The sequence below is a fragment of the Ceratotherium simum genome, chromosome 10 (genome assembly GCF_057802395.1).
Source record: "Ceratotherium simum simum isolate JZ-2026a chromosome 10, ASM5780239v1, whole genome shotgun sequence".
Taxonomy (NCBI): Eukaryota; Metazoa; Chordata; class Mammalia; order Perissodactyla; family Rhinocerotidae; genus Ceratotherium; species Ceratotherium simum.
In genome coordinates, this window is record NC_141909.1 from 76,920,099 (window position 1) to 77,028,026 (window position 107,928).

Here is a 107,928-nt window from a genome sequence, read left to right on the forward strand (position 1 = left end):
GAGTGTGGAGCTGAATGCGTCTCATCGGATGAAACCAAGATGGCCTTTGCCTGGCTTCCTCTGAGTCACGGATAAATACATTAGAGAAGGAAACGAATTCAAATTGAATTTGAGCTAATTCAAATTTCATGCCATTTAATTTTAATAGGAAGAATATTAACCCATAAATATCACTTTTAAATAGTTGAAATATGAATATGTGCAATTCAATGTTGAGCTGAAGATATTATTTCAACATTTAACCTGATTCGTCTCAGGGGAAATGAAGGAGGCATTTTTAGTGGCCACAAAAGTAGTTGACTGAAATTCTAATAAATCTGGGAACAGATAAATAAAACATTGTCCTACGACTGACAACCAGAACTTAAGCATCTCTGAAGCATCTAGAGGCTCAGCCCAAGACAGGTACATGACCCCTTCTCTTTTCCACTGTTAATGTCCCCGGTAGCCAGGCACAGGGTGCGTACGAGGCTGATCACGGTACAGGTTATTCTACTGTAACCGCTGCTCACGCCTCTTCCTCCCTCCCTACACTGTGAGCCCCTAGAGGGCAGGAGTCATGCCCATTGGGGCCTTGTATCGGTAGCCTCTAGCCAGTGCCTTTGGATGAATTATAAATGCTGATGGCCGGTACTGCCACATGCAGACCCTGACCTCTGCTCTCACACGTATTCCTCCACCCAGACCCCACCCTGCTCACCCAGCAACAGTCATAAAATAAACCAGCTACATGCGCTTCTGACTTTTACTAACCCTATGGCAACATTTCCAAATAAATTCTGGGAAATGTTCAAAAACATACCAAGGGGGCTAAGAAAGGTTTCCCTGGCTAAGAAGGTTTATGAAGCTCTGGGTTAAACTCAGTGAAATGTTTCTTTATGGAAGACTTCTTGGAGCCTTTAATATGCTACTAAATGTTTAATTTTCTGGAAGGACTTACAGCATTTAGCTTTTCTGTCTCAGTCTGGGGTCCCCTAGAAGAGACCCTGAGACAAAGATTTAATACAAGTAATTTATTTTGGATGTGATCCCAGGAAATATTGGTAGGGGGTGGAGAAGTGAGACGGGAAAGAGAAAGCAGATAATAAGCCAGTTTTAAATGCTGGCTACCTGTCATGGACTGAATGCTTGTATCGCCTCAAAATTCTTATTTTGAACCCCTAGCCCCCAGTGTGGCTGCATTTGGAGACAGGACTTTTACAGAAGTAATTAAGGTTAAATGAAGTCATAAGTGTGGGGCCCTGATCTGATAGGATTAGTGTCCTCATGCGAAGAAATACCAGAGACTTGCTCGCTCTCTCTATACGCACACACACACGCACACACACACCAAGGAAAGGCCCTGTGAGGGCTTAGTGAGAAGGTGGCTGTCAGCAAGCCAGAAAGAGGATCCTCGCCAGAAACCAAACTCTGCCAGAACCTTGATCTTGTACTTCTAGCCTCCAAAACTATGAGAAAATAAATTCCGCTTGTTTCAATTGCCCAGTCCTCGGCATTTTGTTATGGCAGCCCGAGCTGACCAATACGTCCCCACTATGAGTCACTGGAGCTTAAGCCTGCTAATAGTCAGAGTAAAACATGCACCAGGGGCTTGGTTAAACCACCAGGAGACAACCTGGGGAGCTTGAGTCTGAAGTCTCCAAACAGTAACAGCATACACAGCAAGATTTACGTGCCACGGTGCCCTGCCCGCCTGGAATTGAGTGGGAAACACAACCAGAGCAGTTTACCCATCATCCAGGCCGTGGTGGCTTCTTCAACCTGAAAATATCATGGCAACGTGTTAGTCCAGTTAACTGAGACCCAGAGAGAGAGGGAGCTGGGTGAGTATACACCAATTCCCAACACTCATTGGCAGACCCTGCAGAGCAGGTGGCAAAGCAGGCTCTAGACCAGAGAAAGTCCTCAGGCAGGAGATACAGGTGCCGGTGGCTGGAAGTTGGCTGGTGTGCCCTGAGGGGCAAGGGGATGTGCCCAGGGCATCAGTGGCACCTGGTATCCTTTCCAAACATGTGCAAGCGTCATGTGGAACAGTAATGTTCCTTGACAGAGTCTGGAAAGCTCTGCTTTAGACCAATGTCACACCCTCCAGAAGAGCTGGACCTCTTGTCAGAGTCTGTCCATCTGCTCATACCCATCTGTATTCAGCTGCAACAGCTGCCATAACAAAATGCCACAGAGCAGGTGGCTGAAACAACAGAAATTTCACAATGCTGGAGGATATAAGTCAGAGATTAAGGTGTCAACAGGGTTGGTTCCTTCTGAGGCCTCTCTCCTTGGTTTGTAGATGGCCACCTTCTCCCTGTCTTCAAACATCTTCTCTCTTTCTGTGTGTCTGGGTCCTAATCTCCTCTTCTTATGAAGAGAGCACTTAGGGATTACGAGCCCACTCTAACGACCCCATTCTAACTTAATCATCTCCTTCAAGGCCCTATCTTCAATTACAGTCCCATTCTGAGGGAGTGGGGGTTAGGACTTCAACATATGGATTTTGAAGGGACGCAGTTCCACTCCTAATACCATCTCTCCCTCCACTGGCATCAAGGCAAGTCATTTGAAAGAAACAAAAGGACTCTGAAGCGAGCAGGATTTGCCTCACACCTGGTCCCATAGATTCGCACTTCTGAAAGAACACATGGCTCTGACAGGGAGTTCTTCAGTCCTGGTGGAAACACTGGCTGAAGCTCACCTAACATTGCCCAGGGAGAGACTCTCTTGGCCACCAGACACTTACTGTCCCAGGCTCCCTGGGATGGCCTGCCCTGCGGTGAGACGCATGCTGCAGGTGAGCTCAGGCCAACCTTGCAACATTCCCACTGGAACTTCCCATTCCAATTCCATTTTTCATCCATCAGAAATAAGATGTCTTATGCAGCAGGCACTGTTCTAGGCACCAGAGACATAACAACAAACCAAACGGAGCTAGTATTGTGGGGAGGAGACAGATAAACAACAAGGTAAAGAAATTAAATGCCCAGAATATCAGTGGTGATAAGTGCTAAGGCGAAATGTGAGTGTTACGGGTGGACAGTGTCGACAGGGTGGCTGAGGCCTCACGGAAGATGTGACACTTGAGGAAAGACCCAAGAGAGGCAGGGGCTGGTCGTGGGGCATCTGGGGGAAGAGCCTGGTGCCAGGAGGATGGAGAGCGGTCAGAGGGCAGGATTGTTAGGGACGGTGTGAGGACTTTGGCTTTATTCTGGGTGCGATGGGACCCCACGGAGGGCTTTGGCTGAGGGCAAACATGGTCTCTCTGCGCTGCATTAAGAACAGGCTGAAGGGGAGTGAGGGAAGAGATGCGAGAGACAGGGGGGAGCTGGGAGAATCCAGGTGAGGGGTGATGGTCACCTGGATCAAGGTGGGAGCAGTGGAGGAGGTGAGAAGCGGTATTTTTTTCCTTTTTAAGATTTTTATTTGTTCATTTTATAATTAATTCATTGTTTGAATTTATCTCCTACAATGTCTCTCTATAATTTTTTTTAAAAACAGACTTTATCTTTTAGAGCAGTTTCACATTCATAGCAAAATTGAACAGAAAGTACAGGGAGTTCCCATATGCCCCCTGCCCCTACACATGTGCAGCCTCCCTCACTGTCCACATCCCCCCAGAGCAGGGCACATGTTACAGCTGGTGAAGCTGCACTGACATGTCATTATCACCCAAACCATAGCATACAGCAGAATTCATTCCTGATGTTGTACACTTTATGGGTTTTGAGAAATGTATAATGACATGTGTCCACCACTGCAGTATTATACAGAATAGATTCACTGCCCTAAAAATCCTCTGTGCTCCTCCTATGTATCCCTCCCTCCCAACCCCCGGCAACCACTGATCTTTTTATTGTCTTCATAGTTTTGCCTTTTCCAAAACGTCATATAGTTGGAATCACATACGTAGCCTTTTCACACTGGCTTCTTTCACTTAGTGAAATACATTTAAGTTTCCACTATGTCTTTTCATGGTTTGATAGCTTATTTCTTTTTAGTACTGAATAATAGTCCATTATCTGAATGTACCACAGTTTATTTATCTATTCACCTACTGAAGGACATCTTGGTTGCTTCCAAGTTTTGGCAATTGTGATTCTGGATGTATTTTGATGGTAGAGGTAAAAGAATTTCCTGCCCCGTTGAATTGTTTGTGAGCGATGACTCTGAGGAGGATGCCAAGGTATTTGGCCATTGCAACCGAAAGAACCGGATTCACATGGATCCCTGCTCACACAGGGAGACAGGGAGATGATGCGTTAACAACAGCCACAACAATAATCATAACTATGATTCAGGGAGCTGTAGCTTTCTACCAGGCTGGGATAAGCATACTGTGAGCTTGATCCCAGGTCACGCATACACCAGCCCTAGGAGACAGATGCTGTTAATATTCTCATTTTACACATAGAGAATGGAGGTGAGCTGTTCACCTGCTCAGGGTCACACAGGTCTGCTCATACCTAGCTCCTGAGACAGTAAATATTAATTATATGATGGCATTTTGATGTGAATGTATCAGCCTGGTTAATATAAATCACCCCAAACCGGGGTAAATTCGCAGAGAAATTAATGTCACTACTTGAGGGATCATGGGAGGCAGCTGGCTGGCCATCTCCCTGGTGACAACATCCAACATGCTGGCAGTGGTTGCGTGTTTTCTAATTCCCATCAGGTGAATGCTCGTGGCGCAGGGCCCGGCACACGGGGCGCTCCATAAAGACACGTGATCAGCGTGGAGTGGGGAGGATTGCTCCTGAGGGCCTGAAAGAAAACTGCACATAATCTGAAACTTTGTCTGTACGTTTTCCCTATTGATTTGACAAAAAGTATGAAATCTCTTCTGTGATTCCTTTGAGTAGATACAAAATCATCACGTCCATCTGTGGTTCTCAAGAGCCATCCCCTGACCAATACGAGCTGAGACACTTTCCACCCATCTGAAAATCGGTCTTCTGAGAAAAGTCAGAACAGTGCAATGCAGTGAGTTTTCTTAAAATCAGATGTATTTCACTTTAAGCATTCTCCTTTTGTTTGAGATATGTCATGTGTGTGTGTGCTAAAAGTGTCCTTTTTACTACGAAATAATAATGAAAGTAATTAGAAGTTTGCTTGCGTAAATGAACTCATTTGGCAAAATAAAAGTTTGGAAACCCCATGTCAGTCTCTCCGTTTTGTTGTTGCTGCTGGTGGTAAAATTTACCAATCCAAGAAATCCAAATTTCTGGGTACCATTGATCTTACATAATCGATGTAAACTCAGTTGGCTGTAAAGCAATCAGAACTGTAAGCCTCAAATGTAGAATGACCAAGGGTTAGGGCAGGTCAACTTGATTACCAAGCAAAGCGTGCACTAATCACTTGCGCACACATTACCCTGGGCGAGGCAAGCATCGTCCAGAGACAAAACCACAGAACTAACAACTCTCCTTCTGTTGATAAGACCACCTCCAGAGCCCTTCTAGGCACACATTGTTACACCCCTGTACACACTTTGCAGAATTTGGGGTGTATTTAGCATCCCCAATCTCTTCGTGTTGCTGAAGGAATCGAATAGAGGGGAAGATACATTACATCCCACACACGCCAAGGGCAGAGCACTGAGCCAGCACCCTGGGACTCGGTGATTCCTTCCTCTCCTCCTCTCCCTCCTCCCATTTCACTCACTAGCATTTCAAGACAGTATTTCAAGAGACACAGGATGGGGGACATGCCAAACAGTCATGTTTTGGTTAAAATTTGTTGATCACCATTGGCTGCCTAAGCCTCTTGAGATAGTAAAGGATAATTTGGAACAAAGTGGCACATCATCAGAATACACTGTTTTCCTCCTTGTGGCCACCCCTGAACTATCCTTCTATCTCCTCTTTTAAAGAAGGCATATCCAATGGGAGGGCACCGGAATTTTAAAATCTCATTAGAAGAAAAGGCTGTATCTTTGCTCACAGTACACATTTCCTCCAACCCTCACAGGGAAGTCCATCAGGTACAGCGAAATGTAGGTCACAGGAAAAGAGAGAGATTGAAAACACATGATTCACAACCTATCAAGTGATAGATCCCTTAGGAATGTTCCTTTGCAAAAAAAAAGCCTGTGTTGTCAAACTGGCCTGAAAGACATTTAACTCCTCATCTCACATGCAAAGCCTTTGGGTTGTGTGAACAGTGCTTGCTCCTTAGTGATTCACAAAATCCGTACCAAGCCTGATCACCCTGCTTCTCTCCTTGAGCTCTTGTGCAAACAAAGCAAGAGTGTCGAGGCCCAGGAAGATGACATTCCAGGGTCTCTGACCAATGGAGCATGGCAGCCTTGAGCTGGCAGCACACTACCATTCACAGCTACAATGCCCAAATCAGGGTCAATAGTCCTTGTTTCTAGGCCAGACAAGAGTAATCTCTCTTCTGTTTACAACCTGAATGAAACTCCAGGTGAACACTTCCTTTTTATACCCAAACAATAGCGGCCCAGGGCTCCACTGGCTTGATTGATAAAAATTAGATGCCCTTAGAGCATCTCTACTGATCTGGGGAGTCCCCAAAGGGGTGTCTCAAGCTCAGCCTCCCCCATCATCACACGTCCATTTCGTCCTCCTCTGCTCCCTCTGCCTCAGGTGGAAACGTTGACCCTGCCCATCACGAGGTGGCCCTGGCACGGACACTGGCGCCCATCTCCGGCTGCTCTGATGCTTTTGATGTTCTGGGTGAGAGAAGGTCTCAGGATTCCACCAAGTCGCGCAGACATGGCTTCCCTCCACGCTGTGTAAAATGCCTGTGCCCATGTTACTAAGTGAAAGAAGCCAGTCTGGGAAGGCTATATACTATATGATTCCAACTGTATGACTTTCTGGAAAAGGCAAGCTATAGAGACAGTAAAAGATCAGTGGTGGACAGGAGTTGGGGAGATGGAGGTATATGTGGAGCAAAGGGCATTTTTAGGGCAGTGAAACTGTTCTGTATGATAATGTAATGGTGAAGACACGACATTATGAATTTTCCAGAGCCCATAGAATGTATAACACAAAGAGTGAACCCTAACGGAAACTATGGACTTTAACTAATAATAGCGTATCAATAAAAAACCACACACGCACGAATTTATTCTGGAGGTCAGAAGTTAAAAGCGGCTCCCCAGAGCTGTGTTACTTCTAGAGGCTGCAGAGAAAATCTATTTCCTTGCTCTTTCCAGCTTCCAGAGGCTGCCTACATCCTTTGGCTCCTGGTTCCCTTCCTCTGTCTTCAAGACCAGCAGCACAGCATCTTCAAATCTCTGTGTCAGAGATTTGAGACAGAGGAGAACCCTCTGCTTCTGTCCTCGCATCTCCCACTACCGACTCTAATCCTCCTGCCTCCCTCTTATAAGGACCTTTGTGATTATGTTTGGGGCTCACCTGGATAATCCAGAATAATCTCCCCATCTGGAGATTCTTAACTTAATCACTTCTGCAAAGTCCATTTTGCCTTATAAGGTAACATTCACAGGTTCCAGGGATGAGGACTAGGATATCTTCGGGGGCCATTATTCAGCTGACCACCGGACCAAGAGGCAGCAGGGGGAGCTGAGGCAAGGCAGGAGACGGAGGGAGAAGAGGAGGGGCAGACGAGTTTCTAAGGGTGAACAGAACCGCCCCTGCCTGGCCACCTGCATCATAAGGCACAGAGACCAGACTAACCAGCAGCTCAAAATCCAAAGAAAATTAAAAACTATTGCTCCATGCAACAATGAGAATAAAACATTTCTGAAAATAATTCCTGAAGTTATTCTGCCAAAAAGAAAACCTCCCAAATAAATTCATTCAAAATGTATATTAACAAAAAAGTTCACAGTGGCTCTTTCTGGAAGTGAGAATACAGGTAATTTTACTTTTTAATTTTAGTGGCAGGCCCCAAAATTTCTGTAATGAATATGTATTACTTTATGATCAGAAAAAGACATTTAATTTTTAAAAATTAGTACAATTCTTAAAACACAAAAATATATATAGAAATGAGGCAATGCCAGCACTGACAACAGAGCTCTCCTTTCTCACACAGACTCTCAGACTAAACATTGTCTTTACGTGATGTTTCCTTCCTTTCTTTATCTCTTTGATCTTCCCATGAAATATGTTCCTCTTCTATTAAAACGGGAAGTTTAGAGGGACATATAAAGTGGGAAAGGAGGGACATGTTCTGATTTTTCATAGGCCCCTCACCACCCTTAAACAGCAAGCAGGTTATGTTTAAAGGGAGGATTAAATATTAAAGTATACTTAGATCCAGCAACTCTTCACCCTTAGGAACATACCTAATAGAAATAATTACATATGTGCATCATGTGACGTGTCTGAGAATGGTCATTGTGGTTTTATTCACAATGGCCAAAACCAGAGAACAACCCAATGTTGATCTATAAGAGACTGGATTAAAAAACTGTGGCATATTTTACGATAGAATACTACACAGCAATGAAAAAGGATAAATTACTACTCCATGCAGCAAATAAATAAATCTCACAGAAATAATGGTGAGTGAAAGAAGCCAGATACAAAAGTATACACACTGCATGATTTCATTTACGTGAAGTTCAAAAGCAGGCAAATCTAATCTATGGTGTTCGAATGTGAAAAGTGGGGTCCTTTGCCTAGTGGGGATAATAACTGGGCAGAGGCAAGAGGAAGGCTTTGGGGTGCTGGTAATGTTCTATTTCTCAAGATGGTTTGTGATGACATGGGTATAGTCACTTGGTATCTCTCCATCCTACTGTACACTTTTGAAACATGCACAATCTGCATGTAGGTTATACTGCAATAAAATTTTCTGTAAGATAAAGAAATAAATAAAAATTAAACTTTAATTTGGAGTCATGTTTTATTCTCAGGTGTGATATAGACCCTTAGCTAGGCAGAATATAGCATGGCCAATCCAGTCCAGATTAGTGTACAGTTAATCAAATATATAGAAACTGACTAGTAAGCACTAACACAAGCAGGAAAGCAGGTCACTAGCAACATTTCCACATAGACACCGTGTACCCCGTACAGTACTGGCTTGGTTTATGACTTGCTCCGGTCAGTAATCTGGGATAGCCCTACAATTTACAAATTCAAGTACAAGGAAGGACTAGTAAATGTGGGTACAGGGCTGAAGTTGGCAAAGACACGATGTGTGATTAAGATGGGCACAGAGCCTTTCTCACACAAAACAGTAATTGTTAGTATAGGCTGTGAATGTGCCAGACCATGCTTGCAGATTTATAATTTCTTGCCTAAGTTATAAAAAAAATGTGGCAAAAAAGATAAGTGATGAAAAGGCAATGAACATCACAGACTGAAGGCGTGTGCTACAGTGTCCTGTCACGGATGGTGCATACATCGAGAGGACAGCGTGGCAGACAGCTACCTTATGCCCCAGTTACTGAAGGCTGCGCAAAAACCTCCCGCTCTGCCCGCTGGATTCCAAGCTGTAGAGAACATCCGGTGTTTCACTGCCTGGGGTTTCACCTCACTTTTCCTCTGGGGAAACGACCATTTGGCGAAGTTCAGATACAAACTCCACTGCAGGACTCTACACACAATCCAGGCCTAGCCAACTGATTCATTCCATCCCATTAGCCACGAGGTTGGTTCAGAGCAGGGCACACAGCAGGCTGGGCCAGAGTTCTCCATGGGAATTCCCCTCACCGGCTAGGAACACGGTGTCAGCACGTAAGCTAGGGGCTGCCTGGGAACACTTTCACGGCTGCACGGGGATGCTTGTCTAGGAAAGCACAGTTTGAGACTGGCACACACAGAGAAGTAAAGATAAGAAGGAAGTCAGGAATTGGGCCTGACCGGGGCCTCGGCACACAGGTAGAATTCTGTTTCTGCAGCTTCTCCCTCATCTCCACGAACCACTCTAGGGTCTTCCCCAGCTATGCCAGACAACACCATCCATTTTTAATCAAGCTTGTTTGAATTAGATTTCTGCGCCTTGGCAACAAAATTCCTAACAAATACAGCAATAAACATAGAATTAGAAGTAAAGTTTAAATTCTTTTTGTTACAAGTAATCATTCAAGGCAAAGGAGTAACTGAGAACTGTGAACCCGTGCTGATCTTGGCAGCCTGGAGGAGCTGACCATCTGTACTGCTGCAGCCTCTGGCTCCTGGCTTCTGCCATTTAATCATAGTCAACGCTCAAGTGTAAGTTCCCTCAGTTTTTTCTTCTAACTCTTCCCAGGTTTCACTGCAAAAACATGCATACCTCTGTCACCCACTTCATTACCCTTTCTCTTCCCCAACCTTTGGTTCTTTCTTTTTCCTTATTTCCCAAACACATTCAAGAGGGGATAAATTCCACTACTATCAGCTCCGTAGCTCAGGCCCGTCTCAGTGCTATTGACTAGAACAGCATCTGGCTAGCGCTGTGCATTTGCTTTCCCTAAACTGCCCTGCTGTTGGAGGCTGCAAAATTTTGGCAGGTAGTTTGAATTATGTCATGCTGAAACTGCCATGTGTATGTTTTTTTTTTCTTTTTTTTTTTTTAAATTTTATTTATTTTATTTTTTGCCCCCAAAGCCCCAGTAGATAGTTGTATGTCATAGCTGCACACCCTTCTAGTTGCTGTATGTGGGACTCGGCCCCAGGATGGACAGAGAAGTGGTGCCTCAATGCGCACCCGGGATCCGAACCCGGGCTGCCAGCATCGCAGCGCGCGCACTTAACCACCAAGCCACAGGGCCGGCCCTGCCATGTGTATGTTTAAACGACTATTTTTCATCACTTTATTCTAAAAAAGCTTTGATTCATCACATAGAAATTGAGAAGAAGATGTACATCCCTTCATTACAGCATTTGTTTTCTATGTGTCTGTCACCACCAGACTATACATGCCCGCGAGCAAAGAGACCACGTCTTACTAAATTTGTATGCCCAGCCCTTAGCATGGTTAATTGGCAGGTACAGGTGTCTGATGCCTCTCCCCCAGGTACATGCGATTCTTAAAACTGCATAAAACTTTGCCTCTAAAGTGTGGTCCATGGACCAGCAGCATTAGGATCACTGGGAGAGAGGGTTGCAAACACAGAATCTAGGCCCCAACCCAGAACTACTGATTTGTAGTTAAGAACTGGAGTGTAGGGAGAGCTGGAGTGGTCTTGCAGAGGCAGGAGCCGATTCACAGGAGGAGAGGAGAGGGAGAAGGAGAAGTCGAGTGGGTGAGCCTGCAGGGCTGGGATAAGGAAAGACAGTGAGCACCAGGGTGAGGCAGGCGGCCAATGTGTGATGCCCCTGTAGGAAGGAGTTCTAAGGTCCTGTGTGCTGCAGACCACCTCTGTTCATACAGGAGCCGCTCTGCAAGTGTGGAGAAAAGTAGCTGGGAAAAACTTCACTGCTGACAGGGACAGACCAGCATATCATGCCTTTTCCTTCTACCATCTTTAAACTGGGAGATCATCTTTAAACTTAACATCTGCTGGGTGCTCTGGTTTTTGTATCCAGAGGAAACATAGGCTCATAAACGCAGCCCGCTGGCTCCCGGGTTCTTCATCTTAGAAACTATCGATGTGTTAAAAGGAAAACATAAATTAACACTTCAGTACCTAAATGAATTGGTTTTTGGCCAGCATCTGCAGGAAGCTTCCGCAGCAACTCCGTAAACGATTTCCATTTGAAAACACAGCTCAAGGAGCACTTAATAAGTGCAGTTTGATGATGATGATGATGATTCACAAAGCAGCACCATATATCCAGTTAAGCAAATGTTCCCAGGGAACAGAAATAATGAACCAGGTCCAAGACACGCCTAAGGAAGGGGGCCCCCTTGGGATCGGAATACAATGTGGTCAATGGCAATTCTAAAACAGCTGGCTGAGCATTTTGCTGCTTTAAAGATCTGCCTCCCTAACTTGCTCCCCCCGCATCCCTGCTGCTAATCCTGAATACCACCCTAAGCATTTCTTTTGACCGTGAAGGTAGCAGTTTAAAGAAAGGCGTGGAGAAGCTGGCCGCTGGAGCCCGGGACTCCCCAGGGAGACCTCAGGAACGAAATAGGTCACCGGGCTCCCAGGCAGCGCTCCCGGGCGCCCGCCCGAGTGCAAGCCCTGGACCTCCAGCTGGGGTGGGATGCGGGCGCAACAAGCAGGGAGGGTGAGGGTGCAGTTCTCGGCCTCCAGGGTCTCTCCCTCCCACAGGGCGGTCGGGGGTTCTCACCGCGCCGGGCCGCCCTCGCCTGCCCTCGCGCCCCCGCGCAGCCCCGACCCGCGGGGGCGCGCGCCGGCTTCCCGGGGCTCCCGCGGGCTGGCGCGCGCGGGGCGGGCGAGGGCGGGGCGCGCGCGGGCGGGCGCGCGGCGGGGAGAGCCGGGCGCGCGAGCCCAGCCCGCCGCTCACCTGCCGCCCGCCGCTCACCTGGCGTGGAGCGCGCGCCCCGCGCCCTCCCAGCCGATTCCCAAGCGCGGCCGCCGCCCCTCGCCGCCACGGACCCGGCGCCGACATGCGACACCAATAGCCTGCGCGCTTCGGAAGCACCGGAGGAGCCCCTCGGCCTGGGCGCGCCAAGGTAATCCCCCTTGTTGACCCCCGCCCCCGCGGGCCGCCTGGCCCGGCGCCCTGTCTGTCCCCCTCGCGTCCGCCGCCCGTCCCCGCCACTAGGGGAGCGGCGGCAGTGCATGGGCATCTGTCTGTCTGTCTCCACACCTCATTGCACACACCTGCCTTTTGTGGCCGTGCCCCGACTGCCCCGGGCACAGGGGACGTCTGGGACCCCTCTTTGTTCTGGCTGAGGAGTGTGTATGAGTGTGTGCACGCGCGCGAGGGATTTTTTTGGAGGGTGGGAGTTCGATGGAATAGGCGATTTAAATATTCCATCGAGGATGGCGGCCCCCGGCTCGCGACTTGTCGCTGCGGCGTGGTTTTCTCGGCAGCAGCTCAGATGTCAAACAGTTGTTCGTTTTCAGCATGCAAGATGTGATTTTCAAATGTGTGTTCCCAGCACTTTAGCAAACAGACCGCCGCGATTCCGTGTGTGCTTGCCTCACTCACGCTCGTGTTTTGAAGTCTTATCCTGTGTTTTCCCCGGTGCCAAACGGCGTTTTTTCTTGTGGGTTTTAAACCACGGAGACTTTGGCTTTTGTTTTATTTCATAACAGTTTATAATTCACGAAGCTTGTGGAATTTGGTAGTAGTGTCTGAGTAGTGGCTGGCTTTCTGTGTGTTTTTTGCATGATCTTGGATTGTCACCTGCTGTATCTAAACATTAAAAAGCCTGTCTTTTCGTTGAAGAGGACAGGGGTTAAAATGAATGAAGACCTGAAGGTCAATTTAAGCGGGCTGCCTCGGGATTATTTAGATGCCGGTGCTGCGGAGAACGTCTCAGCGGCCGTCTCCTCCCAGGTTCCTGTCGTAGAGCCAGAGCCAGAGCTGGTTGTCAACCCTTGGGACATTGTCTTGTGTACCTCGGGAACCCTCATCTCCTGTGAAAATGCCGTTGTGGTCCTTATCATCTTCCATAACCCCAGCCTGCGAGCACCCATGTTCCTGCTCATAGGCAGCCTGGCTCTTGCAGACCTGCTGGCCGGCATTGGCCTCATCATCAATTTTGTTTTTGCCTACCTGCTTCAGTCAGAAGCCACCAAGCTGGTCACAATCGGACTCATTGTCGCCTCTTTCTCTGCCTCTGTCTGCAGCTTGCTGGCTATCACTGTTGACCGCTACCTCTCCCTGTATTACGCTCTGACATACCATTCGGAGAGGACGGTCACGTTTACCTATGTCATGCTCATCATGCTCTGGGGGACCTCCATCTGCCTGGGACTGCTGCCCATCATGGGCTGGAACTGCCTCAGAGACGAGTCCACCTGCAGTGTGATCAGACCTCTCACCAAGAACAACGCAGCCATCCTTTCTGTCTCCTTCCTCTTCATGTTTGCGCTTATGCTTCAGCTCTACGTCCAGATCTGTAAGATTGTGATGAGGCACGCCCATCAGATAGCCCTGCAGCACCACTTCCTGGCCACCTCGCACTACGTGACCACCCGGAAGGGGGTCTCGACCCTGGCCATCATCCTGGGGACCTTTGCTGCTTGCTGGATGCCTTTCACCCTCTATTCCTTGATAGCTGATTACACCTACCCCTCCATCTACACCTATGCCACGCTCCTGCCCGCCACCTACAACTCTATCATCAACCCTGTCATATACGCTTTCAGAAACCAAGAGATCCAGAAAGCCCTCTGTCTCATTTGCTGTGGCTGTATCCCGTCCAGTCTCTCCCAGAGAGCACGGTCCCCCAGCGATGTGTAGCAGCATTCCGCATGGGAGGATCCTGCACACTAAATTCTGCATTTACCAAGCACTTCCACTGCCTGGCCAAAAGGCTGAGATGCTTTCCTTAAGATCTTTATATTGGAGTCTCTCTTGAGCCACGGGAACACTTAGCATTCGTGAAGCATTCATTTAGATGAGTTAAGTGATTGAAGTGAAAATAATGTGATCAGTGTTTTCACCGTTTAAAAAAAAAATTGTTGAGTTCTTTGCTCAATATTGTTTTGTTTGGGGGGTGGGGATTTTGTTTTATATTTTGTTTAGAGGATTGGTGGTGGGTGGGAAAGGAAAGGATATGACATGGCCAGGATGTTATAAAAGAGTCCTAGAGTTTTTAGTTGGACTTTAAAATAAAACTGAGTTATTGAGGAAAATGGAGGAAAAGTTACTTTTTCCAGCCTTTTTTTTAAATATCAGGCTAGATTTTCAATGCTGCATGTATCTAACAGAATGCAGTCTCTTTCGAGCCAACAAAAATAGTTTACATGATTGTGTTTGGAAGGGACCTGATTTTATTGACATGAACTCAGTAATAAGTTACCAACACTGAAACCGGGACCCCATTCTTATTCATTCTTTCTTTACTTTCAGCCATTAGGAATTGCTTTAGTATTTCTATGAATGTTGTAACTCTTTCTGCATGGTTGCCTGTGTTAGCTAGACCACTAGTTTCAAATGTTGTCATGTGAATCCAGAATCAAATAAGTCATTTTTCAATATAGGTTTCTAATATGTCCTTCTAAAATGAATTATGAAATTTGCTTCAATTTGTATATGAAGTAGGATTGATTAGATCCACCATTGCAGTTTCTTAAGCTACAGTCTGATTGTTTTCAGGAAACAAAAAAATTACTAACATTTATTGAAAATAGATTAAATTTATTTTAGTATATTCTGAAAAATAAATCAATGTAAAACTATCACAAAACATGAAAAACATCACCTTTCCTATTTCTCTATATCTAAGAATGTATTATTAGTTATTCTTAATTGTGAAAAATAGAATTAAATATTGTAGGCCAAGTATTTCTGGTTCCTATTGTCTACGGTGTAAAATGCATTTGAAACAGGTGGTCTCCTATTTAATGGTTCAGTTTGCTTGTGAGTACATAACATACATATCTGACTGTGATGTATATCAACTATATTGTGTAAATTCACAAGCAGAATGACCATATGGCTGCTCATGGAAAGTTAAGTTTGAACTCCTTTTCCTTCTTTTCACCAAAAAACAACTTAAATGCAATAAAAACTGTATTGCCTGTTTTCAAAGAGCAAGGATTTCGTCAGGAAATGACACAGAAGAATTAATTTTAGACATACTGTAAAATCATTGTGTCTGAGCATCACTTCTGTTAGCTCAGACAGATATTTTGGACATAGATACCTTCCTGACATTTGCAATGGATTTATTACTGTGTCTATATAACCAGTGGAAGAATTTCTGTACAGCACGTCGGCTTAGCCCATTCAGATGGTGGCAAGACCAGTATTTCAGAATCCTTGGGGAATCATTTATAATAAATTAACCTCATTGGTTTGTCCCAGATGTTATGCCCATGGTGGTCTCAGGACCATTCTGGCAGCCTGCATGCTGATGCCATCTCTCCAAAGCCCCTTCTACTGTAGCACAAGTGTGAATAAATCCTATACTTGAATCTGTGCCTCCTCCCTTAGGTTACTAACGGAAGCAGGAGAGGGATTGAAATATTTCAAAAGTGGGAAAGCATTTTCAATACATATCACTGTATGATCAATCTAATCAAGTTGATGCCTTTAAAAAAATTCTTCAACATATGATGGAGTTGGTAGATTGAATATGATGAGACTGCTTTTAATCACTTAAAAGTTAATAGCATCTCCATGTGAGAAATGTTTAAAGTAAGTTGGTTCTGACACAGGCCGGGAAATATCCATGATGAGGTTTTAAAGCAATAAATAATGTTTTTGTAGAAATGGTGGTTCCCATTTGCATATCTCTAATACTAAGAATTATAATGATAATAATATGCACTGTGTTCACCACATGTTGAGTGCCAGGCCCTCTGCTGGCTGCTTTACCTGCTCTGTGGCCGTATTCACAAAAACACCCTTTTTTGTGTGTGTGTGTGTGTGTGAGGAAGATCAGCCCTGAGCTAACATCCATCACCAATCTTCCTCTTTTTGCTGAGGAAGATTGGCCCTGGGCTAACATGCGTGTGCATCTTCCTCTACTTTATATGGGACGCCGCCACAGCATGGCTTGACAAGCAGTGCGGCGGTGCGCGCCCGGGATCCAAACTTTCAAACCCCTGGCCAAGCCCCAAACACACACTTTTACAGATAAGAAAACTAAGGCTAGGAGACGCTAAGAAATTTAACCAAGGCCACAGAGCTTCAGGGGAGAGCCCGGATCTGAACCCAGGTTTTCCCAAGTCCGTGCCTACCTCCTTCCTTGCCTGGGCTGCCTCTGATACATCACTGGATGTGAGGGCTGAGGGAAATGACTTATAGTATGTCCCTGTCACTAAGTTTTACTTCTACAATTAAGACATTAGCTTCCTGTTTAAAATTACATATGATGTGACTATCAACGTGGTCGGACATGCAAGAGGTCTGCTTTTAGTGTTCTCTTCTTCACTAAGCATTTTCCCTCCTTTGGAGCCAAGGCCAATGCCCGGAGGCACGTTGCAACATATTAGTGCAGAGGTGAGGGCACTCTTATTACACAGAGAGCTTCCCTTCATTTATTACTTTAAACCTCATATTATACACTTACATTAGTATGTAATGGTCTTATAAATACTAGTTAAATGGTTGCTTTTGACTCTTGTTTTTAAAACATCTGATTTTAGCTAAGATTTTTCAATTCAACTATAACATGTCCTTACTGTTTATTTTAAATTGTGAAGATTTTTGGATGTTTATGTAGTTTCCTACAAAGCTTCTTTGCTTCTGTGGGGTTAATTATTAAGAAATGTGCACGTCTTGATGTATATGATTATGTTTATGTATGTGTGTGCGTGTATACATATATATGCATATATATATTCAATAATGTTAACTTTGCAACAGAACTAAAAACATCATGGAAAACAATCATATTTCCAATGGTCCTGAGGTAGCAGGTAATCTTTTATCCATGTGATTGAAATTTTTAGCTACCAAGGAATTTGTATTATTTCCAGTAGAAATCGTTATCCTTGTAACTAGGACAACTCAATTACCTCCCAGAACGCTTGGTGGAGGCTAATTATCCCGGTTGTGACCGTCCAGGATTGTGTTTCCTTTCATCCCTATAACTTGACTTCTTTCTGTCAGTCAAGTTTGTTTCTGGACGGTAAAGGGGGCCGTCTTCCTTCCTGGTAGCTGGAGGCAGAGTGGGGTGGAGGCAGGAGGGAGAGCACCTCCTTCTCTGGAAGCCTAATGAACGGCCACGCTCAGGAGGGGAGAGGTCCTCTGCAGACTTGGCGTGCAGGAATAGTCTCGGAGTCCCCCAGAATTTAAAGCATGATTTAAAGGAGTTTAAAAGAGAAGATGGGAAATAAAGATATTTAGTGCCAATAAAAGTATCTTGGAGATTTCTTAAACTTTTTTTTTAAAGAAAGGCTTAATCTATTAATAAAATAATGATTGACTTTATTTCATGAAATTAGGTTGACTTAACCATTTCAAATGTAAAATACATATTAAATACAGGACTACTATGGTGTCATAGTGAACAGTGTTTGTGTTTCCACTTTGATCATATGCCTGGGGTAATAAAGGAACAGATTGCCTTCTTGCCCCCTTCAAAAATTTTAATGATTATTGGATGGTTTTGATATCTGGTTGGATCCTTAAAATCTGGTTAGAAGTTTTAGAATCATCAAACGTAGTTTATTTACATCAAGGAAGTAAAAACATGGTTTGAATTAGCAGACAGATCTACTGTCCTCTAGCAAACAATGCATAAAAAAATATTGGTAATTTTGACTAAGGATCTTCGAATTTTAAGTATTTGAAGGGCATACAGTTCACCTGAGGATCTTGTTAACATGCAGATTCTGCTTCAGTAGGTCTGGGCGTTGCTGAATTTCTAACAAGCTGTCAGGTGGTGCTGGTCCTGCTGCTGGTCGTCTGCAGACAACACTTCGAGTTGCAAGGGTAACTGTCACACCCTCAGCACCTTAGAGAAAACAAAAAACTATATATATATATAAAATATATTAACCTCTGACAAGAATAAGAACTTTTAAAATATATACACTTAAGATATAATACGTATTATATTTAATGTATATAATTAATTTATATTAGATATAAATCTATGTAATATATATTTTTTAAATGCATATATGTTAAAAGTGTTTATTCTTGTCAAGTTAATAGATAACTAGTCTGTGCTCAATGGATATGAACTTTGAACTTCTCCTAGAATTTCTCAGTATCTAGTAAAGATCTATAAATATATTTTTTCCAAGTTAATGTTCTCACTTTTTAAAATCCTAATTTCCATTATCTTGCAGTAATTTTTTCAGAAACTTTATATTCTATATGCAGTGGTCTCTGTGTGCATGTGTGAGGATACCTAGCAACAAAGGTTTTCACCTCCATTTTTTCAAGGACAGTTTTCTCTCTGACACACGTGGTTTGTGTTTGGGGAGCTGCGTGTGCTGGCATGAATTCATCTGGAGATAATTGACATGAAAACTTTTGTTCTCTGTGTTCTAAAATTCAACTGAACTCATCCTAAAGCAACCTTTTTCTAGCCAGATACATCAGAGAAATTTAAAAACATCCCACTCTTGATTTTGACATTTATCTGTAATCTTTTGTTATTTTGCGGCATCAAAAATACCGTTAATGTTAATGGCTACAATGGTCATTACATCCACTGTGCTTCCTTTCTGCCCAGGGAGGCGAGGACATTTTTTTATCCAGTAGAAGTATGTTAAAGTACATAGTTGAAGTGGATTTTAATATATACCTTAAATATCTCCATAGTATAAAATATTTACAGAAGAAATCTAGGAATGTTTTAATCATAAAGATTCAAATAGTAGCATCAAGCACCAGTGAACAAACTTTCAATTGAAAATAAGTTTGGAGCAGAAATGAAAACATTTACCAGGGCACTGATGTCCCTGGTAGTTGACTATTTGAACAGACAATTACAAGTAGAATATTTTAAAAGGAAAAAGAACATCTTAATGGCATTCTCTGAAAGGCTTGGACTGGCATTTCTCACCAGACAATGTACTTTGAATCTGTGGGACTCTTGTTTGGGTTGGTGAAAGTGTCATAAATCTTTCACATGAGGAGGGATGATGGCCTGTCTTTCAAAGACATCTTGGTTATTGGGCTAAAACCTAAAGGAAAATTGGTTTGATCCAACTGTATCCTTACTCCTTCCAGGATCCTTTTGAAATATGAGCAAATTTACTGTTGGATACTATAGAATCTAACAATTGGAAGAAAATTTATGGAGTGGAATTTTCTCTATGGAATCTAAATCATCTAAGTCAAGATATCTTTGGAAACTGAAGTTGCACACGTTCCCCCCGTGCTGAGCAGTGCGTTAGTGCTCCTAGTCTCAGCCTTCCTCAGTACACGCTAACTCTGTTTATCTCGGCCCAGCCTCTGGAGATGCAGAGACACCCTAGTCACAGAAAACACTTATGTATTGAAAACATCAATTAAACAATATTGTTCTCTTCTCCAAATAAAATTGTCCCAATTACATCATTTTTTTCTGATTTATTTTATCTTATATCCTTTTGATCATTTTCCTGATCCTTTTTTATCATCTACCATTTCTATCAACCTCTTCAATTCTAGCAATCCAAACTGGGCTACAATAACCCACAACATGTAGAGCTGCCAAGGGCAGAATGATCGATTACCCTCGGCTTCTGCTTGCCGTGTAGCAGTGGGCCTCCGAGTGGGGGCCCCAACCGGCAGCATCAGCATCTCCTGGGAACGTTAAAAATGCAGAGTCTCAGGCCTCACCCCAGACCTACTGACCCAGGAACTCGGAGTGTGAGGCCCTACAACCTTTTAACAAGCGCTCCAGATGATTCTGATGCATGTTTGAGTTTGAGGACCATGCCATATAGCTCTGACTGAGACCTAACGTCGTACCAACAGCACTAATGATGTTAATATCTCAGCATGACTAGGACCTCTCAGCCTTTTCTGCTGGCTGTGCCAGGCAGTCCTCACCTTGCGCCCTGATAGATGATTCCGTTTGCAGAGTGCTGCCTTGCACCGATTGCTGGGCCACTTGTTGTTTCTGAGGTTATTTTCTAATTCATCAGGCTCAATTGAACTTCTGCCCCTTCCATTAGGACGATACCACTGTCATCCACCACATGTGCCATGGTGGATGACAGTGAGATGACACATGACATGTGGATGACAGTTTAATTTACAGTTTAATTGACAGCTCAGTGAGAGGGAAAAGGTCCAGTCAGACTTCTTTCTTGGCATAATGGAGGCTAGTCTGTTCCTTGTCCTGTTCATGACCCACCTGTGAACTTTCCAGAATATTCGACAGTCAGATCAGCCATCCAGCCATTCATCGTCCATCCACACCCACCATCTCCAGTATGTGATGTGTGTGCACACTTGCTCACATATATACAACCACACTCCTCTCCCTACTCTCTCGCTGTACAGATGTCCACCTTCCTTCTCCAGTGCCCAGATCAGAAGTCCTCAGTGAGGAAGTCAAGAGAACTAGGGCCTCACTGGAGGTTGATTGAGTGTCTGACCTTCAGGCTAGTTCTGTGATGTCCTAGAGGCAAGGCTGGGTGAGCCCAAGTCAGGGCAAAAACACTTACGTGATTCTTACTGAGCGCGCAGTTCCCAGGATGCAGGTTGGCTGACATCACACCCCATCCTTACACTAACCTCATGACCCTGTGGTTTACAGTCCAGAAGGGTCAGGAAATAAGAGCAGTAGTCAGATTTTCAGCAGGACTTCCGTGAATTCTAGGGACCAACTTGAGGGTAGAACCAAGCTGCATTTATCGAAGTTAGGACAGTTAGTATAGAAGGATGCTGTTTTCATGGGCACTCTTCATCATTTCAAATCACCAAATTGATTTGGTCACTTTACTTTAGGAATGTTTGGAGCTGTGAGAACATAAGCTATTTTAAATACGCAAAAATGCTTATTATTAAAGCCAACCTCTTTTCGTAAATTCAGGATCCCGTGTAAGAAGCAGCAAATCCAGCAATAAAGGAAACAGAGGACCTTTTCCCCATCTGAATAGGCTTTGGGACAGAGGTGGCCCCTCTCAGCCCCATGACCAAATATTTCTCAGATGTGAGTGTATTTTCACTTGAGAATTTGGGATGACTTCAAGTGAAAACCAGATATTTCTGAAACATCTGGATCCAGAGGTTATGACCAAAGTAACCAAAAAGACTGGTCTTGCTGCCCCGAGCACTAACCCAGGAGCCACGGCTAGAAGCAAGTGGACAGGCCCAGAGGACCTTGCTCCCTCCGAATGCTCTCATCCCACACGAAGTGGATCACAGGGACAGGGCTTCCACTCCCACCCTCCCACCCCCAGCGCACTGGACACAAACACACCGTGCACAGGGTGGAAAGCAGACCTGGTCCAGGCTTCGGGGCAGGCTGATTCAGGCCGCTCTCGTTCAAGTCTCCCCACTGCAGAAGGTCATGCTTTTTAGACCTGTTGACAAATCCTGAGAGTTTGTTCTACACAGTGTATTTCGAAGCTTATTTCACTCTCCCAGTCTTACTGTTAGCGGGAAGTTTCTTCCACTTTTCAGGCTTTGTTTTACATCTAGTTACAGTTGGCTCTCATTGACTTATTCCAGGAGGCCCCACTGGCTTGAAAACCTAGCCTCTTCGGGGACCCACCTCTACCTGCAGACCTGGGAGAGTGATGTGTCTTGAATAAGCAATGTTGACACTAGAGGCCGTTTCTACTGGAGTGAAAACAGGTTTATAATTGTAAAAGGAAAAGACATTAAACCAATAGTTACGTGGTCTCATTAATAAAGTGACAAGGAACACAGGCTCTGGACATAGACTACTGGGCTCACGTCCCCTCTCACTTCCTGTCGCTGGGTTTGGGGCACGTTCCTCAGCATCTGGTCTGGTTCTATATAGTGAGCATGACACAAGAACCCACCTTGCAGTGCTGGGTGAGATACGATATATGAAGGGTTTAATATAGTTTAAGGTAGGCACATATCTACTTGGACGTGACTTTTCATCAGTGTTATTATTACTACAGTCATGCATTGCTTAAAGACAGGGATATGTTCTGAGAAATGCGTCGTTAGGTGATTTCATTGTGCGAACATCATAGAGTGCACTTACACAAACCTAGATGGTGTAGCCTACTATACGCCTAGGCTATATGGTACTATTCTTATGGGACCACTGTCATATGTGCAGTCTGTTGTTGACTAAAAGATCATTATGTGGTGCATGACTGTACTACTGCTAATATGATTTCCACTATTTAGTGAGCTAGGTAAAAGCTTTACATATATTATCTGATATAATCTTTTCAGTAATGCTATGAGGCATGTATTGATAGTCTCCATTACAAGTAAGGAAACTGATGCACAGAGAGGTTCAGTGATTTGCCTAAAATCACACAGCCTTTGTGTCTTCACTGTGCTAAGCACTGTGAATACTTAGAAACAAGCAGCACCTGCTAAGAAATGCTCAAATTAGCAAAGAGTGGCCTGCGTATGAAAGTCAAATGACTGAAGGTAGCCTAGGCTCAGTGTTGGAGGAGTGACATAGACACACCGCAGACACTCAGAGTCCTGAACAGTGTGCTCTGGAGTGTAGACAGGCTTCTGAAGGCAGTGGGATGCTGATGGGTCTCAAGGGGCAGGCTGGACCTAGATAAGTATAAAGAAGGCAAAAGACTTCTCTGGGAGTGATAACCGTGGTGGATTCAAAGGAGTAAAGTGGAAATGACTCAGGGCTGACTATACAGAATGTTTTTAATTACATTTAATTTAGGGGCCAAGTCTTTAAAAAATTTCTGAAAACTCCATTGAAATGAACTTCAGCATAATCACTAAAAGCCCACATTTAGGTGCTTTGTAAACTTTGTAAATATAAGATTTTAAAAACGTATTCATGTTGCATTTGTATAGACGTGTATTTGCATGAATAAAAAAAATTTAGAAACATTTATTTTTTTAAATCAGCTAATTTATGTGCAGACTTTTCAAACATAAAACATAGCACAGATTTTTAAATTTTAAATGGATCCTTTACATGTCTTAGTAGTCATAGAGTCCACGTTCTCAAGCTGGAAAGGACTTTGCAAGCACCTCACTTCCCTGACAAGGAAGCCCAGGCCCAGCAGGCTGTGACCTTCCCAAGGTCATTGGCTTAGAAGCAGCAGACCCAGAACACAAACCCAGAACTGTCATTCCTTATGCAGAACTTCATTCTGGGGCAGATTTTCATTGACAAGGAAAAGCCAGAAATGTGAAAAGCCTTGTCTAGTGTTCCCTCCTGAGATTGAATAATTTGCTGTTACTACTGACTAGCCAGCCCTGGTCTACTGGTTAAAATTCAGCACTCACCACCGCAGCCCGGGTTTGTTTCCCAGTCAGGGAGCCACACCACCCGTGTGTCAGTTGTCACACTGTGGCGGCTGCGTGTTGCTGTGATGCTGAAAGCTCTGCCACCAGGATTTCAAATATCAGCAGGGACAGGTTTCAGCAGAGCTTCCAGACTAAGACAGACTAGGAAGAAGGACCTGGCCACCCACTTCTGAGAAAATTAGCCATGAAAACCCTAAAACTGTGTGAATAGCAGAGAAGTGTTGTCTGATACAGCTCCAGAAGATGAGGGGATGGCACAAAAAAGACCAGTCAGAGTTCCACTCTGCACAGGGTCACTAGGAGTCAGAAATTGACTTGATGGCATTAACAACAAACTATTAGAAATTATAATGATAATTTCAATAATAATTATTGCTATAAGGACTAACACATTCTGAGCACTTACTCTGTTCTAGGCACCATTCTAAGGGCTTTATGTGTATTGACTTATTCTTCACGTCCTCAAAGGTAGGAGTTGAAAGCATAACTTCTATCCTTAGAAAGGGGAGTATTTATACATGCAAATTGAGAGCAAGTCCTATGACCCTTCTCCTTCGGTGTCCCTAATCCTGTACTCTACACATCCTGGAGCTTAACACGGTTCTGGGCCAAAATTCTCCAACAATTTATTGGCTTAATAAGCAATGTTACATTTCAGAAGTCACTACATTTTCAATACAGATTGTATGATGTTTGCATGCCCAAAATATCAGTACAAAATTTGACAGATACACTGGTCACTGTGATTCTTTGTCGCACCAGGGCTGGCGAGCTTTAAAGAGGGATATGCAAAGGTCCAGAACCTGTTTCTGTGCTGCCAGACATTAGAAGTGTGCTTTTCTAGCCTTGTGAGAAGGGGCAGGGAGATCCCACGTGTGGCAGGGTGACAAGTGTGCAGAAATAATGACGACACAACTATTATTAACAGTGGCAGCGAATAGCAAAATTTATGGGGTGATTGTGTTCTAGGTACTGTACTAGGCACTTTACATAAATTAGCTCTTTCAATCTTTACAGTGACCCAGTGACCCAAAGCACTTTTATTATCTCCATTTTACAGGTGAGGAAATGAAGGACTGAGAGATGAAGTAACATGCCCAAGATCTTCCACCTGTTAGGTGGCGGGTCTGTCCAACGCCACAACCACCCTCTTTGCCACTAGACACTCTTCCTTCCCGTCTATCTTGAGGATTAACCTGGGTATCTGTCCTTGACAGGCCTGTCCACACGACACTGAAGGCTATTGCTGCAAGATAGGGAATCTCAGAATTTCTTTGTTGTAACACCTCTAAATACAAAACTATCTTCTACCACACGCTGGAGGGAGGTTCCTCGCCTCTGCTTGAACACCTGAACACAAGCTAAGTGAACTGCACTAAATGTGCAGAGCAGAGGATGGCTCCACCCCTACTTCCTATTGCTCTGCTGGGCCAGCCAGGCCCTGGTCCTTTAAATATGAGATTATTTCAAGAGTCTTAACAATTTTTTAACAGGAAGCATGGAAGACATTTGAAATTACAGAATTACAGATAACCTGAAGAAACTCTCAAAATAAGCTAACCAGTAAAAACCGGATTTTTTTTGTAAAGCAGAACAGTTGATTTCTTAGTTCAACTGAGGGAAAAAGCAGAGATTCACTATTTTCCAGTGTGCCAAGTTTACAAGCTTTTTTAGAAGATGGTTTATACCTTATATTTGATAAAAGATGTCACCGAAACCGATGAAGTTTGGTGGTCCATTTCAGTGCAGCAATCAGCTGACTCATAGAACTTGAGACCCCAGAATAATAATCCTCACTGCAACTAATGTCTAGTAAAAGTGTACTTCAGTGGTGTGTGTGTGTGTGTGTACACGCGTTAGTGCAGACATATGATCCACGTATTCTCATTTAGGTTTTGGCTATGAAAACCTATTGAGGACATACAAAATCAAGCTTGCTTTTTCTGCAATAGATATGAAATGAAATAGTGGGAATAGGACAAAACTGAAGAGTTCAAGAATGCATACTCAGTTTTCCCAAACATGTTTGTGTATACTTTTAAAAGCACACAATTCAATAATTAGTGAATAACTAAAATAATAATTGACATTATTGACACAAATTGACAATAATTGACATAAAAAATAATTGACATTATTTTTAATGTCAATGTTTCCTGTCAACGTTATATATTTTGGATTGTATAATTTTAGTTGGTAAATATTTAGTATAGAACTATCCAATCTAAATGGTTACTTATTTTAAAAGCTTTATCAGCTATATTTTCTATCTATTTTTATCACCTATGAAAACTCTGGAGCAGGGCTGTCTGGTGGAACTTTCCGTGATGATGGAAATGTTCTGTGTGGGTGCTAGCCAGCACGGTACCTGCTGGCCGATGCGGCTGTTGAGCGTTTGAACTGTGGCTAGTGAGACTGAGGAGCTGAATTTTTAATTTTACTTAATGTCAATCAATTTAAATTAAATTTATAAAACCGTATGCGGCTAGTAGCTACTGTATTGGGCAGTGCATATCTAGATATATGCTAAATTTCTCATGGAGACGACTACAAGAAAGATTATTTTCAAAATAACTACAGGTGTTATTTTTAGAAATCAAGTTTCCCCTCTCAGTCCTCTTTACTATTCCCCCAGCTTTAAATTACACACTGCACCCCATTTTAAGAAAATCTAACGTGTGGAGATTTTAAATTGATGAAACTAAAGCATTAGGAATGGTTATCACTTTGGATAAAAATTTTACTGCACAAGATTCACAATGGTTTTTTAAAAATAACATAATTTTTTCTCCTGCCTTTAAAATTTAATTCATTCCTCCTTTGACTAATTAGTCAAAGGGTACAAAGTTTCAGTTACACAAAATAAGTCCTAGAGATCTACCGTGCAGCATAGAGCCTATAGTTAACGATACCGTATTATATACCTATGAATTTGCTAAGGGGATAGATCTTAAGTGTTTAATAATAATAATAATAATAATAAGAGAGTGGTGATGGATTGGTTTATGGCATAGATTGTGTTGACAGTTTCATGGGTACTTATCTCCAAACTCATCAAGCTGTATACATTATGTACAGCTTTTTCTGTGTCAATCATACTTCAATAAAATGGTTTAAAAAATAAGAGAATAAATAAAATGTATCAGACTAATTCTAACAAGGTTTAAAGAACATAAAATATGTATATAATTCATTCATATGTGAATTATCCCTCCTGCCCTGCCCCACAAGGTTGGCAGGGCAGGAGGCATGGGAGAGATTGAAGATGGATTTTAGAGTTGTTAACTGTGGCTTCAAAGGCAACAAACTGGTTCTTTTTCATGTGGCTAGGTTAGAATTAGAAACAGTGCTTCTGGTCGTGAAATATCTGTGTTCCAGGACTGGTGGGTGAGCTGGGGCCAGAGTGGCAGGACCTAAATAAAAGTGGGGTAGTTGGGTTCTACCTGCCAGGGGGGAGCAGACACTTGAGCTGGGGAAAGAATGACCCTCATCACGAATACAGTCACCTGCAGTTTCGCTTGCCAGATCACCTGCAAGGAGGAATACATTTTCTTGATTCTAATTAAATACTTTCATCTTTGAAATTGTGCATTTCCTACATTGCCCTCCCCCTCCCATTGATTTTTGGGAGATAGAAGGAGGAAAATGCAAGGTAATTTACAGTAGTCTTCTTTCTATATAATTTTTCATATATCGCTTTCCCTAGGGAATTTAATTCACTTTAATCTGAGCAGGTGATGTCAGCGTGAGGTTCACACAGTATGATCCCCACCCCCTTGGATGACAGTAAACACCTGACCCCGAGCTGTGACTGTGTGTGATCCAGGGGGCTGTTTTCACATGAATGCTCACCACTGACTGATTATGTGAAGATTCTGTAATTAACTTCCATATCGCCTCTTAGACAATTATTGTGACACTTTGAAACCTAATCTTTAAAATGTCTAATACTGAAAATATATTAAATTCTTTCCTTAATGTCCTCAAGGTTTCAACTGTGGATTAAAATCAGCTTCATGTGATTCACATAATAATGAATGCACCTTATTTTAACTTTTTAAATGGCACATGTTGCACTATGCTGAAACTCTGTTGAGCTGAAAATGTACGGTTTTCTAGTTCATGCTGTCATACCTTAGTTAAAAACAAAACAGTTGTCTCTGAGGCTCTGGTCACTTTATATGTGGTATGGATGACAAATAAATTTTGCTTCCTAACAAGACTGTGCGTTTCTTAATGTTGAATAGATACGTGTGTTGAGTGATTTCTGTTTATCTGAATGTGCCCTTTAGAAACAGGAGATCACCTGTCTCTAGGATACGGAGGTTGACTCTGTAGATGTCAGTTTCAGAAAAACAAAACCTTGAAAAGGTAACAAAATTTCATTTAATTACATTTCTCCAGAATCTTGATTAGACTGATTTTTGCATAGACGAAACAATTTAAAAATGTACAAGATCTGAAACAAAGACTGTGTGGATTGAGCCATAGATTAAGTAGCAACTAAATAAAATTTATGTGTATCCCCAAAAATGAATTCTGATTTTGCCTTTGAAGATTTAGCTTGTTTTAGGAATATTTCTATGGCAGATGTGTGTTGCACTCTTTTCTGGGCTGGGAAGAGCCCGTGAAGTCCGCCTCTCCTGGTGAGCCCAGGGCCCGCCTGTGGGATCTGGGAGGGAGGGTCGCCAGCCCACTTGTCTCTGCCTGCCACTGTGGCCTGTGCTAGGGACATGATTTCAGCAGAAGCACAGCCCAGGGAGGGTGGGTGTGGAGAAAGACCAAACCCAACACACCTCTCTTGTGGGTTGGAATTTGCTGCCTCTCTTCTACCAACCAGTGGTCGTGCACAGACTAATTCTGTGCCAGAAGCTCCCAGTGGTGTTCCTCTGCCAGCTCTCCTGCCTGGAGGGCAGGGTACCGAGTCAGAAGAAAGAAGGCAGACATTGGGTTCAAACGTGGGCTGAGATGGGTATGCGGGCCAGAGCTGCCTCCTCACACATCACTGATTTTGTCGTGACCTGAAAGTGTTAGAGTCAGATTTTAGAGCAGCTAGTCCACACCTCCCTCCTCTTGCTGACGAGGAAAGACTGCAGGGGATGGGAAAGGAGCGGGATCCTCCTCTCCTGAGTCTGGCTTCAGCACTCCCTTTCTCTCTGTGAATCTCGGGGGACACAAAGGCATGCCCTGGGAAGAGGCTCTTTCTGCCAGTGGTTAGTCATATCCCTTCCTGCAGGGGGCTCAGGGCCTTGCCCTTCCTGCAGGCGCTTCTAGGGTGACCACGTGGGCCCAGCCCCACCTCAGAGAAGGTAAGACTGTCTCCCAGCAAAGGGGTAGGGGAAAAAAGAAAGTAGAGAAGTCTACCTATCTCTGTTTTAAAACATTTTGCACAAGTTTAGGGTAGAATTATTAGGGTGGTTGTAAAACTATGCAAAATGAAGGTGGCTGTGACCTCATGAAGGGTCTCCCTTGTGCTTCCATCAACCAGAGACAGGAGCATGGCCTCTCCCAACATAGACCTTGAGCCTGACAGTGTGCTCCTCCTCCCAGGGGTACCCGTGTCCTTTGAGCTTTTAGATTGAGGATTAAGCTAGGTTAGGTAATACCCTGGATCCAGGGTTGGATTTAGAGAATGGTCACCCAGAATACTTCCTAAAGCCAGGGACGTGGGGTCAGTTTTACTGAGAATGGTTCCCAGTGGGCCAAGCCCCTGGGGCTGATAGCAGCTCACAGAGCCACAAAGGAGTGCAAACAGACACACCACAGACAGCCGAGTCAGCCCTCTCCACTTCCCCAGCCTTGTGATCTCGTGGCTGTACGTGGTACTGTTTCCTCACCACAGACTGGCAGTTGGACAGGGCCACCCTCCCAGCTCACCTCCTCTGTCGCGCACGTGGACACTGAGCTCTGGGTCAGAATCATGTCACCAGATCTGCTTGGTGCCATACCATCTCATCCCTTCTTGCAGTTGGACCACAGCCCAGATCCACCCCCAACCCGATCCGGTGCTTTTCTTTTAGACCATCCTGGGTAGAAGTCATGTCCTCGAGCTTGTTGCAAAGAAACCACTGGGGCCAGTTGTCCTGTGCTAACTAGAGTAGTTGGTTGGTGCCTGCAGGTGGAGAGACCTGTCGAATCCTGGAGCTCTCACTTTCTGTCTGTGTCACCTCAGGTAAGTCCTTCCATTTCTCAAAGCCTGAATGTCCTCATCTGTAAGATGCTGCTGACGAGATCATGGATATACAGCTGCATCTAGCATGGGCTCAAGAAGCGGAGCTATTGTTATTATTGTGAATGAAAATTCTCCTGAGTGTCAGCATGAGCAAGTATTCCCTAACCTGAAAAAGTCAGATATTATTCCCTAAAGGGGTAACAAAGCCTACAGAGGTGAAGGGATTTATCTAAAATCATAGCTCGAGGAAAAGGAGTGGGGTTGGCACATCTCTCACTTTGCAGTATGAGGCTCTTTGTCTGAGACTGTTCTAGAGTGATAGGGATGTGGTAATTTAGCAGATTTCAGCCAGACTCTTTTGTAACACTAAAGTACTAGTTCATTACTGACACTTCAGAAAATTCAGAAAAGCCCAAAGGAGGATAATTCCTCTAATCTATAATTCCTCTACCCATTGAGAACCACTTGAAGTGGTAATGTATTTTCTTCCATTATTTATGATGCTTCTCTAAAACCCCAGATCATACTGTTAAAGTGATGATAGCGAACACTTACAGACCAGGCGACATGTATAGCTTCATTCTTTTCTGCGGAGAGCTCCCCGCTCCCTGTCCACGGCTACCTTCCCCTCGCTCCAAACAGGATTCTCTCCTCCCATGGCCCACTCAGGCAGAGTCTTACACAAAGGCATTCTGATAGTTTCCTAAAAGTTTTGGCTACTAGTTTTTAAGGGTCACAAACAAATTATGAGTAAGAAGTCTCTCTCTTACAACTCCTTCTTCTTTTTGCCACCTAGACCCAAACAGAAAGAAAGTTACCTACAGAAGCTTATAGTCTCTTAAGGAAACCTGTTATTGCTATCAAGGCTCCCCACACCTTTCACCACTCAGATCAGTCAAGTTAACTCACCCTGTGTTGTCATTGTCGCCAGAGGACATTAAAGAGGAATCCGTAACTCTGCCAAAGAATAACAAACATACACAAAAAGTAAAGTCAGAGATTTTGGAAGACCATCAGGTTCTTTTTCCCGACAGAATGTGGACACAACAAGTAAAATCATGAGGAAACATGACAGGAATCAAAGAATCCATTTCAGTGTACAGCACTGGGAGCTCTGAAACAGCTTCTGGGCTGTGTGTGTGTGTGTGTGTCCACTAGAAAGAGAAAGAAGGAAGCAAGGGAGACATAGCATTCATGACTAAACCTGCTTTCTTCTTCCCCATTGTGTCTACCACTCATGCACTCTGGAATCAATTTGGAAAATGTGAGAGAGATCTGAGAGTGTAGGGATGGGGAGGTGGATCCAAGTCATAGCTAATAAAGGGATACAGGAAAAAAGAGAGAAAACACCAGAATAATGAACATTCCAATGTCAAGGGCTAGTCCCTGGTCGCCATTTGGTAGGAAAGAAACAAGTAGGAAAGTCAAAGATGGCCAAATGTTGTTTAAAAGGTTTTCTGACCTGAGTGTAGAGCATGTGTTAACAATGATTTTCTTTTTCTTTTTCTCTGAAGTCATTTCAGAAAACATACCTGGTTATATTATCCAAAATCAAGACTTCTCACCCCCTAACCACTGGCTTGGGTAATTTTTTCTCTAGAAAAAATTTTCTCTGTAGACTTTTTCCTCATCTACAAAATAAGACACATGCAAAATGCACTTTGCATCTGTCAACTTCATCAAATCATGCTAATATTCAGCATTTCACAAATATTATTGGTTTTTAGACCTCCTGCACTCTTCACCAAATGTCATGCCATAAAATTCTATATGTGACAATAATATAAACTAATATACATTTTAAATTTCAAATACACTTAAAGATTCTCATCAAAGTAATACACACCAATAATTTCCAGAGAAATCATGGGTTCCTATCAAGATGACAAATAGTACAGCATGCTGCATCCTCCTCCTCAAACTACAGAAGTCGAATGGAAGTATGGATTCCAAGAAATAACAACATTGACAAGCCCTGGGAAATGACAGAGGCCTGAAGGCTATCTCTTAAGTGGGATGAGGGGCAGTGGGTGGCAGCCTTGAGGGGCTCAGTGGGAGGGAAAATATTAAGTTCTGTTCTTGCTTCTCCCCTGAGCTGCTTGGAGACAATCACCACCTTTCTCAGTAGAAACCAGTAGCAACTACCCAGGTGTAGTTGGGATAAAATTAGGGTAGCATTAGGCTGGTTGATAAAAACAGGGACGGGCTGAAGAGCAATCCTTGGTCCATCACTCCTCCACCTCCTCCATCTCCAAAGCCCCAGGTGACAACTTAGGTACAGTGCCTCTTCAAATGCTGCTTTGCCCAGGAGCTTAAAGGTGACATACCCTGAGCAGAGGAGTTGACTGGTCACAGTGTGTCATGGTTCCTGAGACTCTCTGCCCCCAGGCTCATCACCTCCCCTCATCTTAATCTTACTGAGAAAAATACACCTTAGAGCCAGCCCTGATGGTCTAGTGGTTAAAGTTTGGCACTCACCACTTCGGTGCCCTGGGGTAACTTCCCAGTCACAGAACCACACCGCCCATCTGTCAGCTGCCATGCTGTGGTGGCAGCTCACATAGAAGAACTAGAACAACTTAACGACTAAGATATATAACCATGTACTGGGGCTTTGGGGAGGAAAAAAGAAAGAGGAAGATTGGCAACAGATGTTAGCTCAGGGCGAATCTTTCCCTGCAAAAAAAAAAGAAAAACACATCCTGAGGTCCTAGCTTCCAATGAAGGTGACTATATAATACCTCACCCAAGCCAGGACACTTGCGAAAGTGACAAGAACGCGCTATTAATAATATGTTGAGATAACAGCCACAGACTGAGATTGTCCTGAGAAAACCTTCAGCCCTTCCCTAATAGAAGATGCCAGACACAGTAGCAAATAGCCACAACGAATGTAAGCTTACAAGTCAAAATAATTAAATATCTAAGGAGCAAGACTACTGAAAAAGAAATACAGTCATGCGTCATCTAATGACCAGGACACGTTCTGAGAAAAATGTGTCATTAAGCGATTTCATTGTTGTGCAACCATCATAGAGTGTACTTACACAAGCCTAGATGGTATAGCCTGCTACAAACCTAGGTCATATGGTACTAATCTTATGGGACCACCGCCATATGTGCAGTCCGTCATTGACTGAAACATCCTTATGTGGCGCATGACTGTACAACAAACTTAACATACCATCATGTTAGAACATACTGACCAGGATTTTAAAACAAGCACGAAATACACTTAAAGATACAGGGAAGAAGTTAGAAACATGATATGAAAATGATAAATAAGGAAAAAACCCTAGAGGAAATCTTAAGTGTAAAAGTATAATTGTTGAAATAAAGAATTAATTCATGAGATAAATAGTAGTGGGGATACATGTGAAAAGCAAATTCGTTAGGGTTGGGTGATCACATTGAGAACTCTCCCAGAAAATGGTAGGAAAGAATATATAAGTGAAAGAACATACAAAAGAAAAGCCAAGTGATGTGGAGGATAAAAACAGATATCTAACATTGGATTATAGACATCTAAGAATAAATGAAAAAAGAAAACGGAAAAGAGAAAATGTTTAAAAAAATGATAAGGATAAATTTACCAGAATTAAAGAAAGAACATCACAGAAACAGTAGTTCATTTAACAAACATTTAAATGGTATTTACTAAGTGTCGAGCATTGTCCTGATGCATCACAAACATTACTTTATTTTTTATTTTTATTTTTTTAATTATTTGTTAAAATTTTTCTTTAATTGGTCCTCATTACAACCCTTGAGGTAGTTAGTATTATTATCGCATTTTAAGAACGAGGACATTGAAGCATAGACAGGTTAAAGACCTTGCCCAAAGTGAATATTTAAGTTCCTGAACTGGGATTTGAATAACTGTGCACACTTAACCACTGTGCTTGTCTTTGACTTTATAGGAATGCCTTCATGTCATCTTAAGTCAAATTTTTAGGTACTGTTGAAAAATGCTAATGAAGCCAAAAAAATATTGCAATCTAAATCTACAATCAGCCATTCTCTTGGCTCAAAGTACAAGCAATCATTAAGCAGGTATAAATTGGAGATTTAATATCCAGTCTTTAGGTTAGCCATAGCTAAATACAAAACCACTCCTCAGCTGTCTGTCTAAAATAATAAAATTTCACATACTCTGATGCACTGTCTCAAAATCCTTAGAATTTTGAGCCGTTATAAATGTATACATGGCACATGGAAAAGTAAGAGAAATCCAAGACCACTAAACCCTTAGAAGAGGCTGATCTCCCATTGACAGGAAAATAGGAATTTCACTAAATCTCAATAGTGAAAGGTGGAAGTAGCTACAGTATAAATATGCCTTATTCCTAACAATGATAAAGCTCTCAATATACAAAACTGAAAGTTAACAGTTATTTGCCTTTTGTCAATCAGACATCATTCCAAATGTCATCATCTCAAAGAGATCTTTCCTGACCCTCATCCAGAAGTAGGCCCCCACTCACTCCCTATCATGTGTTTACTTTTCACCACGACTTCTCACTACTGCTTTGTTTTCATTTACTAATTTGTCTTCAGTCTTTTACACTTCTTCTGCCCCAATGTAGACTTTAAGTGAACAAAGACCTTGTCTCTGCTTTTTAATCTATATCATTAGCACCTCTATTAATGCCAGGCGCACAGTAGGTGCTCAATATATTTTCTTTCTCTCTCTCTCTCCCTCCCTCTCTCTCTCTTTCTTTCCTTTCTTTCTTTCTCTCTCTCTCTCTCTGTCTCTTTCTCTCTCTCCCCCTCTCTCTTTTCCTTCTTTCTGTCTTTCCTTTCTTTCTTTCCATTTTTTGTTTATTGCAGTAAAATTGATTTATAACATTGTATAAATTTCAGGTGTATATCATTATACTTCTGTTTCTGCATGGATTACATCATGTTCTCATTTCACCACCCAAATACTAATTACAACCCATCACCACACACATGTACCGAATTATCCCTTTCGCCCTCCTCCCTCCCCACTTCCCCTCTGGTAACCACCAATCCAATCTCTGTCTCTATGTGTTTGTTTATTGTTGTTATTATCTACTACTTAATGAAGGAAATCATACGGTATTTGATCTTCTCCCTCTGACTTATTTCACTTTGCATAATACCCTCAATGTCCATCCATGTTGTCACAAACGGCTGGATTTCGTCGTTTCTTATGGCTGAGTAGTAGTCCATTGTGTATATATACCACATCTTCTTTATCCATTCGTCCCTTGATGGGCACTTAGGTTGCTTCCAAGTTTTGGCTATTGTGAATAACGCTGCAATGAACACAGGGTTGCATGTATCTTTATGAATTGGTGTTTTCAAGTTCTTTGGATAAATACCCGCAGTGGAATAGCTGGATCGTATGGTAGTTCTATCCTTAATTTTTTGAGAAATCTCCATACTGTTTTATAGTGGCTGCACCAGTTTGCACTCCCACCAGCAGTGTATGAGAGTTCCCTTCTCTCCACATCCTCTCCAACACATGTTGTTTTCTGTCTTGTTAATTATAGCCATTCTGATGGGCGTGGGGTGATGTCTCATTGTAGTTTTGATTTGCATTTCCCTGATAGTTAATGATGTTGAACATCTTCTCATGTGCCTGTTGGCCATCTGTATATCTTCTTTGGAGAAATGTCTGTTCAGGTCTTTTGCCCATTTTTTAATTGGGTTGTTAGTTTTTTTGTTGTTGAGATGCATGAGTTCTTTATATATTTTGGAGATTAACCCCTTATCAGATGTATGGTTTGCAAATATCTTCTCCCAATTGTTAGGTTGTCTTTTCATTTTGTTGATGGTTTTGTTTGCTGTGCAGAAGCTTTTTAGTTTGATGTAGTCCCATTTGTTTATTTTTTCTATTGTTTCTCTTGCCCTGTCAGACATGGTGCTTGAAAATATGTTGCTAAGACCAATGTCGAAAAGCATACTGCCTATGTTTTCTTCTAGAAGTTTCATAGTTTCAGGTCTTACATTCAAGTCTTTAATCCATTTGGAGTTAATTTTTGTGTATGGTGTAAGGTGATGGTCTACTTTCATTTTTTTGCATGTGGCTGTCCAGTTTTCCCAACACCATGTGTTGAAGAGACTTTCCTTTCTCCATTGTATGTTGTTGGCTCCTTTGTCGAAGATTAGCTGTCCATGTGTGGGTTTATTTCTGGGCTTTCGATTCTATTCCATTGATCTGTGTGTCTGTTTTTGTGCCAGCACCATGCTGTTTTGGTTACTATAGCTTTGTAGTATATTTTGAAATCAGGGAGTGTGATACGTCCAGCTTTGTTCTTTCTTCTCAGGAATCCTTTAGCTATTCGGGGTCTTTTGTTGTTCCATATAAATTTTAGGATTCTTTGTTCTATTTCTATCAAAAATATTGTTGGAACTTTGATAGCGATTGCATTGAATCTATACATTGTTTTAGGAAGTATGGACATCTTAATTATGTTAATTCTTCCAATCCAAGAGCATGGAATATCTTTCCATTTCTTTGTGTCTTCTTCAGTTTCTTTCAGCAATGTTTTATAGTTTTCAGTGTACAGATCTTTCACCTCTTTGGGTAAGTCTATTTTATTCTTTTTGTTGCAATTATAAATGGGATGGTATTCTTAATTTCTCTTTCTGCTACTTCGTTGTTAGTGTATAGAAATGCAATCGACTTTCGTATGCTGATTTTGTATCCTGCAACTTTACCATATTCGTTTATTACTTCTACAAGTTTTTTTGTGGATTCTTTAGGGTTTTCTATATATAAAATCATGTCATCTGCAAATAGTGACAGTTTCACTTCTTCCTTTCCAATTTGGATCCCTTTTATTTCTTTCTCTTGCCTGATTGCTCTGGCTAGGACTTCCAATACTATGTTAAATAGGAGTAGTGAGAGTGGGCATCCTTGTCTGGTTCCTGTTCTTAGAGGGATAGCTTTCAGTTTTCACCATTGAGGATGATATTAGCTGTGGGTTTGTCATATATGGCCTTTATTATGTTGAGGTACTTTCCTTCTATACCCATTTTATTCAGAGTTTTTTAAATCACAAATGGATGCTGTATCTTGTCAAATGCTTTCTCTGCATCTATTGAGATGATCATGTGATTTTTATTCTTCATTTTATTAATGTGGTGTATCACGTTGATTGATTTGCAAATGTTGAACCATCCCTGCATACCTGGAATAAATCCCACCTGATCATGGTGTATAATCTTTTTAATGTATTGTTGTATGCGATTTGCTAGTATTTTGTTGAGGATTTTTGCATCAATGTTCATCAGTGATATTGGCCTGTAATTTTCTTTTTTTGTGTTGTCCTTGTCTGGTTTTGGTATCAGGGTAATGTCGGCTTCATAGAATGAGCTAGGGAGCTTTCCCCCCGCCCCCTCAGTTTTTTGGAAGAGTTTGAGAAGGATAGGTATTAAGTCTTCTTTGAATGTTTGGTAGAATTCACCAGGGAAGCTGTCTGGTCCTGGACTTTTACTTTTGGGGAGATTTTTGATTACTGTTTCAATCTCCTTACTTGTGATTGGTCTATTCAAATTCTCTATTTCTTCTTGATCCAGTTTTGGAATGTTGTATGATTCTAAGAATTTATCCATTTCTTCCAGATTGTCCAATTTGTTGGCATATAGCTTTTCATAGTATTTTCTTATAGTCTTTTGTATTTCTGAGATGCCCATTGTAATTTCTCCTCTTTCATTTCTGATTTTACTTATTTGAGCCTTCTCTCTTTTTTTATTGGTGAGTGTAGCTAAAGGTTTGTCAATTTTGTTCATCTTTTCAAAGAACCAGCTCTTGGTTTTATTAATTTTTTCTATTGTTTTTTTAGTCTCTATTTCATTTATTTCTGCTCTGATTTTTATTATTTCCCTTCTTCTACTGATTTGGGGCTTTGTTTGTTCTTCTTTTTCCAGTTCCTTTAGGTGCATTGTTAGATTATTTGAGATTTTTCTTGTTTGTTGAGATAGGCCTGTATTGCTATAAACTTCCCTCTTAGAACCACTTTTGCTGTATCCCATAAATTCTGGCCTGTTGTATTTTCATTTTCATTTGTCTCCAGGTATTTTTTGATTTCTCCTTCGATTTCTTCATTGACACAATCATTGTTCAGTAGCATTTTGTTTAATCTCCACATATTTGTGGCTTTTCTGATTTTCTTCCTATAGTTGATTTCTAGTTTCATACCATTGTGGTCAGAAAAGATGCTTGGTATTATTTCAATCTTCTTAAATTTATGGAGACTTGTTTTGTGGCCTAATATGTGATCAATCCTGGAGAATGTTCCATGTGCATTTGAAAAGAACGTGTATTCTTCGGTTTTTGGATGGAATGTTCTGTATATATCTACTAGGTCCATCTGTTCTAGTGTGTCATTTAAGGCCAGTGTTTCCTTATTGATCTTCTGTTTGGATGATCTATCCGTTGGTGTAAGTGGAGTGTTAACGTCCCCTACTATTATTGTGTTACTGTCTATTTCTATTTTTATGTCTGTTAATAATTGCTTTATATATTTAGGTGCTCCTACGTTGGGTGCATAGATATGTACAAGTGTTATATCCTCTTGTTGGATTGTTCCCTTGATCATTATGTAATGCCCTTCTTTGTCTCTTTTTACAGTTTTTATTTTAAAGTCTCTTTTGTCTGATATGAGTATTGCTACCCCAGTTTTCTTTTCATTGCCATTTGCATGGAGTACATTTTTCCATCCCTTCACTTTCAGTTTGTGAGTGTCTTTAGGTCTGAAGTGTGTTTCTTGTATGCAGCATATTTATGGGTCTTGTTTTTTTATCCAGCCACCCTATGCCTTTTAATTGGAGCATTTAGTCCATTGGCATTTAAAGTAGCTATTGATATGGGGCCGGCCCAGTGGCTCAAGCAGTTAAGTGCGCACGCTCCGCTGCGGTGGCTCAGGGTTCACCAGTTCGGATCCCGGGCACGTACCGACGCACCGCTTGGCAAGCCATGCTGTGGCGGCATCCCATATAAAGTGGAGGAAGATGGGCATGGATGTTAGCCCAGGGCCAGTCTTCCTCAGCAAAAAAAAGAGGAGGATTGGGAGATGTTAGCGCAGGGCTGATCTTCCTCACAGAAAAAAAATAAATAAAGTAGCTACTGATAAATATGTACTTACTGTCATTTTTTAACTTTTTTTCTCGGTATTTTAGTAGTCCTTCTCTGTTCCTTTCTTCTTCTCTTGCTCTCTTCCCTTGTGGTTTGATAGCTTTCTTTAGTATTATGTTTGGGTTCCTTTCTCTTAGTTTTTTGTGTATTTATTATAGGTTTCTGGTTTGTGATTACCATGGGGTCCATATACAGTAACCTATGTATATAAGAATCTATATTAAGTTGATGGTCTCTTTAGTTTGACCTCTGTCTGCAAGCTCTACTCTTTAACTCCCCTCCTCCCACATTTTATGTTTTTGATATCATATCTAACCTCTTTTTTGTGCATTTGTATCCATTACCCTCTTATCATGGAAATAGATAATTTTTCCATTTGTGGTCTTCTCTTTTCCCCTTAAATAAGTCCCCTTGGCATTTCTTGTAGTACTGGTTTCTTGGTGACAAACTCCCTTAATTTTTGCTTGTCTGGGAAACTTTTTAACTCTCCTTCCATTTTGAATGATAACCTTGCCGAGTAGAGTATTCTTGGCTGTAGGTTTTTTCCTTTTAGCACTTTAAATATATCATGCCACTCTCTTCTAGCCTGTAAGGTTTCTGCTGAGAAGTCAGCTGATAGCCTTATGGGGTTTCCTTTGTATGTAACTTGTCTTTCTCTTGCTGCTTTTAGGATTCTTTCTTTATCTTTAATTCTGGACATTTTAATTATGATGTGTCTTGGTATTGGCCTCTTTGGGTTTATCTTGTTTAGTGCTCTCTGTGCTTCCTGTACCTGGATGTCTGTTTCCTTCCTTAGGTTAGGGAAGTTTTCATCTATTATTTCTTCAATTAGATTCTCTGCCCCTTTGTCTCACTCTTCTTCTGGGACACCTATAACACGGATGTTAGTGCACTTGATGTTGTCCCAGAGGTCCCTTAGACTGTCCTCACTCTTTTTCACTCTTTTTAATTCTTTTTTCTTTTACCTGTTCAGCTTGGGTGATTTCTTCTAGTCTTTCGTCAAGCTCGCAGATCTGTCCTTCTGTATCCTCTACTCTGCTTTTGAGTCCCTCTAGTGAATTTTTCATTTCTGGTATTGTATTCTTCATTTCTGATTGATTCTTTTTTATATCTTCCATTTCTTTGTTGACATTCTCACTGAGTTCATCCATTCTTCTCCCAAGATCAGTGAGCCTCCTTAACACTCTTTGTTTGAACTCTCTGTTGGGTAGGATGCTCATTTCTGTTTCACTTAGTTCCTTTTCTGAGGTTTTGTCCAGTTCCCTTACTTGGAACATATTTCTTTGCCTCCTCACTTTGCCTCTTTCCCTGTGCTTGTGTCTATGTATTAGGTAGGTCAGCTACGTCTCCTGCTCTTGGAGAGGTGACCTTATATAAGTAATGCCTTATGAGGCCCTGCAGTGTGCTTCCCTCAGTTCTGAATGTTCCAGGAGTGACCCCTATGTGGGCTACGTGTGTCCTTCTGTTGTGGTGTGGTTGCTCTCCCTGTAGCTGCCCAGGGAGGCTGAGCTATGCCCCTGGCCAGCTGTTGTAATGCTCAGCTTCTTGTAGTTGTTGTGGGCTCTTCAGTCTCTTCTTCGGGTGTGGGGAGCCCCAGCACAGTTGGCTGCAAGTTCTAATAGCACATTTGTGTTGCAGTATTTCTTTTAAGTGAGTAGGCCCCCAGTGTGACAAGTTGTTAGGCTCAGGGGCTTACAATTGCTATAAGCCTCCAGCTTTTAGGTCTCTTGTCAGCTCTCTGAGGATTGTAGCTGGATGGGCCTGGCCTCAGGCATGGGAGCACCCAATTGTTTCAGGCTTTGGAAGGTGGGGCAAATCCCCTATATGGGTCTTTGAGAAGCACAGGTCTTCCGCAGCTGACAAGCCCCGCCACCCACAGGTCCACACACACAGTCAACACAGTCCTGCCCCGTGTGCACGCCCCGACCTCCTGAAATGGACCCAGTTTCTCCAAGGTGGGAGCCTCACACACTCCACCACCGCCCCATACTCTCCACCTGCTCCTTGCGCACCCCCTGCCCCACTGAAGTGGGCCCAGTCGCCAGGCTGCAGAGAATCCAGTCACCAATATATGCAGGCCCAGAAGTTGCCCAAGGGCTTGTTGTTGGGTGGGGCCAGTCCCTAGGGTGAGCTGCCTGCCCTGGCTGAGCTGAATTAAATCAGTGCTCTAGTGAGTGGGGCAGGCCCTGGGCTAGCAGGCCCCAGGGAGAACTCCAATGGCGTCTGCCAGTGTCTGTGTCAGCACGCCCACACCAGGCCACAACAATGGCTGCCGCCAATGTCCCAGTCCATGGAGAGGTCTCACCTCTCACCGAGATGCACTCAGAACCTATCAGGCGAGTCTCTTTTCACCAAAGTACTGTGCACCTTTCTTTCTGGTGATTTTAGGTTGCTTTCTGAAACGTGTGAATTTGTGCATGGGCCCTTTAAGAGCCGGTTTTCACTTCTTTGTCAATCAGCTTTTCTGGGGCTACTCCCCAATGTTTTAGTAGCAAGTAAAGTCAGATATTATGCCACTCATCTTGATTGTGCTGGGTCTACAAAATGCCCCCAGCGGGGGTGTTCCCCTGGCTCAGGGCCCCACTCCTCCGGGGAGGGCTGTGTATCTTTGGGCTGCTCCTGGGCGGCCATGCAGCGCTGTGCCTTGCAAAGGTGGCATTTTTCCTCTCCAGAAGGGAGTTTCTGCCTCTTCCACCTCAGTTAGGATTGTTGTTTGTTGCAGGAGTTCCTCTTATCCAGTTTTCAGTTCTCTCTCAGGGGTAATTTTTCCACAAGTAGTTGTAAATTGGCTGTGTCCGTGGGAGGAGGTGAGTTCAGAGTCTGCCTATGCCGCCATCTTGACTTCTCTCCAATATATTCTTGTTAAATGAATTAATAATTAATTTTCTGATAGATTCACTACAGATTTCCCCTAAAATATGTTGCCCAAGTTACACTTAAAATATTAATTTATTTAAAACTTAGACTAGTAACATTTTAGAAACATTTAAACAGAGGAAACTCTATCTGTAGGATTCTTAGATTGGAAATAAGACTAAAAAATGACCCAGAAATGAGTTCAATTAAGTAAAACTTGTTATTCTACAGAAAATCCTAAGTCAAAAAACCATCTGGCACTGCACAATTTTGTCCTCAGATTTGTTTTAATTTCTTCTGTTGATACCATGGGAGTCAAAGTCTCCAGCTAAGTATAATGAAACCCAGCAGAAGTATAGAACTTTTTCTTCTTGCTGTAACATATAATTTCTAAATAGTTACCTGAGAATCATCTAGTTGTAAAAGATTGACTAATGCTCTACTTGAAAACCTCTTGCTTGGTAAGCAACATAAAAATATGCTAATCCTTCACAAAAAAGCATGATCACCATCAAGAGAAAAGAAAACTTCATACCGTGCTTCCACCCTCAGTCTGCACGTCAGAAGATGTCACACACTGACCCAAGAATCCACAAAAAATGAATGAGAATAGTCGGCTGCATGAGTAACTGACTATAGATGATCTGTAAATGCACGATGGATGGAACCAAAGTACCGTTCAAATCTTCCCAAGGAACCAGGGGGTCTTCTGGTCTCAACAGGGAGACAAAAAATTATGCCAAATCATCTGTGATCTAACTAATGGTAACATGCAGGTTCTAATGTCATGAAAGGGAGCAGAGCCTATACGGAGTTAAGAGAAGAACTTCCAAAGATTTCATGTTGGCCAGCATACCATGAGCTCCAACCAGGCTGACAGAGGTTTCCTGGACCACTTGCAAGGTGAACCCCAACAGGAAGAAAGGGCTCAGAACGTCCTTGAGATCACTCAGCTGCCTTTATCCTGACTATCCTCATCAACAAAACTTGACTGGGTTTTCTAAGAAGATATTTATTCTGGGAAGAGAATGTGCCAACCAACTATCACAAGCATTCTGTCCTCTTCCACCTACACATCAGATTAAAATTAATAAACTGGGATTCTAACATGTGAATTAATATGAGTTAATGTGCCTGGAAAATGTGAACATGTAAAGCTGAGTAGCAGATGCCCAATACATAGTGTCTATCAAATATAACTGCCAAGCCAATTTGTTTCATCAACCAACCAACCTGTGTCTAATCCTCTCTACCATTACTCAACCACAATAGAGAAATGAATCATGAAACAACTGTGTTAAATTTAATAGAGGAGGCCCTTGATCTGAAAGTGGTATTCAAATCTCTTATCTTTCCTTAAAAAAAGCATTAAATTATTTGCTATCATCTCATGTGAAAGATTTTACAATATTTTAAGAGTTTGCATTTAAATGTCTTTAGAAAGAGTCATAAGAATAGTCATACACTGGGGCCAGCCCAGTGGCGCAAGCGGTTAAGGGTGCATGCTCCGCTGCGGCGGCCCGGGGGTTCGCTGGTTCAGATCTCAGGCACGCACCGATGCACCACTTGTCAAGCCATGCTGTGGCGATGTCCCATATAAAGTAGAGGAAGATGGGCATGGATGTTAGCCCAGGGCCAGTCTTCCTCAGCAAAAAAAGAGGAGGATTGGCAGATGTTAGCTCAGGGCTGATCTTCCTCACACACACACACAAAAAGAATAGTCATACACTAAGTAAGAAAATGAACGCTAAAATTTTAGAACAAGTAGACATTTTAACTTCATAACTTACTTTTTATTAACTGAATCATCTCTCTCCCATTTCAAAAGTATCTAAAAATAGGTTTTAGACATTGTATTAGGTCATCCTGGTGACAACTGAAATGTTTGGAGATTCCATTTTTCCATCATTTCAATATATCTGGCTTTTAAATGTTTTTTTGCACCAAAAAGTTTTCTTCAATGGGCTTTTGGACATCACATATGCTTAATAAGCAACAAGTCTGCAAATGATCTACAGATAAATGTCACAGGAAATGCTTTCTACAAGACATGTCTCGATGAACACACCAGCATTTGCTCTTGTGGCATCCTTGGGTCACATAAAATATATTAATAAGCCAACATTTCCCAAAGTGCATATAATAGAACACTAGCTTGAGGAGATATTAACAGGATATAACAATAATAATAGCACTTATGTGCTAGGTACTATTCTAAATGCTTTACATATAACAATTCATTTAATTTTCACAGTAACCCCATGGGGTATATAGTATTATTATCCCCATTTTATAGATGAGAGAAACGGGCTACAGAGAGGGTGAGTAACTTGCCCATTGTCACCAGCCTGAAATGGTAGAGCTGAGATCTGAATCCATCTGTTAATGAATCCATGCTCTTAGCCACAACACTTTCCTAACTCTCCAAATGTTCAATAAATTTGAGAAATTATTGATTGCAAACATTGTTTTTCTTGCTGCAGGACTTGTATGCTAATAAGAATTGTGATTATCCGAGAAAGACCAGATTATGCAAAGATTCCTGAACTTATTTGACCACAGAAACCTCTTTCTCACAGTGGAAATATGTGAGGAGCACACTTTAGAAACACTCTATTAAATCGTTTTTCTTTATTCTACCCTACAAACCAATTTTGGACTCTGATCAATAGCTTAGAACTCTAAGCACAGTCAGATATTTGTCATTCTTGCTGCGTGTTAGGAAAGAAGAGCTAGAATTGGGGTCATCAAACCCATTGGCCTGGGCTGAGGGTCCATGAAAGGAGGATTCCCAGTTCTAGATGGGTGTCCTAATGCCCATGAAGCACGGCTCATAGAAGTCCCTGCAGGCCTTAAGAGAAAAGATTTCTTCAAAAAGAAAGACCTCTATATGTATCAGCTGCTTTGCAACAGGAAGACTACCAGGACTGACTGTGCAGAATACACTAAAATAAATCACATGAGGAAAAAATGCGAAAAAATATTTGGATGACCAAAAAGGTAAGAATTTGAGTGTCTGACACAGGTAGCCTATTGAATGATTACTGGATTTTCCAGATGGCTTCTGAGCAAGAGAACTGGCAGATATACAAATTACCCCTGAGATCCAGATGACAGCCCAGGACTGATAAGAATGTTGCTTGGGGCACCAATCTACAAATGGGATACAAGACGTCCCTAGATGTTACCTGAACTCCTTTCAGGGAGAGTAGTATATGAAGCCTGAAAGAACACCTTGATAAACTGTTTGGGGACATAGATCTGACTCCTCTGTGGGACATGAATAAGCAGGTAGATAAACTGCCTTCCAAGGAAAGTGGGTTTTGCAAACTGACCTAAACTAATTTGGTCATGCCCAATTCTTAGATGCGTTTTGGTAGGAGGAGCCACAGGAGAAATTTGGGGTAGTTGAAGGGTAGCTACACGTTTAAATCATGCTACCAGGTTATAACGAAGGCAGGTCTCAGACCAAATCTGCCACACATACAGACATTCATTTAACAAAACATTCAGTAGTAAGCAGGCACAACAATTTGTAGGCTCCTGTAAACTCTCTGTCCTTTTAGATGCTCCAAACGTCACCTTACATGAAAGGCTCATTCCTAATAGATTCCCCATATTCCAGAGGCTGCAATCTTCCTAAACCAATGGCTGGAGACAGGATAGGATAGAGCCTCTGGTGTCGTCCCTAAGGATATATACACTACAAGCCTCACTCATTAGGTTCCTATATCCTGTTGATGCAAGAGTGGGCTGTCTCTAAAATATTTTAGCCAATTCCACAGGTCTTGAATATTCCTACAATTCCAACATCCATGATGCTGATTTGTAAGCCAGTAATCTCACTAATAAAAATTCACTTGTGACCTTCACTGTGGGAATTAACAATGTTTCAGGTGTTGATCAAGACGGGACAACAGAAGCCCTTGGAGTGGCCTTCTCTGGAAAATGGCTTCCTGAGTCAAACAGTAGCTCACCACCCCTGAACAGAGCAACCAGCCAACCCTTAGAGGAGAAGCTTAAGATGACCATGACTGGCACATGCATATTATTACCGGCACACTGCCTAAGCTGCGGTATTTTTAAGGAAATTACAGGCATAAAACAAGGTCTTTAAATTGTGAGTTTGACAGTTTCATTTGCATACAGTTTACATTTATTATGAAAGAAGGTACACATGTATTCCCTATTCCATTAGCCAAGGCTGAGAATTGTTTAAAATTCAGTAAATTTGAGTCTTATCACTTATCTATTACTTCTGCAACATCTGAACCAGAGACCTAAAACATTCATTTTTAATCTCTGCATGGTATTACCATTGTCTTGTTGTTGAATTTAATCTACAATCAATCTAAGAAAAGGAAAAGCACATATGAATTTTATATTCAAAGTGTTTAAAACATATACGATATCCCCAACTTAGAAACAAAGTCACACATAGAACTTATTAGGGATGGATCAGCATTTCTAAAGTCTTGAATCCAAAAACTTACGGTATCTACAATACTGTGCAATTTTACCAATCCTGTGAGGTACGCATTCTAAACTTGCCCTCAGTATTTTATTTTAGTTCAAGAAAGAGAGGAAAATATTTTTTGAATGTTCAATAAAATTCAAGTTTAGCTCAAGTATAGGACACTTTAAAGATTGTCCACTTGCTACACAGGACCCAAAAAGTGAAACAAAATCCGTTTCAAACCAATTTTACATCATCATAGTGATTCATGATATTTCCACCCTGAAATATTCTGTAGAATAAATCAAAGGAATAGGAAAGCAAAGAGATGTGCCTCTCAACATTTCACAGAGCAGATGTATGTCATGCAAGAAAACTGGAGTCACTGGAGACAGTGTCACTGGAGAATAAGACGACAATGCCAAGTACATTGTCAAGTTAATCAGTAGTGACATCGCATCTGCACTGAGCCAGCGAGAAAATGTGCCACAAGCACCTAAACTCTGGGCAAAGAGAGAAAAGTGAAAACGAATAGAAAAATACTTTAAAAAAAAAAAACAGATCAATTTAGGCATAAATGTTGATTTTGAGTTTGGGGCTTGGGGCCCAAAAACCACCTGTAAATTCCCTACTTTCAAGGGATACAGCTCATGCGCTGTGGAAGCAGGAATCCCAAAGCTCTGAGGCCACCGCCTTCTGTTCCAGAGAGGGGGCCCCAAGAGCCAGGGCAGGCCAAGGCAGAGCCAGATTTCTTGGGGGTCCCCCCTTCGCTGCAAGCCTCAGATCCACTTACCTGCAGACAAGGCTGCTTTCATTGAGGTGCTGGGGCTTGGCTCAGAAGGGGCTGGGGCAGAGGGGCGAATGGGTGGTGGGGCGGAGGGGCAGAGGGGCGGTGGGGTGCAGGACTCGGATATTTGACTCAGGTACAACTTTTCCTAAGTGGGAGAGAACTTAACTTGAGACCCTGGTAGTAGTTTTTTCTCCTGCTGCCTTTCAGGATGCCTTTTCCTTGTTTTCATCCGTATTTATTTATTTATTTACTTAATTTTTTCCTGAGGAAGATTGTCCCTGAGCTAACATCCATGCCAGTCTTCCTCTATTTTGTATGTGGGATGCTGCCACAGCATGGCTTGATGAGCAGTGTGTAGGTCGGCACCCAGGATCTGAACCCATGAGCCCTGGGCTGGCGAAGTGGAGAGGGTGAACCCAACCACTACGCCACCAGGCTGGCACCTCATTCTTTCTTATTTTTACATTTCCCAAAACCAAGCCTGTTAAGTCAAATCTTGGCCCAATTCCCAGCATGCAACAAGGTTACTGCTACTTGGCCCTACATCCGCCTAGCTGTCCCCCATGCCCGGAGGGTGACAGGGCTTGGGAGGTCCCTGAGAGGGGACAGGAACGTTAATTAATGCTCCCCACAGCTGAGCACAAGGCCAACTTTCCTGTCTATGGGCCCCAAAAACCCCCATGCTGCCCCTTCTGAAGGTTACATCAAGCTTTTGGCTTTCCCTGTGGATTGAAGAGAATGACCAGAGGGCTGAATGTTTTCTAGCTAATATTAAATTTGACTAAAATAGGCAAGTTAATACAAGACTCAAGAAAAAAACATTTCATTTACTCAAGTTATGATTTCACAGGATTGAGAGGAAGCAATCAAATATTAGTTGTAAATCAAAAATACACCCATATTCCTGGTACAGTATATCTGAAAGGTGGAAACGAATGCTAAACAAATGAAAACAAATATGGAAAGAAAGTTTTAAAAACGTAGATGAAGCATTAGAAATTTCTGTTTGGAAATTACAATATAAAAATTACCACAAAAAGAAGAATAAATAAAGACAGATCAGTTTGACACTCTGTGTTGGTACCTGTTCTGATGTTGAGTAAATGGTCACAGTTGAAGATGTCACCGGCACCGGTCAGATCGGTGTGGTGTGGTCGCAGGTTCTTGGTCCACAGACAGAAAAGAATTTGAGAGGGACACACAGCAGAAGTTTTGACAGAGGAGGATTCATTAGCAAAGCGAAAGTACACCCCCAAGGGGAGGGGCAGGTGGGCTCGAGGGAGCAACTGCACCAAAGTTGTGGTGGTCGGTGGCTACGGAAGATGGGGTCCCAGGGGTGGGTGAGGGTCTTGGAAGGTGGAGCAACTGGGGCACTGTCTCCAGGAGGGGGAGCTTTTTTCCTTACATAGGCATCTCCGGAACTGTCATGGTGGTGATCTCCCATAAGCGGGGTCAAAACCACAATGAAACCACCATGTAGAGCAGAAAGAAGGGCCATTGGCCCCTTCTGCAACTTCAAGGTAGATTTTCAGAAGGAGATGATGCCTGAGCTTGGGCTTGAAGGACAGTAAATAATTAGCCAGGAGAAAAAAAGTGGTGAGGAAATTCCAGACAGAAAAAAACATAATGAACAAACACACGGAAGCACTGAACAGCATAGGGATTTCAGTGGAAACTAAACATTTATCTATTACTACAGTAACAAATACAGAGCAGAGAGTACCAGAAGCTGCCAAAATAGAGAGCCCTATACACCATATTAAGAAGTGCAGACTCTATTTAGTAGGCAATGGAGGGCCACTGAAGGATTTTAAGTAGGGGTATTTCATGATGATTTTTTTGCAGGCAGGTTGTCTAGCAGTAGAGAGGGGAAAGAATTTAAGAGGGGCAACGCTGAAGGATTAGAGATCAAGTAGGAGGCTACTGCACAGCTTAGGGCAGAGATGTTGAGAGCCTGCAAACCCCAGTGTAGTAGTGAGAACTGAGAGGAGACACAGACTTGGGAGAAAGCAAACAAGATCAGCAAAAACTTGTGATTGACTAGTTATGTGGCGGATGAAGGGGGGAAATGGCTCCCATGTTTCTTCCTTGGATGACTGGGTGCTAGTTATTGATACTGGAAATAAAGAGGAAGAACAGGTTGGTGGTAGAGGAAGATAATGGGTTAAGTTTTGAAGACTTTAGGTTTGGGGCACTTGTGGGAAACCAAGGTTGGGAAGCAATTGAGTTTATGAGTCTGCAGCTCAGAGAAGTTAGCACTGATAACCAACCACTTGAGTGGATAACTCAGTAGAAAGAAAAGAGCAGCTGCCCATGGGTAAAACCTTGGGTTTTCCTGAAATTCAGGAAAAGCTTGATGTTTTTTGGAATAAGATCATTTTTAAGCAAAAACAATTATGCGGGAAAATGTAAAACAAGTCTCATAATATCAAAATATTGAAAACTACCTAAGTGTCGAAGAAAAATAGAATGGTTAAGTTAATATGGTATATCCACCTCAGAGAATATCAGTTATTTTAAATGATGTGTAGGAAGAGTTTACATAAACATGTTTATGATTAAATGTTAAGAGTTTTTTTACTTTTATTTTTAAAACTATGTGTTATGTAAACAATGTAACGATATGCATAGTGAAGTGAGGAAAGACATACATATATATTAAAAGTAATTTTTTCAAATTATTCAAAATTGTTTCTATAATATTTTTATAATGGAGAAACAACTGTTCAAAACACATTTCCCCACAATGAGATAACACCTCACACACAGCAGGATGGCTATAATCAAAAAGACAGATAATAACAAGTGCTGACAAATACAGGAGAAACTGGAACCCTCATACTTTGCTAGTGGGGCTGTAAAATGGTGCAGCCAATTTGGGAAAGTTTGGCAGTTCTTCAAAGGGTTAAACATAGTTACTATACGACCAGCAATTCCTTGGTATATACCCAAGAAAAATGGAAATATACATCCACACAAAGACTTGTACACGAATGTTCATGGCAATATCATTGATAACTACCAAAAAGCAGAAAAAAACCAAATGTCGATCAAACTGATGAATAAGGTTATTTAAAATGTGGGCTATTCATACAATGTAATATTATTCGGCAATAAAGGGAATGAAGTATGTCACTTAATGACCAGGATACGTTCTGAGAAATGTGTCATTAGGTGATTTCGTCGTTGTGCGAACATCATAAAGTGTACTTACACAAACCTAGATGGTACAGCCTACTACACACCTAGGCTATTTGGTACTAATCTTATGAGACCACCATTTGTATACGTTATCCATATCTGACTGAAACATCGTTATGGTGGGCATGATTGTATTGAAATACGCTACAAGTTAGATGAACCTTGAAAACATCATGCTAAGTAAAAGAAACCATGCATAAAAGACCACAAACTGTAGGATTCCATTTATATGAAATGTCCAGAATAAGCATATCTATAGAGACAGAAAGACTAGTGGTTGCCTATACCTGCAGTAGCCAACCCTGGAAGTCGAGCAGTTAGGATTCAGAGTTCTCACCACGAGGCCTAGGTTCCCAGTCAGGGAACCACACCACCATCTGTTGGTTGTCATACTGTGACGGCTGCGTGTTGCTGTGATGCTGAAAGTGATGGCACTAGTATTTCAAATACCAGCAGGTCACCCAGGGTGGACAGCTTTCAGCAGTGCTTCCCGTCTAAGACTAGGAAAAAGGACCTGGCCACCCACTTCTGAAAAAATTGGCCATGAAATCCCTGTGAATAGCAGCAGAGCACTGTCTGATATAGCGCTGGAAAGTGAGTTATGGAGCGAAAAGAACGGGCAGGGATCCGCTCTGCTGTACACATGGTCACCAGGAGTTGCAATGGCACTAACAACAAAACAAAGGCCTGGGGTGGAGAGTGGAGGGGAGGGAGGAGAATTACAGCAAACTAGAAATAAGTACGAGGTTTCTTTTCGGGGTAATGAAAAAGTCCTAAAATTAGGTGGTGACAATGGCTGTGGAACTCTGTAAACATACTAAATCCATTGAACTGTATGCTTTAAAAGGGTGAATTGTGTGGTATATGAATTATATCTCAATAAAGCTTTCTTAAAAACCCTCATTTCCCGCCACCCCCAAGGGAGACAAACACAGCTACAGATTCTGATCTAACACCAGGTCTGATCAGAGCAGATGTATCAAATGCAGGATGAAAGCAGCAGCCTCTGACGTTCTGCCTGGTGCCCAGCCTGCCCTCCAGTGTCACCAGGCCCCGGGAAACAGAGTCCTGGAGTCTGCGGGGCATGTAGCCTTGTCTCCAGCCTCTACCCCCGGCTCCCACACACCTGTCCTGCTGGCCTCACCGGGGGCACCAGGGAGCTTCGTGGGAGATCAGCTCTCCTGGCAGCAAGTCCTGACCGGGCTGTGTGCGTCCTCCACGTTCTGGATATGGGTCCTGCAGAGAGAGTTTGGGACACTTACCCCTCAGGCTCGGGCGCAGGGGCAGAAGCTGAGGGCTTGAGGTCTCACCGTCTGTCTGACCAGGCCTGAAGCCTCTCGGGGCTGGGTGAGGCTGGTCCCCAAGGCCGTGTGGCAGCTGCAGCAGGGCCGCAGACCAAGTCCTCAATTCTGGTCCTGTGGAAAGGGCCTTTCTTGTTCATTCCCTGTCTCGTCACAGCTCTACTGGACAGGTATTAATAGATTTCCAGGAAAAGTGAAATCGGGGCCTTAGGTCCCGCCACTCCCCGAAGCCTCGGCACCTCGTGGCGGTGCAACAAACAGCAGTCCTTCTTACTGCCTTATTTCACTATCTTTGTGGAGTTTCAGCACAGAGGGGCTCCAAACTTCAGGGCCCAGCCCCGGAGCAGGCCTCGGAGCCCCTTCCGAGGCCTGGAAGCGCGAGGGCCCTCGAAGACTCTGAGGCCGCTCCGAGCAGGTCTGACAGGGCCTGCGCCCTGTGGGAAAAGCCCCTCAGGCTGCGCAGGCTGAAGAGACCCTCAGGCATCCAGAAGGCCGGCCTGACCCTGATCTAGGAGGTTATGTGCCCAACTCTTGCCTCGGGGAAGCGATGGAGGGGGAACTCGGTTTCCTGGATGAAGGCCGCTGAATCGCCTCCAGGCAGCCAGAGAGGGCGTCCATCTGGCCCCACCCCCGGCATCGGCCCCGCCCCCAGGACACGCTGGGCAGGGCCTCGCTCCGGAGACCCCTCCTGTGGTTCATTCACTCTCCCAAATGGTTATTGAGTACCAACCACGTCTTGAACCCCGGATGCTGGGGACAGGGCCGTGTGTGGGATAGACAGAGTCCCCGTCCTCAGGAAAGACAGATAACCAAGCCAAAAGTTACAACACAGTGTGAAAACTGCTGGGATGGAGAAAGCAAGGGACAAGGAAAGTCTCGCGGAGAAACACTTCTTTCAGAATAAAAGGAAGGAAAGAAGGGGTGGGATATGTCTCATTGAAGGTTTGTTGATGAAAAGGTCCCATTTGATGGCTCCTGGTTCCTCTGTGAAGTGCGGGCTCCAGCCCATCAGCTGGGGAACAAAAGGTTGAGGAAAGCAGAGAACATGTGAAATGGTCTTCAGTAGGATGCGAGAGGGTTGACTAAGAAAACTATGATGTAAACGCCACAAGACAGGAAGCTTCCTATTTTGGGTTCACAAGGGCTAAGTACAGTACTTAGCACACGGAAGGTGCTTAATATGAATGGAATGAATAAGTAGTCAATGAATAAATGATTTTCACGTGGTGTTGGAGCAGATCACTAGTTTGACGATGAGTTCCTGGTAGCACCAGTATCCTCATGTGTGTGATTTTATCCAATAAGGCTGAATCACTTACTAGAGGGCAAATCTGGACGAGACAGAGTTGGGATTTTGCCAGGTGGGAATGATGAAAAGGAAATTGGGTGGGGGTGTTTGGGATGTCATTTAAGTGATGGACCTTGGAATCAACCAGAGACAGAGGAAATGAAGACAGAAGAGGTTGCTAATGGTTAGAGAGTAGGTGGAAAGGTTGATGGATCGAAGATCCTGACAAAGTTGAAGAATTAGCATATTGAGGGCATGGGCTGGAAGGACTGGAGGTTGAGGTCAAAGTGTAGGAAATCAGATTATTTCAGAAGGCAGAGCTGTTCCTGGAAATAAGGTCTAGGACTTTCCGTAGCTGAGATAGAATGGAGCTTAAGAGCTCTGAGATGAGAAAGTCTATTAATTGAAAGTCTAGGTTATCGGATGGTCCAATCACATGGAAGTTAGAATCTCCCAGTCAATTACTAGCCCTCTTGTGTGTGCAAATCCTGATTGCTTCTCCCCCTGTGCGTCTCTGGAAATAAGCCAACACCTGAGAGTCAGGTGTGACTTGCTATGTAACTCCATAAGCCCTTTTAAGACATTACCTCTCTTGGTAAAAAGTTTTGGGGCCAGGGGCAAATGGGGGAAAAAATTATTGGATTTGGGTCCTTCGGTCCTGGCTTTTTCATCTTTTGCGTAACAGCCTCTCTGAATTTCAAACTGTGAGAATCAAACAAAATGATGGATGTGCAATATTGTTAAATATCTTATTAAGAGCAGATATCATTCATCTTGTTAGCCTGTAAGGTTTGGCTCTCTCTCTAGGAACTGAAGATTGCTGCTGTAGTCCTGAGATCTGAGAGCTAGAGCAGAGGAGCATGGGTCCAGAGCTACATGCCCCTAAGTTGTACACCTCTCTAGGCCTGAGGATAAGTGATGTACAGGATCCCGTGGTTCCTTTCACTACACCTACATGCTAACCCCCATATCATCTTTGCCTCCTTCTTTTGGTGTATCCAACTCCTTCAATATCTTTTTTTCCCTAGCTTTATTGAGATCTAGACATATAACATTGTATAAGTCTAAGGTGTACAACGTGATGATTCGATGCACATATGTATTGTGAAATGACTGCCACCATAAGGTGAGTTAACACATCTATTACCTCATATAACTACTATTTTTTTGTGGTGAGAACATTTAAGATCTACTCAGCAAATTTCAAGTACATAATACAGTATTGTTAACTATAGTCACCATGCTGTACATTAGATCCCCAGAACTTACTCATCTTGTAACTCGAAGTTTGTACCCTTTGACCAACATCTCCCCATTCCCCCAACCCGCAGCCCCTGGCAACCATCATTCCACTTTGTTTTCTATGAGTTCAGCTTTTTTTTAGATTTCACATATAAGTGAGATCATACAGTATTTGTCTTTCTCTGACTGATTTCATTTAGCATAATACTTAAAGGCCCATCCATGTTGTTGCAAATGGCAGGTTTCCCTTCTTTTTACAGCCGAATAATATTTCATTGTATATATATATACTACATATATACACCACAACTTCTTTATCCATTCATCCATCCATGGACACTGAGGTTGTTTCCCTGTCTTCGTTATTGTGAATAACACTGCAGTGAATGTGAGGGGAGATATCTCTTTCAGATGGTGATTTTCAATTCCTTCAGATATGTACCGAGAAGTGGAATTGCTGTATCATATGGTAGTTCTATGTTTAATTTCTTGAGGAACCTTCATACTGGTTTCTATAGTGGCCGCACCAATTTACATTTCCACCAGCAGTGCACAAAGGTTCCCTTTTCTCCACATCCTCGCTAACATTCCTTTTGTCTTTTTTTTTTGTAATATGACTAACAGGTGTCAGGTGATGTCTCATTGTGATTTTGATTTGCATTTCCCTGCTGATTAGTGATGCTGAGCATCTTTTCATATATTTGTTGACCATTTGTAAGTCTTCTTTGGAAAAATGGCTATTCAGGTCTTCTGCCCATTTTTACTCAGATTATTAGTCTTTTTGCTATTGAGTCATATAAGTGCCTTATATATTTTGAATATAAACCTCTTATCTGATATATATGGTTTGCAAACAATTTCTCCCATTCTGTAGGGTGCCTCTTCATGTTGTGGATTGTATCTTTTGTTGTACAGAAGATTTTCAGTTTGATGTAATCCCACTTGTTTATTTTTGCTTTTGTTGCTTTTGCTTTTGGTGTCATATCCAAGAATTCATTGCCAAGATCAATGTCAAGGAGCTTTTTCCATATGTTTTCTTCTAGTAGTACTATGGTTTCAGGTCTTACATTTAAGTCTTTAATCCATTTTGAGTTAATTTTTGAGTGGTGTAAGATATGGGTCCACCTTCATTCTTTTGCGTGTGGATCTCCAGTCTTCTGTTGCTCTTTTTCTAACATCATAAACTGGATGCTTAGCTCATTAATTTTCAGTCTTTATTCCTTTCTAATGCCAGCATCTGAAGAAATAAATTCCCTTCTAAATATCACTTTATCTACTGTGTTGGGGACCCCAAGACCACTCTCGAGTTCAATAATTAGCTTGAAGGACTCACAGAACTCACAAATACTGTTACACTCATGGTTATGGTTTACTACATTGAAAGGATATAGAATACAATCACCATAGGGAAAAGGCTTATGGGACAGAGTCCAGGAGGTTACCAGGCACAGCTTCCAGTTGTCCTCTTTGTGGAGTTGTGTGGACTACAGGACTTAATTCTCCCAACAATGATGTGTGACATGTGCCAAGTACCTCCAACCAAGGAAGCTCATCCGAACTGGAGTGGATTTTATTGGGGGTCAGATACATAGGCCTGGAGCCCTCAGGTGACTGACCTTAACTACTCAGTCTCTAGTCCCTGCCAGAGGTCAAACCGATACAGCATGACCAAGGGCCTCAGGTGAACAAAAACAGGTGTTTACTATAAATCACATTATTAGCATAAACTACCTGGCATGGCCCAAGGCCCCAGGTATACAGATATTGTTATTGGGCAAGATATTACAAGGCTCATTGTTTATCCCCTGGGAGATTTCTTTGGAATGTGCCAAGTTTGAACATCCTAAATCTGCTGAGTTCAACCTTTACTACTCACATTTTATGAGTTAGATTTATAGTTCTTTTAAATTTTATTTATTTCTGAATCTATAAATACGTATTTTTACATTTTAAAAATATAAGTATATATTTATACTATATACTAATATACTATAAACTATACTATATACTAATACTACTATACTATGTACTATATACTAGTCTACACCTTGCTTTTTTCACTTTGGTTCCATATCTGTAAAAAAAAAAAAAAAGAATTTTTTCATTCCTTTTGATGGCTGCATTTTATTAACCAATTTTCTATTGATAGATGTTAGGTTTTGTTTTTCTTTCAATTTTTTGCTCTTTTAAATAAGACAAATTAATAACCATATATGTAAAATTTTACTCATGTTCTAATATTTGTAAGATATATCGCTAAAAGTAAAATTATTGGATAAAATTGTAAGTTCATCTCTAATACTGATAAATATTGCCTATCAAACTGTTTTCCATGAAGGTCTCACCAACTTTTAGTTAGAGTCTCCTTCTAGCAATGTAAGCGAGTGCCTGCTTCCTCATGCTCTTGCTAAGTCAGTGTATTGTAAAACATATTGATGTTTGTCAACACTATAGGAGTGATATCTTTGTAGCATTACTTTTATTTCACTCATCATGTGTAAGGTTGAGCATCTTTACATGTTTCAGTCACTTTTATTCTTTTTCAATGAACTGTTTGTATATATTTTTTGTCTAGATTTCTGGTGGCTTATTGATCTTTTTCTTATTGATCTGAGGGAGCTTTTTCATACAAGTGATATTAGCCATCCATATGTATTGTAAATTGGAAATATTTTTCCCCATTTTTTTTTGACTTTTTTATTTACGTTGGGTTTTGCTACACATTTTTTTTAGGTTTACATGGTTTCACTGATTGGTCTTTTTTTTTTGTTTTGTTTTGTTTTGTTATATTGTACTTTAAAAACCCTTTTCTACTTTAAAGTTATGAAAATGTCCTCTCAGGGTTTCTTTTACTAATTTTATCATTTTATTTTTAAAATGTACATCTTTGATCTGGAATGTGTTTTGATGTAAGATATAAAGTAGAGTTGAACTCATTTTTGTTCCAAATAGCTACCCAGTCATCCCAACACCATCTATTAAACAATCCATCTATTTTTCACCAACTTGAAACATATTGGGTCTATTTATAGACATTCTGTTCTCTTTCAGTTGGTCAGTCTCTCATCATGTGTCAGTACCACACTGGAGTTTTTTTATGGTTGGGAGGATGCAATGAGGAAGGCTGATGTTGACTTCTGCAGGGTGTAAAATTTTGGTTGAGTATAACACACAGGAAAGTGCACAAATCACAAGTATAAAGCTCAATGAGCTTTCACATTGTGAACATACAGTATAGTATATACTTAGTACACATACCCAGCACTCAGACCAAGAAGCAGAGCATTAGCAGAACCTAGAATCCCCCTTCTAGTCACTTCCCTTGTGAGGGTAACCACTATCCTGGACTAATTCTGACTTCTAATAGCGTAATTAGTTGCACCAATTTTAAAATTATGTGTCGAATTATTCAGTATCTACTCTCACGTCTGGCTTCTTTCACATTACATCTTATTCAACATTATGTTTGCAAACTTCAACTACACTGATGCATATAATAGTTGTAGTTCAGGGCCGGCCCGTGGCTTAGCAGTTAAGTGCGCGCGCTCCGCTACTGGCGGCCCGGGTTCAAGATCCTGGGCGTGCACCGATGCACCGCTTGTCTGGCCACGCTGAGGCCACGTCCCACATACAGCAACTAGCAGGATGTGCAACTATGACATGTAACTATCTACTGGGGCTTTGGGGAAAAAAAAAGGAGGAGGATTGGCAATAGATGTTAGCTCAGAGCCGGTCTTCCTCAGCAAAAAGAAGAGGATTAGCACAGATGTTAGCTCAGGGCTGATCTTCCTCACACACACACACAAAAAAGTTGTAGTTCATTCAATCTCATTGCTGCAGAGTACTACATTACATAAATATAGCACTTTTAATTTATTCATTCTACTGTTAAGGGACATTTGGGAATTTTCAATTTTTGCTATTATGAATACTGCTTATATGAACATTTTTAATATGTTATTTGGTGAACATGTTCATATTTCTATTGGCTATTAGCTAGGAATGGAATTACTGAGTCATAGGGTATGCATATGCTCAACCTAAGTAGCCAGTTTTCCAAAGTAATTGTACCAGTGTCTGAGAGTTTCCATTGCTCCACATCCCTGTCAGTTCTTGGTATTTATAGCAGAAGCCACTGATGGCCCACCCATTTCACCTCAAGTCTTCCCATTTCGATGCACACCAGCATCTTAAACTCCCTCAGAGTTTCCCAGGCCACCAGAACCCCTTCGGACTCCACTCAAAACAGGTGAGAAGGGTAGGGGAAATTAAAAGGAAGACTGAAAAGAGAAACTTTAAAATTCTAGATTTCTAATCTTTTGCATAAAATAGAACTTAAAAATCAACTTAGAAAACTATTCCAAATAGATAAGTACATATCATGATTTAAATACTTGCAGTAAGGCCCTGAGCAGAGATCTCAACCAATGACTAATGAGAGGTCAGCTCCTTTGACCTTTGGATAGTGTAACTCTGAAGCACATCTTCTACACTTGCTCTTGGAGCCCCCAGCAGGATAAGCTCCGGTTGGCAATACCCTTTTTCTCTTGCCTTGCTTTGCCTTCCTTCTCTTACTTTTCCACTCCCCTACTGGTGGGGTTTTTTGGTGAGGAAGATTAGCCCTGAGCTAACATCCATTGCCAATCCTCCACTTTTTGCTGAGCAAGATTGGCCCTGGGCTAACATCCATGCCAATCTTCCTCTACTTTATATGGGACGCTGCCACAGCATGGCTTGACAAGCAGTGCGTTGGTCCGCGCCAGGGATCTGAACCTGTGAACCCCGGGCTGCCAAAGCAGAGCACATGAACTTAACAGCTACACCACCGGGCCAGCCCCCTCTACTGGTGTTATAAGTCATTGTCCCAGGGCCTGTTCTTGTGGGAATCCCAACTAAGAAAGGCTATTCTTTTTCATTTTGGCCATTGTGGAGGGGAGGTGATAGGGGGAAAAATATGTCTAAAAAGGCTCGTAAGGGGAGGAGGTGATAATGAAAAAAGGGTTGAGAAACATTGGTTTAGATATATGATCCATCTCAAATTTATTTTTGTATATAGTGTAAGGTAGGCTTCTGGTTTCTTTTTTTTTTTTTCTTGCATATGTTTATCCAGTTTCAACAGCACCATTTGTTGAAAAGACCTTTTTTCCCCATTGAATTGCCTTAGCACAATTGTCAAAATAATTGACTATAGAGCCATCCCTGATGGCCTAATGGTTAAAGTTCTATGTACTCCGCTTCGGCAGTCCAGGTTCAGTTCCCAGTCGTGGAACCACACCACTCGTCTGTCATTAGCCATGCTGTGGCAGCAGCTCACATAGAAGAACTGGAAGGACTTGCCAGTAAAATATACAACTATGTACTGGGGCTTTGGGGAGGGGAAAAAAAAAAGAGAAAGATGAGCAACAGATGTTAGCTCAGGAGGAATCTTTCCCAACAAAAAATAAAAATAAAAAATAATTGACTATATATATGTGGGTCTCTTTCTGGACTCTATGCTATTCCATTGGTTCCTTTGTTACTATGCCAATACCACACTGTCGTGATTTCTCTAGTTCTATAGTAAGTCTTAAATCAAATAATATAATCCTCTAGCCCTTTTCCTCTTTTTTGAGATTGGTTTGGCTGGTTTTGGTACTCTGCATTTCCATATTAATTTTAGAACCAGCTTGTTGTTTTCTATAAAAAGTACCACTGGGATTTTTATTGGGACTGTGTTCAATCTGTAGATCAATTTGGGGAGACCAACAAACTTGAGTCTTCCAATCCATTAAGATGACATACTTCTTCATTTATACATGCTTGTGTTTTGTATAAATAGTTTTATGTATTTGAAGCTATTGCAAATGGTAATTTTTATTTCATTTCTCAATAGTTTCTTGCTAGCATACAGAAATACAATTGATTTTCTTTTATAATTTGATGAGTCATGCAATTACCTTTCTAGCTGAAATATTGGATTCATAACAATAATAATATTGTTATTTGTGTTATCTATTAATACAAAACAAATCCAAAATACTAATGAACAGCAATATTCACATTGGGTTTGGGGCATTCATTCTTTATATAAAATATTGTTGTAGGAACAACTGCCAATTCACACTAAAGTGATAGGCTGAAGAAAATACTATAGAACATTGTGTTCCTATACTATACAGCAAGGATTATTTTAAACTTTAAGTGTCTTAAGTCCCCATATGAAAGCACTGTAATTCATTTACCTCTTTTTTATGCTACCAGACTTTCTCCACTCTGTCATATTCAATGTTCATCAGCATAATACACCTTATTATATTTATGCATATGTATGTTTATACCAAACAATATGCTTAAGTTACAATATTGCTTAAAGTTTAAAAAAAAGTTATAAAACAAAGAATTTTTATTGAAACATATCATATGATAATGCTCATAATATTTATCATTAAATTTTGCCTTTATGAAAAACCAATATGTATCACGCTTAGATAAGAGTACAAAAGTAGAGTATACATGGAGCTTATGTAGCAACTGTAGTCATTTCTTTATTTTTTCTTTCTTTCTTCTCCCTTTTTTATGCATATCCTTACATACTGGTGCTTTGTTTCTGTAGGAGATATTCTCAAAAGTAGGATTACTGGATCGAAGAATATGTGTGTCTAAGTTAGGAAGCGTAACAATAAAATAAACATCCATGAACCCACGACATCACACAGAGTGAAAACATTCCCAATCCTCTAGAAGCTACTGGAAGTTGCTCTCTGATCCATTCCCCTGCCCTCTCCATAGAGGTGACCGTCATCTGAAGGTTATGTTCATAACCCTCTTGCTTTTCTTTATAGTCTAGAGATAGGTAGAGATTTACCTAAACAATGTATTATTTTGTTAATTTATTTTTAAGCTTTATAAAAATGAGTATCATGATGAAATCATATTTACCTCGAAGCATATCTTGATCACTAAAAACAATTACCAATTTGCTTCACTAGATGGAGATATGAGGCATAATAATTACAAATCCCTTCAAAAAGGAAAAATAACTCAATATCTTGAGAAAATAATTATTTGTAAAAGAGAAACTCCTTTTTCTTTTAAGATGTCATCTTAAAGGCTATGATCTTCCATGAAATGAATTGTCAGCTCCAGGGAGAAACATTTGTTGGGGACTGACAATGAGTAGTTTACTAGTTAATAACAATTTATCAGTGAACTGAGTACATTCCTTCATTTATTCACCCACTCATTTGTTCATTTTTTCATCCATTGACTAAGCATTTATCAAGCACCTAGTGTGCCCAACATTTGCTAGGCACTGGGGATATAGAAATAAGAACACAATCCCGGTCCTCAAGGAGCTCACAGACTCTGTCAGGAAGAGGAGATAAGTATATAAATTATCAATTAGAATACATTTGGGGAAGAACTATATGATGGGTTAACATGAGGTTCAGTGGTGGCCTCAAGAAAGAAATGGCTAGCTCTTATTGAGTAGGAAGAGATGCCTGGGATGAGTTTCAAGGGATGAATAATTCAAGGATGGGAAGAAGACTACAGCAATAGTCCAGACAAAAGGTGGTGAAGGCCTGAACCAAGTGAGTACCTGTGGGGATAGAAAGGAGGAAATAAATGTACAAGATGTAGAGGAGGCAGAACAGGTTGAACTTAATGACCAAATGACTGTGGGGATCAGAGAGGAGGAAGAAATTTCCTAGACAGTTTCAGGGAAGCACCGTGGAAGTCAGGATAAAAATTCAACACGACTGAGAAACTGAAAATAATTTTAATAAAACACCACTACTCATATTTTAAATTGTAAACTGCCTCCCCACCCTTTCCCTCTTCTTGAGATCTCACCCCATTCTCCGTTTACTCTGGCGTGTGAACTTGATCTTCCTGCCAAATGAGTCAGTCTCAGATTTGTGCTCACATGTATTAAATTTCCTGTAAAAGTAAGAAACTAGTATGTTACATCTCTTTCTCTCCCTCTCCCTCTCTTTCTTTCTCTTGGTCTCTCTCTCACACACACATACATTACACACACACACACACACACAAGTACACACATACGGAGACAAGTATATAGAAAAAAGTATAGTGTCATTTGTAGAAAATTACAAATAAAAAGACATGGAATGACAATTCATACAGCAGAAAAACAATCTTACACTCATAACGAACCCCATGAAACTGCGCATTTTACCCATAAGTATTCTTAAATCCTGGAACGGAATACGGGCCTTACTGCAAGTATTTAAATCATGATATGTACTTATCTATTTGGAATAGTTTTCTAAGTTGATTTTTAAGTTCTATTATTTTATGCAAAAGATTAGAAATCTAGAATTTTAAAGTTTCTCTTTTCAGTCTTCCTTTTAATTTCCACTGTGAACATCACTCTGTTTTCATTTAACATCCGTACGTTGAATTTTATCCATCCCTAACACAGAGAGTATACTAATACATCCTCAATGAGTGTGTGAGACTCAGCGAGAAGCAGACTTGCCATGACTCCATAAATCAGCCCAGACAACTGCTGGAGGCAACTTGAGAGAGTAAGAGAGAGGCAAGAGAAGCTGAAGTCACAGAGAGCACCGTCCAAAGAGGCAGAGTAGATCAAGTGCCAGAAAAAAATTACACTTCAAAAATTCTGACTTGTGTTTGAAACTTTTGTGTTTTTTGACTTGCAAAGTGGTGAAGCAGAAAGAATTTAGATGTGTATATTTGAGTCCCATCCAGGTATTCTCCCAGCCTCCCCATTCATATCTTCACGTATATCCACATCATCTCTGTCTCTACCTATACCCTTATCCACACTCAAATCCACTTCCATATCTTCTCATCTTCCTGCCGCCTCATCCTAGCAGTACAAAGAGAGCGGACAGAGGAGCACTGGGAGTAACCACAAGGCAACGCTGGGTGATTAGAACAAACTCCACAAGTACAAATTCCATTGACCTTTATAGGACATTTCTGAGAAAATTTATAAAGGGTTCAAGTCAAAATTGTTTAAGATGTAACATAAGCTGGTGGAAGGAGCATAAGAGGTTTATATCAAAGTGTCTTGATTCATAGGGTTCCTCGGAAAAGGAGTTGATTCTAGAGCTGGGGTGGGGAAATCTAACTGAGCCTGGAAAATCTTGTGTCACAAAAGAAGGAAATACTCCAAACAACAACCTCACAATTATGAGGTATGACAAAAAGATACAGGAGCCAACTTAAAGGAGTTCCCAAAGGCAAAGTTGAAACAATTTGAGCAACAAAATAAATAATGATAGTGTTGGGTTATAATCCATAGAATAAAATAAGTATCTGTGAGTCCATACATATCAATATAAATACATCACAGAATCTCCACTAGGTAAGCATCCCAGTGTTAATTGTTGCACACAAGATGCACTGATAGATACTAAAATCCATGGGTGAAAGGCTGAGGAAAAAGAGGATATTAGCATAGTCTCAATGTATCTCCTCCAAGATATTTATCAATTATGAAGGAAAAATAGTAAAACGACAGTGGAAAGACCTGACAGATACCATCTTAACCAAGTGATCGAAGTTACCATCACCAGTAATAGGACATATCAACGTGTCTATTTCCTGATATAATGCACTAAGAAGGACACTTCATCTCTGTCATATTCATGCCAACAATACATAACCTCAGTGTAATCGTGGGAAAACATCAGACAAACCCCAATTGAGGGACATTCTACAAAGTACCTGGCCAGTGCTCTTCAAAAGTGTCGAGGTCATAAAAGACAAAGACTGAGGAACTCTCCCGGATTGGAAGAAGCTAAGGAGACCTAATAACTAAGTGCAATGTGAGATTCTGGACTGGATCCCAGGATGACAGAAAGAAAGATGCTAGAGGGAAAACTGATGAAATTCAAGTAAGGCCTGTAGTTTAATTAACAGTACTGTACCAGTGTCAATTTTCTGGTTTCGATAATTGAACTATGGTTGTATAATTGCTAACAGTAAGAGAAGGTGGATGAAGGGTCTGCTTGAACTCTATGTGCTGTTTTAAAAACATTTCTATAAATCTAACATTATTTTAAATTAGAAGTTTTACTTTATTTTTATTTATTTTATATCTAAAGCAACCACTAAGAAAACTACAAACTACAAAAAAAAATACATAAATAAACCAAGATGGAATCCTAAAATACATTCAAGCAGCCCAGAGGAAGCCAAGAAAAGACAAAGGAATGAGAAACAGAAAATGAACAGAAAAATAATAAAATGGTTTCTTTTGTCAGAAAATGTTTGTACAAAACAAATCTCAACACATTTAAAATAACTGAAATAATATATAGTATGTTTTCCAATCATAATGGAAACAAACTAGAAATTGGCAACAGAATGACAACAGGAAACTCTTCAAACAGACTTAAGTCCTAACAGAGACGGAGATTGGCAGAGTGGATGTAAAAACATGATCCAACTATATACTATCTACAACAAACTCACTTCAAACACAACATAGGTAGGGTGAGTAAAACGATGTACAAAGATATATCTTGCTAACATTAATTGAAAAAAAAAAGCATGAGTGGCTATATGAGTATCAGATAAAGTAGACTTCAGAGCAAAGAAAATTACTAGGGAAAAAGAGGAACATTACATAATAAAAGGATCAATCCACCAAGAAGACTTAGTTATCTGAATTATGTATGCACCAAACAACAGAGTTTCTAAATACCTGAAAGAAAAACTGACAGAACTAAAGGAGAACTAGAAAATTCCACAATTATAGTTGGGGATTTCAATATGCTACTGTCAGCAACTGAGAGAATTACCAGGTAAAAAATTAGCAAAGATATAGAAGAACTGAACCAAACATCAACCAAAAGGATCAAAGTGACATCTAGAGAATACCAAACTATTGCGGAATACCAAATTCTTTTCAAGCATCCATGACACATTCACCTAGCTAAATCATATCCTGGGTCACAAAATAAGCTTCAACACATTTAAAATAACTGAAATAATACAAAGTATGTTTTCCAATCATAATGGAATCAAACTAGAATTTGATAATAGAAAGAAAAATTTTCTAACAGTTGGAAATTAATACACTTATAAGTAATTGATGGGTCACAAAGGAAATCTCAAAGGAAATTATAAACAAACACATAGAATTCAATGAGAATGAAAGCACAGCAAATCAAAATTTGTGGCACACAGCTAAAACAGTGCTGAGAGGGAAATATATAGCACTAAATGCATACAACAGAAGAGAAAAATAATCCCAAAGCAAGCCAAAGGAAGGAAGTAATAAAGATAACATCAGAAATCAATAACATTGAAAACAGAGAACATCAATGACACCGATATCTGGTTCTTCCAAAAAAAAAAAAAAAAAAAAAAACCACAGTAAAATGGATAAATCTGTAGCACGTCTGATAAAGAAAAAAGGACAGAAGGCACACATCACCAATATTAGGAACGAAATTTACCATTATAAATCCTGAAATCATTAAATGAACAATAAAAGAATACTACAAACAACTTTACACTCACAAATTCAACAACTTGGAAAAAATGAACAACTTAAAACCCATTAAATTACCAAAACTCAACCAAAATAAAATAGATAACCTAACAGTCTTATAACTATTAAAGAAAAGGAATGTATAATTTTTTTGGGGGGGTGGGAGGTGAGGAAGATTGTCACTGAGCTAACATCTGTGCCAATCTTCCTCCATTCCAGTACATGGGACGCTGCCAAAGCATGACTTGATGAGCAGTATGTAGGTCTGCCCCCAGGATCTGAAACTCGTGAACCTGGGGCCGGCCCCAGGAATGTATAATTTAAAAGCTCTCAAAAAAGAAATCCCTAAACCCAGACCACTTCACTGGAGAATTTGGTTAAACATTTAAAGAAGAATTAACACCAATGTTACATGATTTCTTCCAGACACTAAAAGAAGAAGGGGTACTTCCTAACTCATTTCATGAGGCCAGTATTACTTTGTTATGAAAAGGAGACAAAGACCCAACAACGACAACAAATAAGAGAGAGAGAGAGAGAGAGAGAGAGAGAGAGAGAGAGAGAGAACTATGAACCAATATGCCTCATGAACTTAGGGGCAAAAACTTTAAACAAAATTAGCAAACAATTCTAACAATGTATAAAAAGACTTATACACCAAGATCAAGTGGGATTTACTCCAGGTATGCAAGGCTGGTTCAACATATGAAAATCAATGTAATCCACCATATCAAGAGGTTAAAGAAGAAAAATCATATGATCAAGCACTCATTTTGATAAAAACTCTCAACAAATTAGGAAAAGAGAGAAACTACTTCAACTACATAAAGAGCATCTACACAAAATCTATAGCTAATATCATACTTAATGGTGACCGACTGAAAGCTTCTCCCCCAGGTTCATGAACAAGGCAAGGAGGTCACCTCTTGCTCCTCTTACTCAACATAGCACTGCAAGTTCTAGCCCCTGCAACGAGGGAGGGAGGGAGGAAGACAAGGCATACAGATGGGAAGAAATAAAACTATCTCTATTCATAGATGACATGATTGTCTACATGGAAAATCCCAAGGAATCCACAAAAAACTTCCTAGAACTAATTAGTGAGTTCAGTAAGGTTACAGGATACAGGTTCAACACACAAAAATAAATCACATTTCTAAGTAAATTTAAATTGGAAGACTCAACATATTAGAGAAGTCAATTCTCTCCAAATCGGTCTATAGGTTTAATGCACTTCCTATCAAAATCCCAGCGAAGTTTTGCCACAGTTGAGCTTATTCTAAAATTTATATGGAAAGGCACAAGTCCTAGAATAGTTAAAACAATATTAAAAGGGAAGAATCAAGTGGGAGGAATAATGCTAAGATTTACTACATTGCTAGAGTAATCAGAAGAGTATGGTATTGGCAGAGGGACACATAGATGGATGGAACAAAATCAGGAACCCAGAAACAGACCCTGTTATGGACTGAACTATGTCCAAAGTTGATACGGACAATTCATTGGTTGAAGTCCTGACCCCCAATGTGACCTTAGAGATAGGGCCTTTAAGGAGGTAACTGAGGTTAAACGAGGTCATAAGAGTAGAGCCCTGATCCAACAGGACTGGTGTCCTTATAAGAAGAGGAAGAAACACCAGGAGTACACACAAACAAAGAAAAGACCATGTGAAGACACAGTGAGAAGGCCGCCACCTGCAAGCCAAGCAGAGAGACCTCAGGAGAAACCAACCCTGCTGACACTTGATCTTGGACTTCTAGGCTCCAGAACTGTGAGAAAATTAATTTCTGTTGTTTAAGCCACCCAGTCTGTGGCATTTTGTTATGGTGGCCCTAGCAGACAAATATGTCCAACTTTTAAAAATTTATTTATTTATTTATTTTTATTGAAGTATAGTTGATATATAATAGTGTATTAGTTTCAGGTGTACAACATAGTGATTTGACAAATATGCCCAACTTTTTACAAAGGTGTAAAGATAATTCAATGGAGAAAGGGTAGCCTTTTCAACAAATGGTGCAGGAGCAATTGAATATCTTTTGATTAAAAAAAAAAAAAAAAAGAACCTAAACCTCATACCTCATACAAATTAACACATAGGGAATCACAGACTTATATGTAAAACTATAAATCTTATTTAAAAAAATAGGGGAAAATCTTCTGGTTCCAGGGCTGGCAAAGAACTTGACACCAACAGCATGATTCATAAAAGGAAAAACTGGACCCTATCAAAATTAAAAACTTTTGATCTGCTAAAGACTCTGTTAAAAGGATGAAAAGACAAACTACAGACTGGGAGAAAATATCTCCAAACCATATATTCAACAAAGCACTAGTATCTGGAATATATAAAAAAATTCTCAAAACTCAACAGTGAAAAAAATCAGACAATCCAATTAGAAAATGGGCAAGAGATGCAAAAGACAGAAGAGACATTTCACTAAAGAAAATGTACAGATGGCAAACACACACATGAAAAAGATGTTCAACCTCATTAGCCATTAGAAAAATGCAGATTAAAACCACAATGAGATAGCAATACACACCTCTCAGACTGTGAACACATCTAAAAGAAAAAATAATGACAACAGCAAATGCTGGTGAGAATGAAGAGAAATTAGATCATTCCTACATTGCTGGTGGGAATATACAACAGCATGGTCACTCCGGAAAACAGGTTGGAAGTTTCTTTAAAAACTAAACATGCAACTACCATATGGCCCAATGGCACTCCTGGGTATTTGTCTCAGGGAGATGGAAATTTATACTCAGACAGAAACCTGTATACGAATATTTATAGCACCTTTGCTTATAATAGCCAACAACTGGTAACAACCGAGATGTCTTTTATCAGGTGGATGGTTAAACAAACTATATGGTACATTCAAACCATGGAATACTACTCAGTAATAAAACAAAACAACAAAAAACTCTATGGACATATGCAACAACGTGAATAAATCTCCAGAAAATTAATCATGCTGAGTAAAAAAAAGCCAATCCCCAAAGGTTACATATTGTATGATTCCATTTGTATATTATTTGTTGAAATGACAAAATTATGGAAATGGAGAATAGATTTAGTGATCATCAGGGACTAAGAAGGGAAGGCAATAGGAGGTAAGCAGATGTGGTTATAAAAGGGCTATAAGACAGATCCTTGAGGTGATGGAACTGTTCTGAATCTTGACTATGGTGGTGGTCACATGAATCTACATACGTGACAAAATTGTGCAGGAGAGAAAGACAAATCCTCTACCCTCTGGGTCCTTCTGGTTGGGCTATGAATTAAATTGACATGAGACAGAATAACAGGAGAAAATCAAACAAAGCTTTATAACACGTATACATGGGAGAGGAAAACTGAGCAACTCACCAAAATGGCAGAGGCTCTCATGTTAAATACCATCTTCAGCTAAAGACAAAGGAGGGTGTTGGGGGTAGTGGTCTGGGACTTCAAAGGGGAGGAAGGCAATTCACATGGAAATGGAAAAGCAAATGTTTGGGAAACAGAACTTTGATAGGAACAGGCTTAGCAAAGACCCTCCCAGTCTATCGATACCCAGAGTTATCTATGGTGATGGCCTATCTTGGGGACAGGGCTTCTATCTTAAATTTCTTTTAGGCAGTTAGTGGGGGGGAGGCAGTTCAAAGTTTCTTTCAGAGTCTTTTGTTCTTGAAAATAATTAAGGTAAAGAGACATATTTTGAGGTGGCCAATGCTGACCCCCCACAATTGCATAGAACTAAAAACACACACACACACTCACACAGTGTGAGTACATGTAAAACTGGTGACATCTGAACATGGCTGAAGGACTACATCAACGCCAATTGCATAACCATGTTGTACTATGGTTATGCAGGATGTAACCACTGGGGGAAAATGGGTAAAGAGTATAGAGGATATTTACTGTTTCTTACAACTGCATGTGAATCCACAATTATCTCAAAATAAAAGGTTTAAAAATGTGTTCTAATCACTTAGAATTATTTTACACTTATTGAAAGAGTTTTTCTTAATTTATTTGGACATTTAAAGATCTATACATCACTTTCATAAAAACTAAAACACATAAAACATAAATCAAGGCATTAGATTGCCCAATGGCCACATAGCACGCCAATGCTTGTATACACGCCCCTCTGCAATGTGACTTGACCATTCTTCCCAGAGAGCCTGTTTCTCCAACCCTTGAATTTGGAGTTGGCCAGGTAACTTGCTTTGTGCAATGGGATATTACCAAACACAATGCAAACAAAGGCTTAAAAAGTACCGCACCTCTATCCTTGCTCTTCTTTGCTCTTAGGAACTCTTCCACAGCCATGTGAACGAGCCCAGGCTAGTCTGTGAGATGAGGAGTGACACACAAACCAGTTATCTCCATCTCCTCTGATAAGAGCCTGCACCAACAACCCAACAACCAGACATGTGAGAGAAGGCACTCTAGAACAACCTACCTCCAGCCAACCTACCAAAATCAACCAGAAAACCCATAAACTCATGAGCAGTTACAACTCAGCTGTTGTTTTACTAAGTTTTGGGGTGCTTGTTAAACAGCAAAAACTGATACAATTGGTTAAGGTATTCCTAAGGCTTCTTCACATTCAGAATCCAACTCTCCTGAACCAGCTTTTCAACTCGGAGTTGTCAGTGGTCATGCTTTTCTACACATTATCAAGAACGTTCATGATTCACATTTCTTAAGAGTGCTCCACTATGGTTTTTTCTGACACTCCTTCTGCAAGTGTGGATGCACATACACAACAGGCAATGACAACGACCTCTTCACTGATGCCGGACTACCATGATAAGATGTATCATGATTTCAGAGATATTAAAATGCTGCAAAACGAAAGTATGTCATATTCAATGAAATACAGTTAAAGAGATGTGTATGAAGTAAAAAAATGGAAGTTGTTCTCTAATCCACACCCCCCAACAACTTCTACTCACATCTTCCAAGGCTAATCACTGCTAACATTTTGGTGTTCTAGTCCTTCTTCTATATGCATATGTATTTTTTTTTTTCTAGTCCTTCTTCTATATGCATATGTATTTTTTTTTAACAAGACAAATTATTGTTTTAAAAAGCTTTTTGGGGGACTGGCCCAGTGGCGCAGTGGTTAAGTTCACATGCTCCGCTTCAGTGGCTGGGGGTTAGCAGTTTCAGATCCCGGGCGTGGACCTACGCACCACTTATCAAGCCATGCTGTGGCCACATCCCATATAAAGTAGAGGAAGATGGGCATGGATGTTGGCCCAGGGCTAGTCTTCCTCAGCAAAAAGAGGAGGATTGGCAACAGATGTTAGCTCAGGGCTAATCCTCCTCACAAAAAAATAAAAACTAATAAATTTTAAAAAGGTTTTTTTGAATCCCATTCAGAATTCTCTATGGCTCTCAACAGCTTATCCCATCAAGCATGTCTGTTACTCCTTTGCTTTTTTTTTTCAAAGGCAATATGCACCTGGGAGTGGGAATGGAGGAAATGCAATATAGAGAGGTAAAAAATAAAAAATTAAAGCCTCACTTTTCTTTTTTTTGCTGAGGAACATTCGTTCTGAGCTAATATCTGTTGCCAATCTTCCTCCTTTATTTGCTTGAGGAAGATCAGACCTGAGCTAACATCTGTGCCAATCTTCCTCTTTTTTTTTTTTTTTGTGAGGAAGACTGGCCCTGAGCTAACATCTGAGCCAATCTTCCTCTATTTCGTATAGCCACATATACAAAATACAGGAAGCCACATATACAAAATAGAGGAAGATTTTGTATTTCAAGATTTCACCACCACAGCATGGCTCAACGAGTGCTGTGCAGGTCCACGCACAGGATCCAAACCTGCGAACTCCCAGCCAATGAAGTAGAATGCACAAACTTAACCACTACACCACAGGGCTGGCCACTAAAGCCTCACTTTGCTAAAGGTCTTTTCTGTACAGTCAAACACTGTTAACAGTTTCATGTGACAATTATTCTATAAAAAATCCAATATGGCTAACATCGTAAAATAAAAAACAGGTCAGGGCAGGTTTAAACTTCCAATACCTTTGAAAGAGAGTATGTTAGAGCTAAAAAATAAGGTCTGTAGTACTGGAAACACAATAAATGAAGGTGATAACTGCTCTCAAAAATCCAAGGGTGACTTCTAGATTGAGATTTTTTTGTTGTTGTTTGTTAGTTATTAGTATCCTTACATGTACTAAGATATAACAAGAAAGAAAATTTTTCAAGTGAAACCATTGAAAAAAATAGCCATGTTCACACAAGCTCAACAATTAATTTATTAAATCATTAATAGACATTGGTCTGAAGACCAACCATCTCTGACACACATGAAGTTCTAATGGGGTAGATGGGCATCGCAATTATGACTATGCTATATAAGGAGAATAGAGCATCTAAAAAAGGGCATAGGTAATCTTATTTCTTATTACTCTTGCTCTAGATGAGAGATAAACAATCTTTTAATTTAGAATGCTCCAGGAGGACATAATGAATAGATCCTTCCTGGAGGAGTCAATGAATGAAGGAGAGCCAAGTGGTACTGGCAAGTATAAAACAAAGGGGGAGAGAGAGAGAGCTAGAGAGGATACTCTACAGAAAGTAAGTTTCAGAGAGATCAAACAGGAAAAGGCTAACAGATCTGACTATGTACAAATTAAAATCTCTGTTGGTTAAAGACATTTCTAAACAGTTCAAAGATAAGTGGCAAGGACTTCTAGTTAAAACGTAGCAGATTGAACCCACACTTTTTAAATCTCCACTCCCTTGTGATACCTACTAAATGGCAGTAAAAAGAATAAAAAGTATAAAAGCACAAAGACAAAGAGAACAACAGACAGGTGATATCAGCAAAACTTGAGAAGGAGGAAAGTGGACACATGAGTAGGAACTGATTTAGCAGAGTCGAAGATGCTAAAACCAAATACCTGTAGATGGGGAAGACAATAAGAAGCAAACAGACTTCAAAGGCTTCAGGAATTAGAGGCACCACATACCACTGAAATTAGGAGTGGGGATAAGGGACAAAAAACAGGATTAATCAAAACTGGTTTAGGGAATAGTTAGATCTCCCATGTCCCATCTTCCACCTGCACCTCTAGACGACTACACTATCCATTCCCAAAGAAGATGGGCAGTTTACTTTTGGGAGAAATTAAAATGCAAAAAAGGAATAAATCATTGAACTGAAAAGAGGGGGATTAAGTGAAAGTCTGTACGCCGAATGGTGAGACACCCCCCTATCCCCTCCCCTATACAGTTCTCAGCACAGCCAAGGCCTAGAGCCCCAAGTCAGTGGTTGGAAGATTTCTCACTGGAGAGACTCAATGAAAAGAACTATGAATATGGAGTTGTGATGGTCTCCACATTGGCTTCTTCCCAACTCCTCTGAAACGAAGCCCACCAAGTTGACAAGTCTCATCATGCACACAAATCCAATAAACAGTGTTTCATGGTCTTGAACTCTAAAGTATGAACAAACATCCAAAGAACAGGAGACGTTTTAGGAAAGCCTCTAAAATAAGTGACAAACACCTTAGCAGAAACTGACATCCACCTATCAAAATCCACTTTCCTTTTTTGCTGAGGAAGATTCACCCTGAACTGACATCCATGCCAATCTTTCTCTATTTTGTAGAGAAAACGAGTGGTGTAGGTCCACACCCGGGAACCAAACCTGGGCTGCCGAAATAGAGTATGCTGAACTTAACCACTAGGCCACAGGGCCGGCCCCTCCATTTTCCATTTTTATCAAAGTAGAAGAATTAAAAACCTGTTATGTCGCTGTTCAGCAACATTACATTTTCCAGCCCCCCGTATGGCATGGCCATACGATTACATTTTCACCAATGGAACATGAACAGAAGTGATGTGTGACGTTTTCAAGCCAGAGCCTTTAAGACAGTGGAATTGCTTACACTGTACCCTCCTTTCCCCTTCTTGCAAGCCTGAGCACAATGCTCCTGTGTTTCATCTTTAATGACGTACATGAGGAAAACATCTTATGGGAGGGAAGACAGAATGGAAGAAACCTGGATCCTTGGATAACTGTGTGCAGCACAACTGCTTCCTGATCCGGAACTTGAACCATTATATCAAATAAATTTCTATCCTGTTAACAATTGCACTTATGGGGTTTCAACAAAACAGCAGCCAGCGTTAACCTAATACAAACTCCAAAACAAAAAGAAACTTTGAGGAAGCTAAAAGAATGTGGGTAGCAGAAGAAAATCAATCTAATATGAAGACTAACAGCAACAATTTTTAAAAAGGTGGGAGAGGTTAGAAGTTAAAAATATGATATTAGAAACAAAAAAACCAAGAGAAAGTTGTAAGATAAAGTTGAGGAATGTTCCCAGAGCATAGAACAAAAGAGATAGAGAAGAGAGATTAAGAGGCCTAAATTATCAAATAAATAATAAAAGAAAATTTCTCCAGAACGGAAGAATAAAGTTGCCAGGTTAAAGGCCTCAATGGTGCCTAGAACAATGATTTTAAACAAATAAAATCCCTTACTAAGGATTTCATTGTTCTGAAACTTATAAATATTATAGTCATACTAATGTAAATAATCAATACAGATCAAAAACTGTGATATACCTATATTGAGAGGATGAGGGGAAGATACACACACTAGATAATATCTAAAATGGATAACAGAATTAAGCACATAATTTAGAAATGTAAAAAATAAAATAGAGCTACAAGATTGAAAGAGGTTGGCTCTGAGAACAGGCCTGATTAGGTAACAAAAAGAATTGCTTTATATTAAACTATAAGTTTACTACGATTTAAAAAAATCAATTTAAAAAGAAAGAAAAGAGGCAGTTGTGAGACAATATTTCCAACTATGTACCAGTTGAAGTACTAAAGTCTATAATATATCAAGTTCCTACAAACTGATAAAACAACTCAACAGAAAGTCAAAGGATATGAAGACATAAGTCACAGAACAAATACAAAATAGCCAGTAAACATACAAAAAGATGCACAATCTGGTTAGCAATCCAGGAAATGCAAATAAAAACACCAATGATACCACTTTTTGCCCTGAATATTTGAAAGATTAATAAATATTCAACATTAGGTAAGGTGTGGAGAAATAGGATTTTCATATAGTTGGTTGGATGGTGAACTGCCTATCTTTTTAGAAGAGAATGTGTCAATGCTTATTGCAATGTAAAATATACCTATTGTTTGACCCTTCTAGGAACTAAAAGTACTCAAACATGTACAGAAGGACAGATATAAAAGGTTTCACTACAGCTCCATGCATCAATAGAAAAATGTTAAAATAAATTACAGTGCATTCATGCAATGGCATACTATAGAACTATTAAATATAAAGTAGTTCTATTTTATAGAACTATAAAACAAATAGAATAAAGTTGATCTCTATGTACTGACAAGAAAATGTTTTCAAGACATATTGCTAAATGAAAAAAAACTGGCGCAGGACAATACATGTATAGTATGGGCCCGCACAGGTCAAAACGAAACAACAGATAAACGTGTAAGTGCCATTTAAAGCGGACTGAGAGGACACCTATCAAACTACAGACAATGGTTGTTTCAGGAAAAGGGAAGAGAAGTGAGGGGTAAAGTATACTCTCTATTCTTTCGTATTATTTGACTTTTTGCAAGTAAATTTTCATATATTTATCTATGCAATTTAAAATACTTTTTAATAAACAAAAGAAACATAATAAAGACAAAATAAGAGTGGAAAATTAAATACAAGAAGGAAATTCCATATGTTATACAATCAACTAAGGTGACACAGGTTAATTCTGTGTCTAACTCAGCTTTAAATATTACTGAATGCAATTTAATATTACTAAATACAGCTAAAAATATGGTCCAATACCAGTTAATAGCAATGACCAATTATTTTTGACAAGGGTATATTATAGCACAGAAGCAAATTCAGTCACTTTCATTTTGAATTGTCTCCACTTCTGTGTATTGTCAAATCTATTATTTCTTGTCCTGTCAGTACTTTGAGGCTTTTGTTCATAGGTCATCATCTCATCTAAAACTATCAACAGATACCTAATAATCTTTATACTTGCCCTAATTTTCTCCACACTATACCTCCCCACAAAACAATAGAGCCCTCTTTAGAAGTTTATAATTCTGAACTTTCCTAACTATTCTTGCTAGCTTATGTTCTAGATACCATAGCAGAGGATGGCACATTAGAACTGAAAAAGTTTAAACCAACTGAAGAATAAAAACAAAAGTGTGATTAACATCCCTGAATGAGCTTTCTTGCCCACTGAAGCCACTACATTGAGAATTACTCTTGGAAAGCATTTCCAAAACATCCTTAATTTGGTGGCATATATATGGCTAATGGATATTCAAGAGCAAGACTCTGTTAATTGGGTAGTGGTAAAATGTGATTAAATTTAATTAAAGTCAAAGCTAAAATAAAAGTGATTTTATTATCAATCCAACATATAACAAATAGTACAAAATCTAAGTGAGAACAGTTCCAACTAATGGCTCCTGTAAATCTCCACGCTGGCAAAGCACAACAGAAGGGGCAAACCAGTTCTTAAAACACAAACTGAAAAAAAACTACTTTGAATTGGAAAAATAGTTTATACATTTTAAGTGGCAAAACAACAAATCATAATTTTTTATATAATGAATAAACAACACTGGGAAGTAAATTGTAAACATAGGACGTGTTATTGTGTCATTTTCAGAATTATGTTGCAAAACTGACACAAACCCCTAAAAATAAAACGTCTTTCCCAAAAAGTATCAAAGTAAATCTTCATGAAGCTAATTATTAATCTTAAAATTTAAGTATAACAAATATAAAAGTAAGCTACTGAACTGTTGAGGCTCCAGGTTCTGCTGCCAGTCTGTAAGGATCCAGAAGTTCCTAAGTGTGTGTTGAGGGGAGTGATCAGGGTGACAAAGTGTCCACAGTTCCTTTCCTGTTTTTCATTCAGATAACAATTGCCTTAAGGAGCTGGAAGTGAGATATCTCCCTTTCCAACTCTGAAGCATCAATAACATGTACAGTGTATATGGATACTTGTCACATTTATCTTCCCAACCTGACCAAAAAACATGTGTTTTTCCTCTTTTAGAAATTAAACTTTCTCAAAAACCAAGTCAAATTTAAGATAAATTCCCTTGGAGTTTGGACACTCAAGATTTTGATGAACTTGAAGTGTTTTACTGTTGATGACAATGTACCACCAATTCATGCTTTCCTATTACCCTATATTTGGTGGTTCCCAGAATATACATAATATCCTCACTAATATTTTAAGATTTAAAAGTGTTAGAGTACAGAACAGAAAACAGTTACAGTAGCAAATCCCCTCACAATACTGTTGCTGTAGAAACAGGGATGATGATGGTGATGATAATCTCTAATTGTATAATCTCACTTGTTCCGCAGAAGCAGCTCATAAAATAAGTTCTATTATTATTCTCATCATTTTATAGATGGGGAAGTGAGGCTCAAGAGATTAAGTTTATAACTCAGAAACCTGAACTCCTAACCACTATACACTTCATTGTCTTTCCTAAATGAAGTCAGTTATTTTACCTCAATACTGGGTTTTAAAATCACGTTTTTAAACATGAGGACTTGGGACACCCAAAAGTTTCATCAAATAGGAAATCTTCCTTTAATATCAGACATGTATTTTTTTAGCTTTTGGCTCCTTTTAAATTCTCTGATCACACAGGAGGGGAAAGGAATTAACATTTATTCATATGCATTTATGCCAAGAACTGTGCTGAGCAACTCAATAACTTTATCTTATTTAATTCTTATATTCATCCAATGAGGTATCTTTAATTTTACAGATAAGGAAACTAAGGCTCAGGCAGTTAAATAATTTCCTCAAAGGCAAATGGCTAATAATTGACAGAGCTGGGATCTGCACTCAGGTTTGCACAACTAAAAAGTCCTTGGGTTTCTTTTTAACCTTACCCTGATACCTTCCAGAGTACAGAAACCATAATACTTTAAGAAATATACATATTATATAGTAGATGAAACACAGCATACTATATCACTGCATATACCATACAAATATACAAAACATTAAGAATTTGTTAAAGGATTTGTAAGTCTCTAAAGTTTTCCTATACAAAGTAATACTTTATGAAGATATAAGACTAAATATTTCTGACATTATAGTTTCCATTCCATTTATTAATCCAAACAAATGAAAAGTTATCAAAAATTAAAATATGGACTACATTTTCCTAAGACTTATTGAGGTGTTTGCAATTTCTAGTTAATCTTACCATAAAAGTAAACAAATCTCTTCTAACTGAAAATACATCTATAAAATTCAATGAAAATGTTTAGCTGATGAAAACATGGGTGTCATAAAAAATTAATAGCATACTAACACTGTTTTCCTTTCCTTGATTGAGAAAGAGGTAACATTTCCAGAAAAATCTCCAGAAAAGTAGATAATATTTTATTACCACGTGAAAGCATCTAAGGTATGCAACCAAAGCATTTCAAAGCCTCCTAAAATTATTGCTTTGAGTGGCTTTGAGTACAAGAAACTTGCACCTCGTTAACTCAATGGTTTTATGAATAAAAGATACCGGCATAAGACTTTAAAGGTCGTAGTGTTCTCCAAAACTGAAGTATAATCTCGTACCCAGTATTTAATGTATCAGAAGATTTACCACGTAATCTCCTGCTTAGCAACTAGAAAACTGTCATCATTTGCAGTTCTCATCACTTTTATATCATAGAAATTCATGATGCATTCCTGTCATATAATTTTACTTTTTCATTTTCCTCATCAAACGTCTAGAATTAAGTGAAATCCCAACGTTCTTTTTAAAAACACTGTCAAATTGCAACAAAAAGAATAAAGTATCTAGGAATAAATTTAACCAAGGAGGTCAAAGACCTATAAAATGAAAACTATAAGACATTATTGAAAGAAATCGATGAAGACATAAAGAAATGGAAACATATCTCATGCACATGGATTGGAAGAATAAACATAGTTAAAATGTCCACACTACCTAAAGCAATCTACAGAGTCAACGCAATCCCAATGAGAATCCCAATGACATTCTTCATATAAACAGAACAAAGAATCCTAAAATTCATATGGGGCAATGAAAGACCCCGAATAGCTAAAGCAATCCTGAGAAAAAAGAACAAAGCTGGAAGCATCACAATCCCTGACTTCATAAAACTCCTAGAAGAAAATATACGCAGTACACTCTTTGACATCAGTCTTAAAAGGATCTTTTCAAATACCATGTCTACTTGGGCAAGGGAAACAAAAGAAAAAATAAACAAATGGGACTATATAAGACTAAAGAGCTTCTGCAAGGCAAAAGAAACCAGGAACAAAACGAAAAGACAACCCACCAACTGGGGGAAAATATTTGCAAATCATTTATCTGACAAGGGGTTAATCTCCAAAATATATAAAGAACTCATACACTAGACAACAAAAAGAACAAACAACCCATACAGTAGACAACAAAAAGAACAAACAACCCAATCACAAAATGGGCAGAGGATATGAACAGGTATTTTTCCAAAGAAGATACACAGATGGCCAATAGGCACATGAAAAGATGTTCAACATCACTAATCATTAGGGAAATGCAAATCAAAATTACAATGAGATATCATCTTACTCCTGTTAGAATGGCTATAATAACCAAGACAAAAAACAACAAATGTTGGAGAGGCTGTGTTTGAACAAAGGGAACCCTCCCCACACTGCTGGTGGGAATGCAAACTGGTGCTGCCACTATGGAAAACAGTATGGAGATTTCTCAAAAAAGTAAAAATAGAAATACCATACACCCAGCTATCCCACTACTGGGTATTTATCTAAAGAACTTGAAAGCAACAATTCACCGAGATTTATCCACCCCTGTGTTCATTGCAGCACTATTTACAATAGCCAAGATGCAGAAGCAACCCAAGTTGCTTCTGATGAATGGATAAAGAAGATGTGGTACACACACACACACACGCACACACACAATGGAATACTACTCAGCCATAAAAAAAGACAAAATCGTCCCATTTGCAACAACATAGATGGAACTTGCAGGTTTTATGTTAAGCAAAATAAGCCATACAGACAAAGACAAACACCATATGATTTCACTCATATGTGGAAGATAAACAAACACATGGACAAAGAGAACAGATTAGTGGGGGCTGGCCCCATGGCTTAGCAGTTAAGTACATGCGCTCCGCTACTGGCGGCCAGGGTTCAGATCCGGGGCATGCACCGACGCACTGCTTGTCCGGCCATGCCAAGGCGGCATCCCACATACAGCAACAAGAAGGATGTGCAACTATGACATACAACTATCTACTGGGGCTTTGGGGAGAAAAAGGGGAAAAAAAAAGGAGGATGATTGGCAATAGATGTTAGCTCAGGGCCAGTCTTCCTCAGCAAAAAGAGGAGGATTGGCATGGATGTTAGCTTAGGGCTGATCTTCCTCATAAAAAAAAAAAGAACAGATTAGTGGTTACCAGAGGGGAAGGGGGTTGGGGGTTGGGCATAAGGGCTAAAGAAGCACATATATATGATGACTGACAAATAATAACGTACAACTGAAATTTCACCATGTTATAAACTATTATGACCTCAATAAAATGAAAACAACAACAAGAAACACTGTCAGATTTCTTTTAGGACACCACAAAGATGTTTACACAAAGTTTCGAAATTCATGTAAATATCTAGACTCTATAATTGAACACCTGCCCAATTTACTCTCAATCACAGAATTTTACAAAGGTCTGAAGTTAAGACTTACCTGCTTCATTGTTATCTGGGAACTCCCACAGTTTCCCCTCTTTCGTCCACTGGATCATCTGTTCAAAACCACGCTGAAAGGGCTGTTCATTTACTACGGCTAACTGCTTAGCAAATTCCACATCCCACAGTGAAGGTGCTGTCTCTGCATAATAAAAACATTCCAAATAAGCACAAGTCAATGTAAATATCTTTATTTCTAAAAATGTTACGATCAACTCTGAATTGGTAATACATTTTCAGACCTTGAAGCTCATAATTGAACAGTATATAATGAAAGGTCACTCTCTAAGAGCTAAAGCTGAAACAAAAATGATATATAAAGACTACAACTACAACAATTGCAAGCCTTAACTTTTGTTTTACTATAATGTTAGGTAATCAACCCCTAAAGTCTCACTGTCCCCTCTACTGGAAAGGAAAAAAGAAATGCCTATTTTGTTTAAGGATGTTTAAATGAATGTGAATGTGAATGAATGTGAGTATTTTTTATACAATATGTCACTTTGATTTTTCAAGTCCCGCCTGTTTATTTTTAGTCTGTCAATATAAGTCATTAATGTACTACTAAGACCAAAGAAGTTAAATTAACATAATTTAATAACAATGATGATATTACTACTACTAATGGATACTGAGCTCTTACTCTATGCTAAATGCTTATGCATTAGTTCATTTAATCTTTCACAACCAACTCTATGAGTAAGGTAATATAATGTTAGCTTATAGCTTCCATCATATTACCTTTCAATCATTTATTTGCTTTGGGAATTTAAGACATCTTTCAAGAATAAGTCATATTCCCACTAGTCATTGATGGTGGAAATGGAAAATGGTACAACCACTTTGGAAAACAGTTTGGCAGTTTCTGAAAAAGTTAAGAATACACTTACCATACAACAATTTTACTCCCACATATTTACCCAGAAGAAAACATATGTCCACACAAAGACTTGTACATGAAAGTTCATGTGTGACCATGCCTCACCACACACTGACTGCTGGATATTGAGTATGTTGGCCTAGAACATCTGACATAGAGGAAAGATCACAGCAGTTAGGCCTAATTAGCCACATTTACAGAGTAATCATATCAGGAAAATAACTTATCATGGTCATTTTCTTAATTTATTCAGTGAACACTGATCAACTTATGTCTTTCCATGATCATCATCACCACTGGTAACAGCTGCAACTATTGAATGTCCAGTGTTCCAGGCACTGTGCCTGATACTTTAACTACATTACCTCATTTAATCTTTGAGATGTATGTATTAGCCCCATTTTATAGGTGGGGAAAGGGAGACTCAGAGAGGTTAGTACAGCAGAATCTGAATTTGAGTAGTCCAGATCTACCCACCACCAAAACTCTTTCCACTAATATACGGCCTCTCAGCTCTAAATTACTCCAGGATAAGCAGTAGGGTCTATGACTATATCCCTTGCAGCAGTGGTAAGAACTTAGTGGTGAGGAAAATGTGGGAATCACGGGACAGAAAAACTCATTCATTCAGTCAATAAATAATTATTGAAAGCCAAATATATGCCAGGTATTATTTTCACTTTCAGCATTTTACAGATGGGGAAACAGACTGATGGGTCTGTGAAAGTTGCCCCAGGCACAGAATTAGTCAGTGGCACAGCGCTGGGATTCTGAGGGAGGCCAAGGTGACTCCAAAGCCAGGGCTCTGTGACTCACACCTCTCCGGCTCTAACTGAAGGAATCGGTCCAAGGCATGTTTCTGGTGACCAGTCCAGGCCTGGAGTGTCTCAGGCTTCCCCAGGTCAGAGGAGGGTGAACAACCTGGTAGCTCACTATTGCTTCCCCTTTTTCTAGAGCCCTTTAGTCAGCCTTTTTTTTTTTCCCCTTTTTCTCCCCAAAGCCCCAGTAGATAGTTGTACGTCACAATTGCACATCCTTCTAGTTGCTGTATGTGGGATGCCTCCTCAGCATGGCCGGACAAGTGGTGCGTCGGTGCGCGCCCGGGATGCAAACCCGGGCCACCAGTAGCAGAGCGCGCACACTTAACCACTAAGCCACGGGGCCGGCCCTAGTCAGCTTTTTAGTACAGTCATTACATGCACATAAACCCCTTTCCTACTTTTTTAGCTTCTCCCTTGTCACCTTCTAATTTTTAGTGACAGTTAATATCACTAAAAATCAAAGTATGATATAGCATCCCAATATAGTTGCATGGAATGATTTCAAAGAAGACTGAAGTTAAATATTCTCGAGAAATCTTAAGTAAAAATCCAAGTACACATTCTGTTTTATTCAGTAATGTGTCACACATATAAAAGCACTTTAGTAATTCAAATAATCTTCCAAAGTTATTGTAACCTCTTGAACTTCCTTTGTTAACTACCGACCATTTTTTCCAATCTTCCTGTACAATTAGTAATTTAATACCCAGAAGGAGCTAACTCAAGTTGCTGAGATTATACTTAAAACATAATCCATGGAATACACAACACATTGAAAATACTCCAATTGTGAGCATATCCTGCTATAAAAGATGGGTTAGTTTTTCTCAGACCATGCTAAATATCTGGTTCCCCCTCCCCAACTATCACTTCATGGACTTGAAAGAGAGAACGAACAGAAATTTTATGTAAATACAGACAGCTTTCTATTATAAAACAACTACGTAAGGCATGGCTTAGCATCTCTAAGAACTGCAAATTACCAAATTCAAATCACCACAAATAATCTACTACTTTAAGGTATTATAATGGATTTCTTTCTTTTTTTGATGGTGGGTTATTTCTCTAAGGTATGAAGAAAGATGATTATATAAAGAAATATAAAGGGTATATGAATATACATCATAGGCACATAATCAGAATCAGAATGAAAAATAATGCTTCTCTACAAAATGTTCGTTTGTTCAGAATTCAGTCAGCTCCGCTTATTCTAAACCAGGAGACCTATTCATTGTGGGTAAATGCGAGGCAGGGCCCATTTTGATTTACGGTATAGAAAAGTGTAGGACTGCTGAACCCAGAACATCCTTCCCTCTCTAAGAAATGGTACACAGTGAGTGAGAAGATAGATATAAAATGCATCCATAATGCTCAGACATTGATCAGATCAGATTGATCAGATAAAGTAAATCTACAGTTAAACAACAAAACCAAACAGACTGCAAGGCTTCAATACCTTTTTCTAAGATCAACGGTCTTCTCCTGGCCAACATAATCGTCAGATCCTTCATCAAATGGAATCTAAGGCACCGGTCTTGTACTAACTCTAGCTGTGGCAGATCTGGCAACTTTCATATCTGATATTACATTACTGAAACTGAAATAAGAAAAAGGTCAAGTGTATTACATACTTTAGCTACAGAATAGTAATGAACTTTCTTAAACATGAGATTCATATCACTTAATTCATACTTTACTTCTATGCACTAATACAACACAAAAAGTTATGTTTAGATAAAAGATTATATGTCACACAGTAACAGTCACATTCCACAGACCACTAAGATTTATGATTCCTTCTGTCTTTTAAAGATCTTCTTCCGAAATGTTCATTTAAAACATAAATTAAAAGTGTCACTTATGAAAAATCATCAACTATCCAGAGAACTTGATATACAGTCAATATCTGTATTCGCCTAGATTAAAAAACTAAAGTTGAAATTGAGCCACATTTATTTGTTGCCTTGCTTTTGTGCAAATACAAATAAAATGAGTGATCTGACAGTCCAGTCATCTGTATTTTTAACTTCCCAAGATACATCTGGTACACGTGCTCATTGAGAACGAGTGATTTAGATCATGATCTAAAACAAAGCAGCGCCACCACTGACGACATTTCGGCAGCAGCTGATATAACCTGGCCTAAAGTAATGAGAGATGAGAAGATGGGTGGAAAGACGTCAGCTAAAACCTAAGAATAAGGGGGAAAAGAGAAGGAAACATGCCTGAAGAATATCATACTGTGCATAAGACCAGCAAATTATTTAACTGGAAAAAAATTAATCTTCTCAGAGAAACTGTCTTGTTCTGTTACTTATTTATTTATTTTTAATAACATTACTAAATTTATCATTTCTTTTTCAGAGACAAAAAATTGTGTAATTTCTCAAAAGAAAAGTTTAACCATTCAATTGGTCTTTTAAAAACTGCAATCTTACTTAAGACATGAGTTTAAAAAAAAATCAAATTGCTAATATTCCATTTATGAGGTATATTTTATATATAAATGAATATATTATGTATATTACTCACCAGTCACATAAAAAACAACCTATTTTGAGATAGCAGCCTTACTGGCATAACTATTTGATTCACTAACCTAATTTTAGGTCTTTCTCCATCCTTCTGTGCCCTTGCGTCTTCCCCGTGCTGCTGGAGCTGCCTGAGCAGCTCCGACTTGGTTGTCTGCTTGTCAAAAGCAAGAGAATCTGCAACGCCAGATGCAGCGGCCACCAACTTGGGACTCAGGGACTCGCTTCGGAAAATGAAAAACAAAAACAAATGAGAAAGAAAAAAAACGTATTACTTATTATGCCGTGAGTTTAGTGGAAAGTAAAATGATTTTTTCAGAGGAAACTTTTGTCATTCAAAAGAGTATCGTTCAATTCAATTTCTAACAAAATCAAGAATTCTCAAATATTAGGTATCGGTTTTATATAAACTTTGAAATGTTAAAGGTTAAAGTTAATGGCTACTTGCTGAAGCACAATACTAACTCAGAACAATATATTAAGGTGGAGAGGTGAGGAATCAGCCTTAAAAATTATAAATTGCTAGATTTTTCAATTAGATGCCATTTTATCTCAAAAACAATATATATTGTAAGCAAATATAAGAGTGGCTAAACCTGTTCATAGAAGCTTTATTCATAATAGCCTAAAACTGGAAACAACCCAAAGACCTATTTCAGGAGAACAGATAAACAAATTTTGGTGATATATCCATGCAATGGAATAGTACTCAGCTCACGCCACAACATGAATGAAACTGAATGAAAGAAGTTGGATAAAAAAAGTATATACTCTGTGACTCCATTTATATCAAATTCTAGAACAGGCAAAATTAATCTAAGATGTAAAAAATCAGAATAGTGGTTGCCTCAGGGCAGAAGGCTACTGATGGGGAAGATGAAAATGGGAAATGCTCTGCGTCTCGGTAGTGTGTGGGTTACATGGGTATATTCACTTGTCAAAATCCTACACCTAAGATTTGTACACTTCAATGTATGTAAATTTTACCTGAAAAAAAAAAACACCCATAAATCATCAATACCATCAAGTAGGAGGTGGAAAGTGGGTAAAGGCATAGATGATACAGGAATAGCAAAATGTTGATAATTACTGAAGCTGGGTGACAGGTATACAGGGTTCATTAAATGATTTTGTTTACTTTGTTTATGTTTTTAAGTTTTCCATAAGAAAAAGCTAAAAAAACACAAAACCTACTCTTCAGTAAATTAGGGGAAGTTAATAGAAAAATATGTCAGACATAAAAAGAAATTATTTCCTTTTTTTTTTTGGTGAGGAAGATTTGCCCTGAGCTAACATCTGCTGCCAATCTTCCTCTTTTTGTATGTGAGCTGCCAGCAGAGCATGACCACTGACAGATGGCTGGTGTAGGTCTGTGCCCGGGAACCGAACCTGGGCCTCTAAAGTGGAGTGTGCTGAACTTAACCAATAGGCCACCAGGGCTGGCCACTTTTTTTGGGGGGGGGAAGATTCACTCTGAGGAACGTCTGTTGGCAATCTTTCTCTCTCTCTCTTCTTTTTTTTCTTCACCAAAACCCCAGTACATAGCTGTAATTCTAGTTGCAAATCCTTTTAGTTCTTCCATGTGAGTCCCCGTCACAGCATGGCTACTGACAGATGACTGGTGTGGTTCCAAGCCCAGGAACTGAACTCAGGCTGCCGAAGGGGAGCATACCAAACTTTAACTGCTACACCACCGGGCCGGCCCCATACGTTTTTTAATTCACTGAGAATTACCATCTCAGTGAGCAGGATCCAAATTAATGTTTTACTATACCTGCCTTTCTATATTATGATCTGTTGTCTAATATACAAATCAAAGTTCCCAAATCCATGAAGTTGTCAGATAAAGATTTTAAGGACCTTACTTACTAAGATATGGACATCTACAATCTGACTGGAATGGAAGAAAAATAGGAGAATGAAAAGAGGAAATATAACAATTAGTTAAAAAGGAATGTGCTACTTTCAAAACTATTACCTGTGAATAAGGCTTAAACTTAATCCCAATTTCTTTCATAACTACTTTTTCTTTCATAAACTACTTGTGAAGTTTACCCACAAATTTTAATATATATATTTGATCAGAGTATGCAAAGAATATAGATGAATATTCATCTATATTCTTTCTAGAATTTCTAGAACCATGCATTTTATGACAATGGTGCTCTTTACAGTCATAGCTTCTGGCTTTATAATTTGAAATGTTCTAATTAATAAAAACTGTGCAGGAGCCTCTGTCATTGAAATAAGATAATTTTTACATACAGGGATCTTTCTACATCGACTTTAATAAGCTGATGGAAACTTGTTGAAATATCTTGTAACAATCTCTTCTACCCTATAATCAGACTATTTCATGAATACATACTTTTTCACTTTATACCCTTCTGTACTTTCTGAATTTCTTTAAAATGAACTGTATGACATATATAATTTCAGAAAAGGAATCCTGATGAGGGGAAAGATACTATTAGGTGGACATACAAAATGGCATAACTTTTGGCAGGCAAATTGGTCCCATATATCAAAAGCCTAAAAAATATGCAAAATCTTTGACCTAGCAATTCCACTTCAAGGAATATTTGTCTAAAGAAAATAAACAGCTATGTGGAATTTGAGGGATACAGCACACTCCAAACTCAAGGTCTAAGCAGTTCCATCCCCTGTGCCTAAAAGGTATCTGCATGTCTTTATCCCTAACCTTATTTCAGGTCTTTGCTCAAATGTTACGTTACAAGAGTTCTTCCCTGCTCACTTTCTTAAAAATAGCATCTCTCCTGCCCCATCACTCTTATTTTTCTTCATGTTTCATCATCTGACATACTTTGTGTGTGCGTGTGTGTCGTGTAAGTACACCCCCTCTCCCGCAGCCACCATCACCTCTCCCTCCACCATAATGTATGGTGTAGACACTTTGTTTTGTTCAATGTTCTACTTCCATCACTTTGGACAGTGCCTGAGATATAATGGCAACTGAAAGTTGCTGAAAGAATGAATGAATGAATGATGTTAATCATAGCATCATTTTATACTAATGACAAACTAGAAATAATCTAAATTTCAAGTAGAAGATTAATTAACTGAGTAATAACTGAAGCTTTCTTACTGAATGATCAGAGCAGGCAGTTGCTTGGTTAAAAGTTAAAACAGGAGCTAGCAATTTTGGTTACTGCTGCATCCACCAGGGGTCTGGTTCAGTTCCATAATACCTTCAGACTCACAAAACTACCTGACACGCTTGGCCCATCTACTCAGAAAGACAAAGGACAGAACCACAGCAGGCTGGCGGGGCAGTCTTAGTGTCCCTCTCGGCAGGAGTCCTTACAGCACTTATGTTGGTGACACTTCATGCAGCCATCCAAGAGCCATCACAGAGGTTTGGGAGTCTCCTGGCTCAGTGGCCCCACAGGAACCGATATCTCCTGTAACAAGGCCACAGGCAGAGTTTCCAGGGTCCCTACAATGGACATGCAGTACGAGAGTAAATGCACTTAAGGAAGCCCTAAGTATGGTGTCCCCATAAGGTACCTCAGAGTTCTCCCAATCCAGATGCAATCAATCAGGGGTCAATTTTAGCATGATAATGTTGCCTACAATACAGCTGACACCTACAGCTATCAGCTTACCAGGTGTGGCAGATTATATTTTCAGAAAAGAGAGAGCAATATCTCTGGTCAGACATGCTCTTCCAAAACCTTGCTACACTGCCACTGAAAGGAACCCAGCTACCACACAGTGAGGAAGCCCAGGTCACACAGAGAGGCCACACGTAGGTGTTTCTGCTAAGTCCCAGCTAAGATTTCAGCTAATAGCCAGCATCAACTGCCAGACCTACGAGTGAGCAAACCTTCAGATGATTCCAGCCCGTGGACGTCCAAGTCTTCCAACTAAGGCCCCAGACATCGCAGAGTAGAAATCAGCCTTCTCCACCAGGCTCTGCCCAGACTGCTGACCCACAGAATCCACGAGCATAAAAAATGGTGGTTTTATCCCTCCCTTCCAGCCCTCTTTGCTCTCCTCCTGTCTTCTCCCTCACCCTCCCCTTTCTCCTGTTACCTCTCCTCCTTTGCCCCCTCCTCTCTCCCCTCTTGCCTTTGTCCTCTTCCCCTCCCTCCCTTCTCTCTCCCCTCGCCCTCCCTTTTCCTTACACTGTTTAATATTTTTCTTCCTGCACTCCCCTTTTTCCTACATTCTCTTTTATCTTTCCTTCCCTACCTTTCTCACCTCCATTCCCCTTCCCCCACCACCACTTTGTTGTTAGGTCCTCATCCCTCTCCCTTTCCTAAAAAACAAAAAAAAAGATTAAAAAAAAAATGGTTGTTTTACGCCGCTAAATTTTGGGGCAATTGTTATGTAACCATGGTAACTATATTGATGGGGTTCAATATATAATACAAATAAAGAAACCAAAAGCAGGGTATGCATGGAACAACGATGACAGTGCATCATGAATCAAAGATGATGATTAACCCAAATCTGTACATCTGGAATCCCTTAACAAACAGGAAGGGAGGGCAAAAATCATTAAAAGATATATCTTTTAAAACTCAAAAGAAATGTACCTCATTTACCGATCTTTCGATGTAGGACCAAAGCCTCTTCTTTGAACATAAGACCACTGAGAGAAGTTCCAAGATATATCCTTGATATATACACCACACTCATAGTACATCCTCCAATACTTCCAATTTTGGTTTCTTTAAAGTAGAAATATGGAGCAAGAACTTAAAAATGCTTACAAAACAATCTGAGGGCAGAATTTTTCTAGATTTTTATGCTTGTCTCATTCATACCTAATTTGAAAGCAATTTTAAAAATTACCATTACTGAATTTTTGCAAAGCATTCAACTCATTTTAACCATTTCTATAATAGTTAATTAAATTGTATAATTATAATGAAAAGCACAATGGGTCATAAACAGGTCTGGGAGCCAAAAAAATCTCACTCTTGGTAAGTATACATATGTATGTGCGTGTATTATCTAATTCTATATACTCATATAGAATTTTTTTGTTTTGTTTTGTTTCTAAAAAGGAGGAGGAGGTACCTATTATGGGCATATCACTTTAAATGAGCTTACTTTCTACAACCCGACTGTGTTTTCCAGGAGTAGTTTTGATACAATGTGATACAATGTAGAAACTAAGAAGTTCCATAAAAACTTAAGTTACTCTGGGAAACTGAAATCTACACTGTTGATTGTGCTAAAAGAGATGGGCATCTTAAAGCCACATACCTTATCACTTGAATCGATGATGTCATCAATTTAAGACACATCATTTATGTATTACTACAACAAAACTGCCATTTAAACTGCAACATGATGCCAAAATATCACTGACTGCACTTAGAATCACTTTGGCAAGCACAAGTAAACACAATATTTTGAGGAAACCACATAGGCTGAGAGCACTGATGATTACTGTTCAAAGAAAGTCACATAAAATAGTTGTAATCAACTTGCTAAAATTCTATCCTAGGTGGAATTTTTAAAATGGAAATTTCCAATAAACAAGTCCTTCAGAAACACAAAGCTACTTTCAAGTTAGGATGTAAATAATTTGTTAATTTACACCTTAAAGAGGCAATTAATTGGCAGTTAATAACACTGATGAATATGTAAGGCAATGTGTGAAATTCTCAATTAGATCACTACTCTTTTCCTCTCTCTAGATTGTATACAGATGTCCCCTTCTTATTTAAATATAGAATAACAGTTTTTCTCAAGTAATTATTAGAGTCTCTGTGTTTACAAACTGATATATAGTCTTCACTAATTCAGTACCTCCCATGTACTCTAATTTAAAAAAATGATTTTCTGAAAGAAAAAGAAAAGAGTTTCAAAAATTACTTTCAAAGAAAAACATTCAAATAGCAATTTAATTTACCCCTCCTTTGGGGCATCTTCTGGAGCCCTTGGAAGCCTGCCAACTGTGGCCTCCAAACTTTTCAGTTGTCTTCTGTTGGGTGGCTTTGTGGTTTGTACATTTACTGTGCTTAACTCAACTTTCATGCCCTTCATAATATTTAACAAGTCTTTTTTCGTATTCTCCTTTACACTGTCTTGGCTCTCGTCTCCTTATAAATCTCCTGGGTTGGAATAGACTGTTCATCTTTCTTGCTATAGATCACATTGTTAGTGCCAAAATATCTTTGGATATTATTTTTTGTCCTAGAAAGATGCATTAAAGAAAAAAGAATGAAAAATACAACGCAAAATAAGAAAGCAAGGTCTCAGAACACTGTTTCTATGTGTTTTTAAAATTTTTCAATTCAAACCCTTCCCTTTTGCTTTTTATTATTACTGTTAGCAGCCATAACGACAGCAACTTAACATTTATTGAATATATACTAAGTGCCTAGTCTTGCACAACGTATTTTATGTACATTTTCTCATACCCACATCAACCCCATAAGGTAGGAATTATCTCCATTTTGCAGATAAGGAAACTGGAAACCAGAAAAGTGAAGTAACTTACTCAAGGTCCTGCAGCTCCGAGCTCACTAAGGCCTAAGACACACTGGGGAGCCACAAAGGGGTTACAGGTGTGCTGAGATATTGATCACCCGGTCCTTGGGGTAGCTGGGTGAGGCCCGGGGCTGCTGTGTTCCTGTCTTGCTCCCTCCATTTACCTCAAGGTTTTGTACAAATAGCGTTTTGTATGTGTTCCACAACATAAAAAAAGGTTGCAAAACACTGACATGGCTAATAAACTTCAATTTATTATTCTCAAACCCCTGTTGACGTAAATAATCCATAATCACTCTATAAATCAAAATTGGGGTGAGTTTATTATGAGCCAACTTTTGAGGACCATGGCCCAGGGGCTTCCTTCCCTAAAGAAGGAAGGGCACCGGTGGGGGCCGCGGGCTGGGGGGGGGCGGGGCGGGGTGGCCCCAGCTCGCAGTCGCTGCGGGGGCCGCGGGCGTGCAGTGCCGTGAAGAAACTGAGACTCGGAGGGCCAAGCCCCTTGCCACAAGTCGCACAGCCAAGGAGGCAGAGCCAGAACTTACACCCAGATCCGGAGACGACAGGAGAATGGCCTCCTGGGATGACAAGGAAGGAGGGACAACGCCTGTTCAGAATGTTTCCGCCACGGCAAGGTGTTTCAAGTCACAGACAGTCACCCGCAGGGCCAGGGTGGCTCCCGCCGAGAGGATGAGCAAGTTCCTGAGGATGAGCACTTCACCGTCGTGGGGGACGACTGCCATGCCTGGAACATCAACTACAAGAAATGGGAGAATGAAGAGGACGAGGAGGAGCAGGAGGAGCAGCCGGCGCCAACACCAGCCTCTGGCGAGGAGGGCAGAGCTGCTGATGCAACTGCCACCCCTGCCCCCGCGCCCAGGCCGCCCCTAGACTTTAGGACCACGTTGAGGAAGCTCTTCAGCTCCCACAGGTTTCAGGTCATCATCATTTACCTGGTCATTCTGGATGCCCTCCTGGTGCTGGCCGAGCTCATTCTGGACCTGAAGATCATCCAGCCCGACAAGAATAACCATGCCGCCCGGGTGTTCCACTACATGAGCACTGCCATCCTGACCTTCTTTATGATGGAAGTTTTCTTTAAAATCTTTGTCTTCCACTTCGAATTCTTTCACCACAAGTTTGAAATCCTGGACACCATCGTCGTGGTGGTCTCGTTCATCCTCGACATCGTCCTCCTGTTCCAGGAGCATGAGTTCGAGGCTCTCGGCCTGCTGATCCTGCTCCGGCTGTGGCAGGTGGCCCGGATCATTAACGGGATAATTATCTCCGTTAAGACACGTTCAGAACAGCAGCTGTTAAGGTTAAAACAGATGAACATACAATTGGCCGCCAAGGTCCAACACCTTGAATTCAGCTGCACCGAGAAGGAACAAGAAATTAAAAGACTGAACAAGCTCTTGCAACAGCACGGACTCCTTGGTGAGGTGAACTAGACGGGGACCCACTCCACCTCAGAAGACCTTGCTTCCGGGGCCTGTGCCTGTGCTGGGAAGGACGCTGGCCTCTCTGGGGGCCCTCTGGGGGAGAGGCTTGCTTCCATGCCTTGGTCTCACTCCTGCCCAGTTGGGATCCCGGGGGACACAGCCTTTCGGAAGGCTCTGTTTCTCCCTTGGTCTGACCAAGGGCTTCCCATCCCAGTCCCACCCCACACTGTGTAATAGCAAAGGTACCAAACTGTATCTTCACATATTGAACACTTTACTCTTGCTTGAAAATGAACAAAGCTGGACAATCACTAGTTGTATATAAATTTAATCTCATCAAATGTACAGTTTTCACATTTCACATGTATATTGAGGAACCAGTGCATCCTTTCATATGAGCACTCTGAAAGACAAAAGAAAAAAAAAAGGAAGCTACCTTAGCTACCAGCCCATTCTAAAAAAGTCTTCTATATTTCCAAGCTGTTCTAAACAGCTTCTCTTATCACAATTTCCCCCAGGGAGGTTGTTCTTGGGCACCCAGCCCCCTCCTCTGCATCATCGAGCTTCTAGCTGGTTCCACCTAGTTCTGCCACCTGACAACATTTTTCTCAATTACTGTACAATTAATGTATAAACTAAACCCTCTCCTTCCCTCGGGCCCTCCTACCATATTCTGTCAAGCTTCAATCACTTGGAACAGCTCTGTGGCATCCCACACCAGCCCTCCAGGTGCAGAGCTCGCTAGCTACAGTGGCTGGTACAGAAATGGCAATTAGACCCAAGACTCCACTGTAATTAACATGACATTTGGGGGAAGAGCCCCTCGTGAGGCCCTGTACTGGTACAATTTTATACATATTTTGCTACTTTTGTACTCATTTCAAGGGGACCTGAAAAGAAAACCTGAACTAAAAACAATGATTATTTTAAAAATTACTCACATTAAAGGAGAGGGTGAATAAACTGGATAAACCCTCAATGCCTGAGCTACTTCAAGGTCTGTTCTCTTTACCGTCTTTCCAAAGGCACAGTTTGGTTTCCAAATATGATCTATATGCTGAGAGTATTGGAAATGACCAAGACCAGATAGTGCAAGCCAAGTAGAATAAGATTTCCAAAGGAAAAAAGGAGGGAAGTGAGTGGAGAGGGGAGGCGTGTTGGTTTGGGGGCAACCTCAAGGGTTGGAAGTATAATAAAAAGGGATGTCTCTGAGGGACCCCAGGCCCCCATGCACTCTGTTCTGGAGATGTGGGGTAGTTTCCTTAATTAACGACTTACGTCAGACAAACGGGAAGAAGAAATCAAAGGGCAGCTTGGCATTGATGGTTGGCCAAGCTCTGAAGCCTGCCTCTGCAGGTGCAGACACATCCACAAAAGTAACCGCGGTGGAAACAAGAACCGTCCTTTCATTTCCTGAGTTGGTCTGGAATAAAGAGAGTGACGCGAGCCCTGCCCGCTAGTGTGTTCCCAGGACAACCAAGATGGACGTCCTTCGTTCCCTTCCTCGCCTGACCAGGTCAGGTCCCAAATCTGACAGGTCCGAGGAGGGCTAGTGAGCCGTTAACTCGGATGAGAGAGACGGTGTCTACTCAGGTTGTCCTAACCAACACATCAATGTCAATCACAACTCCATTTTCACAAGAATTTTAAAGATCAAATCTAAACAAGAAGGCTAATGTGAATAAAACCATTATCAGCGGAGTTTCTCTAAGTAAAAGATAATGACTGCTAAATTGCTTTAAGAATCCAGATTGTTTCAATTTTAATTATAATCTTTTTCACAAAATAATAAATTTCACCTATCACACTTGAAAAAAAAAAGAAGGAAGGGCACCAAAGACGTGGGGTGTACAGAGCGGTTATATACCATCAAAGAGCATGTATCACATAGGATTGCAATGTCCCGTTTACAATAGCCACAAGATCGCCCTGCCAGAATAGCTATTGATAGACACAGCGGTGAGCAGGTCTGTTGTCTCGATGGGTGTGTCTGCTGTCAGGTCTGTGGTCTAGAGCTGGGCGTCACATCCAGCATCACAGGATGACTGCAGCAATCAAATCCTAGCCTAGGGAGAAATGCTTATCCTTAACGAAACGCCAGTGTGGGAGAAGTTGCATCCTTATCTTAAGGGCATTTACTCTTCTCTTTGGGACATGGCAAAGCAGATACACAATGCATGTTTGAAGGCAACAGGCCCTCTTGGAAAAACAAACTCAGGCTGAATTAGTTTTACTCCAAATGGCTTCCTCATATGCTCCAATATATCCTATTGCTTGCCATTTATCACCCCAAACTGACTGACTGCCAAGTCCTTGCTCTTAACATGATATAACAAGACCTCTTTAAAAAGTTACAATTAAACAGTATGAAAATACATTTCTATCAACAAAAAAGTTACTTTCTTTAAAATAAATTTTGTCCGGGAACAGGGAGAATCCCCCTCTGCCCATTCCCTTAAGGTTCTTATGGCTGGCCAAATAATTACCAGACAGGTTAGCAGGAGAAAATAATACTAAGTTTAATAACATGTATACATGGGAGAAACCCGAGAAACTGAGTTTCTCAACAAAATGGCAGAGATTCTCATCTTAAATACTATCTTCAGCTAAAGACAAAGGAGGATGTTGGGGGTGGAGGGAGTCAGTTACAGTTTACCACTAAAGCACTGTAAACAAGGGTAAGGTTATTATGCAGATTTAAGGCCTCACCTTCCACATTGATAAGCTTCTAGAGATGAGGTCATCCCCCCTCTTCCCAGTACAGAGAGGGAGATACCTTTACAAATGGGGATTTCCCTTATAAATGTAAAGGTTTGTGTGGCAACTCTTTGCAGGGCCACCTAGAGAATGTGGCCTGGGAGAGACAGAATTTTTGATAAGATGGGCTTGTTGGTGCCTTTCCTATTGTAACATCTATTTTACTTTATATTACAGCCATCATATGGTAGTAACTCCTTCCTGAAACAGGCTTTCTATGTTAATTTATTTAAACAGTTAGTGGGGGAGGTCAACTGTCTGTCAGAGAAAATAATCAAGGTAAAGAGATATATTTCAGGGTGGCTAATTTTGATCTCCCACAATTTCTAGGTGTATTCTAATCTGACCGACTTTCTCATTGATCTACTTGCCATTTAACCAATCACTATTTGTAAGCTAGGCTAAAATGGAACAAAAAAAATAATATTCAGTAGCTAGAGCTGTCATTCTGCTTTCTTCATTAGATACATTTGTGAAAAAGAACAACACAAATGATTACATCTATTTCAAACTCATGCAAAAGATTTCTCAATTCTAAGTAACCCAAATATCTTATTTTGTGGTGTTAAAAACATTCTGAGATTTGACAGTGAAGAATTTTAAAAAGTAATGAATGTGTTAGTTTCAGTAAGAGGGTATAATGTATAAAAAGTCATTCATCAAATATAGTGAATATCTACTCTGTGCTAGAGACTATACTAGGTATCGGCAATATATTAGTAAAGAAGAATTTCATGGTCCCTATCTTTATGAAGCTAACAGGCTAGAGCACTGTTCTCAAACTTTAATATGCACAGGAATCACCTAGAGGACTTACTAAAACACAGATTCTTTGGTCCCACTAAAGAATTTTGACTCAGTAGCTTTGGGGAAGGACTCAGAGTTTGCATGTCTAACCAGTTCCCAAGTAGTGCTGATGCTGCCCATCAGAGGACCACATTTGAGTAACTATGTCATGTATGTCATTTAATCCTTACAATCTTATAGCACAGGTTTTATTATTCTCATTTTTACAGAAGAAGCAGCTGCTGCTCAAAGAGGTTGAATTAGTGGTTCTCAATCTTCAGAGGTCATAGGACTCACCCAGGGAGCTTATTTAAAACATCGATTCCTGAGATTCTGAGTTGGTAAGTTTGGAACAGGGCCCAAGGATCTGCATTTAACCAAGACCTCAGGTGATTCTGATGCAAATGATCTCAAGAACCTGCATCAGACCCTGGGTTAAATACTATCTCAAGTTCTCAAAGCTAGCAAACGGTAGTGCCAGGCTAAGAACCCTTTAATGAAAGAGAAAACGGATATTTCCAAAAATCCTGAAACAAACTATTTGATCTGCTTATAAAAATGTCACAGGCTAACACATCAGGCACTTAAAAATTAGAGTGAAAAACCAATTTTATAACTAGTATCCTGATAATCAGTAGACAGGACCCTCATTATAATATTCAATATTTGTGAAAGTTAAATTAATATTAAAGGTATTATAACAGAAAAGTGGCAATCAGGAGAACGAAGCTCACATATAACTTGTACTTCGATATTTCCTTCTGAGACTGCTATAGTACCAGTGAAAGTAATTTATACTTACACAGGAAAATCAGGTATGTATCGGAAGTAACTCCCTCACACTAAAATAATAAAACTCTAGCCCTAACCTCCCACCTGAGGTTGTTTCCACTGAGAGCAGCTCATCAGCACTTCAAATGCAACACATCCAAAACCACCTTCAAGAGCTCCCCTCTCAGACTGACTTTCTATTCTTCATCCTTCTGTACTGAATGGGCCTCTTACCATAGATATTTTTGTATTCTAAAAACTATGACATGTTTTAAAAGCTTTCTCAAAGCTGCTCCTCATTCTTCTGTTAACACTAACAGTACCCTAATCCTCCAAGGCAGCCAGCTGACATCTTTGCTCTCTCTGACTACCCCAGCCTTATCTGATCATTTGGCACATCCTATCAATTCCACCTGTGCAAATTTTCTCCTCCATCCATCTTCCTCCCATCCCACAGATATCGACCTGCTTCAAGACTGTACTGAATGAAACTGGCCCCAAATCACTCTGCGTGGAATATATGCAGTAGAATTAAGTTTTCATAACCAAGAGAGTTCTCAGAGAACAAATACCAACACCAAGTATGCCACAACTCCTTTTCTTGCCTGGCTAACTCCACTCCTTGGTCCCCCTTTCAGATTTTATCAGACTTCTTTTCCAGAAAGGATACTCGGAGCCTCTTCCACAATGGGTAGGTGTCCCTATTTGCTCTCCCAGCAATTACTTATTGAATGAACAGAGCATTCTGTGCCACCTACACTATCTCAGCTGTTACTCCACTATACCTGAATTGCCTACTTGGTGGAGCTATAGACTCCGTGACAACAGGAATGTGTTATTCGGGGCTTCATTCCAGTGCTGGCACTCTATCAGCACTTTCAGTAGGGAACTAAAGAATAAACGGAGGCGGGAACGAGACCATCACAGTCTTGGACAGCAAAGAAAAAAAGAAAACCAAACAAGGTCGCTTCTAGAGCCTGGATAGAATGAGGGGGAAAGTGGCACGAGGGACGAGGCGCGCCGTGTAGACGGAGCAGAGGAGAGCAGGCCCGGCGCGTAACCGGAGCTGCTTCCCACGCACACTGTGACCTCGGGCCAGTCACTTCATCTTCCTGGGATTTCCTCTCCTCAAAGTTAAAGCAAACACTTCTAAGACCCCGCGGTTGTAACACCGGCCCCAGGAAGCCGGAGAAGGATTACCGAATGTACAGGACGGGGTTGCCCGAGGATCTGCGGGGCCAGCCGCGCTGAAACGCGGTACCTGCGGGTTCCGTGCGAAGCACCGAGCAGCACAACTGCAGCCGCCAACGCCTCCCGAGCACGAAGGGAGGCGGGAAAAAGGGCGAAGAGGAAGAGCCGCCGAGACTCTAGGAAACACCGGGGAGAGACCAACTGAACTGCGGCCACAACAGAAACAGGGGGTCCATGACAAACGCGTCCCCCGCGCTCGCTTCCGTTCCCTAGCCTGACGCGGTCCGCTCCCTTCGCATTCCGGTGGACAACACGGGCCGGTGACTGTGTTCCGGCCTCGCCCGCCGCTGGGGGCTGGGCCGGCCGCCTCCAGGCGACTCCGCCTCCCGGCGGTTCTCGTCCCCGAGGCGGCGTCGGAGACTGAGCTCCACGAGGGCGCGGAGGGTGAGGCGGGCCGGGCCGGGAGAGCTGAGAGCGGAGGGGGCGAGCCGCTGTGCGGCACCGGCAGGTGGGGCCCGTGAGGTGAGGCGGAGAGCTGAGCCCGCGGCGCGGCGCTTGGGGAGAGGAGCCGCAGCGGCCGTCGTCTCCTCGGAATGAGCCGTGGCCACCGGAAAGGTTAGAAGGGAAGTTTACCGTAGGACGTGCTGCCGGCAAATGAGCATTTCTTCCCAGTCTCTCTTCCTGATGTAGAGTCAAAACATGAGACATACGTGGTTCATTTTTCAAAAATGCCTTTAGAGATGGAAAGATGCGAGAGAAAGACGTGGCTTTCTCCGGCTCCTCGTGAAGGCGTGAGCAGCGGCCCAGAGGAGGCGAGGGGCCCCGCACTCGGCGGTGCGTGAGCATAAACCCGGGGAGAGGCCCGCTAAGAGGTCCCGGGGGAACCTCCAGCTTAGAAGTCCACATTGACAGCTGAATGCTGACACCAGCATTTTCCCTGCCACTGCAAAAAAAGAATCAGGAGTGGCGGTGGATTTTCTGTGATGCTGAAAACACAGCTCACATTGAGCGGGTCTTGCTAAGATCCGCGGGCCCTGACAGAACGTCTGTGACAGTGCCAGACACAGGACACTCGGGGGTGCTTTCCTTTGTCTTTTTTTTTTTTTAACAAACTGTCTTTTTTAACTGAAGTGTGACAAATACAGAAAAGTACATGAATCATAAACCTGTTGATGAAAACATGCTTAATGATTTATTACAGAGTTAATGCGGTTTTGGGGGGGAAAAAAATGTTGACAAAGGAGACTGCAACTTGCATCTCAGATTCACAGTTTCTCTGGGAGAAGATCCTGCCCCAATTATCCTGCTCCTCGTCAGCTCTAAGGCAGTGCAGACCCTGGAAATCGCCCACGGGCTGCACGAGGGCCCATAGGCTGGGACCTATATGAGCGGGCCCAGCTGAGGGTCACAGTGGGGATTGAAATTCAGCCTTGCGCTATTATCTGGCCCCTTCAGCTATCACTTTCTACGAGGCCTTCTTTGGCCAGCCTGGTTAAGTAGCCTCCTCCCTCATCCAGTCCCTCTCTGGCAGGGATTGCTGTTGTCCACCAATATCTGTTCTCTTCCTCTGGAATTTTAGCTGAACACATGGTCACAGCAGTAGAGACTGCATTTCCCAGCCTCCTTTGCGGATAGGTGTGTCTGCATCTAGTCAACAGAATGTGAACAGAGGGGATGTGCCCTTAAAAAATGGGCACGTGGTGTCCGCAAACTTTTTCTCCTTCCTCATAGTTGGAATACAGGCAGGATGATAGGAGCGGAAGCAGCTGCAGAATAGAGAGATGAAAGATTGCAGGGATGAGGGCGACAGAGCCATCCTACCTCTGTCCTCACCACCCCCTCCAGACAGTTACAAAGGGGGGAAAAGCCACTTCCATCTGGTTTAAATATATTCGACAGAGCCATCCTACCTCTGTCCTCACCACCCCCTCCAGACAGTTACAAAGGGGGGAAAAGCCACTTCCATCTGGTTTAAATATATTCTTGAGTTTCTTTGTTACAAGTAGCCTAGATTGTATCTTAACTAAGGTACCCTGTATGTCAAAACCTTGTTTCACTTTCTACAGTGTATCACTATCCAAAATTATCTCATATATGTACGTGCTTAAATGCTTGTTATCTTGTTCTGACAGAATGTGTGCTCCCTGAAGGAATGGACTATGTCTTGTTCACTGCTGCAATGCTAGTTCCTAGAACCGTACCCGTCATATAATAGATGCTTAAAAATATTTGGTGAATAAATTAATTATTTCCAAGTACAAAGGAAAAAACAGGTGCAGGGAGTTTAAATAATTTGCCCAACTTCATACAGCTAGTAAATGGCAGAGCTCAAGTCAAACTCAGAACCATCTAACTCTGATATTCCTGTTCATTCTGGAATACCTGAGGGTTTCTGACTTTAGTCGTGCATAAAGGTCAGGTGGGGTGCTTGCTAATATATTACTAATGTATTAATAATACATTACTGAGTAGCTCAGACACTGACTCAGTAGATCTGAATATGAGACTGTAACAAGCAACCCAGGTGATTCCGATACAAGTGGTCCTCAGACAAAACTCTGAGAAACACTGCAATGACCTATGGCTTATTTAGCTGTTCCCAACTTTGCATACCCTTAGAATAAAGAAAAAGTGATATAACTAGTGCAGTATTAAAAGTAATAATCTGAAACAACACATGATTACTTTTGATGAGTCTCAAAGGCATTATGTTAAGTGAAAGGAGCTAGAGCCAAGTGATTCCACTTACATGGCAATGTGAAGAAGACAAAGCTATAGGAACAGAAATCAGCCCAGCAGTTACTGGGGGTGAGGATGGAAGGAAGTGATTGGGTCTGAAGGAGCACAAGGGGACTTTCGAGGGTTACTGAAATACTCTATATCTCGACTCTGGTGGAGGTTATGGCCTTTCACGCTTATCAAACTCATAAACCTGTACACCTAAAAAGTGTGCATTTTACTGTACAAAAATGATATCTCAACAAACCTGACTTTAACATAAAAGATAATTAATAGAGTAGTTCTAATTGGCCACAAATTAAACCACAAGAGAACTTCAATTCATTCTAAGAAAAATAAAAATAAATCTGTCCTTCGAAAAGCCATAACTTATGCAATTGTCCAGAGCAGTCATTTATGAGAGCAACAAATATGTAGCCTAAACGTAGAAAATGTTTTCCCTCCTCCTTCTGTTCTGGCTTGATTCACCAGTCATGTTCTTCCCAGTGTCCCCGCGAATGCACTTTCTAGAACAATGTGCCTTTGGCAAGAAGCAACCAATCAACTGAAATAGGTCCTGATATACAGCAGTGACTTTGTCCTAAATATCTCAAGAAATTCTACACTAGTTAACTCAATAAACCTTCTAGGAAAATGAAAAAACAAAATCATTCTATGTTCCAGTTACCAACTGCTGCATAATAGACCACGCCAAAACTTAGTGGCATAAAACAACAATTGATTATCTCGCATGTTCTGTGGTTGGCTGGGCTCAGCTGGGTGGTTCCTGCTTGGGGTCTCTCCTGTGGTTGCAGTCAGATAGCAGCTAGTCTGGACTGGATGTCCATGATGGTTTTTTCATTCACGTATCTGATGGCGCAGCTGGAATGGCTGGAAGAAACAGGCTGGCTGGGCAATTCTCTTTTTCTCTTTCTCTGTTTCTCTCTCTCTCTCTCTCCCCCAACATGGCCTCTAACGAGTAGCAGAATATGCCACCCCAAAACATGCCACTTTGGCATAAGGATCATTTTGAGCTGTAGGCATTTGATAAGAAGCAAATACAAGAAAAGCTCTCTGCCCTCCCCCCATTTGCCTAAAAGCAGGACATAAATTTGTAGAGGTGTTCCCCTTCTCTTCTCCACCAGGAAGGACAAAAGATAATCACTGGAGACAACTCTAGACCCTTGTCAGCCCAGAGGTGGCACTAAAGGAATCTATATAACCAGCTGTACTAACTAGCCCTTATCTTACATTGGTTCCCCCATGTATTTGCCTTCTCACAATTTGTTGCCCTAGAAACTCAAAATCTTTTGCCTTCCTCTTGTCACTTCTCTAAAAATGTATTACTCTTTTGTTAAAATGTTATATAAGCCCCAGTTCTAATCACTTCTTTGAGTTACTCATCTCTGAACACTCCCATGTGTATGCATGATGCATGTGTTAATAACCTTCTATTTGTTTTTCTCTTGTTAACCTGTCTTTTGTCACTCTAATTTACAAGGTCCAAGCCAATGAACCTAGGATGAGTAGAGAGAAAAGAGATGTTTTTCCTCCCCTACACCTCTCTATCTGGCTAGCTTGGGCTTCCTCACAGCATGGCATCTTAGGGCATTTGGATTTCTTACATAAAACTTCATATTCCAATTTGTATAAAATTTTATAAAGAACTGTCACATACATTATTTAATTTGATCATCATGATAACAATTAAGGTAGGGAAGGCAAGGATTTTATCCTCAATTTACTAATGGGAAAAACAAGCTTCAGAGAAGTTGGGTGAGTCACCCAAAATCATATGGCCAGTAAGTGCCAGCCCACAAGCCTCCTGACTCCTAGCCAGGGCTCTTTCCCTGGTTCTCACGCCGGCTCAATGGCTGTTTGTCTTCCTTTGGTATCATTCCAGCCTGAATGTTGAAGTTCAACTGACATCATCAAGGTGCTGGTGTCAGCAAAACCACGCTTCTGAGACTAGTGTGGTAAGACAAATTGAGAAAGAGCCAAGGAAACATTAGGGACCCATCTACTAGAGAGATTTTAATTGGAATGTATTTCAGATTAAGATTGTAGGTGTTGATTGTATTGTCTGAAAGAAAGGGCTTCTACTATTACCTTATTGGAAACTCCCCTGGCCCCAGCACAAACCATCAACAGTGGTAGGATATAAAGTTGGCATGAACCATTTACACCACCAAGTAACTTTTTAAACCAGTCAGTTGTCTCACCTCCCCTTCCATCTGTTCCTTTTCAGGATCATAAATGAGTAACAAATGGAGTGGTTTGAATTTTACTTCCCCTTCTTGTCCTTGGTTAAAATTGTCTTAATAAGATGCTGAAATGGCTTAAAGTCAGCTGTATCATAGCGTCCAGTAGGACAGTGATGATTATTCAGATTCTTCAATGAAATGATGCTGTGGCAAGAAAAAAAAATGTGTTTAAAAGATTACTTGATCCTTCTAGCTGTCAAACTTGATTTTGATTTTGTGAAATACAAGATAACTCTTTTAGAAAAAGTAGCAATAAAATTCCCATCATGCACTAATGTTGGAGCTGATGTCAAGGTAACCTTAAAATGATACATAGACAAGTCATGAATGCTCAAAGGATCTTGAAGAAAATATTCTATCTTTTCAGGTCTCAAATATTTATATTGGTGACATTGTTTAGTGTTGTGGTTCACAATGCCCAGCAAATGTTGAGGTCAACAAAAAAAGAAGGCTGTCCTGCTATATGTTAGAGAGTTATTTCATGGGTGTCCTTACCTCCTCAATACGTGGAGACAGGCGGGGACAGGGCCTGGGACTATAAGCAAAGGGAGCTATTTGAAGGGTGCCACGTGACACAGACCACCCACAAAATTCCCATAATTAGAGGAAAACTAACGTATGTTTTTAAAACTATTTGTAATTTTTTCCAAAGAAAGTAAAGGCAAGAAAATGAAGAATAAAGCAGTCACACTAAAACTCTATAGCTCAGGTATTATAATAGATACAGTGGAGAGCCAGGGAGTTCTGGGACAGGCAGAGTCAGAGACCAGGCTCCGCCTCTTTCTGCAGGACCTTGGGCAAGTCTTCCTACTCTCTCCGGGCCTCAGGTGCCTTATCTAGACAAGTGAATAATGGCAGCACCTCCCTTACAGGGTGGCTGTGAGGACCAAGTGGGTTAAGGTACGTTTACGTGCTTATAATGGCTCTTAGCTCACAGTGAGCAGTGTGTAAGTGTTTGCTATTCTTACAGTAGAAATCGAAAGGTAGAATGGTAATATCCTTTGAAAGTTTAAAAATCAAAGAAGCTGTGCAGAAGACAATTTTGTTTGTGTAATAAACCTTTTATTTTCAAATAATTTTAGGCATACAGAAAAGTTGCAAAAACAGTACAAATATTTCCCTTGTATGCTAACCCTGACTATCCAAATGTTAACATTTTAACACGTTTTTTTTTATCATTCTCATTCTCTATCCTATATTTTTTCACAAAACACTTGAGAGTAAGTTGCAGACATAATGCCCTTTACCTCTGAATATTTGGGTGTATTTCCTAAAAGCAAGGACATTCTCTTACATAGGCGCAGTACAATTATAAAATTAGGAAATTAACATCAATACCGTACTATAATTCAATCTACAGATCTTATTCAAATGTCACCAGCTGTCACAGTGATGTCCTTCATAGCAAAAGAGAAAGTTTTTTTCTTTCCAGGACCTAATCAGAGATCACACGCTGCATTTAATTCTACGCCTCTTTATCCTGCTTTGATTCAGTTCAGTTCCTTAGTCCATCTTTATCCTTTGTGACCTGGATGGTTTTGAAGAGTTCAGGCCAGTTATTTTGTAGCACGCCCTCATTCATTTTTTTTGCTGATGTTTCCTAATGGTTAGATGGAAGTTATTCATTTTTGGCAGGAGAACCACAGAAGTGAGGTTGTGTCTTCCCCTCTGCTTCATATCAAGAGGCACAGATGCCTATTTGGCCCATTACTGGTGGTATTAAAAACGAAGAGCCGGGTGAAGAGGTACATAGGGCGAGGTCTAGAAGGGTCCCAAGCACAGGAGCCCCTGTCCCCACAGAGTTGGGGTGTGCCACGCTCCCGGCACATAGACATGTTCAACTCTGAAGCTCCTGCAGAAAGCAGTTTTGGTTGAGGATGTTAAATTTTGTAGGAGACTAATAAATATCGTCCTTTATAAGGATGTCTTCTGGTGTCAAACGTAGCACTCCTGGAGAGCAACAAAGCCATCTTTTCAGCAATTACTGCTTCTGGACCTAACTGTGAACTTTCGTCAGTCAACCCTTATCAGATAGTCCCGGGAGAATATACTGTTGTTGTTGTTAAGAACTTTAATATATTTCTACATGATAGTGCTGAAGAAAATGAAATGAAGGAATTTTAAGAAATAAGAATATTGTTTCCAGCCAATTCATGCAGATCTCTGGAACCTATGATTCAGAGGCAGAGATCTAAGTAAAAATAATATTGATGTTGCATTCAATTGTGTTATAAAGCAAATGTGCACTTAGCACTGGATGTTGAGAAGAGTTTTTCAAATATTCTGAATTACAGAATTTGACTTGGACGAGGCCAGCCTGAGAGTTTAGGAAGGGTCATATCCTGAGACACAGACAGGCATTCTTGGTTCTCTGCAGCACAAAGGGCAAACAGGAAGGACCAGTGTTGAGAATTAGACCTGCCCTCGGGTGTCACAGGGGTGCAGAAGGGAAAGGGTGGGTCCAGCTGCAGAACGCAGTATTTGAAGCCTATGCTGACAGCTATCTGGAGTCCAGTGTGCTAGTTATAATTGTTGCCATATCACACACACAGCCCACTCAAAGTATACATACACTGCTCTGATTCCAAAGCACTCTGCGAATAAATGATCACGTGAAATTGGCTGGCTAATAAGTCAGAAGTGGGATTCAATGACGACTGGTTCACTAAGCTGAGAGACTATGTTATGCATAGAATTAACAATTATATAGAAACATTGAAAATAGGCTAAATTATACAAAGTTACAAAATAGCAGCAAAGATATTAAAATAGCGGGTTAGTTTAATGGCACAGGCAATTTCACTTCAGCTTAATATACTTCCTTCCCATAATATCGAGTCTACCCCAGACTCATTTCTCACATTATTTGATTACTATGCTAATTCTAAGAAACACTTTAGATCTAAGTATGTAATATGTCTTGGAAAGATCTAAATGAATAACGCACCTAGAAAGATCCAGGAAAAGTTAGAAATATTCTGCCAATCTGCCATTTGCTGCCAATCAGTTCATGTTGGTGGACTACAATAGAGCAAATAGAGAAGCCACTTCTCCCTAGTGGCAGGTGGAACACAAATGACACAGCACAGGTGAGCTTTACAGGTACTGAGGCAACTTGCTATGCATTCATCAAAATGTTTGCTGCTGCTTTTATTCCACTTTCCATCATACTTGCTCTGTCTGCATATACTTCTCATGTAATCAAATTTAATTTATATTATGAATTGCTTTTCAGTCACCAGCATCACCTGTATATGTGGCTTCATTTTCCAATAAATACGTTTCTTTATTATCTTTTATATACCAGTATTAACTGATGCCAATAAATTTATTTTTAGCTATATAATTTTATATTTTATTTTAGGGTTGGTAGATATTATTGAATATCCAGAATTTATGATTTTGTATTTTCATTTCATAGAATCACTAAACTTTATTTTATGTGGAAAATGATTCTTTTCCCTAGAATCAATTCTAAATTAACTTTCAATGCTTCTACGTAAAAGAAGAGTACATAAAACTCTCCAACAAAATTAGGAGGTACTATCTATACCTGCAATATGGTAATTAATGATATTAACACTAACTGCCATCGTTGAGTACTGAACAATTTGTATGTTATCTCATTTAATTTTCTGAATGACATCAGGATTATCCAGTGCAGGGTAATTGTGTGTCACAGCAGATGGATGACACCATGTAACAAGTTGTCCAGGAAGAGTCAATATTTGGAAATCCAGCTAGCCAGGCCGGCAGTGGCATTGGCACACTGAGGTTTGCCCTTGGTGAAATAAGCCTGCAGAATAAACCCACTTCTCCAGCAGTTTTAGCTCACCATTTCAATTTACTGTGGCTCCACTAGCAAAAGTATTACATTATTATGAACATCTTTCCAAAGGCAATGGACTGGCTGAAAGCACAGGAAGAAGGAGAGAATGGGGCTAGGTGGGCTCACCTGGGGCCTCGCTTGTCAGGAGGTTTCCTGATTTGGGTGGGGAATGAGTGTGTGTGGCAGAAAGTCTCATGTAATATTTCCCTTCTTTTTTCATAGGTGGAATTGTCTCCACACCTTCCACAATGGGAAATTTTTATCTTTCTCTCTGTATATACATATATTTCCAGCTAATCTAGTTTACAAACCAGGTCAAACTATAGTCTCAAACCTACCCTAAAATAGATGAATTATATATGTGTTTATATAAAATAAATATAGATATATGGTGTTGGTATAAATATGCAACACTCACTATGTGAAAATAAAGTTTTAGTCCCCTTGGAATACAAAGATGAGTAAGACGTCATCCTTGCTTCCGGGGGCTGGGGGTCCGCTCGGGGCCACAGACGAGTTAACAGGTGGTGGAACAAGACATGCAAAGCCACAGGTGCCAAGCGGCGCACGCGGAGCAGCCTCCGCGATCGAGATCGCCTTCTCACAGGGTCTGTAGTGCCCAAGCCGAAGGGCGGGGGCGGGCGGGGGCGGGCGGGGCACTGAGAGACGGGCAGCAGCTCCTACGGGAGGTGGGACGGCAGAGGAAGTGGTTTGTGCCCGTCAAATGAGACTGCCTAGATGCCTGCCTCTTCCCTCTCTACGTAAAATGACTCCTTCTCAGGACACTTGTATGTAAAAGTGCTTTGGATTTCAAGTTCATCAGAGACCAGGATCATGTCACTCTAACGTGCACTGCACCACAGAAGACAGAACTGTGTTGAAACCGTGCTTAGCAAATGATCTCTGGAGATGACAGAGGTGTTTCCCG

General features: G+C 40.8%; 2 protein-coding genes, 1 long non-coding RNA gene and 1 pseudogene across 10 annotated transcripts; 2 read left to right on the forward strand and 2 right to left on the reverse strand.

Moving 5' to 3' along the window:
- The first annotated feature begins 13,241 nt into the window (after positions 1 to 13,241).
- On the forward strand, positions 13,242 to 14,280 carry GPR12 (G protein-coupled receptor 12). The gene has a single exon (XM_014791232.2). The coding sequence runs from the start codon at positions 13,242 to 13,244 to the stop codon at positions 14,244 to 14,246; it is 1,005 nt and encodes a 334-aa protein (XP_014646718.1). The 3' UTR covers positions 14,247 to 14,280.
- A 3,584-nt stretch (positions 14,281 to 17,864) lies between these two features.
- On the reverse strand, positions 17,865 to 25,880 carry LOC147916189 (uncharacterized). The gene is made up of 3 exons (XR_015553484.1): positions 21,829 to 25,880; positions 20,451 to 21,250; positions 17,865 to 18,414 (listed from the first exon to the last, which is right to left on the reverse strand). It is a non-coding gene; the product is annotated as an uncharacterized LOC147916189 (long non-coding RNA).
- Positions 25,881 to 26,000: 120 nt separating this feature from the next.
- LOC101406143 (uncharacterized) lies at positions 26,001 to 91,885 on the reverse strand. 8 transcript variants are annotated; one of them, XR_015553489.1, is made up of 10 exons: positions 91,785 to 91,885; positions 90,659 to 90,942; positions 89,340 to 89,465; positions 84,837 to 84,992; positions 83,694 to 83,834; positions 81,427 to 81,564; positions 80,535 to 80,678; positions 62,092 to 62,178; positions 51,572 to 51,663; positions 26,001 to 30,972 (listed from the first exon to the last, which is right to left on the reverse strand). XR_015553489.1 is itself a non-coding variant. In XM_087436275.1 (8 exons), exons 4-8 carry the CDS (start codon positions 81,512 to 81,514, stop codon positions 30,934 to 30,936), a joined length of 450 nt encoding a protein of 149 aa, XP_087292401.1. In that variant the 5' UTR covers positions 81,515 to 81,564; positions 83,694 to 83,834; positions 84,837 to 84,992; positions 88,094 to 88,761; the 3' UTR covers positions 26,001 to 30,933. The 8 variants fall into 8 exon arrangements, 1 of the variants encoding a protein (XP_087292401.1); XR_015553487.1 differs by having other exon boundaries at positions 26,001 to 28,864; positions 30,925 to 30,972; positions 80,535 to 81,564; XR_015553491.1 differs by lacking the exon at positions 81,427 to 81,564.
- LOC101407708 (voltage-gated hydrogen channel 1 pseudogene) lies at positions 91,810 to 92,764 on the forward strand (annotated as a pseudogene).
- Positions 92,765 to 107,928: the final 15,164 nt, after the last annotated feature.

Bases quoted from the DNA above. Each gene is read 5' to 3' on its own strand.
- GPR12 (XM_014791232.2), top strand. From the start codon at position 13,242: ATGAATGAAGACCTGAAGGTCAATTTAAGCGGGCTGCCTCGGGATTAT.
- LOC101406143 (XM_087436275.1), bottom strand. From the start codon at position 81,514: ATGGTCACACATGAACTTTCATGTACAAGTCTTTGTGTGGACATATGT. The intron at 80,679-81,426 runs GTAAGTGTATTC...TTTATTATGCAG, and splicing joins GGGAGTAAAATTGTTGTATG to AGACAGCACCTTCACTGTGG. The intron at 51,664-62,091 runs GTGAGATCTCAA...CTCTCTCTGCAG, and splicing joins CAGAGTAAACGGAGAATGGG to GACCCATATCCAGAACGTGG.